The following is a 144,179-nucleotide window of genomic DNA, read 5'->3' on the forward strand; positions in this document are numbered from 1 at the left end:
ATGCAATTATATAAAGAACAACTGTTGAATATTGAATCTTTATCAACTGATTTCTATGGAAGGCTTAGATTCTTTGTATTAATACTCTCTGGCTAGCCGAGTCAGTGGGATGTTTTGGTTCAGGGTCAAACTGGAGCATCTTGCCTGACAATCTCATTAGAATTAACATTCTTGGCTTGGGAGAACAGAAGATATTCTAAATTCATTTTTGCTGCAGAAGTCAATTTCTGCCTGAAAAACAAACAAGTCTGAAATACAGGTACTAGGGTCATGTACATCATTACACATACTCCTTTAGCAGCTGGAACTCAAGGAATTACTCTCTAATCAATTTATGTTTACTATTTTCTTGGTTACACTGGGACTTAATAAATCTTTACCTAAAGAACAATTATCCATTGATTTGGTCTTCATCCATTTATCCTTTTGTTAGTTATGCACCTACTAAAATGCATAGATAGTATTGGACTCTCCTACACAGAATTGTGCATGACTGTCTAAAGTTTTCTTTCCTTCCAGGGTCCCATCCTACCAGACTACATTTGTTTCCTTTCTTTCCTGTCCCTTCCCTACCTTCCCTTCCTTTTTCTTTTCTTTTCCTTCTTTTTTGCTCAGGCATTAATTCTACAATTTTCAGATTCTTCCAAATGATCTCTTTACCTTTTCTTTTCCAAGTATGAAAATAGTATTTGCACATTTCTGGCAGTTACCCAGAGAAAAACAGTCCTGAGGCATTTCTTGGTTCCGCCTGCTCTAGAGCCATCAGCACTAACCTTTCAAAATCAACTCCTTTTTAAAAAATCTTTTAAAAATATTTTATTTATTCATAAGAAACAGAGAGACAGAGAGGTAGAGACACAGGTAATCAGAGTTTAAATAGAGTGGAGGTTACAAAGTAGGGAAAATCTTGGTTATGTAGATTTTTTGAACCTGAACCCATGGCATCAATTGTGTTAGGAAAAATATATGTTGTTCTTGTGTCATGAGCACCTATTATTTGTCTATCAAGCTCTTCTAGTCTTTTTGAAAACTATGTTCCCCTAAACTCTTTTATTTGAAATGGGTCCCTTTATTTACTCTAATCCACATAAATAAGACTTATTGGTCCATCAGACCAAAATGGATCAAAGAGCTAAACTTAAGAGCTAAACCTATAAAACTCTTAGAAGAAAACGTTGCAGAAAATCTTTATGGTATTGGATTTGGCAATGACTTCATGGATATAACACCAAAAGCCCAGGCAGCAAAAGACAAAAAAAAAAAAAAAAGGTAAGAATTTTTGTGCATCAAAGGATACTATCAAGAAAACAAAACAAAAAAAACCAACCTACTATATGGGAGAAAATATTTGCAAATCTTATCTCTGATAAGGGATAAATATCCATAATATGTTTTTAAGACTCCTACAATTCAATAATTAAAAAGATACATCACAAAAATTGGCACAGGACTTGAATAGATATTTCTCCAAGAAGATATTCGAAATGTCCATTAAGCATATTAAAAGATGCTCAGTATCATTAGTCTTTAGGGAAATGAAAACCCAAACCACAATTAGATATTACTTCACATCTAATAGGATGACTATAATTTTTTTAAAAAATGGACAATAATGTGCTGGCAAGGATGTAGAGAAATTTGGGCCCTCTTGCATTATTGGTGGAAGTGCAAAGTGATAACAGCAGCTGTGAAAAACTGGTGGTTTTTTCAAAAGGTTTAATTTAGCATTACCATATGACTCAGCAATGGCACTCCTACATGTATAGCTAAACAACTGAAAGCAGGGACCCAATCAGGTATCCCTACCCTAATGTTTATAACACCATAGCCCAAAGGTGGAAACTAAGCAAATGTCTACCCACAGATGAAGGGATAAATAAAATGTGGCGCACACACACACACACACACACACACGCACACACAGTGGGATATTCGACTTTAAAGAAGAATGACAGAGACGACATGAGAGACTCCTAAGTCTGGGAAACGAAGAGGGGGTGGTGGAAAGGGAGGTGGGAGGTGGGCGGGGGGTGGGGGTGACCGGGTGACGGGCACTGAGGGGGGCACTTGGTGGGATGAGCACTGGGCGTTTTGCTGTATCTTGGCAAATTGAACTCCAATTAAAAAAAAAAGAAAAAGAAAAACAATAAAAATAAAAAAGAATGACAGGCAGCCCGGGTGGCTCAGCGGTTGGGCGCCGCCCTGGGCCCAGGGCGTGATCCTGGAGACCGAGGATCGAGTCCCACATCGGGCTCCCTGCATGGAGCCTGCTTCTCCCTCTGCCTGTGTCTCTGCCTCTCTCTCTCTCTGTGTGTGTCTCTCATGAATAAATAAATAAGATCTTTAAAAAAAAATAAGAAAAAAGAATGACGTTCAGATCTGTGCTACAAATGATGAACTTAAAGACGCGCGGAATGAAATAAGCCAGATACAGGGCACACGTTGGATTCCGCTCACATGAGGTACCTGGAATAGGCAAATTCCTAGAGGAGTAAAGCTTATCGGGTACTGGGGGAAGGACCAGGATTTTTTTTTTTTAAATTTAAGATTTTATTTATTCATCCGTGAGAGACAGAGAGAGGCAGAGACACAGGCAGAGGGAGAAGCAGGCTCCATGCAGGGAGCCCGACGCGGGACTTGATTTCGGGACCCCAGGATCCCGCCCTGAGCCGAAGGCGGCGCTCAACCGCTGAGCCACCCGGGGATCCCCGGATCTCTATTTAACGAGGACAGGCCACAGCTTATCGACAGAGCAATATTCTCAAAGCTAATTAGCAACTTTTGTTGGAAGAAAAGGGGACGCGGGAAGGGAGAGCTCCCAGGCCCCGCCGACCCATCGCTGGGAGCTCGCCTCGCCAGGCTGGGGGGCCTCGCGGGGCCGGCGGATAGGCCTCCTCTCCGCGAGCTAGGAGCCCCGAGGTCTCGCGGGGGGACGCTGGCCCGCGAGAACGGGATCCCACGGAGCCGTGGGGCCCAGTCCGTCCGTGCGTGCCGGCGGTGCCCCACCTTCGGCGTCGAGCTGCGGTGAGGGAGCAGAGCCCGCCCCGGCCCGCGCCGCGCGGGGCCTCCCGGAGGTCCGGCCGGGAGCCGGGCGAGGCCCGAGGCGCTCGAGGCGGGGCGGCCGCTCGCGTGGGCGGGGCTGGCGGGAGGACGGCCCTCCCGCGGGGTGACGGAGCCGCCGCTCCGGGCCCCTGGGGTTACGTGAGGGCGGACGCGGCCCCCTCAGCGGCTGGAGGTGCGGCCTGCGGGGGCGCTGTAGCCGCCGGGCTCTCCCGCGGTGGGAGCCGGAGAGCGCTCGCGGCGCGGCCCACACGCGCGGCCCGGAAGGCTTCCTCGTGGCGCCCGGGAGGGAGGGCGTGGAGTCGGGGCGGGCCCCGGCAGTCCCGAGGGGGTTTCTGCCTCAGGCCGGGACCGGGCTCCCGGCTTGTCCTCTGGGGACCCGTCCCCGGCGGGGACGCGGAGACCGCGGGTCTTCTGTTTCCTCCCCGTGACGGCCGCTCGTTCGAGGGAGTGTCGGGCTCGGCCTCGCTGACTGCCGATTTCTGGCCAGTCTGTTCCGAGCTTCTGCGCTTTTGAAATGGGTTTTATTTATTTCTGAGAGTACAAATCCTGAGGAACGACTAAGAGATGACAGGAATTCGTATAAGAGGCATTATAGAAGATAAGAAAATGCTGAATTGTCACTGAGGTAATTAGGTAAAGGGCAGGTCACCTCAACAGACAACCGATTATGTAGCCATAGAGTTGAAATATTTTAAGAGTGATTGGAGCAGAAGCAAACACCTAAAAAAATAATAGGATTTTATATCACATGCTGAAACTAAAACTTTGTGGAGAATGATCAAACATGCATACTTAGAAAATCTGACTCTAGACCTCCAACTTTAATTAGTTTAAAAATCTAGCATCTTTACGATTATAAATTCATATTAAAACATAGCAAAGTACGTCCTAAGTCCTGTGTTTTAGAGAATATTTATTTATGTAATGAAAGTGCCAAATTAATGATCTTTTAGTACTTTGAAGAATTTATTGCATGAATCTGAACTAGAAAATATTCCACATTTTTAAATTGAACATTAAAAATTTGGCATAAGGGACGCCTGGGTGGCTCAGCGGGTGAGCGCCTGCCTTTGGCTCAGGGCGTGATCCCGGGATCCTGGAATTGAGCCCCACATTGGGAGCCTGCTTCTCCCTCTGCCTGTGTCTCTGCCTCTCTCTGTGTGTCTCTGATGAATAAATTTTGGCATAAAATTCTAGGTTTCAGGGTTGATGGAAGATAATTTTAAATAAAAATTTTATTTAAAATTACTTTTATAAATTGCTAATGTGTTTATTCCACAATGAATTCTTATGGCTCATTTACCAGGCGCTGTCTGGGTTATTAGAATACATTAGTGAGCAAAAAGTTACTGCTCACTCTAGAGGAAGATAAAGAACCTAAACATATCGTATGCCAGTTAGCTCTTCGTGCTACGAAGAAAAATAATGTACCATACACAAACATTTATTTATTTTCTTAAAGAATTTATTTATTAATGAGAGACACAGACAGAGGCCGAGAGAGAAGCAGGCTCCAGGCAGGAAGCTGGATGCGGGACTCAGACTCCATCGCGAGTCTCCAGGATCACGCCCTGGGCTAAAGGCAGGCGCTTAACTGCTGAGCCACCCAGGGATCCCAACGGAGACTTTTATTATTATTTTTTAAGATTTTTTAAAAATTATTATTCATGAAATACACAGGGAGAGAGAGAGGGGCAGAGACACAGACAGAGGAAGAAGCAGGCTCCATGCAGGGAGCCCCACGTGGGACTTTATCTCCGGTCTCCAGGATCACACCCGGGGCTGAAGGCAGTGCTAAACCGCTGAGCCACCCGGGCTGCCCCCAACGAAGACTTTTAGATTAAAGTTGTTTTATTTCATAGAGGCTCATCAGAACGAAAAATATATAGATGTTTTTATTCTGAACTGAAGCAAGTTATATTTTCTTTTTTTTTTTTTTACCAGAACTAGAAATTGAATCAGAAATTCTTTTGAATATATTTGTTATTTATTTGGGAGGTTTTTGAATTAGTTTATGAAATAATTTTTTTCCCCAAACAAGTATTTTTAATTTATAGGTTCATTTTGTTTGGAGTTTCCTTTAGAATAAAGGATTGAAACACATACATGTAAGCCTTAGGATTTCCTACTTAAATTTTGAGGTATTGAAGCCATATAAAAGTGGTCCAGTGACTTTCAATATTGAAAACTTTTTTTGTTACTTAAAATTATAGTTTTCCTAAAATGAGAAAGGGGATATTTTGTTACTCTTTTTAAAAAAAGATTTATTTATTTATTTTGAGAGAGAGAGAGAGAGAGAGAGAGAGAGAGAGGTGAGGGGTGGGACAAGAGGGAGAGAGAATCTCAAGCTGACTCCTTCCTGAGTATGGAGCAGTCAGGACCCTGAGATCATGAGTTGAAATCCGGAGTTGGAGGTTTAACCCACTGAGCCACCCAGGTTCCCCTATTTGTTACTTTTTGGATACTATAACAACATGATTAGCATTTTCATTCATACTTTATCAGGTATTATTTTCAAGTTCTGAAATCGTTTACTTAGATAAAGATGTTAAAGACTCCATTAGCAGATTTTGGAATGACTCCCTTCTGTCTCTTCTCCCTGTTATCTTAGGTTTTTATTGTTAATACATCGTTTTAGACATTTGTAGAACCATGCTAATTTGTTTCAATTTAACTGTTTCTTTTTGTTGGTGACTGATTAATAAATTAAAAAAAAATGAAGAGGGCAATTAAACAACTGGGAAGGGAGAAAAAACTCAGTAACTAAAACATGAAAAATCCTACAACATTCTGAATAAGAACAGTCCTAACATACACATAGATTTAGCCTCTTATCAGTAGTATTTTGTTAAGGGTGCATGTGGAAACATTCCTGTCGCCTCTACATACTCCCTACATCAGGGAGGACCCAAAACTGAAGGAATATGATCTCACTTGGTAGTATGGATTTCTCCACAAGATGGCACTCATATAGTTCCTTTGATTTTAGCTTCTATCCTAAGAAAAGAATTGCAATATATTAACTATCATAGTAAATAGAAATATGATTTATGTTTTATGGTTTGTGCATCTATTTCATGTTTTGTCATATAGAATTTTCTATCATGTTTCAGAATTTAGAAAAAAATTGAGGTGTAGTGTTGATGTGCAGGGGAAAAGAATGGCAAGGTGAATGGAACAATGTCTGTGTCTGTAGAAATGGTTCTTCAGTTTCCTGTTAAGTTTGAGACTTTGTACAGCCCTAGAATTTTATTATATCCTCAGGTGGCCAGTACTGAATGTTTTTATCCTTTATATTTAGATACTATCTATTAAGGTAAAAATTGTCTTTTTAGAAAGGAATGTAAACATTTCTATATATACCTTACGTAATGTGAATGTAAACAGATATATATACATTAAACTTGCACATTTTTTTATTTTGGAAAAGTTCAAACATATACAAAATTGACAGAACATTATACTGAACTCCATGTACCTATTATTTAGCGGTAGCAGTTATCAACTCATTACCAATATTCTTTCATCAATACCCCTTTATCTCTCCCCATTTATTTTGAAGCAAACCTCTACATATGTATTTGGCATATTGTTAGAGACACATTCGTGATAAAATGTATTATCCTAAATCAATAATAATGGTGTGAACAAAGTATTAAGAGCCCAAAAGGAGTGATTAATTCTGTCTTGGAGAACAAGACAAACTCAGAGAAGCCTTTGAAAAAGAAATGTCGTTTGACCAATACATGAAGGATGAGTAAGGATCTGGAAGTAAGGAAATGGAAGAAAACACATTCTAAGCATTGGTGCAGTATGAAGAGAAGGGTGCAAATGTGAATATGCATGAATGAGTGGAGAACAGAAAATAATGTATTTGAATATTGAGGCACTTCGGAGGAAGCTGCAGAAGATACAGCTGGAAAGATAGTCTGTGGTTATCCTGGGAAATTAATAATTATAGTTCATGTATTCAGAAATATTTTAGTACAGATCTGTAAAACTAAGAACAGATCTGCAAAACTAAGTTCTAAATAACTAAGATATAAACTAAATATTAATATTAATAACAAAAATATAAACTACTTTTTCTATATTTTGGTAGATTTGTGACACAGTCCAGTTTTAACAATGCTGAAATCAAATGACTCCTTGTTTTCTTTGGATACTTTGTTTTTTGAAAAACCAGATGAAGCTAAAAAGTAAGTCTGCCTTTAAAGGATAACATAGTATATTGTTTTAGAGCTACTTGATTTTTGAGGAGTTTTAATTTTCTTTCTGGAAATATACAAATAAATGAGGGATCAATAGAATGATATTTCAGGTATATTTTTGGTAAACATGGAATTCAGATATAAGGGAGTAACTGAAGTTTAACATCTTAAATATTGTAACTTAAGAAATAGAGTAGATTCTTGTCTATTTTGCTTTCATTTGTTTGCATTTCTGGTTTGTTCCAATTATTTTTGGCAAAGGTAAAGACTTGAAGTAATGGTCAAACAGTAGCCCTGGACAAATAGTGATGGCAACTTTTGAAAACAGAATGGGCAGTGTGCCAAAAGCCAAATATGATGGGCAAATTCATTGTAGGCAGGAAATAGGGGTGGAAATAAAGGTGTGGCGCCGAAGGAAATAAGAACAGAGAATAGTCTGTAAAATACAGGTTTTTATGGATTTTCACATGTAAATTGTTCTCACTTCTAAGTTTTCTATGTATTCTATTGTATTATCTTTTTTTTTTTTAAGATTTTATTTTTGAATAATCTCTATACCAGTGTGGGGCTAGAACTCACAGGATTAAGAGTTGCATGTTTCACTGACTGAGCCAGCCATGCAACCCTGTGTTATCTTTTTTTGTTTTAAATAAGGAAGCATTGAGTATTTATTGCTTCATTAATTTTTTTCATTTATTCAAATATTAACTCAAATATTGATTGAATGCTAAAAGGGATATAAGAAGGATGAGACAGACTTGTACTTCAAAAGAACTTAAAATCTATTTGAGGAGATTAAGCATACATATGGATATGTCATCAATAAATAACATGACTATAATTCATTCAGATTTGGATGCTTTGAGACTGAAAGAGTGCATCCAATTTGCACAACAGGTGTTAATCAGGCCTGGCCTGGGCAAAATGCAAAATATATTTGTCTTTCTAACAACACAGAGTCAAAAAAGGTGCGAAGGAAATATCAGCCTATATTCACACAATGAAATTTCAGATTTGGAGGGAGTACAGACTGATTGGGTTAGGCTCTATGGTAATGGGGAGAGACTTTGCAAGACCTTGAAGGATTTTGTAATTCTAAAAAAGCAGAGAAGAGGAGGCCACTTGAAGGCAGAATTTAACAGCAAGAAAGAAGAATGGAGGTGGGACAATTTGCAATACCTTTAGGAGAGAGTGTATAGAGAAGTTTTCTGGAATAGAAGGTTCATAAAGGAGAAACAATTAGACATAAAGTTAGAAAAATAACCTGAGGATAGGTTGTGGTGGATGTTAAGGGCCAGAATAAGGATCTTGGACATGACTTTGTATGTGCTAAAAGCCATGGAACTAAATCAATAAACATTTATTGACTAATATGCCTAATTATGTAAATACTTGCTAAGTATTATAGATGTGAATGGATCTAGAAATAAACCCTTAAGTGTTTATGATCTAGGAGTGGTATCAGACTGATCTATCATTAATCTTTCTATATGCCTATATATCTATATTAGACCTACATACAGATACACATAATATAAGAGAACTGTGATAAATATTATAGGTTCAAATAGTACTTAAGATGACGGAAGGATTTAAGCTTGATTTTGAATGAATGTAAGCTCTAGGGCCTTGAACAGTGGCTGGAACTTAGTACTCAGTAAATAGCTATTGAATAGATTAATGAAAGAATGAAAGAGTTGAACTTCTATAGATAGATATGGGATAGGGTCATGTCCAGTGACAAGCAGAGTAAAGGAAATATTTTTGAACAAAGATGAGGGATAGAATGCATTATCTATTTGGTATACAAGTAGTTCACTTTGGCCTGGACTGTAAGTTCCCTAGTGTAGGAGAGTTAAAATTGTAAGGTAGCCTAAGGCCATTTGGACGTTTGGCATTCTTTGGAAACCACTGAAGTATTTTGAATGGAATCTAATTATAATGAAAACAATTCTAAATTAATGTGATAGGAGTGTGTAAAATATATTAGTGAAATCTGGAGGCAATGAAGCCAGTTAGGACACTTGTTCTTAACCATACATAAATTGATTAGAGCTTTGATTGGAATAGTGACAGTGGAAGTACAAGGAAATAACAAATTCAAGAAGCATAAAGAAGATGCAGTAAGACCTGGCATATGTCTGGATATAGTAGGTAAAAGATTATGCTATAATTTGGATTCTGGATGGGTAAGGGAATGATGACACCTCTAGAAAATAGGAAAATTATAAGGCAGATTTGATTTTATGGGGAGGCTGGATAGTAGAATTAGATGTGTGCTTTTTGTATATTGTTAATACCTTTCTTAGATTTTCTAGAATTTAGGTATATACCAGACACGGGATGCCCAGTGATTGGTCTGCAATAAAAACCCTGGGCCCTGAGTATCTAATGAGCCCCCTCATTGGCAACACTTCATACATGTTGTTACAGCTTTTTCCTGAGGGAATTAAAGATGTCCTGTGTTACTGTACTGGGAGAGGGCCTTTGGAAGCTTGTTCTTGGTTTCCCCTGACCTTTGCCTCATAATCATGAGTCGCATGATATGTTGAGTCCTTTGAATTAGTTCGGGGAATCATTGGCTCTGGGGTAATCTTGGGGCCTCTCTGACAGTCCTAAATTTCAGATGCTTTGGCCTATTATCAGTCTGTCAGGACATTGTTAGATAACGTATTGTAGATTTTTTATTTGGAAAACATAGCTAAAGTAGCTATGCATTATTTGCTATGAAAGGCAGTAAAGTAAAAGACTGGCTCTCACTTTTAAGAGCTTAAAATCCTAAATGAAGAGAGTAAAAAACAAATCATAAAATCCTTGCTGCGTGGCATAAACAGTGTATGTGGTGCTCTTCTCAAATATATTTCCTGTCACTTAATATTTATCTTTTTGTTCTAATGAAGGGCAAATCAATGTTTTTTGAAAAGGAAACATTAAAACATTATATGTTAATAGGATCACAGCTGAAGGATAAGGAGAGGTAGTAGTTCACAATGCCAACAAGGTGCCAAAAATCTCAACAACTATAGGTTTACAAAGTGATTGTCAGTTTCAACTGGTTTCTTGGATTTTCTGTGGTTTATAGGTGGTTCTGGATCAAGACTTTTTGGGTTAGCACAGTAATTTGTAATGTTTTAGGAATACTCTAGAATACCAGTAGTAGTGTCATTTATACACTGATGACCCATGATTAGTTGTGAGGTGTGTCATAAGTAACTTGTTACTTGTGATAGGATACTAACGTTTCAGAATGATTTACTATTTTTTTTTAATATGGAGTAGATTTAAGATTCTTGTCACAAGTGTTTGAATTGGAGAAAAAGAGATGGAGTTATAGTCAATATTTAGATAGCATATCTCACATAGCAGTGTTATTAATCCTATGACACACAAGGGAAAAGATTGAGAACACTGCTGTGTATAGAGATACATCAAATTCACCATAGAAAATTAATTTATAGGATGTTTATCTAGGAGTCTGTAATTGAGTAATGTTTAATTAATAATTTCTGATGTAACTTTATTAACGTATCTTCATACCTTTATATTTTGTATAGCTATCCAGACAATGAAAAATCATTGGATTGGTTTCTCCCACCTGTTCCATTGATTTCAGAAATTCCAGATACTCAGGCATTAGAGGAGGAAATAGAAAGTCATAAACTGTTAGGTAAGCCATCACATATTTGTTATGAAGTTATTAAACCCATGCAACTTATGTCAATGTAAAAAATCTAGTAACACATTAAAGTATTAATTCCTTTATTTTAATGGAATAAAATGATAGAGACTTATTTTGTTCAAAATAGTGCTCACCGAATCTAAAAATCTAAAACATTTTCCTTTCTATACATATATACACATATATATGCATATTAAATGTATACAGTACACTATCACACACATGTTCTATTGTATGAATTTGTTTCCTCTTATTATTAAAATTGTTGGTCCCATTTAGTTTTTGTCTTGCCTTTTACTAAAGGTAGGATCCTCTCTAGCTTAGGAAAACCACATTCCTGAAAAAAACAAGATGTGGAATATTATATATAGTTTGGTACCATTTTTATAAAGTTAAAGACAAGCAAGCACATTCAAACAATATATGTGATCTTATGTGGTATTATTATTTTTTAAATATTTTATTTATTTGTTCATGAGAAACACACACAGAGAGAGAGAGAGAGAGAGAGAGAGGCAGAGACACAGGCAAAGGGAGAAGCAGGCTCCATGCAGGGAGCCTGACGTGGGACTTGATCCTGGGTCTCCAGGATCACACCCTGGGCTGAAGACGGCGCTAAACCGCTGAGCCACCCGGGCTGCCCTTATTATGTGGTATTATTGACAACATTTTGATTTTTAAATTTGGTGGTAGTTCATTTATGTATATCTTAAACTTTGTAATTTGTATATATTATATACATGAAAATATACATTATTTATATTCCTATATGTACCAAATAATATATAGGTTACACAAGCTATATATACCATATACATAGATGATAAAGCAAATTTAAGCCCTAATAAGGCCTCCAGATTCCTCCCAACCTTTGAAAGATGCTTGTAAAGTCTCTGTAAAGAAACGTTAAAAATTTTGCCACCCTGATGAAATCATACCTTTATCTTGATTTTAGAAGCAGTATTACAAAATTAAAAGCATTGTATCATGTATTTTAATACTTAAATTCAGTAACATTTTGTATGATTGGTCATTGTATTTTTTTTTTTTTTTGGTCATTGTATTTCTGTGTGTAGATTGGCTATATAAATTTTCAGATCCTCAAAAAAAAAATTTTCAGATCCTCATAATTGTATAATTATATGTCATTTTTAGTAGATAAAATACTTAAAGGTATAATTATGGTTATTTCTGAGGGTCAGAAATTAAACCTATTTTATAAATTAGGTTTTATATAAATTTCAAATTTCAATAATCCTTGATTGAGTGCCCTTCAGTGATATGTTCAGTAGCAGTACCAATCATCTGTAGTTCAAAACCATATGTGATATTACAGATTCTCTTGTTATTGTATGAATAACTTTCATGTTTACCTCGTCAATTGTTTTGAAAATTTTTATTAAATTTTTTCATGGTCATTTTGAAAGTTTATTTTCGTGGAGAACATATATTAATTAATATATTCCATTTTTGTAGGTCAGGAAGAAAGGCCAAAAATGTTACCATCAAATTTAAAGATGACTAATGTAAACACAAATTATATTTCACCAACACAAAAATTCCAATTTGCCTTTTCCTCAAATAAATGTGAAACAGGTGATCTGAATTTAACAGAAGCAGGTAACCATAACTTAACACGTGTTCCTGGGAAGCTGACCTATGGTTCTCAGAAATACAAAAATCACATTGGCACCAAGATAGCACCTGAGAAAAATGTTTCAGGTAATACAAAATTAGTAAATTTTGCAGAAGATAAAGGAGAGAGCACATCAGCCTTCCGAAAAAGGTAATTAATTAAATGAAACACCGAAGACTCAGTAATAAAGGTGGATATTTATGATATGTCCAAATGTATGAAGTATAATAGAATCTAAATGAGAAAAACAGTAACAACAAATAGGGTTTACTATATACCAGATGCTTTGTTAAACCTGGGATTCTAGTCATAGGTTCTTGCCTTTAGAGAGCTACAACTTAATGGGGGAAAGACGGTAAATAATGAAAAATAATTGATTACTTAATACTACAATAATTATTTTGATGAGGTATATGGTTATAACAAAGGTTCTTAAACTTTTTATTGTTGGGACCCTTTACACTTAAAAATTATTGAGGATTCCCAACAGTTTTTGTGTATGTGGTTATGTCTATCAATATTTAACTATATTAGAAATCAAAATTGAAAAAATTTTAAAAGTACATGATGCTTTAATAATATTAGAAAATTGTTTTGATACTATGAACTCTTTGAAAGGGTCTCAACCATTCTTTGAGAATCGCTGTTACAGCTCTGAAGCATCAGGGAAGGCTTTCCCGAAGAAATAGTATTTAAACTTAGCCTTAAGGAAGAATAGGTTTAAACTAAGGGCAAATAAAAGAGAATATTCCAGGCAGAAGGAATAGTATGTGCAAAAGATATAAGGTAGGACAGAGCTTGACCTATTCTTAGAAAATTTCCTTTTGGGTAAAATCAGAATTCAGAGAGGTAAGGTTTAGAGGGAGCAAGTCATTCAGAGTCACATAGCCTGTGATAAACTTTGTGCTTTTTCTTAAGGCATTGTTTCTTCAACTGTGGCCTGTGGGCCCACTCTATCAGAATCACCTGGAGTGCTTGTTAGAAATTTGGATTCCTGGGTCCTACCTTAGGCCTGTTGAATCACAGTCTAGCTGAAGGTGGGGAAGGGACCCAGGAATTGTCAACAGTTTTTCTGCATGATTGTTATGCACACTAAAGTTTGAAAGCAAGTGTTTTAAGGTCCTGCATTTTAACCAGAAGAATAAAATTAGTTTTTATTTTTTAATTTAAAGTCCACTTTGGCATTAGTATGATGAATCAGAAGGGAGCTAGAATATGTTGTGAAAGGTTACTTTAAGAAGGTTTATTTATTTATTTATTTAAGAAGGTTTATTTATTTATTTATTTATTTATTTATTTATTTATTATTATATATTAATCTAGGTGAGAGAGAATGGGAGCCTGATGTTGACTGTGGTAGCAAGGATGAGAGAGTTCAGAGTGATTTAGGAGATAGAATCCCATAGGACCTAAATGATTATTAGATATGACCCCTGACTCCAAGTTATCTGACTTGAGCCAGAACAGTGAAGGATGGTAGTGCTCTTTCATAATATAGAAAACTATTAAAGAAGAACAGGTTTTGGGGATGGTGATGAGTACAGATTTGGACATGTTGAGTTTGAGGATCTATAAATTGTCCAAATAGAGAATTCGATGCATGGGTTTAAAGATTCAGAAGAGCTCTAGTTGATAGGTTTTGTTTTCTCTGTGACATAAGAAATGAGATCATTTGTGGAGTTGGAGGAAAAAAGTGGGAGTATTGAGCACGTATGAAAAGAGTGGAGGAGATTATGGAAAATGGGAAAGCAATCCAGTTTGAATAATGGTAGGATTGTTGGGCATTCTAAAGAGCCCAGTTGCTGTTGATGTCTATGAATTTTTTTTTGTAACATCTCTATTAAGATATAACTTGGGGCACGTGGGTGGCTCAGATAGTTAAGCATCTAACTCTTGGTTTTGGCTCTGGTCATGATCTCAGGGTTGTGAGACAGAGCCCTGCATGGGGCTGCTTGCACAGCAGGGAGTCCGCTTGAGATTCTCTCCCTCTCCCTCCCCACTCTGTTCTTCCCCCTGCTCATACTCTCTCAAACAAATAAAATCTTAAAGAGATATAACTCACGTGAAAATTCACTCTTCTGAAGTATACAGTTCATTGGTTTTTAGAATATTCACTGAGTTGGGTAATCATCACTACTATCTAATTTTAAAACATTTTCATCCCCCTCAAAGAAACTGTATTCATTATTGATCACTCCCCTTTCTAACTCCTCATTCTCCTCCTCCTCCCCAGCCCCTGGCAACCACTAATCTTTCTGTTTTTATGCATTTACATATTCTAGACTTTCATGTAAGTAGAATTATCCAATGTCTGACCTTTTGTGTCTGGCTTCTTTCACTTAGCATAATGTTTTCAAGGTTTATCCATATTATGTCATGTATCAATACTTCATTCTTTTTATGGTCAAATAATATTCCATTGAGTGGACAATACAACATTTTGTTTATCCATCTATCAATTCTTGGGGATCTGGATTGCTTTTACTTTTTGGCTATTACTAATAATGTTGCTCTGAACATTCATGTACAAGTTTCTGTATGAATTTATTTTTTTAATTCTTTTGGATTTATACCTAGAACTGAAATTGCTGGGTCATATGGTAACTATATACTGAGCTTTTTTGAGAAACTGCTAAATTATTTTCCAAAGTAACTGCATCAATTCACAACCCTACAAACAACATGTAAGGGTTTCAATTTCTCTACATCCTTGTCAGCAGTTATTATGGTTTTTTTTTTTTTTTTATTGTAGCCATTCCACTGGGTATGAAGTGACATCTCATTGATTAGCATTTCCCTAATGACTTATGGTATTGGGCATCTTTTCATGTGATTATTGGCTTTGTGTATTATTACCTTTGTAGTAATGTCTATTCAGATTCTTTGTCTGCTTTTTAAGTTGGGGTTTCCGTCTTTTTATTGTTGAGGTGTAAGAGTTCTTTATATATTCTGGATAAAATTCTTTTATCAGTTGTATGATTTGGTAATATTTTTCCTATTCTTTGTGTTGGTTTTCTTTCACTTTTTTGATCATGCCCTTAGCACTCCAAAAGTTTTAAATTTTGATGAGTCCAACTTATCTAATTTTTCTTTTGTTGCTTGGGCTTTTGGTGTCATATCCAAGAAACCATTGCTTAATCCAAGGTTGTATAAAGATTTACTACTACATTTTCTTTTAAGATTTTTATAGTTTTAGCTCTTACATTTAGGTCTGTAATCTTTTATTTATTTATTTATTTTTAAGATTTTATTTTTTCATGAGAGACAGAGAGAGAGAGAGAGAGGCAGAGACACAGACAGAGGAGAAGCAGGCTCCATGCAGGAAGCCTGATGTGGGACTTGATCCCAGGACTCCAGGATCATGCCCTGGGCCAAAGGCAGGCACCAAACCACTGAGCCACCCAGGGATCCCCCATGTAATCTATTTTTTAAAAAGACTTTTTATATTGATTTATTTTAGAGAGAGAGAGGGAGAGAGAGAACATGAGCAGGGGGGAGGAGCAGAGGGAGAGGTATAAGCAGACTCAGTGCTGAACACAGAGCCTGACATGGGGCTTGATCCCAGGAGTATGAGATCATGACTTGAGCTGAAATCAAGTCAGATGCTCAACTTACTGAGCTACTCAGGACTATTTTAGAGCTTACTGAGCCCCTAGGTCTATTTTGAGTTAATTTTCAATGTGGTACAAGGTAGAAATCCAGCTTCATATTTTTTGCACGTAGATATTCTGTTGTTCTGGCACCATTTGTTGAAAAAACTATTCTTCCCCCATTGAATGTCATAGCACCTTAACTGAAAATCAGTTGACTGGGATCCCTTGGTGGCGCAGCGGTTTGGCGCCTGCCTTTGGCCCAGGGCGCAATCCTGGAGACCCGGGATCGAATCCCACGTCGGGCTCCCGGTGCATGGAGCCTGCTTCTCCCTCTGCCTGTGTCTCTGCCTCTCTCTCTCTCTCTCTCTGTGACTATCATAAAAAAAAAAAAAAAATTAGTTGACTGCAAATATAGGGTCTAGGGGAGGGTTTTCTGACCCCAATCAATTCTCTGCATCTCTTATACTGATGGGTGTTCAACAATTCAATTCTGTATTCATACTACCTCCCGGAATTAGCATCACATCTTACAGGCTAAGGGCTCAATTCCATAAGACTGCCCCACTTCAGATGTCATCCATAGACAGGGTTCCAGGCTACCCAAATTTCTGCCTTGCAGAATACAAATTTAGGGGTTCCCATAACCCCCACATTAGGTTTAATAATTTTCTAGAATGACTTATATAACTGAGGAAAACACTATACTTATGTTTACCAAATCATTATAAAGGATACAATCCAAGAACAGCCAAATGGGAGAGATGCATAGAGCAAGTTATGGAGAAGGAGGGTGTGTAGAGTTTCAATGCCTCTTCAAGTATATCACCTTATGAGCACCTTAGTGTGTTTACAACCTTTAAAAAAAAAAAGATTTATTTATTTTAGGGAGAGAGCTCATGAGTGTACATGTGGGCTAGAGGGCGAGAAGTAGACTCCACACTGAGTGAGGCTGTATAAAGGTTTACTACTACGTTTTCTTCTAAGATTTTTATAATTTTAGTCCTTACATTTATTTTTTTTAAGCTTGTATTTATTTTAGAGAGAAAGCAGGAGCAGGGGAAGGAGCAGAGGAAGAGGGACAAGCAGACTGCACTTAGCGTGGAGCTCAACTAGGGCTGGATCCCACAACCCTGACATTATGAACTGAGTCGAAATCAAGAGTTAGATGCTCTACTGCCTGAGCCATCCAGGCGCCTCTGTTTACTACCTTTGATGCTCTCTGAACCTCCCGTCATTTAGGGGTTTTTCTTTTATAGTAGTTTCATTAGGTAGGCACGATTGATTAAATCATTGGCCATTGGTGGGTGATTGAACCCAATCTCCATTCCTCTTTCTTCCTTGGATGTCACAGATGAGGCTGAAAGTTTAACCTTTTATAACTAGGGTTTATTTTTTTCTGGCAATTAACCCCCATCCTGAAGCTATGCAGGGGTCCTACAGGAGTAACTTCATTAGCATAAACTCGGGTATAGTTGAAAGGAGTTTGTCATGAATAACAAAATATGCTTTTTATCACTTCTATCACATGAAATTCCAAGGGTTTTAGGAACTCCGTGCCAGGAACTAGAACAAGACCAAATGTATGTTTCCTATTATGCCAGTGAGGAAACTATCTACTAAATAAAGGTTTATTTCTGAACTCTCAATTCTATTCCATTGACTGATATGTCTTTCCTTATGCTTTACATAAGGACCTATCCCACAATGTCTTGATTGCTGCTGTAGCTTTTGTTGTGAAGTTTCAAATTGGAATGTGTGAATCCTCCAATTTTGTTCCTTTTTTCAAGATTTTCTTGGCTTTTCTGGGTTATTTGCATTTTCATATGAATGTTACAATAAACTGGTCAATTTCTGCAAAGAAGCCAGCTGGGATTTTGATGGGGAACATGTTGATTCTGTAGATCAACTTGAGCTTTACCATCTTAATAACATTAAGTCTCCTGGTTTGTGAACATGGAATATCATTACATTTGTTTAAATTTTCTTTAATTTCTTTCAGTAATGTTGTGAGATTTTCAGTGGACAAGTCATACTTATTTTGTTAAGTTTATTCCTAAATACTTTATTCTTTTTGATGCTTTTATAAATGGACTTAATTTTTTTTTCAGATTGTACATTGCAAGTGTATAGACATCAATAGTTGATTTTGGTATATTGATTTTATATCTGCAGTCTTGCTGCTGCTGCTGACTCTCAATTTTAATGTTCAGAGTGTTGAATCATCTACCAAACTGCTTTTTCCAGTAATATTCCCCTGCCTGGCTGCAATTATTTTAAAGATTTTTAAATTTATTTTTTATGAGAGGGAGAGAGCACAAGCAGGGGGAGCTGTAGAGGGAGAGGGAGGAACAGGCTCCCCCCCCCCCCCGCCTCTCGGCAGGGAGCCTGATGCAATGCAGGGCTTGATACCTGGACACCAGGATAATGACCTGAGCAGAAGGTAGATGCTCAACTGACAGCCACCCAGGCACCCTGCAGTTATTTTAAAAAGTAGATAGATTCATCTAGGATTTGAGGTTTTGCAAGATAAGTATGTTAAAAGGATAAAAGAGAATTGGAATTTAAAATATTAGTAAAAGAGTGGTAAAAAAGATAGGCCATGGAATCTAAGTCCATTAAAGGTAGATGAGAAAAGAGAAGGGAAGATAGTTTGGGAGAAAATAAAGAGGTTCATTACAATAAGTTTGCTTTTTGACCTCATTGATACCTTGTGCAAACAAGCTAAAAAGATAAGAGGGTGTGGTCAGAGAATGATAGAATGATTGATTTGAGAGAAGGAGCAGTTCTGGATAATGACAGTATTTAAGATCAGAGAATAACAGGTGAATGAGATTGTTTGAAGGAGAAAGCCACTGGAGATGAGTGCCTAAGAAATGGAGAGGAGAGGATTTTGAATGTTTCATCTATGTGAATTTTTTTTCATCTCTATGAATATTGAAATAACATAGATGGTGACAGAATTTGGAAGTGAGAGGAAAAGATTGTAGAGTGTCCAGATGTTGATATATGATATATGCCATGGGTTACAAGGTGCTATAACTAGTTAGCACAGATACTTTTGTAAGAGAATGGAAGAATAATGTTGTAGATTTGGGATGGAGAAGGCACAGAGTCTCATCCCTCAAGTGCACTTGGATATGGAAAAAATGAGCAGTTTCTACTTCAGTTTTTTAAGAAGCAAGAGTTATTTTTAGGGCGATGCAATATTTTTGTTAAGACCAGGAAGAAACTGTAACAATCAGTGAAGAAGTCGAGGACATAGGGGAGTTACTGGAGTGGGAGTTCCAGAGGAACTAGGAAGAATCTGAGGTCCAGAGAATTTAGGTAACTAGCACATGGATGATGTCTTTATAGGTCACAAAACTTATTTCAAATCCTAAAGTCACACAGCTAGAAAGTAGAAGAGCTCTGGATTTAAACCCAGTTTTGTCTGTTTCCGAAATCCATGCTTTTAACTGACATGACAGCTTATAACAAGGAGTCATCCTGTGGCATAAGTTGTTTTTCTTGTCCTCAATACCATTTTTTTCCTCAATACCATTTTGTAATCAAATTCTACTATATTATCCAAAACTAACCATCTGCTTTTGATTTTTCAATCTTCAAAGATAGAACTGCTGGCATTGGAGGATGCAGCCCTACAGTTTGTTCTGAAGTGTATTTCTCATTCTATAGTGTTTTTAAAGATTCCTTCTTTCTTATATGGAAACATGTTGAAATTGATAGTAAAAATTATTCAGAAAGTCTTTTGTATTTGCACAATACTTGTTTGGATGTCATTTCTTATAGAATTCTGTAAGATTAATATCTTCTGTCATGTCCTACTTATTTTGTAAGTAATATTTTGTAATACAACAAGTATTGTATTAGGAGCTCTTTTTAAAAAAAATTATTTTTTGAGATAGAGAGAAAGCCCATATGTGCACAAGAGGGGGTGGGAAAGAGCAGAGAGAGGGAGAGATAATCTTTTTTTTTTTTAAGATTTTATTTATTTATTCATGAGAGACACAGATAGAGAGAAAGGCAGAGACACAGGCAGAGGGAGAAGCAGGCTCCATGCAGGGAGCCTGATGTGGGACTCAATCCCGGGACTCCAGGATCAGGCCTTTGGCCGAAGGCAGGTGCCAAACCGCTGAGCCACGCAGGGATCCCGGAGAGAGACATTCTTAACCAAGTTCCATACCCTATGTGGGACTTGATCCCAGAAGCCTCAGATCATGACCTGAGCTAAAATCAAGAGTTGGATGCTTAACCCACTGGGCCACCCAGGCACCCCTGTATTAGGAACTTTAATGGTCACTTCCTTAGGGCTATGGTGAATAAATAAGTTTGATGGGTTGTCTTTTGATCAGTTGAATATAATAAATTGCAATCTTAAAGATGGCCCATGTTTTGCAAAGAAAATACTTCTTTGCAAAGTATTCTTCTTGATGCCTATACTTATTTAGTATTTTTTAAATTAAAATGATTAGTGGATAATGTTTGGGAAGTTGATGCTATTACTGACAAGAAGCCACAATACCTGTCTACATGGGCCTCTCCACATGGTTGCCTGTGTATTCTTATGATGTAGTGGCTAGTTCTTCCGAGTGTGAATGATCCAAGAGAGTATGCACAAGTGTCAGTATCTTTTGTGACCTTCCCTTGGTAGTCACGCACTTGTACTTCTGCAATACTCTGCTAGTCATGTGATTCTGACCTGACATGAAGTCCTAATTTGAAAAGGGTCTGAATAGCAGGAGACAGATATCCTTGGAGCTGTCTCAGGGGTTCTTCTGTAAGGGATTTGAATTTCTGAAAAGTGACACAATTCAGTGGTAAATTTAGCAAGTCATATTTTAGGAGAAAGATTACATTTTATGTTTGAATAAACCATAATTTATGGGGCATTTTTAAAGGGGTCAATAGTTTTTCCCATTTCTAAGCAGCTGTTACAAGTACAAACATGTTTTGTTTTGTTTTTTTGTTTTGCAGATTATTTAAAATATCTGACAATATACGTGAGGCTGTTTATTCTAATGACAGTACAAACTTGGAGTCTTCTGTTGGCTCAGTGAAAATTGTCCCAACAGAAATGAACAAAGGGGAATCATGGAAATGTAGCAATAGTAAGCAGAAACATCAATATTCAGACATTAATATGTTTGCAGCAAGCAATGCTGTTTCAGCTTCTGAAATCAGAGAAGACATATTCAAAGGACCAACTTTTTCAGTTGCATCCCAACCTCATGAAGTTCAAGGTAATTCCTTGCTTTTTCAGTTGGTTTTATAATGGTATAATCTGGTCTGAATTTTTCAGCATTAAGGAAGAATAAAAAAATAATAAATTTGAGTAGGTTATCTGTGTAAAATTTCTGCATTTCTTGATCATATTGCATTTTACAACTATGATCTAGGGTGCCTGATCTAGGGTCAGTTGGTAGAGCAGGGTCATGAGTTCAAGCTCTGTGTTGGGTATGGGGCCTACTTAAAAAAAATACAAAATGAAATAACTATGATCTAAAATTTAACTGTGCTCTTAATAAAAAAGTTATACTAGTTTTATTGAACCAGTTTGCATGGGAGAGATTAAAAAATACCTGTATAAATTTGTTGAATTTTTTTTAGGGGCAACAGAAAATGATTTAGATTCTTTGAAGGCTGTCACAGAAATCCGTATCCTTTAAATTATTTTACTACAGCAGCTTTATGTTTGAAATAAAAATTTGTAAGCATATTATTCCATTGTGTCTTTTTTTTTTTTTCTGGTTGACAAAGAAAAAGAAGGAAAAGTGAATCTTTTGAATCACGTAAGAGATCCAGTGTGTGTGATTGTCAGTGCTATTCAATGTGTGGTCTGCAGACTGGTACCAGTTTGTGAATTGCTTGTTACCAGTTTGTGATAAGTACAGAAATAAGATTTGAAATATTGGCTGAATTCTGAGCATATTTACTTACAAACAGATACAGATAATTTCTTACACTTTGGGTAAGGATAGCATATTTGGATAAACATGGGTAGTGGAAATAAATGAGAATGGGACATTATGTGGATTGGGAATTGTTTTTTAAGATTTTTATTTATTTATTCATTAGAGACATAGAGAGAGAGAGGCACAGAGGCAGAGGGAGAAGCAGGCTCCATGCAAGGAAGCCTGACATGGGACTCGATTCCAGGTTTCCAGGATCACGCCCTGGGCCGAGGATGGTGCTAAACCGCTGAGCCACCCGGGATGCCCAGATTGGGAATATTTTTACAAATCTAGGAATTTTTAAAAGAAATTTGCAGTTTATGCCTATAATCTGATTTACATGTCTGGGCATTCCAATATAAATATTTTGAGTATGTATGTGTGTTTTGGAGGTAACATCCTCTTTGCTTTTTTGATGCCCTGTGTATGTCTATAACATAGTGTACTTACTGTTTTTTATTATAATCCAGCAGCTATGACTATTATGTGACCATTTCCCTGTGACCTATGAACTCCTTGAAGGGAAGGACCACTCCTTATTTATCTTCCTATCTCTGAAGACACTGAAAGGCAGGTAAAGGAAGCTGTTCTGGAAAAAGAGTAGCCATGAAAAAAAAAAGAGTAGCCATGAGTCAACCTGGGGGTAAAATAGTGTGGAATATGTTAGAAAGAACCAGCATCCCAGTTTGGCTGAAATAAGAGCTATGATTACAGGGGTAGTAGGAAATAATGTTTGATGATCCTAAGATTGGTATCTTAGGATCAGGCTATTTAATGCCATGGATTCCAAAGTCTGGAGGTTTTTTTAATTTATTAAGCAATGAGGAGAAATCATGCAGTATTTTTGAGCAGATCCAAGTTATATCATCAAAACCATGCTTTAGGAATGTAGAATTAATGACTCAAAGCTGGGGAAAGCTCTAGGCTCCACCAAAGTTATTGTCTAGTTGGCAAAACAGAAAATAAATTCCAGATATTGGGTAGCTGAGCTGGAGGAATCTAGGGAAGAGTGATTCTAATCCTGTGTACTCAGGGGACTGAGATAATTCTGAGGTATGGTTAGAAGATATTTGCCTGACCAATCATGAAAATTTGCCTCCAATGCAGATAACTGAACTAAGTTAGAATGGAAGGAGAGAACAATAAAGGGCTATAGATGATGATATCATAACTTCAGATATAGTCAGCTTTTAGTGCTTCTCTTCAGCATGGTGTCTCAATTTTGCTGTATTTTCTTCTCTCTGGTAATCTAAATACAGTTGGAACATAGGAAATAGGTTAGCCTTAACCAGTTAAAAGTTAGTTTCATTATCTGTGTGATGAGAAAGGCTTCTTATCCCTTACTGGAACTTGCCGTAATATGACAGTAACTTTTGAAGAGTTTTAAATATTTTCATGCTATATTAGCACAGCTGAAATGGTTCTATTGTTTAGGTCTCTGTTAGTTAAGACTATTGCCTACTTTTGTGTGCATTGATTTATTGTCCAAAATGTTCATTTGCTGTCAAACTCACAGAACTGCTGCTCTTTTATTATTTCTAAGTCTGTATTTAAAGTGGAAGACTAGGAGCGCCTGGGTGGCTCAATTGGTTAAGCATCCTTTTGGGTCATGATCTTAGGTCCTGAGGTCTAGTCATCACTTAGGACTCCCTGCTCAGCGGGGAGTCTGCTTCTCCCTCTGCCCCTCCCTGTTGCTTATGCTCTCTCTCAAATAAAAAAATAAAAATTTAAAAAAGAAGTAAATAAAGTGGAAGATTAAATACTTTTCATGATAATTTGAGAGTTTTGGAATTACTTGGACACAACATATATTCTGATTCTTTTATGGTATTTTACTATATTTGAATCCTCAGGATACTAGAAACTTGGTCAGTTTGATTTTGCTATAGTAGTCTTGTCATTTTCAATTCTACAGACATTTTCCTACCTGTTATAACATATAATTGCAGTGACACTGCTGAGAGTTTGTTGAATGAAAGGAAAAACTTGATATCAAGTGTTTATAGTGATGATAAATGATGTTAGTAGTTGAGTTTTCTCATGAGCTGGAAAACTAATTCTACATCTACTCTGAATCAAAGATTCATTTTTGTGAATGTAAATTGATGTGGAACTACCTAATGAGACAAAAACCAGCATGATGGCTCACTTGTGGGCTTGTTACAAATAAATATTTTATAGGAAGAGACATATTTTGAAGGAAAAATGGGATTCTTTCAAAAGCTTGATGGATTGACAAACTCAAAATTACACTTTTGTTTTGGCACAAATATTCTGATACTCTGTACAACTGAAAGTAAAATGAAGATTTGTATATTATCTACTTGATTTAATAAATGCAAACATATTAATTGAGTGCTTACTGTGTGCTAGGCACTGTTCTAGGTACTTGGGATATGTCAGTTAAGGAAACAGACAATGAATCCTTGCCCTTGAGGAGTTAACATTCTTGGGTTAGGTATGGGGAAGAAGATAGATCTAAACAATTGTAACAGTGTATAAATAAGTCATATAGTATGTTAGAAGGCAATGAATAATATGGAAAATAAAGTGGAGCAGAAGTAAGGGATATTAAATTGGGGATGCTATAATTGGGGGCTCAGGTTTAGAATTAAGTAGAGTAATTTGGGTAGGTCTTCTTGAAAAGAGATGTAAGCAATTGAAGGAAGTGAAGGAAATGAGGGAAGCAGTCTAGGCAGAGGGAAGGCTTTACAGCAGGAACATGGCCAGTGTTTTTGAAGAACAGAAAAGAGGCCGATATAGCTAGAGGATATTAGTCAGAGGCAAGATTAGTAGGACCTGAGGTCAGAATCACAAAAATGTAGGGGGAGAGGCAAGATCATGTAGGTCCTTGTAGCCATATGCTTTGAGACAAAGCAGGGAATTGTTCTCATTTAATTTTTTAACAAGATCACTTACTACAGTCCATCAGTCTTTGTATATGTTCATACAAATGTAATTGCTTAAACAATTATGTATTTGAATTCTCAGATATATTGTTTTATGTTTCCTAATAGAATAAAATAACTTCCATTGTAAGAACTCATCTTCTTCTTTACAGCTTCCCATAGCTTTCCAAATCCAGTAATGTATTTTGTATATAGTGTTTAATAACTGTGGTTGATAATTGTGACTCAGACTAAGAAGAATACCATGTAAGTACAAATATTTCCTGAACTAACAATGGACTCTCAGCTTGGAGAGGGGACAACTTATTCTTCATATATATTAATATTTTTGAGCTTTCTTATAGAGGAAGGACAGTTTAAGGTCTTATATTGCAATATGCTTATATTGCAATATGCTGATAATTGCTGATAATTGCACCACTTAGTACAACTAAATTATTGAAAACAAAGCATTTCAGGATTAGGTGACCAGAAACACACATCAGCTAATGAAACACAATCAACAGTTAAAATGTGAAATTTGGAACTTTAAAAAAGATATAAAAATCAAATGGCCTACTCAACATGAATAAAAAAACACCACTCTTCAAAAGATAAATCATACACTTAGTTTTGAAATACTGGCACATATGCAAGTTTCTACACCTTTTCCGTCAGATTTATTTGTTTATTTTAAACATTTTATTTATTCATGAGAGACAGAGAGAGAGAGAGAGGGAGAGAGAGAGAGGCAGAGACACAGGTAGAGGGAGAAGCAGGCTTCATGCAGGGAGCCCGACGTGGGACTCGATCCTAGGTCTCCAGGATCACGCCCCGGGCAGGCTCCATGCAGGGAACCCAATGTGGAACTTGATCCTAGAACTTCAGGATCATGCCCTGGGCCAAAGGCAGGCACTAAAACACTGAGCCACCCAGGGACCTACTCCATCAGATTTAATTGTCAAATTATAAGCCTTGTATAAACCTTCTTTCCACATAGGGATTTTACAAATTTTTTCAGAATATGGAGTGTTACTGGGGACTGTGATAATTTCTGTTCATTTCTCTCCCCTCCTGGCTTTATTGAGGTATAATTGACAAATAAAATTTGAATGTACTATATCAGATGTACAACATGATAATTTGATGTACATATGCATTGCAATAAGTTGCCACCATTAAATTAGTTTCAACTCTCCATCACCTCTCTTTCTCTTTCTAATTGATTTTGCATAATGCCCTTCAGGTTCATCCAATTTGTCAAAAAAAAAAAAAAAAAGAAAAGAAAAGAAAGGCAGAATTCCCTTCCATTTTTAAGGCAGAATAATATTTCAGTGTGTGTGTGTGTGTGTATTTCACATTTCCTTTATCCGTTTGTCTCTTGACAGGCACTTAAGATTGTTTCCATACCTTGGTTATTGTGAATAATGCTTCAGTGAAAAAAGGATTATAGTTATTGAGATACTGATTTTGTTTCCTATGAGTATCCTAGGAGCACCTGGATGGCTCAGCCCATTTAGTAACTGACTCCTTATCTCGGCTCAGATCTTGATCTCAGGGTTGTGAATTCAAGCCCCACATTGAATATGTACGCAGAAGTGTAATTGCTAGATCATAACCTCCAGCTGTTTTCCATAATTGCTGTACCCCTTTACATTCCTACCAACAGTGTCTAAGGGTTCCCTTTTCACCACATCCTCACCATATTTATCTTTTTTTTTTTATAAATTCATATCCTACCAGATGTGAGGTAATATCTCATTGTGGTTTTAATTTGCATTTCTCAGATGATTAGTAACATTGAGCATCTTTTCATGTACTGTAGGCCATTTGTGTTTTCTTTGGAAAAATGTCTATTCAGGTCCTTTGCCCATTTTTAAATTGGATTATTTTGGACCACATATCTAGAGCCCCAACCTTTAAAGCTCCCACCCAGGGGATAAACCCCCCCAAACACCCAACTCCATAAGCCAACAGGACTCAGATTTATGAGACCCAAAGGACTATAGCAAACAAACAGTTCTTACATGGGCACAGGAACAACCCCTCTTCCTCTGCAGGTATACATTGAGGCTCAATGCAGAGGGAGCAGCATGCCCAGACATGTAAATCAGATTATAGGTATAAACTGCAAATTTCTTTTAAAAAAATACTAGATTTGTAAAAATATTCCACAGAGTGTCCCATAATTGGATTATTTGGGGGGTTTTTTGGTTATTGAGTTGTATGAGTTCCTTGGATATTTTGGATATTAAAGTGTGATGCCTCTGGATTTGTTGTTCTTAAGATTGCTTTGGCTATTTGGGGTCTTCTGTAGCTACATATGAATTTTAGGATTGTTTTTCATATTTCTCTGAAAAATGCAGTTGGAATTTTGATAAGGATTACATTGAATCTGTAAATTTCTTTGGCAGTTTACAATTTAGCGGTATTGATTCTTGAATCCTTAAACACGGGATATCTTTCCATTTTTTTGTGTCTTCAATTTCTTTTGCCAGTGTCTTATAGTTATTGGTTAAATTTACTTGTTAGCATTTTATTTTTAATGCTACATTGGATGGTTAACTTTATTCCTTGGTATTTTATTTTTTGATGCTATTGTAAATGAGATGGTTTTCTTCATTTCTTTTTTGGTATTTTGTTGTTAGTGTATGGAAATGCAGCTGATTTTTGTATATTAATTTTGTGTCCTGCAACTTTACTGAATTTGCGTATTAGTTCTAACAGTTTTTTTGGTGAAGTATTAGGATTTTCTATATATAATATGTCGTCTGTGGATAGAGACTTTTATTTCTTCTTTTTCAGTTTGGGTACCTTTTATATCTCTTTCTAGCCTAATTGCTGTGGTTAGAATTTCCACTAATAGTTGAATAAAAGTGGTGAAAGTGGACATACTTGTTCCTAATCTTAGACAGAAATGTTCAGCTTTTTGCCATTGAATATGATGTAAGCTATGAACTTGTCATATATGGCCTTTATTATATTGAGGTACATTCCTTTTTAACCCAGTTTCTGGAAGTTTTTATCATGAAAAGATATTGTATTTGTCAAATGCTTTTTCTGCATCTAATGAGATGATCATATGGTTTTTATCTTTAACCTTTTTTTTTTTAAATAAGCTCTATGCCCATTGTGGGGCTTGAACTCATGACCCTAATATCAGGAGTCACATACTCTACTGACTGAGCAAGCCAGGCACCCCTAATCTTTAACTTTTTAACGTGAGAGTATCATGCTGATTGATTTGTGGATGTTGAACCATCTTTATATTCCAGAAATAAATTCCATTTGATCATGAGTGTATGACTGTTTTAATGTACTGTTGAGTTTAGTTTGCTAATATTTTGTAGAGCATTTTTGCGTCTGTGTTCATTAGTGATAGTGGCCTGTAATCTTCTTTTCTTGTAGTATTCTTATCTGGCTTTGGTATTAGTATAAAATAAATCCCTTAAGTCATCTTCATTTTTTTAAAATTCTTTTTTCATTTTGTTCCTCTGACTGGATTAAGTCCATTGCCCTATCTTTAAGTTCAGTGGTCCTTTCTTCTGTTTGATTTGTCTGATGTTGAATCCCTCTATTGAGTTTTTCAGTTCATTTATTATAGTCATTAGCTCTATGATTTCTGTTTGGTACATTTTTATAACTTGTATGACTTTGTTGAAATTCTTACTTTGTTTATGCATTGCTTTCCTGACCTTAAGGAGCATCTTTATGCATTATTTAAAAATATTTGGTAAATTAAATCACTTACTTCTAGTAAGTGATTAGTTAGTTTGGTTTCTGGAGATTTATCCTGTTTTTTGTTTGAAACATATTCCCATTTCTTAATTTTTTTTAACCCTCTGTTCTGGTTCCAGACATTCGATAAAACATCCACCTCTCCCAGTCTTGACAGACTGGTCTTGTATAGGAGATGAGCCTCATCAGTTAACCTAGCCCAAGATCCTAGTTTTCTTTAAAACCTTTCTGACTGCCTAACTCACTGTCTTAGTTCTTAGTTGCTTCTAATAGTTGTGCCAAAACTTATCAATGTCCAAAAGGACAGGGTTGTAATCAGCACCTAGGTGCAGGCTGATTAGAAGCCAGAACCTGAGATAGCAGCTGAGAAATATGAAGTGAAATCCTTTCCAGGTAGAAACTGGAGATGAACATTTTTTGCTGCTCCCTCTGCATTGAGCCTGAATATATACCTGCAGAGGTAGAGGGGTTGTTCCTGTGCCCATGTAAGAACTGTTTGTTTGCTGTAGTCCTTTGGGTCTCATAAATGCAAGCCCTGTTGGCTTATGGAGTTGGGTGTTTGGGGGGTTTATCCCCCGGGTGGGAGCTTTAAAGGTTGGGGCTCTAAATATGTGGTCCAAAATCTTTGCTCCTCAGGGAGAAGCTGGGAGTTGGGAGTTCATCTTAATTGTATGATGCTGTGCCAAGGATGGGATTTAGGGTAACAGTTGTCTCAGTCTTTCTTACCCATTTCATTGGGAGTATTTTCATTTACCCAATGTGTAGGGGTCAGTGAATTGCTGGATTTTTCTCAGAATTGCTCCTTGTATAGTTGTATTTTTGGTGCATCTGTGGGAGGAGGGAAAGTTCAGGAGCTTCTTATATTGCCACATTGGTCCGTCTCTCTATTAATTCCTTTCTTATGATGTTAAAACAGCAAGTATTAAGGCCTCATCATTAAGTATTATCACAGTTAATATTAATTAATTGAAATTTTAAATTAAAAGTAATCAAAAATACATAAATTAATTAAAAGTAACCAATTCTTAAAATTGTGAAATATTTGACTCCTTAATGCTATTCTAAGCGGCAAAATTTAGAAGTATTTTCAAAGAATTCCCATATTTCAACTATATACAGTCCAAAGCCTTTGATGATGTAAGTATTTTATTATGATTTTTACTTATCTGCCTCTTCTAATTTGATTGTGTGTTCTCTAAGGATAAGGACTAGATCACATTCATCTTTCTGTTTCCAATGCCACGTGACTGGTACATTGTAGGAACTCAAAAAATGTTTGCTAAATGAAATCATGTGTCTTTCATAGGTGGGCTTGTTTATATTTATTAGATTTATAAAATTTATTTCAAAGCTAAATAAATTATTATTTTCTTCTAGCCTAACAATTTACTTTCACAAATAAAGCAAAATGATAAATTATTAGTAGTTTTTTTTTGTTTGTTTGTTTTTGAGGGTTGTGGATCCAAGCAAGGTTAGAATTTTAATAAGTTTAAAGGTAAAAATAATTTGAATTCTTCTTCCGGAGTCTTTCTTACATATTTTCTATGAGAAAATTGAGAGTGTGAATGAAAAATGCTATATATTCCATGATTGATTAAATTTTATTTAAAAAGTTTTTTTTTTAATTTTTTAGCTTCTTTACACAGATAGGAATTTTGTGATTTGTGCTCCAACTGGTTCTGGGAAAACTGTGGCGTTTGAACTAGCTATAACAAGATTGTTAATGGAAGTACCATTGCCATGGTCAAACATAAAAATTGTTTATAGTAAGTATTTATATATTGTAAGAGTAATTAATTACAGTAATGCAAAAACATTGAGGCAAAGTAAGAAATTCGAATTCGAGCCATAGGAATTAATATTTGGTTCTCCATACATTTTTAATGAAGTTCACATTTGCTTTTGTCTGTTATATTAAATTCAAAACACATTTTCCCTGAGTTGTAAATAAAAACTAGTATTTGAATTGAGAATTTGACTTTTACATGTTTATTTTTTAAAGGACAACAAGAAAAATAAATTCAAACATTTTGTAATTCTAAAAAATTTTCATGGGAACCTCTCCTCTCTTTTCTTAGGTATATATATTTTAAATTTTTCATCAAAGTAGTTTATGTACATGGTTAAAAAATATATTATCACGAAAAGGCTTATAATGAAGACCAGTAATCTGCTTTACATCTCTGTGATTTTAGTTATAATACCCTGAACAGTTACTTTTTCTATTTTTAGTTCAGTCTGGAGTGGTGGTGATTCTGGTGATTATATTTGTATCTCTAAGTAATATGCTTATATTAACTCTTTCAATTTATAAATATTAGGCAGTTCCTAGATGTATAGTTTTATCCTAATTTTATTAACCAGTGTTTGTGAAAGTAATTTTAAAGTTGTACTGACATTCAAAATAAATATCTTCTATTGTTATAGTGGCACCAATAAAAGCCCTGTGTAGTCAGCGTTTCAATGATTGGAAAGAAAAATTTGGACCAATAGGATTGAATTGTAAAGAACTCACTGGAGATACAGTAATGGATGACCTATTTGAGATCCAACATGCCCATATTATTATGACAACTCCAGTAGGTGTTATTTATACTCTATTATTTCCTTCGTTCATTAGAAAATATCTTTCTCTTCACCAAGAATAAAAGTTAAAAGAAAATACAAAGTAGAAGAATGTATTTGCTATGTAAAAAACAAACATGAAAAATCTACTGTTCAGGTTATATAAAGAGTATTTACTAATCAGTAAATAAAAGACAAATTACCAAATGGGAAACAGGCAAAAGACATGAACAGGCAATTCGTTATTGAGGATAATTTGTAATCATACTTTTTGCTTGTACTCTTTTATCCAAGTTTTAATGTATTACAGAGGTAGGACCTTCGTAGAACTTAAAAAAAGGTAATTAGACTATAATTTTGTATATTTTTGGTTAAACTTAAAAATAAATAGGGGTTTTGTTTTTGAAGCACTTGTAAGACTATCAGAATCCTTTAAAATGTTTTTAATCTTTAAATCTTTTTCAGAATACTTTTAAGACATGAATTAAAATATTGCCCATTGTTTATATCATGTTAAAATTTTAATTGATATCTTAATATTTATTATAATTTCCTACCATGTTAAACCAGTTGTATTTTTTTCTTTAGGAAAAATGGGATAGCATGACTAGGAAATGGAGAGACAACTCTTTGGTCCAGCTGGTTAGACTCTTTCTCATTGATGAGGTAGTGAACACTTTACTTATTTCCAGAGATAAACGTAAAATGGTGATTAGAATGGATAGAAAGAAATGACATTTTCAACCAAACTGTGTCTTTGTTTTATCCTTTCAAGTGGAAAGGCTTATTTTCTTAAAGAATAATGTTAATAGGGGGATCCCTGGGTGGCGCAGCGGTTTCGCGCCTGCCTTTGGCCTGGGGCGCGATCCTGGAGACCCGGGATCGAATCCCACGTCGGGCTCCCAGTGCATGGAGCCTGCTTCTCCCTCTGCCTGTGTCTCTGCCTCTCTCTCTCTCTCTCTGTGACTATCATAAATAAATAAAAAAAAATTAAAAAAAATTAAAAAAAAAAGAATAATGTTAATATTATTATGGATTTAAATTGATTAAATAGTTTTTAATTTTTATAGCCAATCATTTTTTTTCTTGATTTCTTACTTAGGTACATGTTGTAAAAGATGAAAACCGTGGACCAACTCTTGAAGTTGTAGTCAGCAGAATGAAAACTGTACAGTCTTTATCTCCTCCTTCAGAAAATAGCACAGTTATTCCAATGAGATTTGTAGCTGTGTCTGCAACAATTCCAAATGCTGAGGATGTAAGTTAGAATTTTTGTCTACCAGATTTTTTTATGACTGGTGAAATATTTTGTCATTTAATCCTATAGGAAAGTGAGGATTTTTTTTTTCCTGTAAATCCTATAACCAATTTAATAGCAAAGTATGTTGTAAAAAGTTCTGGTTAGATCTCATAGGTGTGGCAGTATTAGGTCTTAATATTTGGTTGATTTGGTTTAATGAAACGTTTTTGGTACAAGTGTGTTGTTTACTAGTATCTAAAAGTCTTGGCTTTTATGGGTTTCAGATACCTCATAATAACGTGACTAATAATTTGTTATGGTTGTTTTAATCAGCTGACTCTAGCTGTATATCAAAGTATAGTGGAAAATGAAAATAATTGCTTAAGTGATTACCACCCACCTTTCCATATTCTATGTGACGTGTTATGGTAAGCACTAATGATAGGTACAAAAGTGAGAATAATTGTATTCAGTATTATACTTGCTATAATAAATATGTGTCTTAATTTTTTTCTTCAATATTTGGGTAAACTTCTTAAAAAATAGTACAGTTTCATTGTTTCTCACTCCTATTTACTTCTCAGCCTAGTATGACGTTTTTCTCCTACTACTTAGAAATTTGACAAATAGTTCCCATATTGTCTAATCCAATGGAAAATTATGCCTTTATCTTTAATTTGGCAAAAGTAATCATTCATTTATAGTTCTTAAGTTGACAGCTTGTTTTGTTCATATTCAAGAATATACTTGATCTCTATACTCAAAAAACTATAAGTATTTTGATTATATATGATCAACAGAAACCTAGTGTTTATCTTTCCAGACATATTGGTGAAATAATATTATGCATGCTCTTTATGACTTGCATGTCACCTACAGACATTTCCATGTCCTTAGATACTCTTCTTTAGTACAACTTTTGTGGGTTTATTATGATTTATTTATCTAATGCTTTAATGATGGAAGATTGTTTCCATTTTTGCTATTGTAAATGGTGCTAAACTTAATAATATCTTTGAAAACATCATGATGGGGCGTCTGGGTGATTCAGTCAGTTAAGCGTCTGCTTTGGGCTCAGGTCATGATCCCAGAGTCTCGGGATTGACCCCTGCATTGGGCTTCCTGCTCAGCGGGGAGTCTGCTTCTCTTTCTACCTCTCACCCTGCTCTCATGCCCTCTTTCTCTCTAAAATAAATAAATTTAAAATAAATAATAAATAATTTAAATAAAAATTTTTTTAAAAAATCATGATTATTTCTCTAGGATGAACTTCTAGAGTGAAATAACTGAGTCAAAGGATATGTAAAACTCTAAGGACACAGTGGTTTTAATAAATGGTATAGTCATTTATACTTCCATCCTCAGCCATTTCTCTGTATTCTAACACTGGGTTTATAACAAATTATTGTTATTATTACATTTAAATAGTTGTTGGGGTGCCTCAGCTGGCTCAGTCAGGTAAGCATCTGCCTTTGGCTCAGGTCATGATCCTGGGGTCCTGGAATCCTGCCCTGCATCATGCTCCCTGCTCAGTGGGGAGTCTGCTTCTCCCTCTGCTCCTCTCCCCACTTGTTCTCTCTGTCTCTCCCTCTCATAAATAAGTAAAATTTTTTGAAACAAATAGTTGTCAAATTTCTTGTTTAAAATACACTTTATTTTAAAATTTGTGCTGCTTTGATTTTTACTGAAGGGAGTATTTTTAATATATTAATCAACATTTTTGCACCTTGCCAGGTCACGTTCTTTACCCTTTTTTTCACATTGGGATAATAAACTTTTCTTATTGAGTTGTAAGCAGTCATTAAATATCAATATTCTGTAATTCTTGAAATTCTTTTCCCATTTTTGATAATAACTACATCTGTGAATGCTACTTTCTTGTCTCTTTATACAAATCCTCTTCCTCAATTTTCTCCTAAATGAAGGCTTTCACTCTTAGCCTTTTGCTCCTTTCAGATTAAATTCTTGTGTGATCTTATTTGCATACATGATAGCCTTGAAAATATTTTAATATTTCCATCCCCTGCAACTATAAACTCATTAATCCATCTTCCTGTCAAAGCAATGGTCAGTTGCAGAGCAGGGCATGAAGCCTGATTACTAACCAGGTTATAAGAAGATAAGAATTGCTCGTCATAGCTTCAGAAATTAACAAGTGGCTCCAGCACTGAGTCTGAAATATGCTTTCGACACTCCCATCTCTCAAGATTTATTTGCCCTTTGTTTAAAAATTTTGTCAACCCTTGCCAGTCTAAGCCAACCATAACTTTGTTACTGTTTGGCTATTATTTAGCACAATTCAAAAGATGTGTCCTGCATATTTAAGTCATAGTTCTGAAAATAGGAAGGTTATAATGATAATGACAAATTCAGTTTTTCTGCAAAATCAATCTTAATTTTATTTTGGGCTCTTAGGAAAATAAAACAAAATAATTGGGAGTTTACCATGTTGAAAAGTGGGTATAACCTAAAATACTGCTACTGATAATATTTACCAATATATCAATAGAATAGTGTCACTGGAATATGTAACACTGAAAAAGACTACTTGATTGTTTTTATACCTTGACTTTAAGTAGTCTACTATTGAGTTATTTTTAATCATAAAACTTGTCTAGAAAAAACTTTTAATGTATGTTTCTGTTATTTAAAGATTGCAGAATGGCTTTCAGATGGTGCAAGACCTGCAGTATGTTTGAAAATGGATGAGAAACATAGGCCAGTGAAACTTCAGAAAGTGGTCCTTGGATTCCCCTGCGGAAGTAACCAAACTGAATTTAAGTTTGATTTAACCCTCAACTACAAAATTGCTGGTGTTATACAAACATACTCTGATCAGAAACCCACACTTGTGGTAAGGATTGTTTGTTGCTTATTTTTAGCATAATGCTCAGTTTTTAATATGACTAATCCAAGAATTATTCATTTATTTTCAGTTTTGTGCAACAAGGAAAGGTGTGCAACAGGCTGCTTCTGTTCTAGTGAAAGATGCCAAATTTATTATGGCGGTGGAACAGAAACAGAGGTATATTTTCTCGTTTTTGTTATTGGAGTTAAGAAGACTTTTAGGGATTATCTAGATGAGATGAGAAAACTGGGTTCATTCCTTCACCTTTTCAAGTTATTCACCCTCTGTAAGCAGAGATGGGATTTCAAAAACCAATTGACCAGGTCGTTTTAAAACTAGTAATAGTATAAATGTAAACTGGAATTTAAAAAAAAGTGTAAGTATAAAGAGACTGTAAGTAGCAATGAATAATGTGGAATCTTCTACTTGGGTGAATAAATTAGTTGATCAAGTTGGGCCATGTGACTTTTAGTCAGAAACAGATGTGGTTGTCAAGAAGTAAGGCTTGTTTTTGTGCTCGAACACTAACACTGAAGGAAATTTTTAAAAACTTATAGAATTCTTTGTGTAATGGTGGCATCCTTCATATAGAATGAATATATACCTCCCAAGATAAATACTTAAATAATTACTATTTTGAACCTGAACCTTCCAGAGTAAGGAGCTGAAATAGCTAACCTGTATGTACCCTTAAAACTAATTTCCATTTCATCCTCTTTCTTTTCTCCTGTTGTCTGCTGCACCCAAATTAGCTAATTTTGTTTTAGATAATAATTTTCTTTCTTTGTTTTTTTAAACATTTTATATATTTATGAGACACAGAGAGAGAGAGGCAGAGACACAGGTAGAGGGAGAAGCAGGCTCCATGCAGAGAGCCCGATGTGGGACTCGATCCGGGTCTCCAGATCAGGCCCTGGGCTGAAGGCGGCACTAAACCGCTGAGCCACCTGGGCTGCCCCTAGATAATAATTTTCTTATATAGATTTATCATACTTCTCCTTTTCTCATTTCCCATTCTTACCTACTCAAGGAAAATTTCTGGTCTTTCAACTCTTTCTTCACTCTTTGTCTCTCCTTTTTTTTTCTTTTTCCCCCTTTTTTATTCCTGTTTTTCTAGAAGTAAAATGCTGATATTAGAAACAGCATGAGAGGCACCTGAGTGGTGCAGTTGGTTGAGCAACCAGCTGTTGGTTTTCACTCAGGCTGTGATCTCTGGTTGGTGGGATGGAGCCCCCATCAGCCTCTGAGTCTACTTGGGATTCTCTTCTCCTGTCCCTTTGCCCCCACCCTCACCCCCTGCCCTCTCTCTCTCTCAAATAAATTAATTAATTTTTTAAAAAATGAAATAACATTAAGTTAAAGACCATGATTTGGGTTGTAGTGCTGCCATTTTACTAGCCGTGTACCTTTGGGCACATTACTTCTCTCAGTTTCAATTTCTTAATCAGGATGGGATAGTATGGGAATCAACTATCTGTATCACCATATTATTGTGAGAATTAAATAAAGCAACATTTCTAAGACACCTAACAGTGTGTAGCACAGAGTTTGTATCTAATACCAATATGTCTTTTCCTCTTGCCTTCTCTTCATTAAATCATGAATCCTTAAAAAAATTGTGAATGTTGGGGATCCCTGGGTGGCTCAGAGGTTTAGTGCCTGCCTTCGGCCCAGGGTGTGATCCTGGAGTCCCGGGATTGAGTCCCACATCCGGCTCCCTGCGTGGGGCCTGCTTCTCCCTCTGCCTGTGTCTCTACCTCTCTCTGTGTGTCTCTCATGAATAAATAAATAAAATCTTTTAAAAAATTGTGAATCTTATATTTAAAATAATGCCTGTTAGTGTCATATCTGCAATAAGGAAATGGAGAAACACAGATTTGGTGGTTCTTAGACATAAGTAAAAACTAAGCCTACTAACCTCCAAAATCTTCTAAAGTACCCCAAATTCCTTTTCAAATTGTCAAGAAACTCTCTTAACTTCCTCATCTCTTGATTTAACATGGTTATCTTTCTTTCATATCTTGGAATACAATAAACAACTATTTCTAATTTTGTCTTTTCTGGTTAATTTACTAGTGATATTATAGGGGTTTAAAAATTGTTATCCCCTACAAATATTTTTCAGGCAAATTATGTGAGTAGATATATTCTGATCCATGAATATAATCACCATTTGCTTTTTTCTGGTGGAATATGAGTTTTCCAAATTCCTGATTTAAAAATGAGTTTCAGGGGCACCTGAGTGGTGCAGTCAGTGAAGCGTCTGACTCTTGGTTTCAGCTCAGGTAGTTACCTCAGGGTTGTGAGATCAAGCTCCATGTCAGGCTCAGTGCTCAGTGCAGAGTCTGCTTAAGATTCTCCCCTTTCCTCTGCCCCCTCCCCTCACTCATGTGCTGTCTCTCACTCTCAAATAAATGGATAAATCTTTAAAAAAATAAATAAAAAATAAAATTGAACTTCAGTGTCACAGCTGATAAATTAGGGACTTTTTTTTTTTTTTTTTTTGTACCCTTTTGCCAAACTTTTCCTAATTCCCTCAACTTCAGCTCCTGGTAACCACTTTTCTACTCTGTTTCTGGTTCAGTTTTTTTTTTTTTTTTTTAATTCCACATATAAGTGGTACCATACATACCTTTCTTTTTTTAGCTAATTTCACTTAGCACAATGTTCACTAGCTTCATCCATGTTGTCGAATAAGGCAGAATTTCCTTCTTTCTTAAGATTGAATATTCCCGTGTGTGTGTATGTATCAGGTGTTCTTTTTCCATTCATCTGTCTCAGAGACTTAAGTTGTTTCTATATGTTATCTAGTCCGAATAATGTTGCAATCAACTTAGGAGACAGATATCTCTTTGAGATACTGATTTTGTTTCCTTTGGAATAATCCAGAAGTAGAATTGCTGCATGATGTGGTAGTTCTATTTTTAATTTTTTGAAGAATCTTCATACTGTTTTCTATAGTGGCCATACTAGTTTACTCTTCCCACCAACAGTGCACAAAGGCTCTTTTTTCTATATCCTTGCTAGCAATTGTATCTCCTGTCATTTTGGTACTAGCCCTCCTAACAGGTAGGAGATGATAGCTCATTGTAGTTTTGATTTGACTTTATTGCCTGATGATTAGTGATGTGGGCACCCATCGTGTATAGTTGGCCATTTGTCTATCTGTTCTAGAAAAATGTTTATTCAGGTCCTTTGCCCATTTTTTTTTAAAGATTTTATTTATTTATTTATTTATTTATTTATTTACTTACTTACTTACTTACTTACTTATTTATGAGAGAGAGAAAGAGAGAGAGAGGCAGAGACGTAGGCAGAGGGAGAAGCAGGCTCCATGCTGGGAGCCTGATGCAGTACTTGATCCCAGGACTCCAGGATCACACCCTGGGCCGAAGGCATGGGCTAAACTGCTGAGCCACCCAGAGATCCCCCCCTTTGACCATTTTAAAATTATTTCTTGTTTTGTTTTGCTGAGTTGTAAATTTAGGGACTTCTGAGTATAAAGTTAGATTTTTGCTACTTCTTAAAGGTGATTTTCAAACAATGATATTGTGAAAAAATTTTAATATCTGTCGTTTCAAAATAATTAATAAACTAAGAGTTTTTATGTTAATGGGAATAATTCTTAATAATGTTATGGTATTTTTAAAACAGGTTACAGAAGTATGCATATTCCATAAGAGATTCAAAACTGAGAGGTAGGTTTAGAGATTATTTTAAATAGCGTTTTCAACTATGCATAAAAGGAGTCAATTATAGATGAAACATTAACAGCATATAACAGATGATGTATTTGTATTATAGATATCTTAATACATGGTGTTGCTTATCATCATGCTGGTATGGAGCTGTCAGATAGAAAAGTAGTTGAAGGAGCTTTCACTGTTGGAGATCTACCAGTTCTTTGTAAGTAAAACCTATTTTTGTGGCTATTATAAGATATTTTGGAAAACTATTTACTTGTTAAGAGGAAAAAAGAAAAAGCAAGTATTCTGACTTATTTCTGCTTTTCTTTCAAGAATCTAAAATTACATAATTACCCATGCATATACATGCTACAGTAGTTTTAATTCTTTATTATGCTGCTGAATACAATGCTACCTGAAAAGTAAGAATTTAATAGTTTTTTGGTTTTAAGATGTGTTATTATTTTACATTGTAATGTTTTTTTCCTCTTTTTTCTTAAATTTCCTATGTATGAGTTTTTATTATAAGAATATGTATTTTATAAAAATATGTCTACCTGAAGCAATAAAGTTATATGGCTTTAAATTAATTATTTCTTAATCTGATGCAGTTACCACCAGTACTTTAGCTATGGGAGTAAATTTGCCAGCTCACCTAGTAGTTATAAAATCTACAATGCATTATGCTGGAGGAATGTTTGAAGAATACAGTGAAACAGATATTCTACAGATGATTGGTAGAGCTGGTCGACCTCAAGTAAGTGACAATATTTTATTTTTGTAACTTGTTTTAAAATAAGCTAAAAAGGAAAAACTTTTTTGTGTACTTTTTGTTAAGTAGGAGATTAACATTTCATACTCAGATTAGGTTTAAAAATAAGTGCAAATCTATTTTAGTGGAGAAAAAGTAAAACAAGTCTCACCAAAGGAGACATACTGCCTATACTCTAAGTTTCCCTTGGCTGATGGTTAGGGTGATGAATGTGTATATGCTGTCAAAAGGGTTTTTTTGGTTTTGAAATTATTTTGATTTTTGTTTTGTTTTTTGTTCTGAATGGGGATGCTATGTACATTTTAGATGGGACAGTATTTCATTGTTCATTGCAGAATGTGTAGCATCCCCAAGTCTTAGCACAAAATGCCAATAGTGGTCCCCAGGTATTGACCCCTAAATATTAGCCCATATACATTACAAAACATCTCCTACTCTAGCAAATATTTAAATAGAGAAGTCATTTGTATAGACATAGGAGCATTTAGGAAGAATATCTTTTCAAAGAATGTCAAAATATTATGTTATCTAAATCATGATTTTTATAAGATTAGATTACATATAAACTAGAACAAATCTTATAACTTTTATTCAGTTACCTAAATTTGTTTTGATTTACCATTGCCAAAATTATGTAACATTGAACCAAATAATATTTTTATATCTGTACTCTTGGAAGTATAATTAATTAAGTTTTTAGTAAACATTCATATTCAGAAGCATTTTTAAGGTATTTTTGACTTGTTTAGGACAAGGACTATTTAATATAAAATAAAATTCATGAATTATTGAAGAGAACTGGACCCAATATGTACTCTTTTTTACTACATTTCTCTTTCTGTGTGTATGTGTGTGTGTGTGTGTATTTTTTTCCAGTTTGATACTACAGCTACTGCAGTTATTATGACTCGGTTAAGTACAAAAGAGAAGTATATTCAGATGTTAGCTTGTAGTGACACTGTAGAAAGCAGGTAATACAGAAAATATTCTAAGACGATGTTACTATAGCCTGTATTTTTCCTTTTCACATATTAAAAGGAAATTTGATTAGGAGATTTTCAAAGGCCATTGTCTTGAAACTTTTCAATAATCTAAGTAGAAAGTTTGTGTCCTTTTAAGAAACTCAATAGTTAAAAAGAAAAAGCATAATATTTTTATTCAGTAGTTTCCTAACCTGTGATAGCATGTATCCTTGTTAAAAAAAAAAAAGGCCAAATTAGTAATAAGAGGGAGAGTTTAATTTTCACATCTCTTCACATCTTTAAAATTTGTTTAATAATAGTAAGTTATCCGGGACCTTTTAGCAAAGTATATGATTGTAATACTCTGAGAGAATATTCACTCCCTACTCTTGTTAAGTAATAATGTTTTTTGAAGCCATAGGATAAGAAAAAATCTATAATTTTTAATAGTTGAACTTATCTTTTAAGGTTTTGTCTTATTTATTTGAAGATCAAGTTATTTTTCATGAATTATTAATGTAGCACTGAGTATATTCAATTATTATTGAATTATTCAAAATATTGCAGTTTAAAAAGGTAAGATTATGTCATTGAAATATATATTACTAATGCAAAGTTTTTTTTTAATTAGTTTACACAGACATCTTATCGAACATTTAAATGCAGAGATAGTGTTACATACCATCACAGATGTGAATATTGCTTTGGAATGGATACGATCAACTTTGCTTTATATCAGAGCCTTGAAAAATCCATCTCATTATGGTTTGTTACTTTGATTTGAAAAAATAGTAAATTTTTCAAGCCAGTTGAGTCTATATTTATACTACTAAGTCACAGAATAGGTTACAGACACTAAAAGGTAACAAATAAAGAATAACAATCAGAAATACATTAGAGGGGATCCTTGGGTGGCTCAGCGGTTTAGCGCCTACCTTTGGCCCAGGGCGTGATCCTGGAGTCCTGGGATTGGGTCCTGCATCAGGCTCTCGGCATGGAGCTTGCTTCTCCCTCCTCCTGTGTCTCTGCCTCTCTCTCTCTCTGTTTTTCATAAATAAATAAATAAATCTTTAAAAAAAAAAAGACATTAGAGGCAAGAGTAAACAAATGTGAGAAATCTGTTTTATTTCTAGTCTTTTTTTTTTTTAATTTTTATTTATTATTTATGTATTATAGTCACAGAGAGAGAGAGAGAGAGAGGCAGAGACACAGGCAGAGGAAGAAGCAGGCTCCTTGCACCGGGAGCCTGATGTGGGATTCGATCCCGGGTCTCTAGGATCGCGCCCTGGGCCAAAGGCAGGCGCTAAACCGCTGCGCCACCCAGGGATCCCTATTTCTAGTCTTTTAATAAAGTTTGAAATCAGCACCACTAAAAATAGACCTTTTAGAAAAAATTTAGCTCAAATAAAAATAATAAAAATGCCTAAAATTATTTTTAAAATGTTAAAGTAAAAAAAATTCTTGAATTTTTTCTGAACCTGTGTTTAAATCAAAGGATATAGTATTGCTGTTGCCGCTGGAATTTACAGCCTGCTTGTAAAGCTAACATGTGGTTGTGTTGTTTCTACAAGTTTCTTTCATATGGTACAGATTATAAAGTAAAAATACTTGGAATTGCTGAGTATCAAATTAAAACCTGTGTTGTTATAGTACTATTTTAATGCACACAGATTTAAAACTTTAAAATCTCCAGGAGAAAAAAATACAGTATGCATGGTCATACACACACACACACACACACACACACACTAAAATAAGCAAGAGATAGCCAATTGATATTGAAAGGATTTCAAAACAGTGGTTATTTTCTGTAGATAGTTAAGCCTTGTTTTAACTCATTAAGCTACTATTTTTCCCTGCTCAAGACTAAGTTAGACTACTGTTTTCTAGTTAACTTGTGTATAAACTGAGCCTAGAAAGCTGAGTTAAGTCCTTTCTATTTTAGCATTTTATGAATTTTCATAATTTATACAGGTTTTGCATCTGGATTGAACAAAGATGGAATTGAAGCAAAATTACAAGGTTAGATGTATTTCCTTGTAAAATATTTTTTAATAAATTTAATGAAAAAGGTCAATGTGAAAGTAAGAGTACTCCTTGGTAAATTATTTTTTTTAAAAGTAAAGTTTCCTCAAAAAAATATATGAAGTATTTGTTTTTCACGTGCAAATAAGGTTTAGCACATGTATTTTTTTCTGAATTAATGAATTCATTAGTTATATTGGAATATCTTCCTTTACATAATATGTTAATTTGTTTTTTTTTATTTTAAAAATGACCCTCGTCTTTGAAAATATTGCCTATAGATATAGACTCTTCATTTTTCTAGTTTAATTTTAATTGAAAATATAAGCCTACTTGATTATGGGCTTCTTATCCTAATCTGTGCTAATGATGTATTCCCATCAAATCCCAGCTTAATTTTTCAATTAATTACTCAATATTTCATTACCTATCTTTTCAAATATCAAAAGATTATTGAGCATTTATTAGGATTAGAAATTGTCAGCTCTTCATTGTATTGAGACTCTCTTTCAGTGAAAGAAAAAATTTTAGATCCTCTAAAAATATTTAGCCAATTTTGGGGTACTTCACTGTCTCAATTGGTAGAGTATGCAACTCTTGATCTTGGGGTTGTGAATTTGAGCCTCAGAGCCTCACAGTGGCTGCAAAGATAACTTAGGAGGATAGAAAGGATCAAGAAGTAGACGTTCATCTACAGAGCAACACTCTAATCTAGACCCTCACTTGGTGTAGATCAAAAATATTTAGACTATTTTAATTTATTCTCTACTTGGATATACACATGGCATATTAAAATGCAGAGATAAGGATGAAGGAGTAAAATTGTCTTGATTAAAGAGTAAATATATTGTTGAAACAAGATGGTAAGCAATAGCATATATTCATAATACTGCAATTGAGAAACAGATCTATAAAATAGTTGTATTATCCTTTATTTATAGACCAATTTTAGTGGTTTTTTTGTAAAGATTTTATTTATTTGAGAGAGAGAGTGTGAATGGGAGAGAGAAGGAGCAAGGGGAGAGGGAGAGGCAAACTCCCTGCCAAGCAGGGAGCCTGTTGCAGGGCTCAGTCCTAGGACCCTGAGGCCATGACCCGATCTAACGTTGGACACTCAACCCACTGAGCCACCCAGGCACTCATATTGACCAATTTTGTAATGGAGTTTTAAAAACATATTTTGATCATACTGATCAAATACAAGAAATCAGACAGTCCAAGAGATGTCTTGCTATATTCTGATAATTGTAATTATTTAACTCTTGTTAAATTAGCAGAACCACAGTTCATATTTGCCTCATCTTTAGTTTAGTTATTATAGGGTAGCTAAGTTTTGCTTAGCTATATATATATATAAAGAATAGCCAAGTTTATTTATAACTGAATATAATGTTTTAGTATTCTTGGAGATCTGCCTTAAATCTCTTAGGAAGGATCCTTAGCATTCCTAAATTTGGTTATACTTTTTTGCTCAGGATCCTTCAATGGTTCCCTCATCACTCCTAGAATAAAATGCAAACTTTCACCAGACCCCACAAATCCTCCTTGATACCTCCCTGCATATTTCTCTGGCTTCATCTCTTGTCACTTTCCGCCTCTTTCATTCTGTTTCTAAATTGGATCTCTTGCTGTTCCTTAAATACACCAAGCTTGTTTCTACATCAGGTCCTTCTACTCTGTTCCTTATTCCTGGAACACTTCTCACATATTTTACTTGGTTTCCACCTTCATTTCATTCAGATCTTTGATCAAATATCAACTCCTCAGAGAAGCCTTCCTGGACTACCTTAATTAAATCTGCCTTTTCAGAGAGAATGGTAAAACAATTTTCATATTATTATTATTGCTGTTTTCCTGCTGTTGTAAAGGTGGTATGTTTCTTTTGAAAATTGGGATAAATATATCTTTACTACATCAGATATTAATATAGCTTTATATCAGAAATACATATAAGCTTCAGTTGAGCTTAAAAAATTCTTATTCTCTAGGTTCCTTCAGCTTTATTTTCTTTCATAGTACCTTTCAATGCCTGAAACTTTATTATTGATTATTAAATTCTGTATTGATTGTTTTCTTCCATAAAATATAAGTTCTGTAGAAAAGGAATCTTGTCTTGCTTAGAATAGTGCTAATGATCTTCTTGGACTGATTAACTTATTGCATGTTAATAGTGGTTTAGTATTACCAACAACTTCAAAGCCTTACTTAACCAAATACTTAAAACTACCAAGCTGCCTAAGCAATGTTGCTTAAACTGAAGTATTTCCCAAATAATTTTTCCTTGTAAGGGCTGTATTTTTGTGAGTGGCTGCTCTGTGTAAGATAGAACAGGTTGTGGCATTCCCACTCCCTGCTCTGAACTACCTCCAATCTTCTGGGCTTTATGGCATGGAACAATGGAAGCATTGTGGTCAGCAGGCTACTACAATTGCTCTGGTCTTCATCAGTCAGTGAGAGTTGAACTTTCATTACTTCCTGTTCAGAGAATCTTTCCAGGTAGCAATGGTAGCATATTAGAGACACTGAAGTGCCAAAATAGTCACAAGTGGTTGCTCCAAGGGTGTGGCAAACTCAGAGGAGGGAAAAGACTGGTGTTTTTTTGAACAATCTTTGTAGATATATTTGACTCTTTATACTTTGTGTGTATATATCTTTGATTAAAGTTAAAAAAAAAAAAGGAAAAAGAAAACCATGCCATATTCAAGTCATATAACAGAGTGGTTACATAGACCTGGAGCAAGTAACCTAGCCTATCTATTTCTTTGTTTCCTAACTTGTATGTGAAATAATATTTGTACCTACCTTGTTGTGTTATTTGAGAATTAAATACAGATTTGTATTTCCTCATTTAAAATTAAAAGTTCCAAGCTGTAAATGTTATTTCATCACTTATTTTGAGAATTTGTATTATTATAGAAAATCTTTTTAGCCTATTAGCTGGCTCTTTCATTTAATGAGTTTTTTTCTTACCACATAAGTAGCAACTACAGTTTTCCCACAGCAAATATACAGAAACACAACTTGAGCATATTTGATTATAAATTCTATATTGTGTGCTCCCTTATAAAATAAAAAATATGTTTCTTATTATTGAACAGAATTATGTTTGAAGAATCTGCATGATTTATCATCTCTGGACTTGATAAGGATGGATGAAGATGTTAATTTCAAACCAACTGGTAATTATTTTATCAGTTAATAAATATAACGATTTCTTAAGACTAATTTTTTTTAAAAAATTCATGAGAGACACAGAGAGAGAGGCAGAGACAGAGGTTGAAGGAGAAGCAGATCACACCCTGAGCTGAAGGCAGACGCTCAACCACTGAGCCACCCAAGTGTCCCTTAACACTAAATTTTAAAATATATCCTACAAAAATTTAGATGATGCTAAAATTAAATTGTAATCTCAGTTGTCAATAGGGTATCCTCATTATTAGCATGGTATATTTATGTAAGAGTATGTAAGAGTCCCATGTATAAAATTATAGAGCTTCTTTTTTTAAAGATTTTATTATTTATTTATTTATTCATGAAAGACAGAGAGAGAAACAGAGACACAGGCAGAGGGAGAAGCAGGCTCCATGCAGGGAGCCTGATGTGGGACTTGATCCCGGGACTCTGGGATCACGCCCTGGGCCGAAGGCAGGCCCTAAACCGCTGAGCCACCCAGGGATCCCCGCTAGTCTTTTTTTCAAACCTTTCATTTTCTCTTGCAGGGAGAAACATATTAATTTATAAACATCTAGGATAAGAGGAGCATCTTTAAATATATCCTAAAGGTTAACATACTACTTCCCATGGTAACCATATTCTCTGTATCTCACACATTGCTCTCAGAAGCTCCCTTTTATGAAACACTGCATCACCCGCATTTTGGCTAAACACATCCACCAAGATCCTAATTGATAAAATGGCTTTTAAGCTGCTGGGCTACTTCTCTTCCTAATTCTTAATTCTGTCTGCTTTACCATGTCCTTGATGCCTATGTCTGATAGGTTGTCACATTCTTCCCTTCTTCAGCAAAACCTATGGCACATATATAAATGTTTTAGCCCTTTGCTTGAGAAGCAGTATGCAGTTTTTTCTTCCCAGCTGTTTCCTGTGTGTGTGCTCAAGACTTGAAATTCTTTATAATGTTTTGACAACTTGTAATTGAAACCAGTAACTTTTTAAATTAATTTCATTCCAATATTTACTTACCCCTACTCTACCCATGCTGCTACCCAGCCAACTCAATGTTCTAGTTCCAAAACAGTTTATTTTCAAACTTGAATTGAATATTGCTCAAGAATTTTAAGTGGTCCTCTGTTATTTTACAAAACAAATCCAAAACCTAAACTCCTTTGTTAGCATTTCAAGGCTCTTTCAGGCCTTCATAGTCTATTACTCATCATGTTGTGGTAATAAAAATAGACAACATTTATTTAGTGCTAGGCACTGTGCTAAGTACTATATATATACTATTGCATTTAATCTTCACAACAAACACATGACATATGGAATTCTATTATCCCCAAATTGCATTAAGAAACTGGTAAAATAACCTGCATATCATCACCTACTTAGTGATGGAGCAGTGACTTGAAGCAGGTCAATTTGACCTGAACTCATAGTTATTATTAAACCATATTCCTCACTAAAGTAGTCTAAAAGATGGTCTTTAAAAAAAAATTTTTTTTTAGAGTAGCCACAGAGGGAGAGAGAATCTTAAGCAGACTCCATGCCCAGCACAAGCCAAATGTGGGGCTCAGTCTCACGACCCTGAGATCATGACCTGAGCCAAAATCAAGAGTCGGTTGCTTAACAGACTGAGCCACCCAGGGAGCCCAAAGATAGTCTTTAACTTTACTGTTTTGATAAATAAGTCTTGGGTTTTTACTGAGGTCATGACAACTTTATTTCCTTTCTGCTAAGGCATATTATTTATTTTTAAATCCTGCTTAAGCCCCATTTTCTCTACTAAGCCATCCCACACTGACCATTCTCTTAGGTTTAATTTCCTCTGTACTTAAGTTTGTATATATAAATATATCTTTAAAAGATAGATTTATTTATTTTAGAAAGAGAGAATGTGTGCTCGGGGCAGGGAGGGGCAGAGGGAGATGGAGAGAGAATCTCAAGCAGACTCAGGCTGAGCACAGAGCACAACTTGGGGCTTCATCTCATGACTCTGAGATCATGACCTAAGCCCAAATCAAGAGTCAGATGCTTAACTGACTGAATCACCCAGGCGCCCCAGTGGTATATGTAAATATTATCATTACCTGGATTTTGTTCTGTAGTCTATTTTGCATATAGTTATTTCCCTAGCCAACCTATAAATTCTAGACACTGTGTCTTCTAGATTTTTTGATGTGTCTTTTGTGTCTGATGCTATTACAGGCACAGAATAGACATTAAGGAATGTTTGTTAAACTGATGAAAAAGCAAGTTGTTTCAACTAATGGAGTGAATGTTTCTTTTTTCATCTTTTTCCACAGAGGCAGGAAGATTAATGGCTTGGTATTACATTACATTTGAGACAGTGAAGAAATTTTCTACTATCAGTGGAAAAGAGACTTTATTAGATCTGGTAAATTAGTTGTCACTAGAAAATAAATATGTAATGATATAGTATAAAAAATATTGGGGAAACAGCTAATTTGCATATCATGCAATTTAAGAATGAATGAGCAGACAAGAAAGCATTCCTAATAGTACCTATGTCTCTTTATCTTATATACTTTTGATCATTGAGGTATGGAATATTACTCTTTATAATAAATTTTCAATTTTATCTCTGTATTAGGGCTAAGAAATTTAATATATATATATCCAAAGTAGGGATGACACTACCTTTCAACTTACATGATAATACCAATTACCTTGGTAGTGGCTACCAAGTGTACTTTGTTGATAATGCCAATTACCTTGGTAGTGGCTACCAAGTGTACCATCACTAGGATGATGTGGCATGCATGATATATTAGACAAGTCTGCTGGGAGTGATGCACAATGTTGGACATATGTGCCACATACTTGCAATTCTTCCCTAAATCTTTTGCATCAGAATAGCAATAATAGTTAGAACTAGGATAGTATTGGTGATAGACCAGAAAAAGACAGTGATTGTGGAGAAGTGGGAGTTAAAACAAGGTTATATTAAGATATCACCAGTGGGGCAGCTTTGTAGCTACAGCAGTAAATAAAACCATAGTCTTGTTGATACCTGATAACTGTATTGATCCTTTCTCTCTTTACAGGGGATGTGAATATGCAACAAGATACTTATTCTTGTTCTCAAATTTAACCATTAATTTTTACTTAAAATATCTTATTTGATTATTATAATGATATTATTATACAAAAATTGCACAAAAACTGATGAAAAGTAAAATGTTTATATTTTTATGTAAATATTATTCTTAACTAAGAAGCAATCAAGAGTAGAAAATCCCTAATATTTTCATTAACTCCTCTTATTTTGAGTTAGTAAGTATGTAAGAGAATTAGAACAGATGTTAGTTTCATGTTACAGATGTGAGAAACCAAAGCACAAAGAGTGCTTTGCTCTAAGTCATCTAGCAGAACTAGACCGTACAATACAAATTTAATATCTAAAGCATTCTTTCCATTACAAAATTAGTCTTAATGAAGATAATGATTTGCAAACTACAGAGGGGTAAATAATAACATAATAGTAGAATTGACAGTTACATTTATTGAGGGCGTATTATGTGGTAGGCACAGGACTGAATATTTTAAATTTTATTTTATTAATCTTAATGATTTTATTGGCATAGTCCCAGAGTCTAGCACAATGTCTGGCATATAACAAGTGTTTGTAAACGTGTTAGTGAATGAATGAATGAATCTTTAAAAGGCAAAATGTATAAAGCAAGTTTTTAATTCTGTTATACATTTTAAGTGTAAGAAGATGAGAGGAAAGAAATAAAGAATGGACATAAATAAATGAACAAATGATGAAAATTTACAGGTCACGATGATATCCAGCTGCAAGGAATTTGTAGATGTGCAGTTAAGGATAAATGAAAAGAAAATATTGAATACTTTGAACAAAGATCCAAATAGAGTAACTATCAGGTATGGAGGTTAAATAAGTCTTAAATAATTTTCTAAAAGTTTTATTTAGTTAAAATAAGTAGTAATAAAGTGTTGCCTTGTGTTTTTATTTATAGATTTCCAATGGAAGGAAGAATTAAAACAAGAGAAATGAAAATAAATTGGTAAAGATGATTGTTAAATGTCTTAAAAATAGCTACCATTGGTAATTCATATTTATGAAAGTTTTTTTTAGTTTTAAAATTTTATTTTAAATTTGCTTTCCTTAATACAAAAAAGAGCACATTTACATAGGAAGGTATCAAATACAGATGTGAAATTAATATCAAATTCTCAGACTTCAGTTAAAATAGATGATTTGTGAATTTTTTAAATCAATAAATATGTTTTGAGAGTGTGTTCTGCTGAAGCAAGGTAATGAGAAAAGAAAGTTAGGTTTTTCATGATCAGGAGCTTTCAAGTTAGCTTGAATGAGAACCATGTGTATAAGGATAAACGTGTATAAAGATAATGGAGAGTGTGGAAACACATATAATAAATGTATATTGAATGAGAGTAGCATTCTGAGAGAGACAAATAGTAAAAGTAAAACCATGAGAGAGACAAATAGTAATAGGAAAAACATGAGTGAATGCATATGTGATAGTGGAATGCCTGTTCTGAGAATGAGAAGTTCATATAGAGGAATAGTAAATAGAAGTGTAAACTAAGACTACATTGTAAATTGTGACTTACACAGTTTGCAACACAAATTTTTCTGCTATGCCTAGTGTTTTATTTACTGAGTATTTAGGTCTTAGTGCTAAACTCTTTTATTTAGTTGGTGATTTATGTGAAATGACCTATGTGCCTCAATAAAGCCAGTTAACCAAAAAATTTGTTTTTCCTCCTTAGCTAGAGGAGGTCACTCTGGTATACTTCCTTACATTCCATTGAATTTTATCTCCCACATGCCTTAAAGTCTCAGAAACAAACTTCTTACAGTTGTATACAGCTCAACAGGCAGATCTATAGCTTGGACAACAGAAGCTAATGCTCTGTTCCTTAGCTATATTTCTCTAGAAATTCAAATACCCAAGACCATATAGTCTAGTCCTTTCATTTTATGAATGAAGTGGGTGATGCCCAGATAAGCTGACTTTCCCAAGATATTACTGCACTACTAGAGACTGAGCTAGAAATAAAACCTAGACCTCTTGATTCTTTCAGTGTTTGTTTCCAGTATACTCTGTTGTATCAACTATTGGGTCATATTAAATCAAAGTACTTTTCCATTAGCATCTTCTTAGGAACACTTTATTTGCAGCTTTAATGCTTCTATTTACCTTCCCTTAGGTTGGGTCATCATTCTTTTGATTAGTGCTGTCAGATTTTAGAATTGATGATTTTATAATTTTTATAAATATCAGAATTTAGTTTCCTCTTATAATTTCCCACCTTTCTGTGTCTACTTCAGTGTGACTGGGAAAAGAGAACTATGTGGGGGCCTTTCTTAATCCAAAATGTAGTTTTTTCGTAGGTGATGATAGCTAATAGTTGCCACTTTCATGTGTCTCTCATATCCCTGTTACTGTACTGAATTTCAGATTTTTTTTTCAGATTTTTTAAAGTAGATATTAATCTTCTTAATTTTAAACTTTTATTCTTCCAAGTTTTCGAACTTTAATTTTAGGCTATTTTTTATTTTTTGTAACTTTAATTCCCAGATCTTTTGTACTCACCACTAGCTCTGATTGCTTTAACTGGTATTTTTCAAAGAACTCTTGGATGTATTTTTAGATCAATGATTTCTTTTCTCCTTCATTTGTTTCTTATTATTATATAAATAAGGCATGGATTAATTTTTAAAGAGTCAAAAATTTATAAATCAAAAGGTAAAGTCTGGGCAGCCCAGGTGGCTCAGCGGTTTAGTGCCACCTTCAGCCCAGGACATGATTCTGGAGAGACCCGGGATCGAGTCTCACGTTGGGCTCCCTGCATGGAGTCTGTTCTCCCTCGGCCTGTTATCTCTGCCTCTCTCTCTCTCTCTCTCTCTCTTTCTGTGTGTCTCTCATGAATAAATAAATAAAATCTTAAAAAAAAAAAGGTAAGGTCTGTCTTGACCTCTCTGATATTTCTTCCCTAGAAGTAGCTATTATCAGTAGTTTGCTGCATCCTTCCAATTTTCTATTTATTTAGCACAAATATGTATGTTAATAAACATATATGTCTACTACAAAAACAAGATCATAATTACTGTTCTTGTGATGCCATTAATATTCCCTGTAAGTACATAAACATGTTAACCTCATTTATTTTAACGGCAATGTATACTTTAATAGCAATGTAGTTTATGAGTATATTATAATTTCTAACCACTCCTTTATTGATAAAGAATTAGATAGTTAACAAATTTTTACTATTATAAATAGTACTGAAATGAGCTTCCTGGTGTTTATATCATATTTTTCAAAGATTTCTGGGTGAAAGTATATATAAATGAGAAGATTTAATATGTAATGCCAAATTGCCTTTGAAAAGGCTTCTCTGAATTATAATTCCCACTCATAGTGTAAAAAGAGTGACTATTTCCATACATCCTCTCTAATGCTTGTTTTATATCTTTGAACTTTTGCCAATCTAATGGGTGAAAATTATATTTAAAAATTTGCAAATCCGGGATCCCTGGGTGGTGCAGTGGTTTAGCGCCTGCCTTTGGCCCAGGGCACAATCCTGGAGACCCGGGATTGAATCCCACGTCGGGCTCCGGTGCATGGAGCCTGCTTCTCCCTCTGCCTATGTCTCTGCCTCTCTCTCTCTCTCTCTGTGTGACTATCATAAATAAATAAAAATTAAAAAAAAATAAAAAATAAAAATAAAAATTTGCAAATCCCTGATTATTAGGGATGTATTATTTGGTTTTACGCAGAAGTGTTAAATAGTTATAAAATCATACATATTAATCTCTTCTTAATGAGTTCTATGTTTTGTGTCTTGTTTAAGGAAGTTTTTTCCCCTCCTGTATTTCTTAGGATTAGGTTGAACTATGTAAAACTACATAATAAAATGAGTTAGCAATAGCTTAAAGAAGACAGGCTACTTTTCTTTCACAGAAGAGATAGTTCAAAGTGGATTAGTCTAAGGTAGATATGGTGCCTTCATGGTATCATCAGTACTTGGCTTTCTGTCTTTCAGTTCTGCCATCCCACATACCTTCTGTTTCAAGGTCACCTTATTGTCCAAAATAACTTCTAGAGCTTCAGCCATTATATTTGAGTACCTTCTATCTTTTAGTAGACTCCTTAGAAGTCCCAGATAACACTTTACACCTAGTTATAGGACTACCCCTAAGTGCAAAGGAGACTGGGAAATGTCTTGGTGATAGATAGTGTGCCTAGATTAAAATTGGGCTTCTGCTATTAAAAAGGAAAGAGAGTAAATAAATGTTGGGTAGGCAAAGCAGTCTCTGCCACAAATCCTAAGATCATAGGACTTCTCCTATCACTTCTTCAAATACTTTAAAACCATTTTATGTTTTACCTTTAGGCTTCCTATAAGGCATCTGGAGTTAATTTCTTTATATGGTGTAAGTTAGGAATTTAATTATATTTTGTTCCCAAAAGGTAGTCAGAAATGTTTGATAAATACATTGCTATTCTCTCTTTGCCTAATGATTTGAAATGCTGCCTTTTCATAAACTAAATTCCTAATCATCTGTTTTTAGACACTTAACTGTTGGTCTAGTCTATTTATTTTGTTGCTGTTACAATACCACATTGTTTTACTTGTTCCTCTTATATTAAAGTTTTGTGACATGGTAAGGCAATTCCCTCCTTTATGTTCTTCTAAAGATGTAGCCAAAAGGCTACTCTGATATTTTTCCTCTCTCTATGAACTTTAGAATCAGTTTATCAAGATCTATAAAAAGTCCTTTTGAAATTGATTTTATAGATTGGGGAAGATTCTTGTTTTTACAATTCTGAAATCTTTCTGTCTAGAAATATGGTATCTTTCTCCATCTATTTGGGTCTTTATATCTTTCTGTGAAGTTTACCATTTAGGTTTATATTTCTTGGCAGGTTCATTTCTTGGTATTTTTTGGAGTTTGACATTGTGAACAGAGTCCTTTTAAAAATTGCATAACATTGTATTTTGTAATCAGTTATGGAGTATATATAAGAAGGCTACTGGGTTTTTGTTTTTTGTTTTTGTTTTTTTTTAAGGCTACTGGTTTTTGAATTTTGATTGTTTTATCTATCTCACTGAACTCTGTTAAAAGAGTACTAGAAGTCCTTCATTTGGTTTGCAGGGATTTCCTAGATAGTCATATCTATAAAGAAGGATAGTTTTATCTCAATTACTAATAGTTATAGCTCTTATTTTTCTTAACTTGCAGGTGAAACTTCTAATATACTGTCCTTAGTTTCAGATCAAACATCCTGTCTCATTACTGTTTTTAGTGGTCAAGTGTCCATTGTTGCACCACCAAGGAATTCCTCACATTTTTGGAATTAGGTTCTGGGATCCATTATGCTCCTTCTTGCTTATGTAAAAACAGGTTTGAGTTCAGGGTAAAGAGCTACCTGTCATTGTTGTGAAAATCTGAAAGTGTCTTTTATATTCCTTTTTTTTTTTTTTGCAGTGTTTATAACTTTTCTTGAATCAGTTTTTGCTGATTTATATGTTCCTGAGGTAGAATTCATTTCATCCATATTGTCTGTTTTATGACATATTTTGTTTTCTAATAAGTTAAAAATTTCCTCTGAAGATGTAATGTCAGCTTTCTAATTTCTAATATTATTTGTGTCATCTCTTCTTTCTCTTAATTGATTTTTCCAGAGGTTTCTATATTTTGATCTTTTCAAGCCATTTATTTTTCTATTCCATTAATTTCTGATTTTATCTTTATTTTCTTCCTTCTACTTTCTTCTGTTTGTAGTTTTTTTGTTATGTGTTTGCTCCATTTTTTGTTTTTCTTGTTTTCCTTAAAATATTTAATACTTCAAATTTTCTACTAAGTATCATTTTGGCAATCTCTAGAACAACTAGAGATTTTCTAAATCTATTTCTATACTTTTTAAAGATAATTTCAGTGTTAATTTCCTCTTTAAGAATTATTTAAAATTGTTTTTTCAAATTCTTAAAATCATTTTATTGTTAATTTCTAATTTTATTGGGTTGTGATTATATATTTTGTGACTTTACTTATGGCTTAATATGTGGTGTTCATGATTGTTCTATATGAACTGTAAATGAATAAATGAATGACAGGTTTCCTAGGCACTAAGCTGTATATTTTGCCACTAAGAATAGTTTGATAATTGTGTTACTCAAAGTAAAATATCTCTCATTTTTCATGTAGGGTTTTATTAACCAAAAGAGAAATTTATTATATTGGTAAAGGAAAATATAGCAAGATTATATAATGGATCTAGAAATGTGACATCAAGTAATTCAAGGGAATATATACATCACTAGAACATTTGGAAAAGCAGACAAAAGAACAAGTACACAGTAGGTAGAAGAGTGACATATTGTCCAGGTGGGTGTGGACTGTGAGAATGACTAAAAGTTTAGGAGGAGTTCTGGAATAAACAAAGAAGCATATCATAAGAAAATCCTCTTAGAATTGTGCATAAAGGGACGCCTGGGTGGCTCAGTGGTTAGGTGTCTGCCTTCGGCTCAGGTCGTGATCCTGGGATCTGGGATCGGGTCCCATGTTGGGCTCCCTGAGGGGAGCCTGCTTCTCCCTCTGCCTGCGTCTCTGCCTCTCTCTCTCAGTCTTTGTCTCTCATGAATAAATAAATAAGTCTTTAAAAAAAAAAAAAGAAGTGTGCATAAAAGTTGTTTTACTAGGGGTGCCTGGGTGGCTCAGTTGGTTAAGCAACTGACTCTTGGTTTCATCTCTCAGGTCATGATCTGAGGGATGTGAGATTGAGCCCCGCACTGGGCTCCGTGCTCAGCAGAGAGTCGGCTTGATTGTTCTCTCCTCTCCCTCTTCCCCTCCTGCTCTTTTTCTCTCTAAAATAAATAAATCTTTTAAAAAAAGTTGTAGTTAACCTGTATGTTGAGACATATTTCAGGGCCCTACAGACCATTTGGCTCACATATCCATGTTGCCTTTCTTGTCCTATCTTGTCCTCTCTGCTGCTAAATGGAAGGAGCTGGGTAGATGAGTCAAACAACTGTCCTATTTAATGCTTTTTGCTTTTAATTCTGTTTTGTCTAATATTAATGTTGTTATACTTCTTTTATTTTGTATCTTTTTTATTCTTACTGTTTTCATATTGCTTTATTTTAAATAGTAATTTGTAGAGATAACATATAGCTTGATTTGATTACTGTTGTTTTTTAATCTGATCTCAATTCTTTTGAGGAATTTAGTCCATTTAAATTTATTATAATTACTGCTATGTTTAGAGTTACTCTTATTGTATGTTTTCTTAGCACTTTATTGCTTATTTCTTTTTTCTCACTTATTTTTTCTTTTGCCTTTTTACCTCTTCTTGGATATATCAAGTTTTCTCTGTTTTTGTTCTTTCAGATAGCTCTTCTTTAATATTCTGTATTGCATATTTAGATATATGTTTTTCTATCAATCTCTATAGAAAATGAACATTTTAAACTTACCATTTGAGTCAAAACCTTATATCACATTTTCACTTCTCTCCTACTTCCTGTTCTCTCCCATGTTTATTCAGATCATTTGGAATTTTAGTTCTAGTTGTTAAATTTTTTTTAAAGATTTTATTTATGTGTTCATGAGAGAGACACAGAGAGGCAGAGACATAGGCAGAGGGAGAAGAAGGCTCCCTGTGGGGATCCCAGTGTGGGACTCCACCCCAGGACCCCAGGATCATGACCCGAGCCAAAGGCAGACATTCAACCACTGAGCCACCCAGGTACCCTGCTAGTTGTTAATTTTAAAATATTTTAGTGTGCATTAAAAATTATAGACTTACCTAAATTTTTTTCACTGACTTTTTTGCTTGTTTCCTGCTTTTTAAAATTTCTGTCCTCCTTTTTGTTACATAGGTAGTTTATTCTTCCAGGTATATTCTCAAGTAATTTTCTGAGTCTTTCTGATTCTTTGTAAACCTAAAATATATTTTGCCCTTTCATTTAAATGAGTTGGATTAATTATTCTTTGGAACTTTCTTTGGTACTGTTCTTCTTGCATCCATTCTTGGTGACCCAACTTGTTTTCAGCCTTTTGTTAATTACCTTTTTTTTTCTTTTGGAATATTAAAATAATTTTTTCTTTATCTGTGTTAGGAAATTTCACCATAAAGGTCTGACGTGTATCTTTATTCTTTGTTTTTCCACAGCACTCTGGGGGCCCTCTTAATATGTAGACTTAAATCTTTCTTCTGCTTTGGGAAGTTATCTTCTGTAAGTTATTTTTCTTTATTCTCTCTGTTCACTCCTTCTAGAACTCCTACTAGATGAATGTTGGAGTTTCTGGCTCTCTCTTCCACATTTATACTTTCTCTCTCATAGAGAAAGTGTAAATTTTTTTTTTAGAGAGTATTTTTCTTTTTTTTTTTTTTTTAAAGATTTTATTTATTTGAGAGCAAGACCCTGAGCCAGAGGAGGGGCAGAGGGAGAAAGAGAAGGAGAAGCCAACTCCACTGAGGAGGAAGCCCGATGGGGACTCAGACTCAGTCCCAGGACCCTGAATCATGACTTGAGCTGAAGGTAGATACTTTACCAACTGAGCCATCCAGGCTATGCTCTCTCCAGTATTTCGTATCTCTGTTCTTTTTTATTGACTCTTAGAAGAATGCCTTAGCTCAGTCATCTGTCTAATTTGCTCTTCAGCTTTATCTATGGGGCTTTTTTCAGTGATAAAACATTTTACTGGATCTCTGCCTGACCTTTTTTTTTTTTTTTTTTTTGGATTTATTTATTTGAGAGAGAGAGAGCACACCTCATGAGTGGGATAAAGGGTAGAGGGAAAGAATCTTCAAGCACATTCCCTACTGAGCATAGAGCCTGACTCAGGGCTTGACCCATAACCCATGAGATCACAATGTAGGCAGAAGCCAAGAGTTGGAGGTTCAGCCGACTAAGCCATCTAGGTGCCCCTCTGCTTGACTTTCTAAAATATACATGATATTACTAACTTCTCTAAAAATATTTAAATTAGTTATACTTATTTTAAAACTGTGCATTGTTTTGTGTCCTTAATTGTTAGTTATTTAGTCTATTGTGTGTCTTTTATGGTCATGTTTTTTCTCAATTATAAGTCAGTTCATCATTGTTTGCTTTTTTATTTGTAAATATCTTTTTGCCTGCCTATTCGGTTACTTACTATCTCTAATGATTGTGGAGAAGTTGTTAAATTTCCTGCCATAAAAGTGTAGAAATATCTTGTAATCTAAGAATAAAGTGTTCCTGGGATACCTGGGTGGCTCAGTTGGTTGGGTGGCCAACTCTTGATTTCAGCCCAGGTCATGATGTTAGGGTTGTAGAATTGAGCCCTGCGTTATTGAGCTCTGTGCTTAGCATAGAGTCCGTGTGTCCCTTTCCCTCTGCTCCCTCCCCCTGATAATCTCTTTCTCTCTCTCTTAAATAAATAAGTAATCTTTTTTTTAAAAGGAATAAAGTTTTCCTACCTCTCCTGGGTATTTGTTACTCCCTAGAACACTGACCTGCTTCTCTGGCCTCAATGTCTATACTCCTATGTTAGCCTCTTAATCACATACCACAACTGCCTAATATTTTCCACAAATGAGAGAGTATGGGCAGGGGCAAACTAACCTAGATGCTCAGCATTCTAGTAAATTGCTCAGACAAATATGTCAGGAGTCTCTCCTTCTTAATCTGTTGATATTTTTTCTTTTCAAGGAAAGAGGTTTTTTTTTTAATTGAAGTAGAGGTGACATAAAATGTTGTATTAGTTTGGGGGTATTTATAACATAGTAATTCAACAATTCTACACATTACATGATGCTCAGCACAGTAAACAGAGTTACCATCTGTTACTAGTTAGTACAATATTATGTCTATTGATTCTTTTGCATGTATTATGGATAATTTCTTCCATTTAAATTTTCCTCATAGATTTGATCTTCAGAAATTTTATTTCTGACATTAAACTTTCTGGTCTACCAGTGGCATGCTTTCTTGCTTTCCTGTAGTTTAATGAATGGAGACATACACATATGAACACACATATACATATGTCCATCCTTCCATGGAATTTGAGGAGTAAGTATATAGAAGGCTTTGTGTGCTATCTTGATCTTTTGTCTTAGGTATTTCTTTGGAAATTCCTATTTTATGTTTAGGCAGACAAAATAGCTTCAGAATAACTCTTCTCTGAAGAGTTGTACAACTTCATAGTACACCTTTAACTTTCCTTTATTTGAAGGATTTCTTTTGTAGTTGTTATTTATAGTCTTTAAATAAAATGATGAGAAAGGAAATAGATTTAAAAACAAAACGAAATAGCTACTTTGGTCTAGATTAAGATGCGGTACCCAAGGTAGGATTTATTTGAGAGATGTCTATTCTTTATACACAAATCTTTTCTTTTTTTTTTCTTTTTTTTTATTGGAGTTCAGTTTGCCAACATATAGCATATCACCCAGTGCTCATCCCGTCAAGTGCCCCCCTCAGTGCCCATCACCCAGTCACCCCAACCCCCACCCACCTCCCTCTCCACCACCCCTTGTTCATTTCCCAGAGTTAGGAGTCTCTCATGTTCTGTCACCCTCACTGATATTTTCACTCCTTTCCCCCTTTATTCCCTTTCACTATTTTTTATATTCCCCAAATGAATGAAACCATATGATGATTGTCCTCCAATTGACTTATTTCACTCAGCATAATATCCTCCAGTTCCATCCACGTCGAAGCAAATGGTGGGTATTTGTCATTTCTAATGGCTAATATTCTATTGTATATATAGACCACATCTTCTTTATCCATTCATCTTTCTGTGGACACCGAGGCTCCTTCCACAGTTTGGCTATTGTGGACATTGCTGCTATAAACATTGGGGTGCAGGTGTCTCGGCATTTTACTGCATCTGTACCTTTGGGGTAAATCCCTAGCAGTGTAATTGCTGGGTCATAGGGCAGATCTATTTTTAACTCTTTGAGGAACCTCCATACAGTTTTCCAGAGTGGCTGTACCAGTTCACATTCCCACCAACAGTGCAAGAGGGTTTACACAGATATTTTCTGAAAAATCCTTCCTTTACTAAGTTGGCCAGGATACAGAAGTCTTTTGGGAAGTTCTTGTATCATTTTTATCAGTTTGCTACGTGAGGAAGCTGAAAGATCTTAAATGGCTCAACCAAAGATAATAGTAATTAATAATAACTATTTCTTGAATATGTATTATGTTCTAGCTACTACATTAGATGCTTTGCATACCTAAGACAGAAACTGCTATCTGATTGTCCCATTATCTGTTCTTACCTATACATGAAGATTGTATTTCTCAGTCAGCTTTGTAGCTAGATGCAGCCCTGTTACTAAGATTTGTTCAATTAATGAGATATGAGTGGTAGAAGTGTTTGTTTTCCTAGAGGCTGCTGAAAGGAAGGAGTCAAGTGGTAAACAGGGCATCATTTCTTGTCCTCCCACCCCTCTCCTCCAAAATGCTGTAAGGAGTGAATGTGTGATGAATAGAGCTGCAGAAGTCATCTCTGACCACAAGGTAGCCTGAGAATGGAAGTCATACATGGCAAAGCACAAATATAGGGGGATCCTGGGTCTTTGGTGACTTGTAGGACTGTCATATCAAGCCCTGGACTGCCTGATTAGATTTCTTTTACATAGAGAGTTAACTGTGTGTATTTAAGCCATTATAACCTGGTCAGGGTTATACCTAATCCAAACTGAGTTAATACCTTATTTCATGTAATCCTTATAGTAAGACCTGATTTAGTCATTACTTAACTACTACACAATTCTACTCCACCTCTTAGTTGAGAGAACCACCTCATCTGAGGCTTTAAGACCTCTATTTCCAGGGTGCCTGACTGACTCAGTTGGTGGAGCATGCAACTCTTGATCTTGGGGTTGTACGTTTGAGCCCCATGTTGGGTATAGAGATTACCTGAAAATAAAATCTAAAAAAAAAAAAAAAACAACTTCTATTTCTCCTGAGGACAAGCTCAGGCTAGCCTTATCTGGTAAAGACAGACAGCTCTACCAATGTTCTGCACCTACAGGAATAAATCCCTGTTCTCCCTCCCATTCATGTTTATTTGCTTGTTTTAAAAATAGGCTCCATACCCAATGTGGAGCCTGACATAGGGTTTGAACTCACGACCCTAAGATCAAGAGTAAGACACTTAACTGACTGAGCTACCAAGGCACTCCAGCCTCCCATTCCTTTTTTATTATTGCTTCTTGTTTTTGTTTTTGTTTTTTATGATAGTCACACAGAGAGAGAGAGAGGCAGAGACACAGGCAGAGGGAGAAGCAGTCTCCATGTACCAGGAGCCCGACGTGGGATTCGATTCCGGGTCTCCAGGATCGCGCCCTGGGCCAAAGGCAGGCGCCAAACCACTGCGCCACCCAGGGATCCCTATTATTGCTTCTTGTAATAAAGTTTCTGACAGGGAAATATAATGCTGAAAGACATCCTATTTATTAATAGACATATTGCTGTTCAATATGAATAAATATGATTTCAGAAGTCTTACTTTTACTCTAGCAGTTTTGTATATATCCTGCATTTGTGCATCCCAGGATAGCTTTGTAAGTATTATTTCTCTAACCCTTGCAACCACCCCATTCACATTTTTCCATCAGTTATTTTTTTGTTAATAAACTGTAACTTTACAGCCGTTTTTCCCCATTTATTTCCAGTATAATTAACATAGAATGTTATGTTAGTTTCAGGTGTACAATATAGTGATTCATCAATTCTATACATTGCTCAGTGTTCATCATGATGAGTATATTGTCCCTTTCACCAATTTCACCTATCTCTCCACCTACCTCCTCTCTGATAACCATAAGTTAGTTTTCTATGTATTTAACAGTCTGTCTCCTTCCATTCCCCATAATTATTTGATTTGTTTCCTAAATTCCACGCATGAGTGAAATCATATGGAATTTGTCTTTCTCTGACTGATTTCCCTTAGTATAATACTCTCTAGCTCTCTCCATGTTGTTGCAAATACCAAGATTTTGTTCTTTTCTATGGCCGAGTACTATTCCATTGTGTATATATATATAATATCTTTATGCATTCTTCTGTTGATAGACACTTGGATTGCTTTTGTAATTTGGCTATTATTTATAATGCTGCAATAAACATAAGGGTGCATATTTTTTTTCAAATTCATGTTTTCATATTCTTTGGATAAATACCCAGTGGTGGCAATTACTGATCATATGGTAGTTCTATTTTTAATTTTTTGAGGAGCCTCCATACTGTTTTTCACAGTGGCTGTACCAGTTTGCATCCCCACCAATAGTGTACGAGAATTCCTTTTCCTCCATATCCTCACCAACATTTGTTTCTTGTGTTTTTGATTTTAGGTGTTCTGACATGTATGAGGTGATATTTAATTATGGTTCTGATTTGCATTTTCCTGATGATTAGGGATGTTGAGCATCTTTTCATGTGTGTTGGCCATCTGTATGTCTTCTTTGTAGAGATGTCATTTCATGTCTTCTGCCCATTTTTTAACTGGATTATTTGTCTTTTTGGTTTTGAGTTGTATAACTTCTTTATAAATTTTGGATACTAAACCCTTATAAGATATATCATTTGTAAGTATATTATCCCTTTCAGTAGGTTGTCTTTTTGTTTTGTTGATTGCTTCCTTTGTTGTGAAGAAACTTTTAATTTTGATGTAGTCCCAATAGCTATTTTTGCTTTTGTTTCCCTTGCCGTGGGAGATTTATATAGAAAAATGTCAGAGAAATTAGTGCTTGTGTTCTCTTCTAAGATTTTTTTTTAAGATTTTATTTATTTATTCATGAGAGACCCAGAGAGAGAGAGGCAGAGACACAGGCAGAGGAAGAAGCAGGCTCCATGCAGGGAGCCCGATGTGGGACTCGATCCTGGGACTCCAGGATCATGCCCTGAGCTGAAGGCAGGCGCAAAACTGCTGAGCCACCCAGCGATCCCCTCTTCTAAGATTTTGATGGTTTCGGGTCTCACATTTAGACCCTTAATCCATTTTGAGTTTCTTTTTGTGTATGATGTAAGAAAGTAGCCAAGTTTTATTTCTTTGCATGTATCTGTCCAATTTCCCCAGTATCATTTGTTGAGGAGCCTATTCTATTCCAATTGCATATTCTTGCCTCCTTTGTCAAAGACTCATTGACCTTATTATAATCGTGGGTTTATTTCTATGCTCTTTATTCTCTTCCATTGAATTCTGTTTTTGTGCCAGTTTTGATTTTGATTACTCTTTTGATTACTGCAGCTTTGCAATATATCTTGAAATCTGGGATTGTGGTATCTTCAGGTTTGTTCTTTTTCAAGATTGCTTTGTCTTTTTGGGATCTTTTGTGGTTCCATACAAATTTTAGGATTATTATTTACAACTATTTTAAAAGAGATTTTATTTATTTATTCATGAGAGACACAGAGAGAGAGAGGCAGAGACATAGAGGGAGAAGTAAGCTCCATGCAGATAGCCCGATGTGGGACTCGATCCTGGGACTCCAGGATCATGCCCTGAGCCAAAGGCAGACGCTTAACCACTGAGCCACACAGGCATCCCTACAACTTTTTTTTTTTTTGTAAGATTTTATTTATTTATTAGAGACACAGAAAGAGAGAGACACACACACAGGCAGAGGGAGAAGCAGGCTCCATGCAGGGAGCCCGACGCGGGACTTGATCCCAGGACTCCAGGATCAGGCCCTGGGCCAAAGGCGGTGCTAAACCACTGAGCCACCCGGGGCCACCCCCTACAACTATTTTTTAATAGATAATACCAAATAATTTTCAGAAGATATACTATAGCCAAAAGAATTAAGTAGTCTATAGTTTCATCTATATGCACCCATTTTGAGAAGTGAGTTGGTTAGTACTTTCTGTTTTCACATATTGTTTGCTAAAACTAAATCATGAAATATAACTATTATTCTTCTCTTTCTCTTTACATACCTGACTTATCAGGAGACCTTCAAGAGATTAATATAAGCCTGATAATTTTAGTTAGAACCATAGGGTGAGTTGCACATCATTGTCTGGTTAAAAAAGTAAACAGGCAAAATGGCATATAGTAGGCAACACGTATGTTAGTTCCTTTTCTCTCTTCTTACCACCCGTTCCTCAAATTTTATAGCCAAACAACTGCTAGGTTCTACTAATCAACTAATATGTTACCATCCTTCATATGTTGAACAGTCTTTAGACCTAACTAAATGCTTCTCACTCATAGACAATAAATATTTGTTTATTACACAAAATGCCTTGCTTTTCTATAATAACCTATATATGTAGAGCTAAAAGAACTCTATTTGAGGAGAATATGACAGCAATTTTAGATGTGTTGGGATTAAAGAAATGGTCTGAGAGTGTCTTTTGTCCTGTATGCAGAACAATTTTCAGTGCATTTGAAATTTGGCATTTAGAGATTATAATGAGTCTTGAGAAGAAATGAGATTTTTGAGAGAAAGAGAAGTTGAGGAAATGAAGAGTAGAGAAATAAGAAGGGAACTTTTAGAAGTTGGAAATAAGTCAACAATGACTTGTAACAATAATGATGCCAGATATAGAAGCATCTAGTGTTAAAGAAATCAAGGCAGAGAGAAATTTTAAGAAGAGATAGTTCATTCAAGGATATCAAATTCCATGAGATAATAGTTTCTAAAAGGAAATCATGAAATTTCTTGTTTCCCTCAGTCTTATTCAGGCTCAACTAGGATGCATTCCCATACAAGACTTTGCTTTGACACAAGATATCTCGAAGATTTTTAGAAATGGCTCACGAATTACAAGATGTATGTTATAGAATAAATGGATTTTCAATATTTTTCCCAGTAAACTAGTATACTAGATTTAACTTTGGAAACTTTTTTTTAGGGTTGTCAGATTTTGTGGCTGTTCAAGAAAAGTTTGCTATATTATTGAACAGTTTGATTTTAGCTAAATGTTTTAGATGCAAACTTTGGGAAAACTCTCTACATGTATCCAAACAGCTGGAAAAAATAGGTAGGTACTGAATACAGGCAGGCAATTTGTCAATGTCTGCACTTTATTTTGCTTTTCATTGTCAGGAAAATTATGGTGTTTACAGACTTTGAGAGAAAAATGTGTTGGTAGGCTTAGTACTAAACTTTATTTCTCTTGAAAATCTGATTTTTGTTTTCTCCTGCTTGAAGGATTCCATTTGAAATCAATTGGGAAACCTAATAAAAATGAATAATCTTATTTTTACATTTGTTCTCAAACCAAGAGTGAAATTTTGTTTTAGTAATTAGGTAACTATGTGTTGCTCTCTCTCCACTTTTATGATTATTTTGTTTTGATCTCAATGACAAGATACAGAGCTAGCAATCCTGGCCATTCGTAATTCATATCAGAAAATTATATGACTTACTTATATCTTAACTTTTCCTCTTTTTTTCAATAACAGGACAATGTTTGCACTGATCTTCATAAAGATTCTATAGACAAAAGATTGTGCCTAATTATTTTGTATGTAGCTCAAGTTACATACTGAAAAATGAAAAACTCTGGAGGGAACCAGTTATAAAGACTGGGGTATAACTAAGTACTCGAGTTTTCTAGTTGGATGCCTTTGATTTTGTGACCCTACTTCTTCTGGATACCTTGAACTCTAAGAAGAGAGTTGTTATTCCATGATTGACAGCTTTGTTAGCTTTGTAATTTTATGTGCACCTAGGGGACTTTAAAAATTATGTAATGGGTTTTTAGGGATTGTCTCATTATTCCTTAGAACAAAAATCTCCGACTATTTTGTGAGGAAGTTCTTTTTTTATTCTTGAAGTTTGAGATCAGTGGGATGGCGGGACTGACTAGTCCTAGGAATTAGCTGTGAAAGTAAGGTCAAGTTAGAGGAGAGATTCTTGACATTAAGTCTCCCCTTTCTACTGAACTCCTAGCAAACCAAATGCTGAGCCCATTTCACAAAGATGAATTCTAATGTAGGAAGGAGGTTCCATAAAACATTTAGGAAGTAACAACTTACAGAAATTTTTGAAATTAAATTATTACTTAGAAAATTTTCATTATATTTGAAAAGGACAAATACAGACTTTCTGACTTACTAGAATATTGTCAATCAGGTACCATTTGCATTCCATCTCTTCCAAGTTGTTGAACACTAATGTGTTTTTTACACTTACTCAGTATGGCTGAAGAGAAAGAAGCAAAAATTGCTCAGCAAAACTCATACAATAGAAAAATGAGAGAGTCTAAATAAAAAAGCAAATCTAAGTCCTTCCTGAACATCAGGAAAAAAAATAATGAATACAAATTGATTTTCAACAATGTTTATAAAAAAATAAAATTCAGGAAAAGCTTTGAGGGAAAATGAACATGAAGGAATTATTAATACTAGGAGTTGTATCTTAAGAACGAATAAGAGGAATTCCCAAGGATAGTTAAAGGTATGGAAAAAGATAGAGTGTAATATCCCCACCAGCAGTATATGTGCCTTAGACAAGATGCTAATATTTTAGAATTTTACACTTCTGGCAGTATCTCCTATTTCAGAGTTTGGTTAAATTCATTTGTGAGTATAAGAATTTTATATATCCAGTTTCTTAAAGTAGTAATAGAGAAAGTACGGAGATGGAAGTGAACTTGATGTTTTTGAGGAACAAAATTAAAGTTAATGTGGCTAGAGAGTAGTCAGCAAGAGGGGAATGGTAGCAAATTAAATGGGACACATAGGCTGTGTAATCAAGTCAAATAGGTAATGGAGTTTGGTCACGGTAGGAAATTGTCACTATTCTAAGTGCAATGGAGAGGAATTGGACATTTTAAAGGAGTAAAATTATCTGATTTCAGTACAGAAACATAAAACTCTGTTTCTCAGAAATGCTCAGAGAGCCATAGTTTTATGAAGCAATATTCTCATCTATAAATCATGTTGCCTTTTTTCAAACATGAGTATAATATGTAACAATAGGAATTACTTGATACTTCCTATGGATGATATATGATAAAAATAAGGGTTGAGTCATCACATGGACCAAGGAGTTCCTTCTTTTTTCTATAAAGCATCTACATGTTTTACCTCAGTTTGAAAACATAAATATGAACAATTAATTGGATAAATGTCACAGCCCAACTAACCCAACTGAAAACTTTTTCAAAAACCTTTAAGAATTAGTTATTAATCTGAATCTTTAAAAAAATTTTTTTACTAATGTCATTGTTGAAAGCTTAAGAATAGATGTAGTTTAAAATGGATTGTTTAAGAACTGCTATTTTATTAATTTTCCACAGGTATAACATTGTCAAATGCAATGGTAAATGCAGGTTTGACTTCCTTTAAAAAAATAGAAGAAACAGATGCAAGGGAACTTGAACTGGTATTTAATATTCACTTATTCCTAATGTTACCTGGATTTTATCCTAATTTTAAAGCTTACTTTTTATATCTTTATTTTTTCTTAAAAATTGTTTTCCTTCTCATAGTCATAAGTATTTTAACTTAAGGTTTTAGGTAATAAGCATTATTAAAGCTATTGACTCTAAAAAATATACTAAAATAACTTCTAGTCTTATGGTAAGAATATAATGATATAAATGTTTTTAGATTTTAAATAGACACCCCCCCTTTGGAACACAAATAAAAGAAACAGTGATGTATCTACCAAAATATGAACTTGAAGTGGAACAGGTAAATATTTTCTGGGCTTTTTTTTTTTTTAAGTATTTCATTGTCTTTTCAGGAATAAAGCTACCTATAGCTGACTTGGAACTGAATATGAGTAGTCAGGTTATTTTTAACACCTTTTATGCCTATCCTTTTTTTAAAGATTGCAAGATACAGTGATACCATGGCAGAAATATTAGTGACAATTATATTAAGAAACTTTGAACAGCTACAAGCTAGAAGAACATCACCAGATTCTCACTATGTTACCTTAATCATAGGTGATGCAGATAACCAGCTGGTTTTTAAGCACAAAATTATGTAAGTATAATTTCCATTTGATTTTATTTCTTTTTTTTTTTTTAATTTTTTTTTAAATTTTTTTATTTATTTATGATAGTCACAGAGAGAGAGAGAGAGAGAGAGGCAGAGACACAGGCAGAGGGAGAAGCAGGCTCCATGCACTGGGAGCCCGATGTGGGATTCGATCCCGGGTCTCCAGGATCGCGCCCTGAGCCAAAGGCAGGCGCCAAACCACTGCGCCACCCAGGGATCCCTGATTTTATTTCTAAGCATATCCTATAAAAGAAATATTCTGCTGAGAAAGAGTAGTAAGATCCACTGTGGGATTAATTAAATTACATTTTCCTGATGGTGTAATGGGGTAGTTTCTTGTCTGTTAAAGAAGGTATTAACATTGGTCTGTTGTTAGTACTCAAATGAACGAAGTGTGAAATCTATTACCATGGTTTGAAACGAGTGAATAAATGATCTTTAGGAGTAGCTGTAGCCCACTTTTGTTGAACTTTCTTATTTTGTTGCTTGTCGCCAGTCATTCACAACCTTGTACTCTTTGATTACCTTCCTTCTGCTCCTTCAAGATATATCTAATATTTCCAAATTAAAACCCAACCAACTACTATAGCTTCATTTTAGGATCAGGCAACAAGATCAAATATATAAAGGAGGTATCTTTCCTTACACCTGGTTCTCTAGCATGCCATTCTATGGTTTTTACATTAGCCTTTTTTCTGATACTGTTATTTTCTCCCAGGATGCCATAAGCAAACTCTAAGATTATCAGTTATAGCTATAGCCAATATTTTTCGAGCTCTTAGTAGATTCCAGGTGTTGAATTGTTTAAGCTTTGTATAGACAGGTGCTATCATTATCTTAATTTAATAGAGGAAGAAATTGAAACTGAGAGTTTAATTTGCCAAGGTCATATAGGTAGTTTATAGCAAAGTCTAGATTTAAACCCAAGCAGTCTGACTCCAGAGCCTATGCTCCTAATCATATTATTTGACTTGTAAATTCAGGATTGGCAGTGACTCTGAAATGGGCATCTCTTCATTGTTGTCAGAGTACTGGAGGATATCTTTCTAAAATATTCTATGCAGTGTTGTCTATTCCTAAAGAAATAGAGACTTTGTCCTCTGTGACAATTAAGTCTGAAGGCAGTCTTGAGTATATAAATCTAAAATAAATTAAATCGCAAAATTGGTTGCTGGTTTGTAATGTTAGTGGATACAGACTTTTATATGAATTTTAAAGATACTATTCAAATTCTCACAAATTCGTGTAAGCTGTGTATAACCATTTAAAAGTGGTAGTGACTGGGGCAAGCTTATGGGTTGTTGATGTCAACTCCGTATTTAGGTGGGCCTGAAAGGAGGCAACGTAACTTGGAATCAGCTGTTGGTCAATATGTAGTTAAGAAAATTATGGTTGTGGTAGCTGAATTGACACTCCATTTCTCCCTCCTCAGAATCTGCAGCAAATATTTTTCAGTACTGACTTCAGTTTACTACCAGATAGGACCTATCTATGGGTTAGTCTGCCCTTGATGATTAATATATTATTTCATTTAGTATTTGGATCACTATTTAAATGATACATTGCTTTTTTTCAGGGATTCTGTTTTACTAAAAGCTGGAAATTGGACTAAAAAGATTGATGTGAGGAGAGCTTTTACATCTGAAGATCTTAGCATAAATCTAATTAGTTCTGAGTATGGTAAGTTCATTGAAGTAATGTAAAGAATATAACATTTAAAAATTTCCTTCATGCTGAAACAGAAAAGCAATTTAAATGATACTGGGTAAAGGTAATTTATTTAAATAATATGAATAATTTTAAAGAAAGTTTCATGTATTTAGATAGGTAAAAGCATAAACTAGGTTAAAAAAATTAAAATTTTATCTGTTCATTTATAGGTATTTTATTTTTCAAGATAATAAAACTTAAATTGTAGGAACATTGATTTTTATTTTTATGGTGTACAAATTTTAATTTGTGATACTTTTAAACCCCCCCCTTTTTTTTTAACATTTTTATTTCCTGGACTTGTTAGCTCTTTCATTTCAAAAGATACAGAAATATGAGAAATATAAAACAAATAAATGATTTCATGGCTAGATTTATATGACTTAAATAAGTACTTGTATACTTTTTTTCCTTTGTCTAGTTGGACTTGATATTCAGCAGAAATTTACAGTCTTTTACTTAGGACCCAGGAGGCTTGGAAATCAAATAATTATGCGAAAAAAATCAGAAACGGAGATTTCCCATTCTAAACATTCAAATAGATCTACTATAGCAGGACCCAATAAAGGTAAATAGCTATAATTATTCCTTTATTGCATTAAAGTTATGGCTAGGGAGGAGTATCAGTGTTATGGTACTGCTTCATTCAGATGCAGATACTGTGGAATTAGATCTTTAAGTTTCATAATAATTGCATTAATGATATGTAGTAGGAATTCTTATAATTAGTATTTGTCAGATTGGGGTGATATTTGGAGCACAAATTATTTGTCTAGTTTTTTGATACACAATGCCTCTTTTTCATACCCATTCTATTCTTATGGCAATTGTTGGGGAAGAGTAAATGATATACAAGACTTTGTAGATTTGATGAGGCAAACCAGATGACAGTGAGCTTAAAAATTTTTATTACGGGGGCGCATGGGTGGCTCAGTGGTGGAGCATCTGCCTTTGGCTCAGGTCCTGATCCCAGGGTCCTGGGATTGAGTCCCGTATCAGGTTCCCCACAGAGAGCCTCTCCCTCTGCCTATGTCTCTGCTATTCTCCCTGTGTGTCTCTCATGAGTAAATAAATAAAAATCTTTAAAAAAATTTTTTCAATTTGTTTTTATTATGGAGTATTTCAAACATATACAAAAATAGACAGACGTGTATAATGAACCCTAATGTACTCATTACCTACCTTAAACAATGATCAACTCACGGCTTATATTGTTTCATCTATACCTCTCTTCAGTTTTTCCCTTATATGTTTTGAAGAAAATTGATTATCATATTATAGCCTCTGTAAATGTTTCAGTATATATTTGTAAATGGTAAGGATTTAAGAAAAAATATAAATATATTACTCATACATAAAAAGTGAATAGTAACTATTATCATTCAATACTGAGTTCATATTCAGATTGCTAATTATAAGTAAGGGGAGCAATTAATAAGTATTGAGGAATGTGAAGGCTGTGGCTCCTACCAGAGTAACCTAAACAGTTATGTTTTCTGAATTGGTAGTAATAGCAACTGCAGTGAAAGAAGGCAGGAAGAGCACATGTGAACCCATGAACACTCATCTCCCTCCCCTTTAAAGAACACAGAGGAGGGCACCTGGGAGGTTCAGTTGGTTAAACATCTACCTGTGGCTCAGGTTGTGATCCTGTATCCTAGGATTGGGCCCCTCATTGGGCTTCCTGCTTAGGGAGGCATCTGCTTCTCCCTCTCACTCTGCCCTTGCCTCTGCTTGTGTCTCTCACGTGTTCTCTCTCTCAAAAAAAAAAAAAAATGCAGAAGAACTCCCATTTCTGGGTAGAATGCAGTAGTTTGTGGCAGGCTAGGGCATCCACAGCAACAACTATTAAGTCTACCCAAGTTATAAAAATTATAATTTTTAAGACAGTTGTGAAAGCAGATTAAAGGACCTAAAATTCCAGAGGGAGAACCATTTCAGGGCTGAGGAGTCTAGGACCTGTAGGCTCTTAATTAAAAAGCTTGAGTATGCCATGCTCTCAAAAAGAGTTTCTATTATCAGCCACTTACCATGTTTGCCAGAAAGAGGAAAAGGAAACCTTCTTTGGTGTAATACAAAATAATCTAGAATCTACAGACACAATGTCTGCCACAATAAAAAATGATGAGACTTTCAAAGAGGCAAGACCATATGACTGATAATTAACAATGTAAAGATGGGGATCCCTGGGTGGCTCAGCAGTTTAGTGCTTGCTTTCAGCCCAGGGTGCGATCCTGGAGTCCCTGGATCGAGTCCCACATCAGGCTCCCTGCATGGAGCCTGCTTCTCCCTCTGCCTGTGTCTCTGCCTCTCTCTCTCTCTCTCTCTCTCTCTCTTTCTCTCTGTGTCTCTCATGAATAAATAAAATCTTTAAAAAAAAAAAAACAATGTAAAGAAAGTGAAGCAGCTCTGTAGATGATTCAAATTAAAGAGCTAGCATTTAAAGATTGTAAAATAACTATATTTAATATTTTCAAGAAAATAAAGGAAAAAAATTAGTGAAAGGCTGGGAAATTTCACCAGAAAATTGTAACCCATACAGAGATTTAAATGGACTTTCTTGAATTGAAAAATACAATATCTGAAGTGAAAAAACTCATTGGTAGGTTTAATAATGGATTGGATATAGCCAAACTCAGGATTTGTGTACTGTTAGACATATCAAGAAAAAAATACTCAAAACCCAGAGATAAGAGAATGGAAAGAACACAAAAAAGCATAATACTCAAAAGTTCTAAAATGTACATAATTAAAATCTCTGAAACAGAGAAGAATGGGCCAAATGCAATATTTAGAGACAATGGCTGAGAATATTACAAAGTAAGAAAGATATCAGCTCATAGATTCAGAACTTTGCAGACCCAGGAGATAAGTACACAGAAAACCACAGTTGGGCATGTTATAGCAAAACTGCTGAAAATCTTAAAAGCAGCCACAGAAAAACTACACATTACCTTCAAAGGTGCAACAGTGAAACTGACAGCTGATTGATTTATCAACTATGATGATGGAAACAGAAGATAATGGACCAACAGCTTCAAAATGCTTCAAAAAACTGCTACCCTAGATTTCTATGCCCAGTGAAAAATATCTTTAAAAATGAAAGTGAAATGGAGACATTTTGAGAAGAAAACAAAATAAAACAAAACTGAAGCACTCCATCACTATTACTAAATTTATTGGCCGTCAGTAAAAGAGATACTTGAGGGAGTTCCTTAAAGGAAAATGACCACAGATGAAAGTACAGAAATGCTGAAGGGAATGAAAAATATTAGAAAGGGCAAAAAATGGCTAAATATAAATTAACTCTTGTAAAATAACTGAAATGACTTGTAGAGTTTTAAATGTATGTAGAATTAAAATGCAAAAATACTTTTTTAAAAAAAGATTTTATTTATCTATTCATGAGAGACAGAGATACAAGGCAGAGGGAGAAGCAGGCTCTGTGAGGAGCCTGATGTGGGACTCGATCCTGGAACCCCAGGATCACAATCTGAGCCAAAGGCAGATGCTCAACCACTGAGCCACCCAGGCACCCAACAGAAATACTCTTATAACCTCAGGGCTAAAGCATATCAAACATGTGAACACAGGAAACTACAAACCCCACTGAGAGAAATTAAAGAAGATGTAAATAAATGGAAAGATATTCTATGTTCATGGATTGGATGTCTTAATATTGTTAAGGGGGCAACATTTTCCAAATCAATCCGCAGATACACTGCAATCTCTATCAAAACCCTAGCTCTGCTTTTGGCAGAAATTCACAAGCTGATTTTAAAATTCATGGGAATGTGAGGGATCCAAATTAGCCAATCAATCTATTAAAAAAAAAAAAAAGAACAAGGATAGAGGACTCAGAATTCCTGATTTCAAAACTTATTACAAAGCCGTGTAATCAAGACAATGTTGTACTGGCATAATAATAGATATATAGATCAGTGGAATATATTTGAGAGTACAGAATTAAAGACAAATTGTACATTTTAAAAGGGTAGATTTTATGGTATAAATTATATTTCAACTAAAACATTTGAAAAACAATTGTATTACTATGCCCAAGCAAACAAAAGAGATATAGAAATAATAATTTTTAAAATACCATTTACAGTAGCATCAGAAATCATTTTAAGAAAGACAATTTAGAATTAGAGCTGCACGCAGATTATATAGACTCAGAGGCATCAGGCGACCATCCTTTACCACATTCAGAAAAGATCACAGCTGCACTTTGGAAGAGAAAACTGAAGCAGAGGAACAGAGAGGTGCAAAGGCGAGAATGCCAGAGCTGGGATTCTGATGACTTCCCATTTCTTGGGTTCAATCCCTTCTGATGCCTTGCTGAACTGCTTTTGGATCCTGTGACATTTCTGTGTCCGTGTAACACATTTCCTCCACTCACCAGCTGTATTTGTTTAAAGTAGCTTGAATTGTTTGTTACTTAAGATTGTAGTGAAAAGTTGGAATGTTTACTTTCTGCTAGCATGAGCCTTTTACAAGGGCAGAAGTTCCCTACCTATTTTGCAGAATCCTTTGAAAACAGACAAAAGATGCTTCCTATCAGACAAATAATATTTTATCACACACACACACACACACACACACACACACACACACACACCCTTCACATAAATATACACACAACCATCCCAAATATTTTTTTCCTAATTTTTATTTAAATTCTAGTTAGTTAACATATAGTGCAATGTTGGTTTCAAGAGTAGAATTCAGTGATCTTTCCCTTAGAACACCTGGTATTCATCATAACAAGTGCCCTCCTTAATACCCATCACCCATCTAACCCCTTCCCTCTCTCCTCCCTCCATCAGCCTTCAGTTCTCTGTCATTAAGATTTGCTTATGGTTTGTCCCCCTCCCTTTTTCTCCCCCTTGCCCTATGTTCATCTTTCTTGTTTCTTAAATTCCACATATGAATGAAATCATATGGTATTTCTTTCTCTGACTTATTTCTTTTAGCATAACACATTCTAGGTCTATCTACATCGTTGCAAATGGCAAGATTTCATTATTTTTGATGGCTGAGTGATATTCCATTATATATATACATATACCACACCTTTTTTTCCCCATTCATCAGTTGATAGACATTAGGGCACTTTCCAGATTTTGGCTATTCTGATAATGCTGCTATAAACATTGGGATGTGGGGCAGCCCAGGTGGCTCAGCGGTTTAGCACCACCTTCAGCCCAGGGCTTGATCCTGGAGACCTGGGATCGAGTCCCGGGTCAGGCTCCCTGCATGGAGCTGCTTCTCCCTCTCCCTGTGTCTCTGCCTCTTCTCTCTCTCTCTTCTCCCATGAATAAATAAATAAATCTTTTAAATAAATAAATAAATAAACATTGGGATGCATGTACCCCTTTGAATCTATTTTTCAACTATCCCAAAGCTTATGAACATTTCAATGATATAATTCAGTTCTTATATGCAAATTCATATGTCCCCAAATAAAGATACATAATTATACTTTTAAACATAACATACATACATCCTATATGCATCTTTCTTAATAAGTGACACAATGAAGGGATCATAGGTTTACTTTACTAAGTTATGACAACAAAATTTGGGCTTTTTCCTGTGGTCATCAAGACAGTGTGGTATTGGCACAAAAACAGACACATAGATCAATGGAACAGAATAGAGAACCCAGAAGTGGACCCTGAAATGTATGGTCATCTAATATTCGATAAAGGAGGAAAGACTATCCATTTGAAGAAAGACAGTCTCTTCAATAAATGGTGCTGGGAAAATTGGACATCCACATGCAGAAGAATGAAACTGGACCACTCTCTTTCACCATACACAAAGATAAACTCAAAATGGATGAGAGATCTAAATGTGAGACAAGAGTCCATCAAAATCATAGAAGAGAACACAGGCAACACCCTCTTTGAACTCGGCCACAGTAACTTCTTGCAAGATACATCCACAAAGGCAAAAGAAACAAAAGCAAAAATGAACTATTGGGACTTCATCAAGATAAGAAGCTTTTGCACAGCAAAGGATACAGTCAACAAAACTAAAAGACAACCTACAGAATGGGAGAAGATATTTGCAAATGACATATCAGATAAAGGGCTAGTTTCCAAAATCTATAAAGAACTTATTAAACTCAACACCAAAGAAACAAACAATCCAATCATGAAATGGGCAAAAGACATGAAGAGAAATCTCACAGAGGAAGACATGGACATGGCCAACATGCACATGAGAAAATGCTCTGCATCACTTGCCATCAGGGAAATACAAATCAAAACCACAATGAGATACCACCTCACACCAGTGAGAATGGGGAAAATTAACAAGGCAGGAAACAACAAATGTTGGAGAGGATGCGGAGAAAAGGGAACCCTCTTACACTGTTGGTGGGAATGTGAACTGGTGCAGCCACTCTGGAAAACTGTGTGGAGGTTCCTCAAAGAGTTAAAAATAGACCTGCCCTACGACCCAGCAATTGCACTGCTGGGGATTTACCCCAAAGATTCAGATGCAATGAAACGTCGGGACACCTGCACCCCGATGTTTCTATCAGCAATGGCCACAATAGCCAAACTGTGGAAGGAGCCTCGGTGTCCATCGAAAGATGAATGGATAAAGAAGATGTGGTTTATGTATACAATGGAATATTACTCAGCAGTTAGAAACGACAAATACCCACCATTTGCTTCAATGTGGATGGAACTGGAGGGTATTATGCTGAGTGAAATAAGTCAACGGAGAAGGACAGTGTATGTTCTCATTCATTTGGGGAATATGAATAATAGTGAAAGGGAATATAAAGGAAGGGAAAAGAAATGTTGGGAAATATCAGGAAGGGAGACAGAACATAAAGACTCCTAACTCGGGGAAACGAACTAGGGGTGGTGGAAGGGGAGGAGGGCGGGTGTTGGAGGGGAATGGGTGACGGGCACTGAGGTGGACACTTGACGGGATGAGCACTGGGTGTTTTTCTGTATGTTGGTAAATTGAACACCAATAAAAATTAATTTAAAAAAAATTTGGGCTTTTTCAAAACAATCCACGTTTCAGTTCTTCTGAACTGATCTCTCATTATCAAATGATACAAAGTAATATTCAGTTCAGAGACTGTAGTTGCTAAATAATTGTTTCTAAATGTGCTCACAAGTTCAACACATATTTTAGTATTTAATATCAAATTTCGGGCCATATATACAAACTAAAGTATGTGCCTTAATTCACATAATATAGTTAAAAATTATTAACTGACCCTGTTAATTTTAAATATTTTCCTTAAATACAGTTCTAGTTGCCATTAATAAATTTATTTTACTTTAAATCCTTAGTATTGGGGGGGCCTTAAAAACCTTCAAATTCACATGTGAGAAAACTATGAAAATATATGCATTTCAGATTATATAGTTTTGTAGTATGGGATCGATTAACATTACACCTAAGAATACAGCTTACCTTAATTTTCTTTGAGAACCTAATTTTTCCAATTATAAATCTCTGGAAGCTTATATTTGTTATTAAGACAAGTTAAGGGATGCTTGGGTGGCTCAGGAGTTGAGCATCTTTCTTCAGCTCAGGGCGTGATTCTGGAGTCCCGGAATTGAGTCCCGCATCGGGCTTCCTGCATGGAGCCTGCTTCTTCCTCTGCCTGTGTCTCTACCTCTCTCTGTGTGTCTTTCATGAATAAATAAATAAAACCTTAAAAAAAAAAAAACAAGTTAAAACAATTCTCAAGATATGGCAAGTGGGTTGGAGATGGGAGACCACTTATATTTCTAAATACCATTTCTAAAAGAAATAAAAAGTTTTTTGTCATTTAGATCATTAATATCCATATGCTAATATTCTATAAACAAACTTGTATATACAGTCTTCGTTCCCAACAAGACTTGCCAACTCTGCCTTGAAATATGTGGGAGTCTCCAAAATCTCTAAAATTTGACTCCCAAATGGCAGTTTTCAACCACTGGGAATAAATGTGTGTAGTCATTGTACACCATCTTGTGGTGATGTATAGAAATGCATCTATTAGGAGTCCTTGAATTAAGAAACAAGACAATTCCTTATCCCTTGTTGCAAAACAACCTACAAGGCATTTCCTCCTAGTCTACCCATCCCCAAGTCCTATGATTTCTTCCCTATGTAAATTAAGTGTATTATTTGGGGGGATAATTAAGATAGCTAGTATAACTAGGGAAGCAGGGTGTTGAGAGATCAGGCTCTGGAATTAGACTACCTTAGTTAGAATCTCAGTTTTGCTATTTATCTGGATAGTCTGATTATCTGGAATTAGACAAGGAAGAAAAAATATAAGAGAGAAAGGGAAATCTAGGAGTGTGATAACTGACTTATAAGTGTTCCAGAAAGAGAGAACAAACAAATCAGAAGAAATAATTTAAGAAAATTTTCTACACTTGGAGATGCAGATTTGCATGTCAAAAAGGCTTACTCAGTGCTAGTTAGGATGAATGAAAGAATATCTACAAAGGAGGAATAACTGCAACATTTCAGAACATCATGGATAAAGAGAAATTAATAAATGCTTCCAAGGAACAAAAATTGAAATTTTGTTAATCTTTATTAGCAACACTGGATGGTAGAAGACAACAGTCTTAAAAGTTTAGGGAAAAATGATTTTCAACTCTGTGTTCTATACCCAGCCAAACTATTAAGTGTGAAAGTAAAATAATCTTAATACATTCAAAGATTTAGAAAGTTCAACTCATGCGTATCTTTTCTGAGGCAGTTGCTTGAGGATGAGCAAAATATAACAAAGTTAACCAAGAAAGAAAAAAATCAAAGATCCTGAGAATAGTGGATTGACTCAAGAAGCCTAATGAAAGGAAATTTGGGATAACAGCTATAGGAAGGCCTACATTGCATTAGAAGGAAGATGGAGGGCTCAAGAAAGGAGTTATCTATGAAGGGAGAATAAATATGTGGTGTCTCCAATATTTGTTTTTGTCTCTGAAATATCAAATACACTTAAATTTAAGATAGATATTGCTACGCTAAAGGAAAGGCAGTAAAACTACAGGGAAAACAATATGCTGCTCAAGAAAGAAAAGTGCTTCACTTGATTCTGTATTAAAAATATTTTTACTTGCTGTTTAGCTCTCAAGTCAGCCCATTCTCTGACTCTACTACTATCACCACTCTAGATTGAGTTACCTTTTTTTTTTTTTCTTTTCCTAGACTCTTTTGGTAGCCCTTTTTCAAAATGCCAGTTTAATTATGTTCCTTTCTTGATTAAATCACTGTAGTGGTTTTAGAATAAAACCTAGGTCTTGGAATAAAATATCCAAATCATTAACATCCCATACTGTCATGTGGTCAGTCAGTTCCTGCAATGGGACGGCAGCTGCTAGATAGTCTTGCCTCACCTCTGTAGAATTGGCTGGTCAGGACACAAAAAACCTAAATGGATCTCGATAGTTTATAACTTTCATAGACAGCAAAACAAGATCAACATGTTATCAGTTGTTTGCATTTCTAATCTCACAGGATGACACTGAACTGGAAGGGCCAGATAACACAAATGGTGGGTTGTTTTGTTTTTGAAACATTAGCTCTAGGCTGCAGTTAAGTGGCTTTATAGCCTGCATTTGGAAGGGACAAGGTAGAAAATCCAGTGTCTTACTGGAACCAGAGGCAGATGAGAGACTACTTCAAGGCTGTCTTATGCCAGATAGAGAGCCAAATGAGAAGTGGCTTTTGGCATCTCCTCACAAGACTGCCTATCCTGACATGTCCCAAGGAGGATCAGTGGGCATTCTGTAAATGGTTGAGTCTTAGATATGGCCTATGTAGAGACATGAAATTGCATTCTGTAAATGGTTGAGTCTTAGATATGGCCTATGTAGAGACATGAAATTGCCAAGGTACCACGGTAGAGCCATCTACAAATACAGCCTGACCTTTCTCCTCTCATCTCTTGCCTGCTTTCTTTACTTGCTGAGCATCAGCCACACTGATCTTCTTTCAATTTCTCTGACATGCCATGCTTTCCCTTGTCATAGAGCTTTTGCATATGCCATCCCTTCGGCCTGAAGTACTCTTTCTTCTGCCTCTTTGCCTTCTTAATTCCCATTCTTTCTTTAATCCTCAACTCATTTGTTGCTTCTTAGGGAAGCTTTCCAAGACATTCCTGACTAGGACAATGTCTCCAGTTATCATATAACACTGTACTCCTCTCTTTCATTGCACTCTGGACAATTTTAATTTTATAGTTACTTGTTTAATCCTTAATTAAGTAATAATAATAAAGATAATCCATGCTCTATCACTTAATTTTAAAATGCTTTCACATACTTAATTTCATTCTATCTTTTTCATCTCTGTGAGGTAAACAAAACAGGTATTTTTAATCTATTTTTTACAGATAAGAGCCAATATTAAAACTCATGTTTTCTTACTTTAGAGTGCTCTATATGTCACCACTGTGCTTCCCACGTAAATATATAAGGCAGCATGCAGTGAGCAATAGGGACAAAGAAATTCTCTAGGGGCTCAGAGGATAGAGAAATCACTTCAGATGGGGTGATAAGGATAGATGTCCATAATAGAGGTACCATTTAAAGTTGACCTTGAAAGTTGATAAGCTTCTGATAGACAAAGAAGTGAGCAGCTTCTAAGACAAGAGGTAATATCAAAGGTACAATCATAGAAAGTCTTGAGATTATTTGAATAATGGTAAGTGAATGTGTTTTGATGGATTAGTGTTAATAGGAGTACCAGAAAGGGAGACTCAAATTATGTTGTGGAGGACTTTAAATATGAAACTTTTCATCCAAAGACCACTGGGAACACACCTGTATTTGAGGAAAGTTAAGTATTTTTGAACTGCTAGAGCTGTGGGTTATCTCAGGAGGTTGGGAGGAGCTTATTTATAGGATTTCAGCTTGTGCTGGTGATTCTTAGGAGGGTTTAGAGAGAGCAGAAGTCAGTTCTAATTGGATACTTTCAAAAAGTGAAGTATTGGATATTTTGGTATATCTTATCTTGGAGATGGGAGAATTAAGGAAATAGTAGTCATTTGTGTTAGCCAGAAGAGGGGGATGTTTAGTTATTTTTGTGGTTCTTGAGTGTCCTTGCTTCAAGTTTCAGAAATAATTACATAGTAGTCATATTTCAATCTTTGCTAGTCACAGAATGGCATTATCTCAGTATTGTTTATATTCTGCCAAAATTATTTATATTCAGTTGGGAGCACTGTGGTTCAAACTGTCAGCTTCCAGCTGCCAGGGATGTTTAATTACTTTATCACTACCCAATACATTGATCTGTTAGGCCCTGAAGGCATCTAGCAGTTGCCTAAGGTAAGCGGCCTTATCCATTTACTCCAGGGTGCTATACAAGTATTATCATTATCTAAATGTGCTAGGTCTTGAAAAGGATTGACTGAACAATAGCACTGAAAATGAAGAATAAAGGACCATAAAAGGTTATAAAGGTTCTCCAACATTTCTAGTTCAATTAAAATCTACATTTTGGCAAAAGTCAACTTATTTCTCTTTCTACAGTCTATGGTTTGCTGTCTTTTGAGTATTATACCCTCTATCTAGAATATCTTTCCCTCATCCTCTTCTTATGTCCAGATCCTGTCAGTTCAGATGTCTCTCCCTTCCCTCATGTTACTAAGATCAAGAAAAAGCCTATTTGAAATATTAAATGAAGAATAAATTATGTATTTGGATATGCTAGCCTGGGGTCAACCTGTAAGCAATCTCCTTTCTCTGTGAATTCTATAGCAAATTTCTTATACCCCTAAAACATATATTTTTAACATTTATTAAATACTTACGGTATCCTAAGTACTAGAAACTATCACTGATACCATCAAAATGCCATGATGTTTGCTTCTTTCCAGGTTCTTCTTATGTATAAGTATAAAGTAACAGGGAAGTTTCAAAACCCCACCCTTATTCTTATCTCATTCAAGATAAGAGTTACTGATAGTTTGTGGTATTTGGCTTTATTTATTTATTTATTTATTTATTTATTTATTTATTTATTTAATTTGGCTCTATTTATATCAGGGAGGTGAAGAGAAGCTTATAGGTGGGTTGATACTCCTTGTGAAGAGTTGAAATTGGGCTAATAGTCAGCAGGGACTAGCTGTTATCAAAAATACCATTTTAAAAATTATATATTAGGGATCCCCAGATGGCTCAGCAGTTTAGCTTCTGCCTTTGGCCCAGGGCCTGATCCTGGAGTCCCAGGATCAAGTCCCACGTCAGGCTCCCTGTGTGGAGCCTGCTTCTCCCTCTGCCTGCTTCTCCCTCTGCCTGGGTCTCTGCCTCTCCCTGTGTGTCTCTCATGAATAAGTAAATAAAATATTTTTTAAAAATTATATATTAAAGGGCTAACATTTGAAGAAGTGTGAAAATCATAAACTTTTGTACTGCCTGAAAGGAAATAAACTGTAGTAAAAAGTAGGTTTGTTTTTCTTATATTGATTTAGGAATGACTGCTTGCAGAAAACCTGGGAACCGAGAATGTAATCATCACTGTAAAAATAAACAGACATGTGGACATGACTGCTGTGAGTTCCATAAAATAAGTTTATTTGAGATTTTAAAATTGAAAGAGCTTGGGGCACCTGGGTGGCTCAGTCATTCAGCATCTGCCTTTGGCTCAGGGCATGATCCCAGCCAGGGTCCTGAGATGGAGTACTGCATTAGGCTCCCCACAGGGAGCCTACTTCTCCCTCTGCCTATGTCTCTGCCTCTCTCTCTGTCTCTCATGAATAAGTAAATAAATAAAATCTTTTAAAAAATAAATAAAATAAAATTGAAAGGTCTTTGAATAGTAATGACATCCTAATTACCTATGTGTGATATTTATATTATTCAATTTATAACTCAAATAATTTTCTTTCTTTATTGGTAACATGAAAAAAATTAGATTAGAAATTATGAAGATCTGCCCCTGAAACTAATAATATATTATATGCTAACTAAATTTAATTTAAATTTAAAAAAATTTTAAAAAGAAATTAAGAAGAAATTTGGCTTTACATGAATACTACCTAAGAATCTAGAATTTCTTTTCATAGGTAAAACTGGAGTGGCACAAAAGTCAGAAACAAAAGAGCCAACAATCTCTTCATATTTATCCGATCTAAGAAACAGGAATGCTGTTTCATCACTTCCTCCGGTTAAACGTCTCAAGGTAAGTTTTAATAGTATTTACCCTTGTTCTGTAATTTAATGTATGTGAATATTCCTTTATTCTTTGTATCAATTAGGTATAAATCCAAAGTGTACTTTGGTTACTTGAGGGCTTGTCTAGGAGGATGGCCATTTTTCAAATTGTTTCTAAAGGGTAAAATATTGTACTTCTTAATAATTAGTCTGTAAATCTCCTTTTGGGACATAGTTCTACAGCCCCTTATTAGTGTTTGACTAAAAAAGAGGGAAATGGAGAGGGATATGTCACTTGGCTTGGTTTGGCAATTAAAACTAGACATGCTTGCCCTTTTCTGGTTCTCTCTGTGCTGGAGTGGTATGGAAAGTCTGAGGTTGATTTTGATTCAAGTACCTAGATGAGTACTGAGCAAGAGCCTCCTTTCCAAGTCATGAAAGTATGGTTGTTCCTACTGGTTGATAGGCTGGTCACTAGCAGACTTATTCTAACCCTACGTCACCACATCCAGGGCAAAATAATTGATCAGGCAACAGAAACAAGGCAAGAAAATGGCAGAGTGTCTGCATTTCTAGGGCTTTAATAAGAATGAAGATTTTAAGTCATGAGGCTAAAACAAGGGGAATATTGAGAAAGAGGCAGAGGCATGCAGTTTCAAACACCACCACCTTCTCTGAGATAATAATTTTTTAGTAGCTCCAAGGTTTTTCTCCTCCCTCCCACCCCCTCCTTTCTTTCTTCCTTCCTTCCCATTCCATATTATTCCTTCTTTCCTTCCATATCCATTTTTTAAAAGTTTGTTTAATTGGTGCACTTACATGGCTCCGTCAGCTAAGTGTCTGACTCTTGATTTCAGCTCAGGTCATGATCTCAGGGTATTGAGATCGAGCCCCATGTTGGGTTCTGTGCTAGGTGTGGAGCTTGCTTAAGATTCTCTCTCTCCCCCTGTATGACTTCCCCTCTTTCTCTGTCTTCCTCTCTTAAAAAAAAAAAAGTTATTATTTTTAGTAGTCTGTGCACCCAACACGGGGTTCAAACCCATAACTGAAATCAAGAGTCTCATGCTCTTCAACTGAGCCAGCCAAGTGCCCCTTCCATATTCATTGAGCACCAACAATATGCTATAAATACTGTGATCGGTGCTAAGAGATGGCAGTAAATAAGAGTTTTAGTCCCAATCCTCAGAGAGCTTAGAGTTGGGTGAAGGATACAAATAACTAAGTAGACTTTTTCAATGTAGTGTGATGAATGGTTCTGTGACAGACATGTAAGATAGCTTAAAAGTGATAGACCAGGAAAGGATTTCAAATAAACATGATTGAGATTTTAAGGATATATAGGCATAAGCCAGGTATGGAGAGGTAGGCATCACAGTGGTAGTAGAGAAGGATAGAAGAGTATTCCAGGCATAGAAAATATGCAGTGGTCCAGACCTGAGAAAGAAACAGAGATCTTTTAAAACACTGAAGTTACACAGTGTGTCAGGAGTTCAATCACAAGTAAGGGAGTAGAGAGAGATGAGACTGAAGAGGTAAGTAAGAGCTAGATAATGAAAGCCTTTTTGCTATTTTAAGGATTTGGACTTTATCCTGAAAGTATTGGGAAGCCACTGAAGGGCTTTAATCAGTGACATGATCAGAATTGGATTTTCTAAAGTTCACTCCAGATTCAATGTAGAGAATGGATTAGAGGATGATAGAAGAGGAACATAAGGACTCATTAGGTGGGTTTTGCAATAATCCAGGCAAGATGATGGCCTGCAGTAGCAGTGGAAAGAAGTAGCTAGGTTTAAGGCATTTTTCAGAGATAAAATCAACTACCTTGGTACTTAATTGCTTATGAAGGGTGAAGTAGAAGGAGTAAAAATCATGGCCAGCTTTCTGGATTGAGCAACTAGGAAAAAAATGAGGCCTCACTAGGGTGGAAACTCCAAAGGAAAAGCAAGTTTGGAGAAGTAGATGTAAAATAAGCTTAAGGGAAAATATTGGATTTAGAAGTCTGCAAGATATCTGTAAAGATGGACATCTGTAAAGATGTTCTACAGACAGTTGTATATAACTGTTTAAAAATCAGGAGAAGGAGCTGAATTAGAAATATAGATTTGAGAGTCATTCACTTGTAGATGATAATTGAAGTCATGAAGTAAATGAGATCTTTGAAAATGTGTAGAGAGAGAAGAAGGCCTGGTAAAGAACAATGAAGAATATCAACATTTAAGAAGCGCCTAAGAAGGAGATTTGATTTGAGAACTAGCCTGAGTTTTTCATAATTCATTGGTTTTGGGACTTAATGTACCAGCAGGACTTTTGCTGTTTGGCTTATTTGTTAAAAAGTGTTGGGTGTGAAATTGACAGTTGGACTTTTTTCATTAATAGATGCAAATGAATAAAACTCGAAGTGTGGACCTTAAAGAATTTGGTTTTACTCCAAAACCTTCTGTTCCCAGTATATCAAGGTACAAATATAATGTTACTATCCAACGTAGAATGGTTATAATAAACTCCTTGCTCTTCCAAAATAATCATGTATTCAGTGAAAGGTGAACACTGGCTACATTCAAATTGTAGTAATTGGGCAGCCCGGGTGGCTCAGCGGTTTAGTACCACCTTCAGCCCAGGGCCTGACCTTGAAGACCCGGGATCGAGTCCCACGTCGGGCTCCCTGCATGGAGCCTTCTCCTTCTGCCTGTGTCTCTGCCCCTCTCTCTCTCTCTCTCTCATGAATAAACGAATAAAATATTTTTAAAAAATTATAGTAATTATTTCATCCCATAATGAAGTAATGACATCATAAGAGTTTGGTTATCTAAATTTATTTAGAACTCTACAGTTACATTTTAACGTTCATTGAATCATGTCTTTCCTGGGAAACTACTCATCCTATGTCATGCCCTCAGCTTTCTCTGCCTTCTAAATTTAACAGGTAACAAAAGTATACTTTAAAAAGAAAAATCATGTTACTGTACAAAGTCTAATCTTTTCCATCTAAGGGCCCACTCTATGTTAATAACACTTCAGATTTATTTATTTATTTTTTTTTTTTTAACACTTCAGATTTATAAAATAACTTACAATTTTAAAATTGCCCATTTGCATTTTATCTCTTTTGGCCTTAACCACAACCTGGCTTATAAAATGGGGTATTTATATCCCATTTTATAAATAAAATAATCAAAGCTCATATTCCTAGTTATTAAGCAGAAGGGCCTAGCTGATAACTCAGCATTCTTTTCCTATATCATGATGCCTAGAATATATGTCATTTCCCTTCCAGATAAGGGTATTCTATACGCAGGGATGACATTTAATATACTTAACAAACAGTACAGAACAGCCACTGACCAATCAGAACAGATGCCAACACTACTTCAAGAGATCCTAGCTTTTGTTATCTAATTGAAAGTAGCATTAACAATAGATCTTTAAGGCTATACACAGATAACAGATATCTACATATTTGGGACATGTAAAGATGACTAAGTATCTTGCTTCCAATAAACACCTATTTCTTACCCTTTACTACCCAGGCTAATGTGGTTTATCACAGAAGTGTTGAGAAGATGAAACATTTCTTTTTTATTTATATGAGTAAGTGGTTTTCAAATTCAGATTAATTTTAATATTTAACATTTTTATGGTTTTATTTATCTTTATAAAGGTCAGAGTGTTTAAACATACCTGGATTGTCTGTAATGGAGCAGAGGGATCAGCATGATTTCTGTGTAAAAGTTCAACAAGAACCATCTGAATATGAAGACAAAGGTGAATTACCATTGATATTGCCTTGAAAGAGAAAATGGTGTATCATTACTTTGGAATGACATTGTTATTGAAAAATCAACATCTGAAATTACTATGATTATTAACTTGGCAACATTTTCCTCTTGGGTTATTGGATCAATTTCAAATTTTTAGGTCTGTTATTTTAGATCTATCTGCTATGTTTGTTATAGATTTTTTAAAAATCTCTTCCCTACATAGTGTTGGTTATTTTTATTTAAAGATAATATGAGGAAAAGCTGAGAAAATAAGGGATCTCGAGATACACAAAGTATTAAAATACTGAGCTATTACTTTTATATGTCTTTGAAATTATTTAAAATAATTTTATGTTTATAAAATTAGTCCAGTTTTACCAAATAGCTGTATGATCTTGGGAAAATTATTTAACCCCTTTAGGTCTTAGTCTTATCTTTAAAATTAGGGGATTAAATTAAATGATCTTTAATATCTCTCCAATTTCTAAACTTATAATTCTTAAAATTTCTCTGATAGTATGAGAGTATAACCTAGTTTATGGGGTATAGCTCATATGTAATTCAGATTTGCTTTTTATCTGTGTCAATCATTTGATTAATGAGATAAAGCATATAATTCTTCAACATTGGGACAGCTCATCATTACTCTGGATCCTGTTATTAATAGCATTATTTGTTTGGGTTATGCCATTAATAGCCTGTCTGTTAAAATGTGTGAGAAGTAATTCTGGCCATAGAATTGTTTTTCAGTTGCTGTATGTAGAAATGATAAACTTGGGGTTTCTCGTAAATGTTTTCATGTGTGTAGCCTTAGCATCTATTGAGAGTCTTTCCTTCATGCTGTCACTTTATGCTTCCTCTAGCCATCATTTAAAATCTTAAGTAGGCTAGGGCTGGAGTCCTAGTGATTAGGATTTCATTCATAGTGTTGGAAAGTCCCCTAATCACACTTAGAGTGTCAGAGTATTTATCCAACTTGCTCAAAGTCTGAATATCATTACGACATGGAGGGGTGTTAGATTGTCAACTCCCTTATTTTTATCTCTTTTCAACCTATAGCCCTCTAACTTATTCCTCATTCTGCTGCTCTCTTCCCTGCCCTTCTCCATACCACAGTTTATCCCTCTGCTTACTTTCATGCTTTTTTTTTTTTTTTTGAGATTTTATTTATTTGAGAGAGAGAGACAGAAATCGCGCGAGAGAGCGCGAGAGGGGAGGAGAGGGAGAAGCAGGCTCCCTACTCAGTGGAGAGAGATTTGATTCTAGGGTTCAATTCCAGAACCCTGGGATCATGACCTGAGCCAAAGACAGATGCTTAAATGACTGAGCCACCCAGGTGCCTCCTTTCATGCTGTCTTTACATAGTTTTCCTACTTTTATTTCTTTCCTATCCCCTATTCCAAATCCAAATTATATTATGATATTAAAGTCTCATCTAGATACTTTAACCCCCAATGACAATTGTATCCCTGTTTTATTGAAAATGGGCCACATTTTTTTAAAAAGGAGAAGCTGTGTGGTATAGTAGTTAAATTCACATGATCTAGAATGATCGGTCTAGGGATGCTTAGCTGGCTTAGTTGGTAGAGCATGTAACTCTTGATCACAGGGTTGTGAGTTCCAGACCCACTTTGGGTTTAGAGGTTACCAAAAAAAAAAAAAATACTTAGAATAATCTGTCTAGGTTCAAATTCTAGCTCTGCCATTTAGTAGTTGTGTTACCTTTTGTAATGTATCTACCTACTTTATCTCAATTCCCTCATCTGCTTATGTTTTAGGGATTTTTAAATGAGATAATATACATAAATCCCTTACCATAGTATCTGGTACTATTATTAGTAGTAATTGAGTATATTCATTATACTTTCCACATGTCAGTTTTGGATGGCAAAACATACTTCATTTGTATTCAAATATTTCTCTAGAGAATGTTTTAAGAAAAACATGCCAATTTTTATCATCTATATTCTAATTCTTAGAAAAGAAAAAGAAAAATGTCAGAAATTATATGAAAAAGTGTGTTGAATCATAAAATTTAAATTGTAAGGGACCTTTGTGCAATTTCTCATTTTATAGTGAAAGAAACCAAGACTCTGTGAGATTAAATGACTCGCCCAAAATCACATATCTAATTAATGGCAGGGCCAGAAATAGATTCTATATCTCTTGATTCCCAGCTCAATGCCATTTCTATAAAATGAAATTGACTTTTAGTTATCAGTGCAGAATTGAAAATCGAACCTATATGAACTCTTTCAACTTTCCATCTTGCAACTGTATATTTCTCTATGTCTGCATCCATTCTTTACACTGTTTGTCTTTATAGAAGAATTCTCTTTTCTTCTATTCAGGGTTTATCTCTCCACCTGTAGTTTTATCTTTCTAGTCCTGCCTCTCTTGGGGCTTTAGGAGACCAGTTATCCCTCTCTTCTTAACGTATACTTTCCTCCCTCTTTCTCTTCAACATATAAATAGGCTCAAGTCTTCCTTCTTCAGCTCCCTGCCCTCATCTAGCTAGTCATAATGGTTCTGGTTGTAAGTGACAGAAATTCTACTCAAAGTAACTGAATCACAAAAAGGGGGAGACCATTCATGTAAACTGAAAGTCCAGGCATGCATCTGGATTTAATCTTGCTAGATCTAAGCACTCAAATGATTTCAGTCATGCCTCTGGCTTTCTCTCAGTCTTTTTGGTATGCCTGTTACTGATTGCTTTTATTTTTTTCAACAGGCTTTTTCACATGGCAGGTAGTCCTTCCATCTTCCCAGTTGTACAGCCTCAGTAGAAAAGTCTTCCCTGTTAGCTTTGGCAGAGCAGAGTTCATTCTAAATGGCCTCAGTTAAATTATGTACTCATCCCTTGATCAATCCCTTTAGCCTGAGGTTTGGGTCATGTGTTCCTCCTCTGTAGCCCTGCGGACCAGGGTACTATAAATGACATCCTCACCAGGATCACATGGAATGGGTGGAGGCAGTTTCCCCAAAGGAAAGGAAAGACACTCCTAATAAAGATACTCCATACATCTGAAAGTATGTCCGGCAAAGAACAGAATCACCAGGGTATATACAGTTTAATGTCTGCTTTCTCATCAAAACAAAAATTCTTCAAAGAGCAATTTATACTCATTGTGTTCACTTCCTTACCTGCTAGTCATTTTTCACTAACTAAAATTTGGGTTCTCCACTCCTTTGAAACTGCTTTCACTTAGACCAGTTAGTGATCTTCTAGTGCTGAGTTCAGTAAACTCTTTTCAACTTTTATTTTTTTACCTTCGTAGTATTTGGCACATCTGGTCTTTCCCTCCTTTTGGAAAACTCTGCTTTGATTTCAGTTAAACCGTTCTGTTGGTTCTCCTACTTCTTGAATAGCTTGGGCATTTTTTCCTGTTAATGTTGCAAAGGATTATTTTTCTTCTTTTTGTTCTTACTTCATAAACTTTTCTTATACAAGGTCATCTGAGTCCATGTCTAAAATTACTAACTCTATTCAAATGATTTCTACATCTGTAACTACCATCTATATCTTTCTGCCTAGCCTCTGGACCATCTATACAGTCACCTTTCTGGATATATCCACCTGAAACTTAACATATCAGCATCTGAACTCCTTCTACTTCTCTGTACCTCACACTGCTCCTTTTCTTTTCTTCTCTTCTTTTGTTAATATTTTACATTTTTATGGTTTTATTTATCTTTATAAAGGTCAGAGTGTTTAAGCATACCCTCTTCTTTTCTAAGCTGCTAAAGGCAGGAAAAGAGTCACCCTAAATATCTTACCTTACCTGCAAATAATCTCCAGGTCCTATCTGTTTTGCCTCCTAAACATCTCTTATATCTGTTCTTCTTCTCTGTCCCTGATGCTCTAGTTCAAACATTCATTGTCTTTCATTTATTGGAGTAGCTGTCTTACTTTTCTCCTTGCTTTCAGTCTCATTATCATCCCACCCATGACTATTTTGAGTCATCTAACAGGTATCTCTGATCATCTAAACCTCTTGCTAAAATGTCTTTAGTGGTTATACATTGCCTATAAGGGGGGGGGTGAATTCTTTAACATGGAAAATAAGCATCAAGGGACGCTGGGTGGCTCAGCGATTGAGCCTCTGACTTTGGCTCGGGGTGTGATCCAGGATTCCCAGGATCAAGTCCCACATCAGGCTCCCTGCATGGAGCCTGCTTCTCCCTCTGCCTATGTCTCTGCTTCTCTCTCTGTGCCTCTCATGAATAAATAAATAAAATCTTAAAAAAAAGAAAAGAAAAGAAAAAAAGCATCAATATAATCTGGCACTAAACTTCCTGTGCAGTCTCAGTGGACTTCTTTTCCTTCTACTTTGTGCTCCAGAAATCCAGAAAACTTATAGTTTTCCAGACATTCTCTGGTCTCCATTATTGCCATGTCTTTCACATGCTGTCCTCTCTTCATGGAGTATCTTGCCTTCCCCTTAGCCCTGCTCCACAATTACAACTCTACCAAGCTCAAATTCCAGTGTTACCTTCTTATCATTTTACCACCCTAGAGGTCCACTCTAACTTCCATTGTAAGTTTAGATCCTGTTCCCTTTGTATTCCCATTGCACTCCTGTGCCCTACTTCTATTTTAATATATATCATATGTGTGTATCAATGAATGAAAGTAGAATAATGTGAACTGGAGTTGTAGGTACAATTGGAAGATAAAGTAGGATTTGGCTAGGTGAAAAAAGGTACAGAGAATATTTAAAGTGAAGGAAATTTGGTGATATGCTGGAGTAAGCTTGTGCTGGCTTGTGAGAGAGAATTATTAAATACTTGGGAATCTTTTAGCCATTATTAAAAGTGTAATTATATAAACTTTCAATTAAATAATTAAAAACAAAGACGGTAAATATTCAAAACTAATCACTTCCTAATTATTCTACTGCATATTACTATTTGTGTTCTTGAGATTATTTGCCTCTATATTTGTATCTATATGGTGGAAATATTATATAGTGGTGTGCTACTATGCATATCTTCTCAACTTTGCATTCAGAGATGTCACATTGGTAGCTTGAAATTATTTTTTTTTGATAGCTTGAAATTATTAATAATGGGAGTATTTATACCATGGGAATCAGCAAAAACTGCAAATTAGGACTTGACTTATTGTTTAGACTTATGAAAATGATGGAGAAAATGTTAATAATGCAGATTAACAAAAAGTTGAGGGAATATTCTTCTAGTATTTGAAAACTATTGTGTAATTTAGCGAAGGAGTTGCCTAAGTCAATGAGTGAATGAGTCAAGTTCCTTCATCTATCTTAGTTATTTTACTTTCATCTTAGTTAAACTCAACAAGAATATCAAGTAGCATTCATGTGAAAACTATGTTCATTTGTTAATTGCGACCATAGGTTGGCTACAGATACAAAACTCGATGAGAACATTCAGTGAAAATCAGATATATAGAATGTATAATTAAGCATGCTATATATTGTATTATTAATTGTAAACTGTGTGCTACATATCCTTTACCTATAATAAATGCATGTAATAAATGTAAATATATATATGCATACATTTTTTTGAGAAGCAGTTATTAAAAATTTCTTAGCACACTACTGTGGAAAACTGCAAAAGTAAAAGCATTTATTCCCTCTAATAATCTTATGAAATAGTTACTGTTATCATTCCCATTTTGCAGAGGAGAAAATAAGGTTCAGAAACTTTAAATTACTCGTCTAGGATGATACAACTAGTAAGTGAGAGAAGTAGAATTTTCACCCAGGTAGTCTGGCCCTAAGCCCAGGCTATCAACAGTGGATAACACTGAGGATTTTTTTTAGCAGGAGAATTAAGATATATTTTGGAAGAACATATTTCATAATAATATTCAAAATTCACTTGTAGGGAGAAGAGCTGGAAGAAGGAAGACCATTTTAGAAATTATAAATTCATTTTAGAGTAGGGTTATTCTCATTTAGGAATTAAGAGGGAAAATTAATTCTGTCTAAAAGAATCCACTGAAAACTAAACTTAGTGAAAATATCAGTATATGTAATACAGTAAATAGAATTGGTTGAAACAGTATCAACAATGCTTGACCCAATACTTTTGAAAACTACTATTCAAACTTCAGTTTAGTAGTTGAAAGATGTGTTTGATATATCAATTGAAAATGATGTTAATGGTTTAAAAAGTACCTATACTCTTTTATACATACACATGACAGATTTCTCTAGATGGAACTATTCTGCAACTTCAAATGAGAAAGCCCCTCAAACAGTGCTGTTCAACAGACATCTTAATGCATCTGGAAACCAGAATTTGACAGATGGGGATAAAAGTAATTCTCCATCCTCAGAAGTTTTGAATGTGAACTTTGAATTGGGAAATGAAGTTTGGGATGATTTTGATGATGAGAACTTATTAGAAGTTACTAGTTTTTCAGACAGTACTGAGAAGACAAAAACATCAGGTAAAATTGGCTTTTAGCATGAAATAATTTCATGAGAAATTCTTTGAATATTTTTCAGTTCAGCTTTTGAAACTAATTTTCTTTGCCTTATATGTTTGCTTCATCAGCTTTTGTTTGTTAAGATTATAATTTTTAGTAAAACTGAAAATATGACCCTTCCATAAATCACATTTCCTTTTAAGGATAAAAGTCAAGGTTATTCCATGATAATTATATAGCAGATGGGCTTCTTCTGTTCTGTTGCTCCTCTATTTTGTTAAAAACTCTATTTAAATTCAAAATATTTATTGAATCTTCCCTCATGAAACAGACTATCCAGCTTTCAATTCTGTGATCACACAAAATTTGCTAATGTTTGTGAAGGACAAAATCACTCCATTTAAAAAAATATTTTAATTATTTATTGATTGATTGATTTATGAATGAGAGAGAGAAAGAGAGAGCATACACATGAGCAAGAGAGGAACAGAGGGAGAGGGACAAGCAGACTCCACACTGAGCACAGACCCCACATAGGGCTTGATCCTATGACTCTGAGATCACGACCTGAGCCAAAATCAAGATTCAGACGCCCAACCTACAGAGCTATCCAGGTGCCCCTAAAATTGCTCCATTTTAAAAAGTATTCATCTGCTAGCCAGGAAAATAAAAGATACCTTTTATTTCTAGTAGACATACTGATTTTTTTTCAAGTGTAATAAATAATAGGAAAAGATTGGTTTCTTCTCTATTCGATATTGTATTTAAGTCCTTAAAATAATGGGACTTAATTTTCCAAATTACTGGCAGATTTACTCTATGTCACTAAAACGGAAAATGTAAATCTTGATGAGTATATGAGAAGACAGCAAAATGGAGGTATTCTCTCCCATGATGGCTGAGAGGAGGAAATCAGTCTCTCAGAATTTTAGTTGACTCTTAATGGGAAGCAATTAGAAGTCAAAATACTATCGTTTCTGGATTCTGAGAAATACCTTAAGAGCTATTATTCCTTCCAGAAGGAATAGGATTTGACCACCTTCACAAAATAGACCAGGAAAATCTATGATGTGGAGTCAGTAGCCACAATTTCCTGTATCACTGAACAGCTATTAGTCCCTACCTCAAAATTAAAAGTCATTGTGTATTGCAGTTTAGGATGCACTTTGTACTGAGTCTTTGAGGTTAGCCTAATCATGAGCGGGCATAATTTTGACACTGGGAAAGTCAGACTCTCTAAATGCCATGTATAGCGCACTTTAAATGAAATTGATTATATGTAGACCTTTGAAAATACTGAATGAAATTCAACTCCGTGAGTTAAATTTATTATTTCCGTGAGTTAAAATTATTAAGTAAGTAAAAGTGGTTTCAGGACCTTTAGTAGTAGTAGACCTTTAATGACTAGTAAGCTAACCTATGTTTTATAGTTTAACTCCCTTAGCTTTGCTCCCTTATTTCTCTATATAAATTAAATTTGATTTTTGAGAAGAATTATTCATTCCTTCTTTTTTTAATATTTTATTTAAATTCAATTTGCCAACATATAACATTCAGTGCTCATCCCATCAAGTGCCCTCCTTAGTGCCTGTTACCCTTATTCCTTCTTTAATAAGATCACATCTGTTGGAGAGAGCCATTGTAGATCCATTCATCTGTTTCCTGGCATTTAATTTCAAAATGTTATCTCTTTACATAGGATTTGGAAACACTTTGAGTTCAAGTACCAGGGGAAGTAAGCTATTCCTCCAAGAGCCAAAGAGCAAATTCCAAGGAGAAATGACAAAAAGGCAAGTTTGGAATACTATACAACTCTATATCCTCCTGACACATAATTGGAGATGGAGATCAAATAAATAGATGCCAAAGAAGCTTAAACTTTCTTTTATTTTTTTTAAAAGATTTATTTATTTATATATTCATGATAGACAGACAGAGAGAGAGAGAGAGACAGAGAGAGAGAGAGAGGCAGAGACACAGGAGGAAGGAGAAGCAGGCTCCATGCCAGATGCCCGACACAGGACTCGATCCCGGGACTCCAGGATCGTGCCCTGGGCCAAAGGAAGGCACTAAACCGCTGAGCCACCCAGGGATCCCCTTAACCTTTCTTTTAGAGCTGTGTTTCTCAAAGTGCTATTGACAGACCACTTACTTAAAAAGTATTAAAATATATTAAAAATGAACATTTCTGGGCTCCACACTAGACTTACCAAATCATGGTCCCAGGAAAGCTAAATAGGAGTTTGAAAAGAGAAAGGTAGAAAAGATAAGGATAAGGTATTCCAGATAGATGAAGCAGGTGTAAAGGTATAAGGCTTGAAAAGGCATCTCATGCTCAAGGGTCAGTAAAGTGTTGTCTGTATGGCCATAGCATTAAGGCCGAGAGTGCTGAGGTCTGATTCTAAAGAGCCTCGAATGCTGTATTTAGACAACTTTGACATATCAAGTAGGTAGGAGTTACAAACTCAAACTGCCTTCAGGATTTGGTGGGCCAAGACCAACTGGAGATTGTCCCATATAAAAGGCAAAATGGTGGAAATATTACAATTCCAGATTTCAGGATATACTACAAAGCTAATATTATCAAAATAGTATGGTACTGGCACAAAATTAGACACTAGACCACTTTTTTACACCATACACAAAAATAAACTCAAAATGGATTAAAGACCTAAGTTTAAGACTTGAAACCATAAAACTCCTAAAAGAACATATACGTAGTAATCTCTTTGACATCAGTTTTAGCAACATATTTATGGATATGTCTCCTGAGGCAAGGAAAACAAAAACAAAAATAAACTATTGGGACTAGACCAAAATAAAAAGCTTTTGCACAGCAAAGGAAATCATGAACAAAACAAAAAGATAACTTACTGAATGGGAGAAGCTATTTGCAAATAGTATATTCAATAAGGGGTTAATATCCAAAATATATAAAGAATTTATACAACTCACACAAAAAAACCAACTTGATTAAAAAATAGAGGGCCTAAATAGACATATTTCCAAAGAAGATATACAGATGGCCAACAGACACATATGAAAAGATGCTTAGCATCACTAATTATCAGGGACATGCAAATTGAAACCATGAGATATTATTTCATGCAAGACAGAATGGCTAGTATCAAAAAGACTTAAATAATAAGTGTTAGTGAGGATATAGAGAAAGGGGAATACTTGTGTACTGGGGATGGGAATATAAATTGTTACAACCACTATGAAAATCAGTAGTATGGAGTTCCCTCAAAAAATTGGAACTACCCTATAATCCAGTAGTTCCACTACTGGGTATTTACCCAAAGAAAATAAAAACACTAGTTTTAAAAGACATATGTACCCCTGTGTTTTTGCAGCATTATTTATAAGAAGCAAGATATGGAAACAATTCAAGTTGTAGGTAGCAATAGATGAATGACTAAGGGAGATGTGCAATATTTATGTATCTATAATACTACTCAGCCATAAAAAAGAATGAGATCTTGCCATTTGCAACAACACAGGTGGACCTAGAGGGTATTATGCCAAGTGAAATAAATCAAATCATATGATTTCACTTAGATGTGAAATCTAAAAAAAAACCATAAATGAACAAACAAACACAAAAACAGACTTAAATACAGAGAACAAACTGATGGTTACCAGAGGGTGGGTGGGGAAATTAAGGAGATAAAGGAGATTAAGATGTACAGACTTCCACTTATAAATAAGTCAGAGAGAGAAGAAAATTACAGCACAGGGAATATAGTCAATAATATTGTAATGATATTGTATGGTGACAGATTGCGACTAGACTTATTGTGGTGAGCATTAAATAATGTATAAAATTGTTGAATTAGTAAGTTGTACACCTGAAGTTCATGTAACATTGTATGTCAATTATACTTCAATAATAAAAAATAAAATAAAAATAAGAGGGTCAACCACTACTTGACTCCAGCCAGTTGTTGCTGTGCAGGAAATATGTGCCTAGTGTTGTCAAATATTCTTATTCTCAAAAAAAAAGCTAAGACTCTAAAATTTAATGTGACATCTCCTGACATAAATTTTAAGAACTAATTTTTTTAAATGTGATATAATCTATAGCCCTCCTCTAGCTGTAGCTTAGTTTTTAACCTCCATGTAAGCAGTAGGAAGCTTTCCAATATACTTAAACACAAGATAACACATAGATGCCCTATAGTGATGATATGATATGATATGATATGATATGATATGATATGATATATAAAATGAATTGTAGAAAGTGGGACCACAAGAAGCATGATGGCCAGCATGAGAGGCAGGCTATAGTCAGGCCTAAACTGAGAAGAGGTGATACAAACTGAGAGGTAGAGTTGGATTTTTGAAGCATTTCATAGACAGCACATACTAGATTTAATAATTGATGGATACAGTAGTTGAGGAAATGCAAAAAATACATGGCAAGTGGATAGTTGAAGTTGTTATCTGAGAATATAGGACACATAGACATTTGGAAGAGAAAATAGTCATTTAAAAAATGTTCAGGGATCCCTGGGTGGCGCAGTGGTTTGGCGCCTGCCTTTGGCCCAGGGCGCGATCCTGGAGACCCGGGATCGAATCCCACATCGGGCTCCCAGTGCATGGAGCCTGCTTCTCCCTCTGCCTGTGTCTCTGCCTCTCTCTCTCTGTGACTATCATAAATAAATAAAAATTAAAAATAAAATAAAATAAAATAAAAAATGTTCAACTTGGGGTACCTGGCTGGCTCAGTCAGTAGAGCATGCAACCCTTGATCTTAGGGTTGTGAGTTCAAACCTCACGTTGGGTATGGAGCCTACTTTAAAAAAATGTAAAAAAAAATTTTTTTTAAATGTTCAACTTGAAGTATTTTTCAGAAATTCAAAGTGCATCTGGATATTGGACCTGATTAGAAGTCATGGAGAGCAATTATAGCCACAGTCAAAACTTTCCCCAGAAGAAATACTGACAACTTTTTGTTCAGGATCTAATTCACCTAAGGATTATTTATTTATCCTATTTAAAAAAATAAGAAATGTTTGGTGTCTTTCAGCACATTTGCTATAATCTAGTCATTTTACTGATTATCAGCATCACAGAATTACAGATTTTGGATAATTCCAGAACTCAGAGGTGTTTAACTTAAGCACCATTTAGTCTTCCCACTACCAGATACTGAATCACCATCCAATATCACCAGCAGGTATTCATGCCATGTGTATCAAACAGCTCTAGTGATCAGGAGCTCATTCACTCCAACATGTTTGTTCCATGTTTGGATCTTTCAGCCTATTCAATAGCTTTTAAGAATATTTACCTAAAATTGCTTCTTACTATTTCCATTCATTGGTTCTAACTCTGAGTCATACAGAATAAACAGATTAGAAGCATCAAAGTAGAACAAAGCTGTGGGTATAACGAGGCAAAAAAATAGGAAGTAGGAAGATACAAGTAGGAAAATAACAAAGCACATAAACAGTTTTGTGAGCCATACCTTTAGAAACTATAGATAATTTAGGGAGAGTTTAAAAGTGATGAACAGGATCCCTGGGTGGTGCAGCGGTTTAGCGCCTGCCTTTGGCCCAGGGCATGATCCTGGAGACCTGGGATCGAATCCCACGTCGGGCTCCTGGTGCATGGAGCCTGCTTCTCCCTCTGCCTCTCTCTCTCTCTCTCTCTCTCTCTCTCTGTGTGTGTGTGTGTGTGTGTGTGACTATCATAAATAAATAAAAATTTAAAAAAAATTTTTTAAGTGATGAACAGAAGATTAAGCAGATTTGAAAAGGAATCCTTATCAAGAAGCCTCTAAAGAAAAAAATGTGCCAGAAGTTGATATTGGAAAGAAGGCCTGCAGGACCTGAGGATTTGGTGTGGAAAGGGGACATGCTTTTCCTTTTTACTATTTTAATTCCTTGCCTTTCCTCAAAGGCAAAAAGATGCAATCATATCAATACATGTACTTCTCTACTACCTGTACTCATTGCTTCTTACTCCCTACATGGCTGTCATATTTTAGGCTGTAAGCGTCAGCTTAAATTGTCACCTCCTCAGAGAGACATGCATTTATGACCACCTTTTTAAAGTGGGTTTATGTCTCCACACTATTTCCTGCAATATAACTCCGTTAATTTCCTTCATATCACTTTAAGATCTATAATTCTGTGTATTTATTGTTTACTTATTGTCTGTTCCTCTACTAGATGATAACTCCTTGAGGATTTGTTTACCTCTTTATACCTAACTCCTAGTACAATATCTGGCATATGATAGTAATAAATGTTTTTTAATGAATGAATTTAACACAGAAGATTGAAGGTGAATTCTAATGTAGTTTTACATAGGAAGAAAAGTCAAGTTGTCTATTTATAGTGAGACCAGAATAGGGATAGGAAATTAGCAAAATGGGATTTAGAAAAGATTTACATGCTGCTAGGTAATAGAAAATTAAGCATAAGACCGAATTTTAATGAAAATGATTGATTATTTCTGTAGGCTTATAAAAATAGTATTCTTATCTAATTTAGAATATAGATATTAGTGTTTTGTCTAAAGGAAAGGAGCTACACCAAAGTTTCCATGAGTCTATGAAACAGCATCAATTTTTTTGGTAATGAATATGGTTAACTTTAATCATATTCCCTAAAGAATCATTATTGATCTAAATTAGAATGGTTTGTTTCTCTTAGTTGCCATATTTTATAAATAATTATTTTTGATTTTTTAGTTTTGTTTCATCACATGGGAAGCCAGATACTTATTTATCAAATTCTCCTGTATTCGAGTTTGATACATCCTCCCTGATGAAATTACCTCAACAAGCTGGAAATACAACTATTGTAAGACGCACCTAATTGTTTTTCTTTTAAATTCTGACTGAATTGCTAAACTTTCAATGATTGGCTTTTTTTCTGTTAACCTCAAATTATAGGTCCATTCACAAGAAAGAAAACAACAAAATCTGTCACCAGAGATTGAAAAGCTATGCTTTACTCACTCTAAAAAAATACCAAATTCTTCACATTTTGTTAAGAAAGTGGATTTCTTTATTAGAAACAATGAATGTAAAGAGGAAATTGATTTCAGGTAAGAATTCTTTAAAGACATTTCAAGACTATGCCAATAAAAACTTTCTATGAAGAAATTCAGGGGTGCCCGGCAGTTAGTTGTGTCTGCCTTTGACTCAAGTCATGATACAGGGTCCTGGGATAGAGCCCTGCATCAAGGTCTCTGCACAGCAGGGAGCCTGCTTCTCCCTCTCCCTCTGGTGCTCTTCCTGCTTGTGTGTTCTCTCTCTGTCAAATAAAATCTAAAAAAAAAAAAGAAGAAAAAAATTTAACATTATTTTTTTCTTGGTTTATTTTATTTTGTTTTGTTTTGTTTTGTTTTTTTATCTTAGAGAAAGAGAGAGAGAGGAAGAGCAAAGGTAGAGGAAGAGAGAGAATCTCAAGCAGGCTCCACGCCCAACTCAGAGCCCAATATGGGGCTCCATCTTATGACCCTAAGATCATGACCTAAGTTGAAATCAAGAGTCCAATGCTTAACTGACTGAGCCACCCAGATGCCCCTTTCCTTGGTTTATTTTAAAGATCAGAACCTAAACATTTTATTTACTGAAAAATATTAAATATTTAGACCCCTCATGACCTGAACTCAAGATATTCATAATATTAATATCTCAGTTTTTGAGAACGTATGTTTAATACTTTTAGTTAAAACATTTTGTTTTAGTAAACTTTATTTCACTGATTTGAATACAACATGTTGATAATATAAAGTGTAAAATCACTTAAATCCCAATGAGATTGGCTAATTTTGCAGAAGTTCAAGTTGTATTTTAGCCAATCAATTCTCTCACGGTTCTACAGTTTCAATGAAAAGTCAGATTAAGTCTGATCAGTTCCCTCTAAGCTGGTCACTTCTGTGGGTAAGTAGCAGTTTCTCTTACCCTCTTGAATAGTCAAAGTTTATAGACTTGTTCATACACTGATTAAATGCTATCACTTTTTAAAAACCTTAAGGAAATACCTAAGAGACTTGATCTCTACTTCTCATAATTTATGAAGTCTGATTTTGCCCCACAGACTTCTTCCTAGGTTATGCATATTGAGGTTTATTTGACACATTAATCTGTCAGCAATCTATATATATTTCTATACTTTCTTCCCCCTGCCCTCCAGTAGGTATCATCCTGATGATGAAGCTGATGAAATGAAGTCTTTCCTGGGAATATTTGATGACATTTTCTAAAACAAAACAAAACAAAAACATCTTATATTAATAAGGCAAGATATAAAGACACCCAATTACAAAGCATGCATTTTATTTTTTTAAGTAGTCACAATTGCTCAAATTTTTTCTCTTGGGTTTGATCAGTTTTATTGACTTATTTGCACCACATTTTTGGACTGATTTGTTTTCCTTTTGTAACTTCATGAAAAGCACTTTTACAGTGGGTTTGTTTCAGTAAGCTGAAAATTAAGTTGCACTTAGATATTATTTGGTTATTTAATGTATCTTGATTGGATTTTGACAGGAAAGAATTAAAAATTTCATTTTTATATTTTCTTAAGAAAGATATTCTTTGAAAGCAAAATAATGTTAGGTCATGGAATCAATTTGTTGTATGGATAACTCACCAATATTGTTTTGTTTTGCTAAAGATTTTTATGAGTCCAGTGGCTGGCTGAACCTATTGTTATATGACTTCAAACAATAATAAATAAAATGTTAATCAATATAGATTATTGTTTTCCTTTGGCTTGTTTTCCAGTATGGTGAATTCTAAAACCTTGTTACATTGACTTTTGCTATGGCAAACACTATTTCATGTTATTTTCCCATGAATTTTTTCTCAAATTTATTGATAAGTAGAAGTATAAGCAGTGTTTATTATTTAATTTATTTATATATACATGAGAAGTCAAAGCCCACTTAAGAAATTTTACGAATTTTTTTTTAAGCATAAAAGCCTTAGAGGCAAGAGAAGAAAAGAAACTTCCAGATGAAATTGTTGCTGTTGTTGTCACTGGTAAATAGTTATGAGGCATCATATATATTAAGAATAGAGAAAAAGCTTAAAACTAAGAAGCTATATTATGTATTGAAAAATAAGGGCAACCAGTTCCTTTATTTTAGTCATCTTTACCTTTGCCATGTTTCTGTATCTGAATCAATCATGCTACAACCTTTAAAGGTTATTAAACACCATTAAAATGAAAAATTGGTGCACTACAATCTGCTCATCTTGCATACATAGATTTGACACTAAAGAAATAGCAATTTAATTCAAGAAGACTTATTATGATCTGCTAAGCAAAAGCACCGGGCTTGGTACTGCAAAGGAGGCAAATGATAAAAACACTCGTGGAGTTTTTTGTTCTCATGGATCCTACTTTACATTCTGGTACAGAAACTAAGACATATAATAATGCAATAATAAAATGTAGAATACATTAGAGAAGTGGTTTTCAAGCTTCAGGATGCATTGCAGTCATCTAGTAGGCTAGTTTGAAAACAGATTGCTGGGCACCATACCCAGAGTTTCTGACTCAGTAGGTCTAGGGTGTGGCCAGAGAATGTGCATTTCTAACAGATGCCCAAATAACACTGATGTTGCTGTCCAGGGATCACACCTTGAGAATCACTGCAATAGAGGTTTGAAGAGCTTTGAGAGTTCATAAGAGAGAGAACACAATCCTGACCATGGACTTAGGGAACCCTATATAGAGAAGTTAAAATTTGAGCTGAGACTTGAAAGATGAATACAGTTTTGATGAACAAACATATGAAGGGACATTCTAGCAGAGAACAGCTTGAGCAAAGCCCCAAGGGAGGAAAGTATCTTTTTGAGGAATAATGAATAGATAATTTTAAACATGGGTTAATGTTGTAGGTGTCTCTGTGTTGTGTGTATTTTAAGATTTTATTTATTTGAGAGAGACAGCACAACCAGGAGGGCAGGGAAAGGCAAAGGGAGAGGGAGAAGCAGATTCCTCACTAAGCAGGGAGCCTGACATGGAGTTTGATCAAGGACCCTGAGATCAGGACCTGAGCTGAAAGCAGACACTTAACCAACTGAGCTACCCAGGTACCCCTGTAGGAGATATTTCAAATGTACCTTAAAGCCAGACTGTGGAGGACTTTAGATGCTAAAAACCTGAGCTTTACTCGGCAGTCAGATGTTTCCCTAACTTGCCTGATCATAAGAAACATGGATAATATATTAAATATAAAAATTTCTAGACCTTACCTAAGGGCTACTGATTCAGAATTGCCAAGTGGAGGGGCGTTATAACAAGATTCCCGGTTACTCCTTATTATCAGGCCAGTTTTGGAAACATATGATATGGGTAAGTTCATTTCCTAAGTAATCAAAACAAATGTCAAATTAACATAGACATGCCTTATTTTGTGCAAGTGTTTACCTGGAAAATTAGATGTAGTAGTCCTTAAGAAGTGGACTAACCACTTAAAGGAGTCCAGTCACTGGATATTCTTACCATAAGTGAATAACCCTACAGTTTTCCATTTTGTAACTCATTTCAAATATATAATAAACCATATAACAAATCTTTGTTGGGTTCAATTTTTCAATTTTTTTTCAGTCAAAAAAGTCCTTAATAGACTGTATTTTTCCCACCTCTAATGTAGCATATAGGCACCTACCTCACAGGTATGGAGTGAGAATGAGTAAGCCACTGCATAGGAAGCTCTTAGTTTAGGGACTGATGCATAATATGTGCTCAAAAATGGTAGTTGTACTAAAAAACCCTCTCCTTAGCAGTACTATAACCGATCAGAGGGGTGAAATAATATAATACAGAGCGTCTCCAACTTAACAGTTGATTTCAACTTTGTGATAGTATGAAAATGATATGCATTCAGTGGAAACCATATTTCGATTGTGAGTTTTTACCTTACTCAAGCTAGTGATCTGCATAGGATACTCTGTTGCCATGCTAGGCAGCAGCTGGGAGCTGTACCCTAGTCAGCCACAGGAACATGAGGATAGACAACCTATACACTGACAACATTCTGTACCCATACAGCCAATCTGTTTTTTACTTTCAGTACAGTATTCAATAAAGTACATGAAATATTCAACACTTTATTATAAAATAGGCTTTGTGTGAGATGATTTTGCCCAACTATAGGATAATGTAATTGTTTTGAGCATGTTTAAGGTAGGCTAGTCTAAACTATGATGTTCAGTAGGTTGAGTGTATTAAATGCATTTTTGGCTTAACGATATTTTCAACTTACAATAGGTTTATTAAGATATAACCTCATCATAAGCATAAGTCAAGGAAAATGTTTCCTTGCAAATCACATTTGAATTATTACTGCAATTCAAGTTGCATAGGACTTGACAAATGAACTCTCTGACTTTCCATAGATATATCATCCATAGAAAAATTTTCTTTTACACCTCCCTCCTACATATACTTCCTCATGCTTTCAGATAGATTCCTCTATCTCTGTCCCCTGTTCAAAAGCACTCTTAGTTGTTTTATGGTAGAGCATATCAATCTATTTTAATATTACCTTAGGTAAAATGTAATTAGAAAATAAATCTTTTGCAAATTGTATTATAATGCATTCTAAAGCCAAATAGAAATGATTGCTGAATTATTCACTCTTTTAGGTTTTAGCACGGTTTGCTCCTTGGATCCTTAGTAGAGTCACACAAAGTATCTCTTTTTATCATGACCCCATTTCTAGAAAACACCCTTATCAAGGACAATAGGGAACCACTCCTTGAGGACGTGTAGCCTAGGGCTTACAAAGCTAATACTTAACTGTGACATCTTAGATCATACCAGGTGTCTATATTTAAGAACATCTACTTTTGTGGGAATAGAGAAGACACCAGTGAGGAGAAAGTTAGGGCAAAGAGAAGTAAACCAAGCTAAGCTTAGAATTAAGTAAGCAAGCTAAGAATTTCATTGTGGATTTTGGTTAGTAGCACAAATAAAACAAAAGGAAGGAAAACCTGGCTCTTTTTGTCTTCTAGCATGTCACTTCCTGGCTGCTGCTAGTTCCAGGCCTTGCCCCTCAGTATCAGATCCAAAGACAGGTAATAGAAGAAACTCCTTGGAGCTGGTGTTGGAAGTTCTCAGGCCTCACTCCAGACCTTCTGAGTCATAATCTGCATTTTGACAAGGTCCCTGTCTGCATTACATGTATGTTAAACTGTGAGAAGCACTTTTTTAAGGTAGAAAGGAAAGGAGGCAGTACCAGGATTTTTAAGAGAATCCATTCCAGAAGACAAGTATAAGAGTAATGATGATTACTTGATTTTCTGCACATATATTTCCTATTTTAAATGTAATATGGTGATATCGCTCTTCTTTAATTGCCTTTCAGTATAGGTTGTTTTCCTCACCAACTGTGTAAATTATCTTTATAATTCCCATGCATCAACTGGGTATTTTTTTATGTAGCTTGAGAGGCATTTAGATGCTCTATTGAGTTTTGTTTTAATTAACATAATAAAAGCCGATAATTCAAAAGAGCAATCTTTGTCTTGCTTATTTTCACATTTCAATTCGGAAACCTTTCCCTAAACTAACATATACCTTAAAACTCCCTACATACTTCAGCAAAACAGAGTGAAACAAAACAAAACAAAACATAGTATTCTGAAAGATTTAGAAAAATGTGCATAAACCTGCACTCACGTATGTTGTAACTATAATTTTTTTTAAATCAAAAAAGGAATGAAAATCCAGCCAACATTGCATTTTACCCCCTGAGGGATATCCTTATGACAGTAGGTGGCTTCAATCTTTTAGAAAGTAGAAACATGATAAAGTCACCATTTTGGGTTTTATTTGCCTGTTTCTGTATTAATCAGTTTGGAAATGTAAATCTTTTACCATTTACAACTTAAAAAATTTTTTTAAATCTACCAGTTTTACTACAGTGTTTTTTTTTTTTTTATGTCAAGCTTATTAAAACTTTAGCAGTACAAATTATTCAGGTTGCAAGTTATCTAAAGATCAACCAGGTGAAGTTCACATTAAAAAAAAAAAGAGTAAACAAAACAACCCAAAAACAATGAAAAGAGGAAAACAACATAAAGGAGATTCATTAGTAAGTCTCTACAACTTAAAGACAAAATAGAAATGAACTTTCCACAGCTCACTCATCTACTTTTGTCTTCATTTACTTGTTCTTAGCTGGACTCATAATCAATTTTTTTTATGACCATACTTTAAAATTTTTGTCATGTACATGGTCATTTTCTTGACCCTTTGATTTTTGGTTTTCCTTTTCCACTGTGGACTTCTCATGCTCCTTATTTTTCAATGTGGAGTACTTTAATTCATTGTCCTACTTTGTTTTCATTTTGAGAATGGACTTTGAACTCTATCAGCCTTTCCCCCTATTATTATTTGAACTCTTATGATTATTTTTTTATGATTTTACTTTTAATAGTATATTTTTTTCTGACCTTCAGAATTTTCTTTCCAGAGTGAACTTTAATGGTTTCTTTGTTTTTCGTTGTTTCTGCTTTGACTTTCTTCTGTCTCTGAGCTTTGTGAATCTCTCCTCCTTCCCCTCCTATCTTTATTTCTTGATGTTGCTCTTCTCTGTCTGCTTTCTGGCCTTCCCCTCTTTACTCTTCTTCTCTGTATCTGTGGTACTCCTTGCTTCTACTGCCAGTTCTGTCATGGCTTCTGGATCGTATCCTTCTGCTCCTGCCCCTAATTCTGCTTCTTTCTCTTGTTCTACCATTATAACTGCTTTTTTTTTTTTTTTTGGATACTTTATTTTTTAGTTTCACCCCATATACCACTTTTCCTCCTGAGAACCACAAGCACTTTAAGAATCTGCATAAATATTTCTTACAGGATCCCTTTGATGTTGGGGTCAGATAAAAGAATCTTACTCTATGGGTGACAAAATTAAGGTGATTCTCCAGGTCACATGTTTCTTAAACTATTAAGAAGTGCAATCTGGTTTACAAGTGTTTTTGTAGCTGGCAGAATTAATTTTTGTTGAAAAAACGGGACCATTTTATTGTATTGTTTCAACCTCCTCTCAACTGTGGAAAAAGAAAAGAGATGAGAAGCTCTTTTTTTTTTTTCCTTTTCAGAATCTTGCTGGGCACCTTATCTCCTATGTATTTGTCTGTGGGCTCAATGCCTTCTTGATGAGAGTGAGGAACTGGGATGGGGACTGAGGCTACAGGATGAGTAAGGACAGGACCATTGTAACTGCCTTTGGTTGTATCACATTCCTTTCTACACTATGCATCTATTCTTTCCCTTACTTTTCCTTACTTTTATTATCATGTTCATTGCTCTTTGATTTTTATTAAACTTCTCTTTAATTTTGCCCCTTTCTTGATCTTTTCCTTTAGACTCAAACTTTTTCTTTAGCATTCTTATGTTCTCTTTCTTTACTCCTTGATCCCTATTTTCTTTTATTTCCATTATGCTTTGTATTATTATATATTGTATGCTTTGTTTTTATTATATTTATCATCTTTTTTTCTGAATTTCTTCTAATGTCTCTCTCTTTGCTGTTAGGTTTATGATCTTTAGCTTTCTTTTCCTCTTCATTTTTTCTGTTTGGACTCTTGGACATATGCCTATGATCGGTTCTGTTTTTCTCCTTTACTCTAGCTGGATTTCTTTGATTTTCTTTTGTTTCAGTTTCTTTTGTGTAACTCAATCTTAAGCTCCTTTGATTCATCTTTCACCACTGGATACCCTCATTCTTTGGGCTTTCTGAATCTCATGCCTCCAATGTGAAGCAGTTTCATTACATCTGAAATGATCCCTTGATCTGGATCTGGGGGGAGTTCGATAATCCTTGATCCTATTCCTTTAATTTCTTTGCTAGACCTAGTAACTGAAAGTCTCCTCTGATATGAAGCAGGCTGGAAGTTAGTTATCTGTGTGTGTATGTGTGTTTCCTTTCTTTGTCATCAGCTTTGGGAACACTTTTTCTAATTAGGAATCTATCTTCAGGTATAGAAGGGAATTCTTCTGGATGGACAGTACTCTAGTGTTATGCTTTAAGATTTTTTTCAGCCACGCTTTTCTTTTTTAAGATTTTATTTATTTATTCATGAGAGACACAGAGAGAGAGGCGGAGACATAGGCAAAGGCAGGCTCCATGCAGGGAGCCTGATGCAGGACATAATCCCAGGACCCCAGGATCATGACCTGAGTCAAAGGCAGACGCTCAACCACTGAGCCACCCATGCGTCCCTCAGCCTCACTTTCACTAGATGTGTTTTTCTTTCTAGGGTGTGTGTATGTGTGTGTGGGTTGGGGGGGGTACTTTTTCCTACGTTTCTTTTTAAAATTTCTCTTGAGAAGCACTTGCAGAATCAGAATAGGACTGAGAATCTCTTGAGCTGTGTGAGTCACTGGATGAGGAGGAGGGAGAGCATTTATGCCTTTTCTTTCTTAGTTTGGGAATTAGCTCTCCACAACTATCTAACTTGTTTAGAATATTTGTTTTGTTTACTTGCCCAAAAACAGCATGATACCCATCTAAATGAGAAGTTGGTTTTCTGGTTATGAAGAACTATGAACCTTTTGTATCCTTCCCCTTGTCACTGATAAGAGAGATTCTCTGTTGTGCTTAACAGAGAAACTCTCATCTTTAAAATATTTTCTGTTAATAGATTCCCCTTCTTCAATTTCTTCACTGAAGTCACCATCTGAACCATAAAATCTTTGACAATGCTGCAAAACTGAAAACTCTTATAATATAATGGCTTCTGAGTTACTTTCCCTGACCCCTTTTCACCTGTAAAAGACAATAAAAGTTATCTGTGTTTGGGAGAACATCAGAAAAAATTCAAAGACAGCTCTTCCAGCAGGTTGATTAAAAATGGCAATGTCAAAACAAACAAACTCGCAAAACATTGAGGATGCTGAATCTTTGTTCCAATGGCTCCAATACTTCAATCTTTAAATAGAGAACAATCAAGAACAAGTTGATTCAATCAAGGACAACTGATCCAATCCTTTCACTTCTGCACTGGTAGGTACACTCTTTTTTTCTTGGGGTACTGTCCTTTAAAACACTTCAAGTCTATAGCTGCCCAGAAAAGGCAATGAAGCCCACTACTACAGTCATATTTACTGACTAAATCACTACAAAAGTTTTATTTTACTTTAAAATTAATTTTTCTTTCCATTGTTATCTGATACATTTTTAAATAAGAGAAATAATTGAATGGTACAATAAAAAAATTGTAGATTTTTTAGATTACTAGTTCAAAATTCTAGTTCAAAATTTAGATTCTAGTTCAAAATTTCAACTTACAGGACTAGAAAAGAGCCCACCAAAATACTAAATTACTTGCCCATTGTTTCTCAGCTAGTCCTGAACTGAACCCAGATTGGCACCATACTTTTCCTACTTTAATTCTTAATATTAAGGGTTATAGCTTATGCTCATTTTTGTAAACTTTTTATCTTTCATAATAAATGTAAAACGTACTTCTCTCTTCTTTCTTAAATGTATTAAGAAATTCTTTTCTAGCTATAAACCAAAATAGTTCAATTCTAAGCACAATTTTAGCCATAGCTGTTGCTATACTTACAGTTTTGAAATATTGCCTACATATGTAATATAGTATTAGAATGGTCTTACTATACATGCATTACTATGTGAAAATGACCAGATATCTTACTATTCTTTTATTGAATATTGTGACTGAACAGCTGTTTTATACTACCTCTTATATCATGAGCTAGTCTGAGAAAGATGAACATGAGCAGGTCATGTTTCAAGGGACCCATGGATCATCCAGGTAACAATGATCAAAATGCAACAAAAATATAGGTCTTTTAAGTTATCAAGGTTTTTTCCTGGTTGTTGTTGTTATTGTTGTTTAAAGTAGGCTCCATGTCCAGTGTAGAGAACAATGCAGAATTGAACTCATGATCCTGAGATCAAGACCTGAGCTGAAATCAAGAATTGGATGTTTAACTGACTGAGCCACCCCAGAGCCCCAAGGTTTTTTAAAAATTAATATCACTATCAAATTATATCATCCACAACATTTTCTAGACTCTACCTAAGATTCATAGTGTCTGGACTTCTTAAGGAGGTAACATGCAGACATAGTCAAATTTATGAAAAGGAAAGCTATACATTCTTTTGGACAGTGAATTATTAAAAGAGTGAAGTTAGAGGTTGGGGTAAATTTGGAGAGTAGCAAAAGGTCATGGAGGGAACAGATTGACAGATTCTGGAAGGAGAAAACAAAGGGATTAAGGGACTAAAGAAATGAGTCATTTGCATCTGGTAAATTTGAGTTATGATCATTTACATGCATATATCTAATTAATATTTACAATTTGGGCTGAAAGGAAATTATAAAATCAAGCACTTATCAACAGTACAAAGTAACCCATGTTTCTAACTAAAGAAAAGTATTTTAGTTGGAAGACTTGTTCATTATGGAAAGTTAAAGTATTTAAAATATAGTTTCAGATGGAAATGATAAAACATACATTTCTCCCTACTTTGATGTATTTTTGAGGTGTTAACCCCTGTTGTTGGTTGTTTTTATTTTGTTTTGTTTTTCTTTTTTTCCTGTTGCCTCCTTCATTGAAACAGCTAGACTATAAAGTAGATGTTCCTCAGGGAAGGGTTTTCAAATCCTTGATTTTTAACATCTCAAATCTAAGATCCAGACTTGAGACAAAAGAATTGGAAAAATATCTTATGGATTAAAACCTGTTTTTCCTGTCCTCAAGACTGAAGATTCGCTAGACTTGGGGAAACGGAGAGAGGTCAGAGGAAAAGAAAAGAGCTCAGATGCTGGGTACCTGAGAAAAGACGTGGGCTCAGCTTTCTTTTAGATTTTTTCTAAAGTCTAAAGAAGTCTAATTTCCTAATATTATTAGTAAGAACTAACGTCTTCAGATTCAATATGATCTATCAAAAACCTTACAACATACTAATCTCAGCTGGTATAGAAACTCAGATCTGCCTAACCGACTGAGCCACCCAGGCACCACCAATTGTACAAATTTTAAGCATGTATTTCACATGAGTGACTGCCAGTGTGTGGAAACCAGTAATCAAGTTTATAAATTATGTCATGGGACACATGGGTGGCTCAGTCAGGCCTCCAACTCTTAATTTCTGCTGTGGTCGTGATCTCAGGGTCCTGAGATAGAGCCCCTGGTCAGGCTCCATGCTCAGTGGGGAGTCTGCTGGAGATTCTTTCCCTCTGCCCTGCCTCTGGCTCACACACTCCCTCTCTCTATATATAAAATAATAAATAAATAAAAATCTTAAAAAGAAAGAAAAGAAACTCCGATCTGAATCTCAGTTGTCAGGTAAATGTGCAGATTGTAAACACACTGCCTTAAAAAAATTCTATCTACTACTAGTACTAGCTAATATTACTGAATTTGTACTGTATGCTGGACCTTGCTCTAAGCCCTATGGATGGCATATTTAATCCTTTCAATAGTCCTCTGAGGTAAATACTCTCACTATGTATATATATTTTTACACAAGGAAGCTAAATAAATTGCCAAACGTTGCAAAGCTTGAACTTTATGTGATTTGAGAACCCTTTACATAATCATTATGCCATTCTGTCTAGAATGAAATACTAAAATACGGCATCTTTAAGGTTACATCAAATCATCAAAATCCAGGTTTCCCCCTAATCTGTAGAGATTTTTTGTTGGACAATTTCAGGCAAATTCAAGAGGGCTGTTAGCCAAGACCCATCCTCCAGTCTCTGTCTCCAGTTTAACTGTAGTTTCCAGAGAAGCAAGTCTACTATGACTTGTTTCCATAGAGCATCTGATCATTGGGTGAGGCCTTTCCCCTGTGCAGGTCACCTATCAACGTGAGTAGACATCAATTCTTCCCATTTGGCTTTGCAGCTTCAGGTCACTATTTTGTTTTTTAGTTTCCACACTTAAGCTTTTATACTTTAATCTACTTTTCTGACCTGCCTCCCCTAAATGCTATTATTTTCCCTAGATTGATGACTTCATTCTGAAATCCAATATTTTGGAAAGAGAGAGAGAGAGAGAGAGAAAGAAAGAGGGAAAAAACAACGCCCTGCTTTAAGAGAATCCTCTTAAGGGCAACTTGGGTTTGTCTGTCCATGCTGGGTTATAAAGCTTCTCTGCTGCTATCAGTGAAAACTAGCCTAAATAAGAAAGAGAAGAAACAGTGTTTTGTGACCTTTTCTGAGATCACAATACTCCAGTCATATCTGCTTGGAATATGACTCTCATTCTTGCTATTTTTTCCCCATAATATTACAGTTATATGTGGTTTCTTTTCACATCTCTCATCTAGGAATATATTGTTTTGAAGAAAAGTTTGAAAGTTAAACACAAACCTTTACTGAGAGTATTTGATATCTATCTTATAAAAAAAAAATGACTGAATAAAGTTAGCCTTGAAGTTCTATTTTTATCCTTAAATTAAAGTTTAAAGAAAGAAAAGGGATTAGCAGTTATTATTAGATTTTTATGTTAAAAATTATGAACTTTCAATATATAAATTTCAGGTTTTTCCCAATAGGCTTTATTACTTCTTCTGATTGTCTTTTCATTTTCCTGTGCTGTCCATCAACCAACTATTTCCTATCCTTTTGGGATTTTCCTCAATTTCTGTTTGCATTACAATGTCATATTTCTTTTATTTTAAATGATTTTAATTTCATTTTTAATATATAGTGAGAACACACTGTAATAAGTTCATTTCACTACTTTTCAGTTGCAAAATAATTTTTTGCCTCCTAAAATAAGTTAAGCATTTCAGAGACTTCAAAGAAAGATTCTCTTTTCTCTTCAAATTTTCTACATTTATAGAAAAGAGATCCATGTGTCCAAGCGCTTTTATAAAGAAGTGTTTAGTAAAATAGAATCACCAGTTTAAAAAGTATTTCTCCTTTGGAATATTTCTGTGGCAAAATTATGTAAAGCAATTTATAGCTTCATGCTCTTATGTTAGAAGAAAGATTGTTTTCTTTCTTCATAAAAAGAGTTTTACTAGATTTTTTTCTGATTATGAAAGCACATGCTTATTTACAATAGCTATATTATTAAAGTAATTCAACAGTTACATGCAGCAAACTTGTACATGTAGCAACATAGATCTAAAACACAGTATGAAGTGGGAAATGTAAGACACAGAATGTGATACCATCTAAGTAAAGTTAAATTTTGTAAGACTACAAACAAACTAGAAGATTTACATCAAATGCATTAACATAGTTGTCAGTGGGGGTGGTTTCAGTGATCTAAGTAGGAAATAGGGTTAAAAGATAGCAAAAGAAGAATTTTCAGGTAATACAGAAGTACAAAGATTTTAAAATCCCCCTCAATCCTACTACTTGGTAATAACCATAGTGTGTATTTTAGAGTGTAGCCATCCAGATAACATACACACACATGCACACATGCATTTTAGAGTGGGGTTATAATCTGATTTTTAATTTTATTTTCATTGAACAGTACAATATAAATGGATTGATATTAATCATTAATAATCATTGATTGATATAAATCAGTATGTGCATAGATCTGCACAACATATTTAATGACTACCCTATTGATGTATATTTAGGTTTTTTTCAGTTTTTTTAATGACTAATGTTACAATTAACATTCTTATACATGTATCTTTATCTATTTGCTTTTGACTAGAAATGCACATTTAAATTATTGAAACAAATTGTCAAACTGTCTTCCAGAAATGCCATTTTTACATTACTAATATGAAAGTTTCTGATTTTCACAAGGTTTTAAATTTAAAACACTTGTATAAGAGACCCCAGGGGTGCCTGGATAGTGCAGTCAGTTAGGCCTGTAACTCTTGGTTTTGTCTCAGGTCACAATCTGAGAGGGTCATGGGATCAAGCCCCACATAGGGCTCTGCCTTCAGCAGAGTCAGCTTGGAGTTTCTCTCTCCCTCTTCCTCTGCCACTCCACAGTCTCTCTCTTTCCCTCTCTCAAATGAACAAATAAATCTTTTTAAAACAGAAAACTAACAAACGAACAAAATTATCTCCATATTCCAGACCATCTAAATGTCCAGATCTCATTAATAGAATTAATTTACTCACAGAGTCCTTTCTGTTCAGTGGGAGGTCAAAGTCTACAAGCCCTATTAATGTCATTACACAGCAGACTATTTAGCACTACACAGCAGCCTTGATCTGACCTATACATCAGGGACTGAGTGAACTACAGCAAGAGAAAACAGAAAGGATGCAACTAGAACTACCCCTCACTCCATTCACATGAATTCTCTTAAGTAGTACGTCAACTTTTTTGCACTTCTACAGGCATCAGAATCTTGAAGTTGAAAAAATTAAAGCTTTTAATTACTGATAGTGGGATCTGTGTTCTAACTAGTTGTGAGTTGTCTATTTTTCAACCTCATTCCCAAAGTGCCTCTTACTAATTTTTTAATGTTCTGACCTCATTGATAACAGTTGAATTAGTTTTCAAACATGGCCTCCAAATCAGACAACAATTCCAGCCAGTGGGGTGGACAGAGCTGGGCTGTGGAGCCAGGCTGACTCTGCGCTTTGTCCAAACTCATTTGCTGGAGGGCCTTAGGGTAGTCACTAAACTTCTCTATCTCTATTTCCTAAGTATTACACAGAGATAAGGATATCCACTGGACTCTAGTATCTAGAGCAAATATTTCAACAAATATTTGTTAGTTAACTCAAAGTAGCAATTAGCAATAATGAATGTGAAATCTTTGGTACCTAGAAAATACTCATTAAGTGGTAGCTATTGTCATAGTAAGATAAGATATGGGGATGATGTTGAAGGAGAGAAGCAGAAGGCAAAATATTTCAGGTAGTCTGGATCGCTGGTAAAGAGTCCAAGATTAGGTGCTAGGGCCAATATGAGTTTGAAAATGAGGAAATTAATATTGACAGTTTGGAAGAAGAGAGGGTTGCTTTGAATTAGCTCAGCATTCAGGGTTACCAACAGCCTTTCCAAATGGAAACTACACATGTGGCTTTTAACAATGTATGAATGTAAATAATCAACTCATCAAGGTAAAGTCCTTAAGCTTTTTGTACCCAATATTGTTATACCCAAAGACATATCAAAGAAAGAATAAATTCATGTTTTTTTTAATGCTACTATGTGGCAGGAATTTAAGTTATAATCTCTTTTCAAGGCACATCTTTATTAAAAGGGAATTATTCAAAGCCATCTGAATGGCAATTACTATATAAAGGCTAATTGACCTAATTAATCTAATGTGGGTCAATGGCTCTATACTACCCAAAGAACATTTTCAAATGAAAGGGGGGGAAAAGGAATTCCAAAAGGAATTTCTTAAAGTGAACATCCTTAAATTTAGTGAGTTTTATTTATTTCTTGCACACAGATATAATATTGCTGCGTATTATATTGCTGGAGTGACTGAGCTGGGATAAAAAGAGATAGACTAATTCTCTGAGGATCCTGAGGAATATTCTGTTCATCACTCAGGGGAAGGCACTATATAAATTACATTATAACAATACTGCCTCTTTCTGATAACGTAGCACTGAAAGAATTCAACATGACAAGAAGTCAAATTTACTATCATACTGTTTTGATTCTCTTGGTGATGTGATAAAGTGCATGCTGATACCTGCTTTTTATTTGATTAACTTCAGCTTCTTTGAATGCCAACTTGTTCTATTTGAAGTACTGACTGCCAAATATAAACTGGGACTGATAATATCTGGGCCCTATGACTGAGAAAAGAATGCATAATACACACCTGTGGTAGGCAGAATAAGGCCCCCAAAGATATTCATGTTTTAATCTCCTATATTTGTGAATATGTCAAATTACATGGCAAAAGAGACTTTGCACATATGAAGTTAAGGATCTTGAGATGGGGAGAGTATCCTAGATCATCCAGGTGGGCCCAGTGTACGCACAGGTGTTCCTATAAATGAAAGAAGCAAGAGTCAGAGAAGGAGATATAGGGATGGAAGTAAAGGCCAGAGAGACAAAGAGAAAGGGAGATACATATGAAGATGCTACACTGCTAGCTTCAATGGTGGAGAAAAAGGTCACAAGTCAAGGAATGTAGGCAGGTTCCAGAAAAGGAAATAGATTCTCCCCTAGAGCCTCCAGAAGAGATGTAGCCTTGGATTTTAAAATCAAGCTACCTTGGGACGCTTGGGTGACTCAGCGGTTGAGCGTCTACCTTCATTCAGTTCAGGGCGTGATCCGGGAGTCCTGGGATTGAGTCCCCCATCAGGTTCCCTACATGGAGACTGCTTCTTTCTCTATGTCTCTGCCTCTCTCTGTGTGTCTCTCATAAATAAATGAATAAAATCTTTAAAAATAAAATCAAGCAACCTTGATTTTAGCCCAGTGATACTGATTTTGGGGCTTCTGATCTCTAGAAGTATAAGTAATAAATTTGTGGGGTTTTTTAAGCCACAGAGTTTTGGTAATTTGTTAAAGCAGCGAGAGAAACTAATGTGCCACCTTTGGGCTCATGGCACAGAGCTACACTGATGTCATTTTAGCTGGATTGAAATAACTTTCCCAAACTGTATCTATAATCTAAAACAGAGCTGTGACATAAACCAGGGAAGCACCACAGCAGAAGCTCTTGCTTTGTCTTCTATTCATTACAAGCTCACTTTGCTATTTATTCTGAGACCTTTAGAGAGATGGAGTGTTAGTGAGGGTTTCTAAGTGTGGGAAAAAATCAGTCCTTTCATGAGTTAATTCCCCCCTCCTAGAGTTTTAAACCCCAAAGATATTTTCTAAAAAGATATTTTCAACTATAAACAATGTCTTTCAATCATCTTTACCTCTTTTCTCATACTGAAAATTAAGCAAGGATAAACCACTTGGAGGATGAGGAAAATGTTCACAAAGCCTTTAGAAAGTGGTAAGTGTCTTCACTGGGAGTCACTGGCCTGGATATGCCCTTGGGCTAATAGGGTAGAATGGGAAGGAGTTTTGAGCAGCTGATCAAAATCTTACCTGGCTGAAGAAATGGCACCATCCCCACTCTCACCTATAGCAGGTTTACTCCAAATTTGAGCTGTTAACTGCTATTCCACATCCCTTCTCCACATCAGAACTTCCCTGGCTATCACTTGGGAAGGTTTCTGTATGACAAAGTCATGGCAGATTTATTATTTTCTTGATGTTCTGAGTGTGCCACCCCAGCAAATTCTTGAGAATTCAGGGAGAGTTTGCCAGAGGAAATGTATCTGTCACATACCAAGCAAAGCCTATTGCCAAAAGCAATCAGAGAATGGGCAGGTTGTACGATGCAAGTTTGGCTTTCTCTAAAGTGCACAGTTATTATTGAGCCAATAAAAAGGCCTGTTAACTGATGACATGATAGTGAATCCATTAAAAGAAAGGAAAACAATGAAAATGAATAAGTGCACATTTTGATTCTGACCATTGCAATGGTCCCAGTGAGCAAGAAAAGCTGGAGGAATCCAGTGAGGTAGCATGCATTCTGATGAGCATGGGTGAACAGTGAACAGGATGACACATACCCAAGTTCTTGGAGTAACTCAAGTCTTAGAGGAAGTCTAACATCCAGAAAGAGGTAAAAATGCTAAAGAAAATTAAAAATTTAGAGCAGGAGGAGTTCTGAGAAGGGAAAAACCCCAGCTCGAAAATAATGATGCTAAGTTAGCATATATTAGCAGTGAGGAAAATAACTTCTCCACTCTTATTTTACCACTTTTTTTTTTTTCTGAGTGAGACAATGAAGACTGACTGAAAAGGATGGAACAAATGTTAGTAAAAAGAATTGGAGGGCAGCCCGGGTGGCTCAGCAGTTTAACCCTGCCTTTGGCCCAGGGTGTGATCCTGGAGTCCCGGGATCGAGTCCCACATCGGGCTCCCTGCATGGAGCCTGCTTCTCCCTCTGCCTGTGTCTCTCTGCCTGTCTCTCTCTCTCTCAAGAATAAATAAATAAAATCTTAAAAAAAAAAAAAAGAATTGGAAGGCCAGATTGTACATGATTCCACATCTGAACCACTGCATCCCAAGGGAAGGTAAGACGATAGTTTGAGAAACTAGGCTTTGGCATCAGATACACATAGCATCTACTTTATTCTCCTGGCAAGTTGCTTAACTGCTGTGAATTTCAGTTTCTTCCCCTGTAAAATTGAGATAATAGTCTACCTCATAGGGCAGGTGAACAATTCAACATAAAGCATTTTAACCAGTACCTGGCACATAATAAATACTTGATGCACAATAGCTTTCGTTTTATCATTATTATTTTTATAGACTATATAGTTGAACTGACACCAGAAATCTTTAAGAAATTGTGAATGAAGAATAAATACTGTGAATAGGTAGTCAATAAACCTACAATTAATGATATTAAAGACACTTTTACCAGTTTCCAAAGTAAATAGTGATCTCTAGGAATAGCATAGGTTTGGTAAATTCATGCCAACCTAAATGCCTTTTCTTTCTTCTAAAGGGGTATATATATACTAGAAATCAAGGGAGTTTTATAGACAAAGAGTATTGGGATTTCAGCCTCACCAAGAATCTCATGACACCCTTATGAAAGAACTGTGCATTGGCTGTTCCAGGTAGGAAGATTTTTAACTTGTTGAATAATAACAGTGTTACTTAAGAAATTTTATAACTCCAGAGGAGGGTTTCCAGGAAGAATAACTTAGAGGTTGGTCCCTCAGTCCTAAATTGTTCAACAGTTTCACTAATGACTTTTATGCTAACATCTGCAGGATGCTGATTAGTCAAAGAATGCTACAATTCAAAAGTTTCTCATATGGCCCAAACAACAGACTAAATATAGAACAATATGGAATTTATCCACAAAATTCTAGTCTTTTACTTTAGTCTAATATCAAACTCTGTAAGCAATGTATAGGGTACATGTCTAAGCAGCTTGTATTATTTTTTTAAAGGTTTTATTCAAGGGGCACCTGGCTGGCTCAGTCGGTAGAGCATGCAACTCTTAATCTTGGGGTTGTGAGTTCAAGCCCCACATTGGATGTAGAGATTACTTAAAAATAAAATATTAAAAAATATATATATAAAGGTTTGGGGAACCTGGGTGGTTCAGTTGGTTAAGCATTTGCCTTTGGCTCAGGTCATGATCCCAGGGTGCTGGGATCGAGCCCCAAGTTGGGCTCCCTGCTGTGTAGGGAGTCTGCTTCTCCCTCTGCCCCTTCCCCTGCTCCTGCTCTCTCAAATAAATAAAATATTTAAAAATATATGAAAAAAGTTTTATTCCAAAACAAGCTCAGTATAAGACAACCATATGGTTTGCTTCTATTCCTGGAAATATTGGAACAGAGAAGATAACTATTTGACAGAACTTTATTGAAGGCATTCCACTGTATTTGGATGGAATACACACACACACATTATAAAATAAATACATAATTTATATAAACCTTCTTAGGTATCACCATATGTATGAGTTATAATATATATAACTAAACATATAAGTAATTTGGGGGGCGAGTTTGCAAGTTTGCATTAAAAAATATGTAATTCAGGTCCCAAAGAAGCTCCCAAATCACTCTCTATTGTAGTTGTAAATACACTTGGCAAATTAGTATCTAATCTTTGTTTAAAAAAAAAAAGTCATTCCAAATGTGAAAACTTTCATAATATTATAAATAATTATTCTTATATGTCATTGTATTAAAAGTAAACCAGTATGCCACCTTACACCCATGAGGTTGACAACTATAACAACAACAACAACAACAACAACAACAACAACAAAAGAAAATAAATGTTGATGAGAATGTGGAGAAATTAGAATCCTTACATACCCTTGGTATCAGATGGTATAGCCACTATGGAAAACAGTATTAAGATACCTCAAAAAATAAAATTACCACATTGCACTTCTTGCTATATACCCAAAAGAATTTAAAGCAGAATTTCAAAGAGATACTTGTATATTCATGTCCATAGCTGTATTACTTAAAATAGCCAAAAAATAGAAGCAACCCAGGTATCTACCAGTGGATGAATGGACTAAAACTGTAATATATGCATACAATGGAATATTATTTGCCTTAAAAAGGAAGGAAATTCTGACACATGCTTCAATGTGGATGAACATTGAGGACATTATATTAGGTGAATTAAACCATTAACAAAAGGACAAACACTGTGTGACTCCACATATGAGGCACCTAGAGTAGTCAAATGCATAGACACAAAAAGTAGAATAATTATTTCCAGGGTCTGGAGGGATAGAGGGGAATGGAGAGTTATTACCTAATAGGTAGAAAGTTTCAGCTTTGCAAGATGAAAAGAGTTCCGGAGATGGATGGTGGTGATGGCTGCACAGCAATATAAATATACCTAACACTGAATTGTACTCTTAAAAAAATATTTTATTTACCTATTTGTTTGGGAGAGAGAGTGTGAGTGTGTGTCTGCGCACGCACACAAGTGGGAAAGGGAAGAGAAGGGGTTAGAGGGAAAGGGACAAGTGGACCCCACTGAGCGGGGAGCCTGATATAGGGCTCGCTCCTAGGACCCTGAGATCATGATCTGAGCTGAAGTCACTTAGCAGACTGAACCACTCAGGTGACCCTGAATTGTACTCTTAAAAATGATTTATATGGAGGGGTGGGCACCTGGGTGACTCAGTTGGTTAAGCACCTGACTCTTGATTTCAGCTCAGGTCATGAGCTCAGGGTTGTGAGATTGAGCTCTATTCTGGGCGTGGAGCCTGCTTAACATTCTCTCTTCCTTAGCCCCCTGCCCTCCCGCCACTCTATCTCTCTCTCTCTCTCTCAAAAAAAAAAAAAAGGTTAGGATGGTAATATTATGTATATTATTATATGTTATTATATAATTTAATTATGTGAAATGTATTTTATCATATTTATTAAAGTAAACCAATATAAAATCTTAAATGTATCAAGAGCAACTTTGTACAAAAAAGAAGGAATCTATTATTATTACTTTGTATTTTGTATCTTTTAAAATGTTGCTACTCATAGTGTTGTTGTGAGCTGGAGAAGACAGATATTATCTCTATTTTTAAAATGAAAGGTACTGATTCTTTGGGAGGGGAGCCCAGGACTCCCGATTCAAGGGCAAGATATCTCCCTTCCAACTCCTACCTGACCACATGTTATTCCTCGTGGCTGGTTGTTGAGAGTGTATGATTTCAGTTATCTGAGTTAATATCATGCTTGGATATTATTGCAGTTATAAACATCTCTGATAGGTTGATGTGGTAGGGATGTTTGTCTCTTTGCCAAGCTGGTGACAATTTAATGATAGTATTGTCAACCAGTGTCTTTGATGATTATACACATTTATCAGACAGTATAATCATCTCTACCATGCCAGTTGCTCACACACCAGAAATGAAGCTCCAGGAACAGTCTATTACTCTGACAAGGATAATAGGTCATTATTACCAAATCAGCAACACAGTGCTTTAAAAATAAATGACCCTGCTTCCCATCATTATTTATTTTTCATAAGTGCCTCAGGTTTGTCTTAGCATCTAACAGCAGGAGACAATTATCCCATAATATTCTTCTTTCTTTTTGTTTTAAATATGTCTTAAATTGTCTTAAGTGGTAAATGAACTGTTTCCGTTGACCCCAAAGTAGAAGCCTGGGTGGTTTTATAGGAGCATTAATAGAAAATGGGTAGATTCATACAATCTTCCTTGTCATCCAATTTCTGTTGAAAAAGAATGGCCAGCTAGAAAGATGGGAGTGAGGGGGCAAAGGAGAGATGCTGTGTACCACTCACATGGATGAAGGTGTGTTTAATGTTCTCTTAATGCAGTTTGACTGGACCATCAGATTGTACAAACAATCCCCAGTGTTGCCTCTTCTCCATGTAGAGTGTTTTTTGTTTTTGGGTTTTTTTTTTAAAGTAGGCTCCACACTGGGCACTCCAAAGTGGGGCTTGAACTCACGACCCTGAAATCAAGACCTGAACTGAGTCCCACGCTTAACTGACTGAACCACCCAGCCGCCCCTATGTAGTATGTTTTAAAAGGGAAACGAGTAACTCATAAAGGGAAAAAATTTCTCTCTGCTTGCCCAAAAGTTCCCTGCTGCCTCTTCCCCTCAGACAGAACAGCCTGAGGAGGTCTGGGGGGCATCTTCCCAGAGCTGGGCACCTGCTCTTACTGTCTGGCAGAAGGTTCCGCTCACAGGGCAGCTCTCCTTGCACTGAAGTCTAGATTAAATCACAACCCCTGCTGGAGATTGGACATTGCCTCCAGCTTCAGTGGAAGAAGGACAGGAACACTTGTTTTCTAAGGAGGGAAAGGGGAGAATGGGCTGGGTGAGGATCCCGTGTTTCTTTGGCAACTGAGAACCATCCTGTTAGGGGTGGCCGCTAGCTTTCAAAACAAAAAGAGGATTGTAACTGTAAAAGGCTACGATGGGTTTCCTGCTCCCCCACCCTTTTAGAGGCAAAACCTATTTATGAGGCTTTATTAAGTGCAAATAAGTCCCTCGGCTTCAACGGAGAAGCAGCAGCTGCTGAAGATGTGGTCATTTGCATATAAATGACATGATTTCAGCTCAGAGAAGAATATTGAAAAATATACGTGTCGACAATGGAATCCTGATAGATTCACACATATTAAGGTCAGATGTTGTAATTTTTAAGGCTGCTGCATGCTGATGACTGCATCATATCACACATTCAATTCTGTTTGGGTTATATGAGTTTTATCTTCTATGAAATGGAGGATTTTTATTGTGAATTAATTAAACTACTTTTTCCCCCCTAAAGATGAGAACATTTAGGTCAATAAGCTAAATGCTCTACAAATACAGAGGCTCCGTGACAGCCAAAGTTACCAACTGCAAACTTGGGTGTTCTGTACTGCTAACAAAGAGGAATGTGTGCCCAGGAGTCTCCCAGGGAAGAGACTGTGTGGTGCATTCTCTATTTAGTCTGTCCGCTTTAGGGTCAACCTTTTTTTGAAGGGCCAAAGAAGGCTCCAGTTTTTATATTCAAAGAAGTTTTCTTACAGCCTGGCGAAAAGATGAGTGGAGAAATTACTGTAGCCCAAAAAGTCCCACAAATTTGCCAAGTGCCCACCGTTGTTTCCTGGCCCCATGGCCTGTGGCTTGGAGTTCACAGCTGGCAAGAGGTACATCCTGGAATAATCTGCACGGCTCCCAGGCAAGCCCCCCCCTCCCCCATTTCCCATGCTGCCTGGAGGAAGTAGATGGATTTCTCTCAAATATGCCCCCAATTTTGGCCCTGCATCAATCAGGGTGCTTGTTGGCTCCTTTCCCAACTGCAACACAGAGCTTGTTTAGAAACTGCTTGTTGTACATTGGCTGTTGGGAAGGCCATAGAAATACATAATACCACCTTCACCTTGCCAACCAGCCCACAGCTCTGTCAAGGAGAACATTTTCCTGTAAATGATGAGAACTTAAGTGATAATTTAAAATCTTCTCATAAAAAAAATAGTATCTTTAAGTAACAGACTTGATTCCTACTGATTCAGTATTTGATCATTGAATTATTTATTAAATAAATCAGGTAGCTAATTCTCAATGTATTTTTTTAAAGATTTTATTTATTTATTCATGAGAGACAGAGAGAGTGGCAGAGACACAGGCAGGCAGAGGGAGAAGCAGGCTCCATGCAGGGAGCCCCATGTGGAACTGGATCCTGAGACTCCAGGATCACACCCTGAGCCCAAGGCAGACACCCAAACGCTGAGCCACCCAGGCATCCCTCTCAATGTATTTTTAAGCCCAACACATGAACATTTGCTGGCTGAATAAAATCCTTGGTATATATACACCCTTTTTTAAAGAGGTGATTAGAGATAACTAATAAGTAATTAAATAGCTAGGAAGGAAAAAAGAAAATTTAGAAAGTAGCATAAATATTTGTGTTTCGCAGAGAACTTTAGAGCCTTCAGAGAACTCTATTACACTAACTTGAGCTAATGTATTCAATATATTCTCTTAAAATGATCTGTGGAGATACATATGATGCTTTAGCTTTAGGAAAGTTTTTAAGACTCTAAATTCTAAAAAGCTTAGTCCTGGTAATCGGTCTTATGAAGCTTATGCAATTTGGTGGTCCCTCTTTAAAAAAATGCAAAAATCACTGCTACAAAATTGGGTATAAAGTGAATATTTATTTTATGTTGAGAAAAAAATCACAACAAAATTATAAACTTAAAATCACAACAAATTACAAACCTCACAAAAGACACAAAACTAACACTTGGATCAGTTTGCTGGCTACACACCTCAACACTTTCCCCTACAATTGACTACCTCTTCAGTCTATTCTCTAATATGGGCAATAAAAATGTACTTTATATTAATGATAGTTTTTAGAAGTTTAGTTAATTTCTGCAACTTGCTATGGGTAATGTCATATAAGGTTTTAGGATTGTTGTCAAATTGAGGAAAACCTCCATCTGTTTCACATATGAGCTGTAAAATTTCAGGAAATTACAAGTCTTCTTGAGGAGTGATGAATCCTGAACATTTCCATGTTTTCTTAGTACCCATGGCCATAGGCCACATGGTTTCTATGGCAATGTGTTCCAAAGCCCTGCACTTTGATGTCCCTAGAAATAGTGTTTATGGAAGCTGTCCTTATATCAGGACAATTAGTAATATTTTTACAATATACAGAGTTGACAGTAAAACATATAATTAAATGCATTCCCAACTCAACTTTGGCATGGCTGAAGGGAATATGAGTCTTATTAGAATGAGCTCTGCAGAAATTCCTGGCCCTCTCTGCCCTTGGACAGTCTAGTGGTTCTAGGAGCCATTGCTGATTTTCAAGGCCCAGCATCAGTGATGAGAGAAGAGGAGCAGTGAAAGCAAGCAGAAGACAGTTGAACAGTTTCCCTCCAGCAATACAAACCCCTTAAAGTAGAAAAGTTGTTCTCTAAATTCATGAAAACAATGCCCTCCAGATTCCCTCCTGCCATCATTCTCTGCTCACCAGTTTAGTTTGGCCAGACTAGAATGAAGACCCGAAAATGCCACAAGATATAGAAAGATAAGAGCCCAAAGTGGATGTCAGTCTCCCTGGGGTATGATCGACTGAACACAACCAATTCTCTAGTGGATCCACAGTCCTCATCTTCTGGAGGAGCTCTGCTAAAAGCAGTGCATCCTGGAGATGCCAGGGATGAAATGGACACTCTGTTCTGTCCTAGGAAGAAGATGAAGCTGGCAGTTTAGACTGCTGAAAAACAGTTTGAGATAAGCTTGTAGTTCCATAGAAATTAATCCGTGCCTCTAGATAGCACGTAAGCCTATTGGAAAGCTTCTTCAATTCAAGCAGTTAATAATATATCAAGTCTTGTAGCTTAAGGGATACAATTTTCAAAATTATTGTACTGAGGGAATCATAAATTCCACCAAGAGGAAGGTTGTAGTCCAGATATTTTATTTTAGATTTCCATCTAGGGTGCATTATGACACGCCACATGAAAGTCAAATCGTCCATGTAAAATGGTTTCCAGGTGATAAGTTTACCCCAAGGGGTCCAGTAAAGTAATACATTCAGAGTTATATCTGACTTTCACAATCTATAAAGACTAGTTATCAATTTTTTGAAAGATTTGATAAGCAGGAACAAAAAAATAGCTTATGGATGCTGACATTTGTCTCATTAATGGGAACAGCATAAGAAGTACAAGCTCCTTCTGGATTTGGCTGTAAATACACCACTGACATACATTTTGGAAGGTTGCTATTTTGTGCTGGTGGGAATGTATTTGTCTAACCTTGCACTGACTATAATAGACATAAGGAAGCCGTGATATTACTGTCAGCCACATTCAGCTTTTTAAAACAGGGGCACCCACTCTGCCAATATCTGTCAGATTCCAGGCCACTGCATATTAAAAATTATGTTCCATCAACACTGTCTGGCCTAGTGGAAGTTTTATTAGGAAATAATTCTCCTGTTGTATTTGGGGAAGGAAAGAAAAAAGAAACCACTTCACCCAATAGGATTCAAAGGAATAATTAATGTTTCTTCCATCCTCAGAATAGGAATGCTTTGACTTCTCCAGTGTTTCGTGTGAATGCCACTACCCCCTTCTTGCAAGGGCAGAGCTGATACACATGTGAGAAACAGGCAGGAGGCCCGAGTACTAATTAATTGCCAGTTTGAGTGTTGCCAGCTTGAGTGTTGCCTATCTATAGCGTCATTCTCTGTATCCTAAGGCATTATTTTCATGTTATTCCCACTACCGGAGAAAAAGAATTACATCATTTTTTTTCCCAAGAAGACAATACTGGTAAGTTTGCCAAAGATGCTTATTTAAACAATAATAGTAATAACAAAGTGCTTACACCTTGGCTTTGGTTAAGCTTTCTAGTGTAAAGTGCATTCCTGGGAGGCTGCCGACTGTTCAAACCACAGGAGAAATGCTCTGGGCTGCCAGCATCATTGTTCAAGTTCATAAGGTGAGACACCAGGAAGGCTGCACCCTTCGCCTGTCCAGAGTTCAAAACTAAACCATTCTTCAAAAAAAAAAAGTGCATCATGCATTTGAACAAAAGTGCGCCGCGGTAATATTTCATTGACCTAGCTAATGCCGTAGATAACTGGGTTGGTTGTTTTCAGCAAGCAAAGATAAATCTTCCAAAGTAAGCGCTGTTTTTATTTTAACCCATTCAGTGCAAGCATATTGCACTTCAGCCTTTCTAAACATAACTGCTTATCTCCCTACCTTTTGGACTTGAGTGAACATATATACCAACCTTTTCATTATGTGAATGAATTACTGCCGCGAGGTACCGCCCCTAGCTGCTGAGCTGCACAAGGCAATCTGGTGGTGGCTTTCTTGGGCTCCTCCCCGGCCTTAGTGTTTCTGCTCCCTCGCCCGCTCCCCAGGAGCTTACCTGTAAATCCCACTCATCACTTCTCAGGAGAGAAGGCGGGGCTTTGCAGGGGAGAGCAGGGGTTTGGGAGTCCAGGTTCAGGAGTGAATTCCAGCTCCCCTGCTCACTACCTGTGTGACCTTGAACAATTCATTTCCTCTGTTTCCTGTTCATAAAATGAAAAAGAAATACCCACTATAGGGTTGTTGTAAAATGAAGGGCTATTAGTGCAGAATCCAGCACAGACTTTTGGGGCCCAAAGGCACAGCTGTCAGGCTTCCACAGAGTATGTGGAAAAGTGAGTCAGTGCTGAGAGGACCCCAGGGCTTTGTGACAGCTCAGTGGACTGTTCAGGGGCCTTCTTTACCTACATGTGTCTGGGCTGCTGTCTAGGGGACGGCTGACCTCTCCAGCACCTCACCCCTGAAGACACGGATATCCAGGCCATGGCAATGCCTCGTGATTTAAAGCAGCACCATCCAGGGACGCCTGGGTGGCTCAGCAGTGGAGCATCTGCCTTCGGCTCAGGGTGTGATCCCATGGTCCCAGGATTGAGTCCCACATTGGGCTCCCTGCATAGAGCCTGCTTCTCCCTCTGCCTATGTCTCTGCCCCTCTCTCTGTGTCTCTATGAATAAATAAATAAAATCTTTTAAAATAAATAAAGCAACATCATCCAGCCTTCTCTGTGCATCTATGTAAATAAAATTAAATTTCTTAAAAAAAAAATAAAATAAAATAAAAAATAAATAAATAAATTTCTTTTTAATTGTTTTTATGTTACATGGAAATGCCTGAGCAGATCTCACCAGATTTAGAGGCCTGACTTGGCAAATAAACCATACAGAATGCCCAACAGTAACTTCAGGAAGACCTGGCAGGGGAGGAGTGTCATCAGGTCAGACGTCCTCAGACTCAACGTCCATCAACATCTCTAGTAGAGGACCTGTTAAAACATGTTCCTGAGCCCCACTCCCAGAGTTTCTGATTCAGTGGGTCTGCGGTCGGACTTGAGAATTTACATCTGATCAGTTCTCAGGTAAAGCTGATGCTGGTGTTGCTGCTCTGAGGACCACACTCTGAGAACCACTGACATAGGGAATCCAAAGTAGAAGAGGTGCTGTTGATTTGCAATCAGCCAGCGGCACTTAACACCCTGTGCCACTCATGGGCTGATGATTCCCCAGAGGCAGCCTGGGAGGCTGGCTAATTCTGTTTAGGCAAAGCCTGCTTGCTCGCAGGGGTAAGTGGTGATTTGCAACTTGATTCCTAAAAAAGAGTGTGACCGAAATGACGTGTAAGGCAGATTTTCTTGTTGCCTTAATTCCTTCCCACACCCCATTGCCTACAAAATACACACAGCTAGAGTGCCCCCACCCCATGCCTATTCTCTTATTTCTTCCCCTAAATCCACAGTGGCTGATTAACACGGGGTGTGTGTGGGGCCTGTGGTCTGAATTGTTAGCAATTGGGGAAGGTGAGACCCGTTTAAATTGTTCTTAATTTCCCACCACACACGGGGGAGAAGGAAGCAGTTTTGTAAGTACGAGCCAGAAATTGTATTCATAAAACATTTAGTTGAGATAACCCCAAACCATGTTCCTCAAATTCAAATCACACATGCTTATTTGAAGTGGAAAACAGCTTTCTGAGATCTAGTCCCAATGTCCCTGACATTGCAGGTGAAGACACTCTAGGGAAGTCTCTGCCAGACCCAAAAAGGAGAGCTATAGCTATGGACCAGCCTCATCCTGCCTGTGTCTGTGTGGCCTGAGAAGAAAAGTGGGCCGGTGAGAAATCCTGGGCAGTGGAGAGCCAAGGAACTCTTACGAACAAGGATCACCAATTTTCAAATTGTTTAATGAGCCTTATTATTGCATAATCTCTAATCTTAGGATGAGCCTGCTGTATACACTACTCTATATTATCAGGGCTTATAGGGTTGTGGTCTCCATAGGACGAGGGATGAGAGCAGCCCAAGTTGGATCTTGACATATGTCAGGTGGAGAGTTGGCAGGCCCTTGGAAGTCAGTGAGACCCAACTCAGAGGATGCAGGTCCCAGGGATTTACTCAGGTGTTTTCATTTAAATGATAAGGAAAAGGTGACCTAGCAAGGGGATATCCAGGGGCAGGCTTCTGGGTAACTTGGGGTTATGGGAGGATTCTGAAATCAGCAACTCTGACTGGTTTTGCCTCTATCCATTTTCAGATTTCTCCAATTTGAAGAAAGTGTGTTCGTTAATTCAGTAATATTTCGGAGTGGCTGCAGGAGGCCTGGCTGTGTGCCATCCTGATGGCTTCAAGAAGTTTGTTTTGCCTTTTACTTTCCCGGTGTCTTCTCTTCCTCCAAAGCCAGATCCACGATGTGGCATTCCTGTTCCACCTGGCTCTTCTGCGCTCCCAAGGACCCACTCCCAGAGCCTGCGGTATTCACTTACTTATTAAACAACTGTACACCAGGTACTGGTCGGGGCAATGGGGACTCAGGAGTGAACAGAAGAGAAGTGGGAGGAGACACACAATGAACAGGATAAAATAAAACCAGAGCTCCTGTATGTGAAAGATTAAAATGTGAGGCTGTGAGAAAAAGAACAAGATAAAGCAGGGAAGAAGAGCAGGAGTCCGGGTGGAACTGAGCTGGGCTAGCCAGGGCAGAGCCTCTTTGAGAAGGTCTGGACAGAGGAAGGAAAGGCCAAGTGAAAAGTGTGAGATGGCAGCTCCCTGCTGGCGCCCAGAGGAAGAGGGCAGAGTCAGGGCTGGAGGGGGTGCGTGGGGTGGGAAGCAAGAGAGGAGGTCGGAGTGGGGCGCTGGGAAGCAGACCAGTTCATTCTGGCAGGACTTTGCAAGGAGTTGGCTTTACTCTACTTGCGGTGGGAGTCACTGGAGGGCTTTGAGCCAAGGGGCGCAGTGGCCCGTCTTGGGCCTTCCTGGCAGCCGTGTGGAGAGTAGCCTGCAGAAGAGCAAGGGAGAGGTCTTATATTCAAGTCTTTGATCCATTTTGAGTCTATTTTTGTGTGTGGTGTAAGAAACTGGCCTACGTTTCATTCTTTTACGTGCAGCTGTCCAGTTTTTCCAGCACCATTTATTGAAGAAATATCCCCTCCCCCCCCCTTGTATACTCTTGCCTCCTTTGTTGTAAAATCATTGACCATATAAACATGGGTTTCTTTCTGGGCTCTCTATTCCATTCCATTGATTTGTGTGTCTCTTTTTGTGCCAGTACCACACTGTTTTGATTACTACAGCTTTGTAGGGTATCTTGAAATCTCGAATTGTGATACCTCTAGCTTTGTTCTTCTCTCTCAAGATTGCTTTGGCTGTTTGAAGTCTTTTGTGGTTCCATGCAAATTTTAGGATTATTTATTCTAGTTCTGTGAAGATGCTATTGGTATTTTGATAGGGATTACATCGAGTCTGAACAGAGGAAGCAATGGATGGCAAGGACATTTTAACAATATTAATTTCTCAAGTTCTTGAACATAACATATCTTTCCATTTATTTGCGTCATCTTCAATTTCTCTCATTGGTGTCAGAGTTTTCAGAGTACAACTTTTCCACTTCCTAGGTTAAATTTATTCCTAGATATCTTTTTTTTTTAATGCAATTGGGTTGCATGTAATGAGATTGTTAATTTCTCTTTCTGCCAGCTTGTTATTAGTGTATAGAAACACAAAACCAATTTCTGTATATTTTGTGTCCTGCAATTTTTCCAAATTCGCTTATTAGTTCTAATACTTTTTTGGTGGAGTCTTTAGGGTTTTCTCTATAAAGTATCATGTCATCTGCAAATAGTGACAGTTTTACTTGTTCCTAACAATGTAAATGCCTTTTATTTCTTTTTCTTCTCTGGTTGCTATAGCTAGGAGAGGAGGAAAAAAAAAAAAAAACCTTTTGTGGCTAGGTATTCTTTCTAAAGATGCAGTCTTTTTAAGTTATTGATTGTAGCTCTGCCAATAGTACTCCTGTGAGACATTCCAGGGCAGAATGAAACTAATCACCATTATATGTTCATTAGCAACTACCACATAGTTGGATCAGAGCAAGTGATTTCTGGGTTCTGGTTTTTAAATTTTCATCTAACGTAAACACAAAATTTGGTCATCCCGACCAGCAGGAAGCTAGGCCTATACCCTCCTTCTGCTGGGCTCTTCAAAACATTTTTTAAAGATCAGGGAAGAATACATCTCCCATGATGCATTGTGCATTAACTGCTTCAGTGTGTTTTCTCACACTGAACATGTTTCCTTCTTAATTATGATGACAACCCAAAGCTTGAAGTACTTTGGAAAGTCATCTATCTGCCTCTGCATCTGTGTGTGCATGCGCTGTGTGTGTCTATGTGCTCTAGGTACGTATACATGTTCTCCCAGAAAAAACAACAACAACAACAACAACATCCTTTTACTGTTTAAAGTATCTTGTCATGCTATTCCTTTAAGAAAATAACCCAGGGAAGTAGGCACGGGAGCATTTTATATTTAGGGGCTTTAAAATATATGAAATGGGGACACCTGGGTGGCTCAGCAGTTGAGCATCTGCCTTTGGCCCAGGGTGTGATCCTGGGATGCTGGATCAAGTCCCACATTGGGCTCCTTGAAGGGAGCCTGCTTCTCCCTCTGCCTGTGTCTCTGCCTCTCTCTCTCTCTCTTTCTGTGTCTCTCATGAATAAATAAATAAAATCTTTTTTAAAATAAATAATTAAAAAAATAAAATATATGAAATAACAAATGGATATAAATTTAACAGAATAGGGGCACCTGGGTGCCACAGTCCATTAAGTGTCTGACTCTTGGTTTAGTCTCAGGTCATGGTCTCAGGGTAATGAGATCAAGCCCCGTGTCATGCTCCATGCTCAGTGGGGAGTCTGCTTAAGATTCTCTCTCTCCTTCTCCCTCTGCCCCTCCTCACAGTGTGTGTGCTCTCTCTCTCTTTCTCTCAAATAAAAAAATAAATCTTAAAAAAATCTTTAAAAAATAAAGCTAACAGAATAGGCAAAATCAAATTTTCAATTGTTTTAATTACTACATATTGAGTGTCTAGTAGCTATTGCAGACATTTTATATACAAAAACTTGCTAAACCTCTGTAATAGCCTTGGTTGGGGAGGCATTATTTATTTTTTTATTTTATTTTTCTATTTTTTAATTTTACGTAGGCTTCATGCTCAACATGGGGCTTGAACTCAAGACCCTGAGATTAAGAGTTGCATGCTCTACCGACTGAGCTAGCCAGGTGCCTCCTAGGTAGGTGTTACTAACCCTATTTTATTTATGTAGGTAGAAGAATTTGCTGATGAATATGCAGTTAACAGTTTAGACCTAACTTTGCAGTTAGGTTTGGACCTAACTTTGTCTTACTTTAAAGTCCATGTTTATTCCCCTATATCATGTTGACTTTCAAAGAGATCATATGGTCTGTCTATAAGGTGAAAATGTCCTTTGCCTTGCATATGACCAACAAGAGTTTGTGAAATACTGCTGAGGGGTGGGGCAGTGAGCGCTTCACACATTCAAATAGGATAGAAGTTAATTCTCGGGCGTTACAGTTGAGGAACAGTCAGGTGGCATGATGCTCACTATGTCCAACTTACTTCTCAGGAAGCACAAGATTGAACTGCTGCTGTTTGTCGGAAGGAGGCAGAGAAGAACTAGGCATATCTCCACAGGGAAAGAGCAGGCACTGGGTAAGGACCTGCTGTGTCTTGGGCTCAGCTCTGAGGGCAACCCTAGTTGAACTGTATTCTGACTGGAAGAGATACACAAGCTCCTCTTCACACTTTACCTGCTCCCCCACCATGCTGATGCAAATCAGGAGCGGTCAACAAAGACTCCCAAGGGTTCCCCTTTGGGCCACCCTGCCCAGGGTCTGGGATTAGAATTAGAAGAAGTCCCAGCAAAGTTGTTCCTGTCTTCTGACAACTCAAAAGAGCTACTGCCACATCTTGCCAATGTAACTTTGCTTTTTCTGGAGGGATTGAATCTTTCTTAGAGTATTTTGCTGTTTTGCAGAGTCTACTAAATATAAAACCATCTCAGAATGAAACTGTGTATCTATATCTACATATGGAGATACAAGTGTAGATAGATACATAGATGTATGTTATATATTATTAGTTATTATTCCTAATAATTCAAAATTATTAACTACTATCTATAATAGAGAGATATAGTTATACACTATATAACCTATATATCTATGTAACAATATATAGATACAGAGAGACGAATATATAGAAATAGGTATGGATGTGTAGATATAACTATATCTGTGTATTCTTACCCCTTTATTGTTTCCAATAATATAATTTAATGTGGAAATATGTCTCACCTATGATACTGTATCTGTATAACTGTATCTACATATCTATACCTATATCTATATATTCCTCTCTCCAGAGACAATAGCCTCTCCTGCTGGGTTTTGCTGACAAACATTTTGCCTTCATGCATTAGGTGGATAAGGACATTACCTAGACCCCATTGTTCTTGGCCTACACAAGACTGTGGGGAACCAGGGCTGTTTGATTATTCCAGATACCTTGCCAAGGCCATTGCTACTAAACAACTTTGGGCAGTAGCCCAGTTCTTATCATGATCCACACAGTAAGCAAGGCGGTAACTCAGAAGCAGGGAAAACATGCCAGGATCCTGGAATTTGTCCTGTTATTGGCCATCTTTCCCTGAAAGAGCCACCAGAGCAATTAAAAATCAAACAAAAGAGAGACCATACACACATACACAACCCTACCTCAAGGTTCTGGAAAAGAGACCCCAAGGGAAAAATAAAATTTAGAAGGTTTGTTGAACCCACTGCAGAGCTGATCCAGAATTTAAATTGATTCCATAATTTATTGCATTTTAATTAGCAATCACAAGAGACCAAGTATTGTTTACTCTCTTGTTAGGAGCTCTAGCTGGAAACAAATACCAGAGAGTCTTAATAAGGATGAGTTATATTTACTGTTTTCCATTTTACAGTCTTGTTATAATCATCACAAGAAGAGATTCATTTAGTGTTCATCTGTTCTTGGTATGACATTTGTTGACCACTAGGGTGACATAAAATCAGAACATACCCCATAAGCCAAGAAAGAACCTCCCTACCCCCACCCTACCCCATGCTTACTCCTTCATTGTTTTCAATAATATAATTTAATGTGGAAATACTTCTGGCTTAGGTTAGACGACATGAGTTCCCATGTGCCCTCGTCACCCAAAATGCATCTAAATGACTGCTGTTGGTTATTTATTTAGAGCAGAATAATGCTCCACACAGCAGACAGCTGCATTTATATGTGCTACTCCAACGTGGAAACATTAGCCACATCAGACAGCCGAGAAACTGTGTCTCTGCTCAGTGTACACTCATTGGCTTATTAGACTACCCACTGATGGGTTATCAGATTTTTGTTGTTTCATTCTGTTAGTTTTTGTTAACCAACAGAATATTTGTTCTTTTTAATGACATTTCCTCAGGGCCAGAGTTTTTGGGGTTTCCAAACAACTCTTGCTATTCTTACTCAAGCAGGAAGAGCCCTAAACTTCTCTACTTGTGCCATGGGACTGTCTGTGACAATGCATTTCTTTGGGAGCACTCTGGGTCCCTGTTACTCCCCAGGAACATTCTAAAGTGCTTTATAAATACCACTGTGTATTATTGTGGTGATTCCCATCAGTCACCCCAGCTCTGCTTCTTGGATTGGGCACCCAGCATGTAATCGAGCTCATTATCTCAACTCTAAAGGATATTCCATTAAGTGAAGGAAGAGGACATGGTTTTAAGAGGCCACCCTCAAGAAAGGGATGTTTTCTGTAATCTGAATACACATACCCTTTTGAGACATTTCATTCAAAATTAACTTTTTTCTTCAAAAGTAGATAAAGTAGATGCCATTGTTTATTTATTCTTCTTCTTTTTTTTTAACCCAGTTTTTCTACCCAGCCACAGAGACACCAATCTGATACTTGGGCTTTAATTAAAACTTGCTCCCTTTTAAAAAGCTCCTATTGTTCTTTCCATTTAAATAGGATTCTTCTTAGATCTTTAACAAGACCACAGAGGAGTAATAAATCTAAGTAATTGTCCTTATTAAGAAGAGATTATTCTCACAAGACTATAACAGTCACCAAAGTAACTAAAGCCATTTCCAGGTAGCACTTAGAGTGTCTTCCTCCTACCCAAATACAGAAATGCCTCGTTAGTCACTTTCTTTGCAGCTCAAATTAAATTAGATGGCATTCTGTTTATTTTTCATATCTTTTGCTAACAGAAGGGGATTTTCCCTTTGATCATATTAATCAGGAAACCTCAAATCCAATTGTACTGAGTTCATGGGATGGAGATGACCCTTTCCTTCCTTCCTTCCTTCCTTCCTTCCTTCCTTCCTTCCTTCCTTCCTTTTTCTCCTTCCACAAATGATGCCTGAGTTCTTGCTATGCTACACACTCTGCCAGGCATTCATGGTTCAAAGATGAAAGACATAGTCTGTTGGATAATGTATATTATGTATTCATCTAATATTTACTAAATATCATCCATGTGCAAAACACTGTAGTATGGGTTGAGTTTTCAGAGGGGAAAAAAGCCAGACACAGTCCCTGCCTTCTTGGAACTTGAGATGTTGCAAAAATGTAGACATCATCCCAATAATTCCATAATTGATTAATTGCAAGTATGGCAAAAAATTATAAAAGAAAGGACTGAGTGCCATGTGAGCATGTTTCAGGGAGTTAGAAGCAATTCTATCAGAATTAACTTAGTTTTTCCATGATAGATGATCAGACCTCTGCTTTCCTATCATACAAAATTGTCAGGGAAGCTTCCTCATTTCCCAAGTTCCACGTAGGCAGTGGCTCTTGATGTTTACAATTTTTATTTAAAATCCATGTTCTAGGAGTGCCTAGGTGGCTCAGTCAGTTAAGCATCCAACTCTTGATTTTGGCTAAGGTCATGATCTCAGTGTCATAAGATAGAGCCCTTCATTGTGCTCCACACTGAGCGTGGAGCCTATTTAGAATTCTCTTCTCCCTCTCTCTCTGCTCCTCCCTCCCTCTCCCTCTCTCTCTCCCAAATAAATAAATAAATAAATGTAAAACAAAATCCATGTTCTAAACTAGCCTCCTTCAGTTAGAGAAAGCTAACTTATCATATCTAGAATAGTCATCAAAGAAAACAAAGTCAAAAAAAAAAAAAAAAAGAAAACAAAGTCAACAGACTCAAGCGCTCATCAAAGCTTTATTTCATAAAAGTGTGCTCATGTATGCATGTCTACATACACGTGAGCTTGCCAAGAAACAAACAGACACCCTAAGGAGCTAGGGAAGGGGCTTTATATCACAAAAGGCAAAGTATTGGTTGCCAACCTACTGGCCCCGTCTTTGTTTTCAGATCTTGAGGACACAGCTTACATCTGTTCATCTCTTATACTTTATGTTGAGTATACTGTGACTTCTTGTTTGCAAATTGCAAATAACAACTGAGAAGTTTGTTGCCTTCAAAATTGCCAGTAACAGGAATTGTGGGTATTACTTGCAAAATTCATTCTCAACACACAAAAGAGAAGCACTGTGGAGCTGTTCATGGATGAGGACTGAGAGCTTGCCGTCTGGCATGGAAAATGCTCATTATCTGACCAAATCAAGGGCTCTCTTTCACCCACCCAACAAGTCAAAAATTTCTTGAGAAACAAGGTCAGCACTCCACCTGCCAGGAAGCCTTTGGGGATTGTGCCCATCACTACCTTTATGGATTGTCCATGGGCTGCTCTGGAATTCAGCCTTGCAGGCTCAGAACTTTAACAACCCACCAAGAATAGATCCATTTTTTGGGGTAGAGAATCATTAGCCAAGTAGTGAGGCTGAAGAATAAGGGCACATTGCCAGGGCATTAATCAGCAATGCAAAGTGACCATTATCAGCACCAAAAAGCTCAAAAACCTCCATGACTAATATGCTCTTTTTCTGAAGGTAGACTCTAAGTCATGATCAGAACTGCTTAGGGGTAGAGGGAGGGTAATGGAATCAGAACAAGAAGGGCTAAATGACTTGAATATGAAATCACATGAATCTGGCAAATGGATCTAGAGCTAATTGGGGCTTGAAGACTAGAACTCAACTGGCCTCAACTTCTGTGTTCATCTTCACATCACAGATGCCTTTGTAAGTGGGACCCAGCAATGCAGTTTATTGAGCCAGACCCCTTTAATCTGGATGAATCTTTCCCAAACAGCACTTTGCTGTGTTCAAGAAAGTAATTGCCAGAGCAGCCTCATGGTGCATTTTTGAGAAGTTAAACAAAGGGGGCTTCCTCTTTTCCTTGGTAAAGGAAAAAAAATACCTCATCTTATATATTATAAATGATATGTATAACGTTAAGAATCAATAATTGAGTATGTTCTAGAACCATGACTTCCATAGGGTGAGATTCCTTCCCATGGCTTCCTACTGCCTCTGAAAATATTGGTTTTTGGAAGAGATGAGTATAATATTGGCTGTCTGGAAAGTGAGGGTAAAAGGGTCCTTAAAATGGTTGAATCAGGTAAAAAGGGAAAAAATAGAAAGGCACTGACAACAAACGTACTTACTTCATCACTTTGGCATTCAGTCCCAATCCCTCTGCATTAGCATTCAACCCCCTTTGCTTCTGTCATCAGCATATGCCCTTGATTCTCTCCTTTTTCTCAGCTTCCAGGGCTGACTAGCTGCTCTTCTAATGGATGTAGTATTCTTTTGTGTATGTTACACTTCGCCTGCGTTGCTAAGGGGGACCCTCCTGCAAGCACCTCCTGCTTCTCTCTGATGTTGATCATATTGTTTGACTCTCAAAGAGTAGTCTTATTTCTGGGTTCTCGGGGAAGTGGGGTAAAGTTGCAGGGAGTACCATCTTGAAGCCCCAAGTATGCAAATAAAGGCTCTATCATCAGAGCATACTTCACACTACTGTTCAGGGTGTAGATTTTGGCAGATACCAGAATGCACACGTGTGAAAACACACACACCGTAGTCTCTACTTTGAGGTCCTCTAATGGGAAAGTCCTTTTTTTTTTTTTTAAGATTTTATTTATTTATTCAAGAGAGATACACACAGAGAGAGAGAGAGAGAGAGAGAGAGAGAGAGGCAGAGACACAGGCAGAGGGAGAAACAGGCTCCATGCAGGGAGACGTGGGACTCGATCCCAGGTCTCCAGGATCTAGCCCTGGGCTGAAGGTGGCGCTAAACCGCTGAGCCACCGGGGCTGCCTGGGAAAGTCCTTTTGAATGAAGATGTGATTACCTAAAGTAACAAAGGGGAAATTTTGCATTTTAATAGAACTTATTATTGTAACTTTGTGTAGGATGAGTTTGGACAACTGATGCTCAGTGACAAATATTTGCAGATAATGATCAGAAAACGATCAAGTGCTTTGGATCTAACCATATATCTCCAGTCAGGAAGAGGATGATGCTTTTAAAGCTTAAGCCTGACCTACAATTCAGGATATGCCACATATTCTGGGCTTATTTATGGGTCCTCAGAACAATAGGGTGGATTTGTCTCTCTTACTAGTTACCTTCACAGGATTCTCGCTGCACGTGTCATTACATTTCTTGTGTCTTTGGATCCATCTCTTGACAAGCAAAGAGGCTCTCCCCCATGTGTTCCCTGTGGGGCTTTCCTGTGGCTCAGGGTAGGAGATGGGCAATATAGAACACCTGTGCCACAGGGTCTCTGGTTTAATGACTATGGATAAGTAAGAAAAAAAAAGCCAGGTAGATGGGATAGAAAAATCCTAGAAAGAATAGAAAATGACTTTTTAGTTTTAAAATGATCCCCAGTGGAGATGGCTTCCCTATGGTGTGTGTGTGGCAGAGACTGTTGGTGTTCACTCAGAGCCCAAGTGTGTATGTCACTTTGAGGCCTGGCCCCTAAAATGCCCAGAAAGAGCTTCCATGGTCCCTCACTTTGCCACCTCTATGCCTGGAGCAAAGGACTCCAGTACGTGAGAGCCACACACAAGGTCAGAGGCTGGAACCCTGAACTCATGACTTCAAGTTACCCAGCCAGTGACAGTCACTCACATTGGACTTGGTATGAATGAAGAATAGCTGTGTTTGTGACTGAGATTGTTTGTGTTAAGCCACTGAGATTTTAAGGTTGTCTTTACCACATTTAACCTAGCTCAGAAGCAGGCAAACCCAGGGAATAACCCAGGGAATAACATGTTACCAACACTCCATAGATTCCATCCGTAGGCACACCTGTCCTCTTTGTTCTGATATATGAATGCAGGAGGCACCAACCACCCAGGGCAGTTTACCCCCTAGGAATCCAGCCAGCTCCCTATTTTGCAGCATATTTGTAAATGATTTTCTAATTAAATAAATATTCCAGATAGAAAGGCCCATCCGACCTAATATTGTACTCAGACTTACCTGGGGCCTACTCATGCTGGATTCTGCTTTAAGGCCTGGTCTGAGTCTGAGCCCATGTCCTTGAAGAGTAACCAGATCAAAGCCTGAACCCAAGTGTAAGCCAGCGCCTAGCATATTTTGAAATCTCCACAAACTTGATTGAACAGCGAGATCCTGAGGTACAATCAAGAAACAATGTCAAGGGTTAGGGGCAGGCACAGGAAGGAGCTGTCTGAGAATGGGGTGCAGGCAGAGCCATGGCTGCCTGTGTTGGCAGGAGGACTTGCCTGGTGTATTGAGCTGCCTAGATGGGCATTTCTTCTGTAAGCCCAAGTTGAGGATCACAGCAAAATTAGACAGAAAGTACGGACATTTCTGATGTGTCTCCTGCCCCCACACATGCTAGCGTCCCCCATTAGCCACATCCCCAACCTGGGTGGTACCTTGTTATCATTGATGAACCCATATCACATGTCATTGTCACTCAAAATTCATAGCTTATGTTATAGTTCACCCTTGGTGTCGTACATTCTGTAGATTCAGGCAAATGTGTGATGACATGTATCCACCATTATAGTATCAAACAGAATAGTTTCACTGCCCCGATAATCAGAGGCACATTTTTACAGTGGACACAAATAAACAGCTTTGTCCACAGCTTTCTCTTCTGAGGCATTTTCCCAGCACACAGCCAACCGACCCCAAGAATTCTTTGGATATCCATGTGGGAAAAGAAAGGCCACCTAGGATCCTGGCAGATGTGAATAGAGCTGTGGCTCCATTCCCAGCATTCTCTGGAGTTTAGCTTGAGAAAATAATAAGAATCCTATAGGATCAATGATCTCACTCATTTGGACTACAGTAAATCTCTCCTATATTACTGCTCAGCCTCCGAGAATATTATATTGGGTCTCATTTTATTAAAGAATGTCGTGCATACCCAGAAGTCGCTATTTAATTTTTAGCTGCAAGATACAATTTTGAAAAACCATTATCTAGAAAGTGCAATAATCAAACAATGTAATCATGAATGCTAAACCTCCTTGGAATATTATTTTAAATGCTTGCCAGCTGGAAGCAAGAGTTGACAAGGTAGTGTGTGACTTAGTTGACTTTCTAATTTGTCAAAGCATCTACACTTTCCAACAAGATATATTTGTTAAAGTGTTTCTTTTTTCCTCTGCCTGATTGTTTTGAAACTATCAAAAATGCAAAATCCTTAAATAAGAAAGACAGATTTGCATTTTCTATTCATTCCAGCCTCAGATTTAGGATTAAATCACTTTAAGAGACACAATTGAATCTTTTCTCAGAGGAGCCAGACGGTCCACATACATTACCAATTGCCTCTGAGCTTTCTGGCTGCTGTGTGAGATCAGACTCGTAAATTTTGTGACATATGGAAAACATCAGAAAACCACAGCATGCATTTTAAAAGGGCCAGAAAGCAGGACTCATGCTATCATGAGACATCCCTGGTAATTCACCATTCTTCCTGTCACCGACCCCTGACTCTGCAAAAAGGACCAAGTGGGTATTTGGCCAGGGACTAGGAAGCTCAGGGGTAATCCAGTTGTTGGTGGGGATGTGCTGCCTTCCCTACCCAAAGGGGGTCTGGCAAGGCCGTGAGTCACAGTGCAGTGCCCTAGAGAGGATGGCCAATGGCTCTGAACCCGCACTAGCCACTCCTCCTGTCTATGATATCCTGCCTCTGAATTCCCCCATCTGCTCCCACATGTGTCCATCTACCCCTCTCTCAGCACGTGTTTCTTTGTACCATAACTTATATGTCTGCCTCTACTATTAGCATTGAATTAATAGAGGCTGAGGCCTAGGCCTTATTTTCCTTGTATGCCCTGAACTTCTTTTATTTTTTGTTTTAAGATTTTATTTATTCATGAGAGACACACACACACAGAGAGGCAGAGACATAGGCAGAGGAAGAAGCAGGCTCCCCACAGGGGAGGGACTGGGATCACGCCCTGAGCTGAAGGCAGATGCTCAACCACTGAGCCACCCAGGCATCCCAATGCCCTGAACTTCGAGGTACTCAAACCAATGAGTGTGTCTGCCTGCTTAGGGAGCCAGGGGATAGAGCAGGGATTGACCTTAATCCTCCCTTCTCTTATTCACACTAGCTCCGTGGCCTTAGGCAAGATGCTGAACCTTTCTACACCTCAATTTCCTTGTCTATTAAATGTGAATGATGGCGTTGCCTACCTCATAGGATGTTGTAACTATTGAAGGATTTACACACATATCATATTTAAAATGATATCTTGCAATTGATACATCCTAGCTAATAAAATGAGCTTCCAAAACATGTGAGCTATCCTTATCAGTCATGATAATGTCACTCCAAGAGGCCCGACTCCCTTGACTTTCCTGCAACATCCCAGGGTTCTCCTCCAAGGGAGCAAGTGAGAGTGATTGAATTCACTTGGAAGAGTGATTTGCTGGGGCTCTCAGGGATTCTGCTAAACAGAGATGGGCACTTTTTTTTTCTGGAGTGGGCCTACCTTGGCTGTTTGGGTGACAGAACAGTAGGACTTAGCATCTGCTTGATGAAAAAATAAAAAATACAACCTTCACACTTTTCTCCCAACACAATCCCTCAGGGGTCCCTGGATGACCTGGAAAGGGTGACAGAGGACCTGGACCTGGCCTTGGCCAGCACTTCAGGCTCTACTTTCCCTAAAAGTCCACAGGCCCAACTAGGACTCTGAAGGGAAGTGAGAATGATGACCATAAAAGCAACAAGTTTCACCCTTGAGAAGCATAGGGAAAAGCCCTAGCCACTAGCCAAGGTTAGTTAGTGACCTCAGAGGCAGAAGCTGTTAAGCCTCAAAAACGTCTAGGCAAAAGGAAAAGGTGACACTTGGAGGAAAAGGAGCAAGACTGGGCAGGGAGTGGATAGAAATGGAAAGTTGCCCTAGACACGTACCTGCCTGGCCCTCTAAGCAGGGGGCTGTGAACCAGGGAGGTGACTTATGTGGGTATTATCCGGGGGCATTAGGGGATGGAGAATGAGAACAAGCCTCCCCAGAGGCATTTTCACTGGAGACTCTTCCCAAAATGGAGAGGCCCTCATCCATAAAGAAAGAGATTCTGTGATGTTGGTGCTGGGTCCACAGACAGGTGAGGCAGGGGCGGGTCCCAGCTCTCTGTCTACCTGCTTGGGGCCTTCGGGTGGTCACTTAGCTGGGCTGAGACTCGCCCCCTCCTCTGTGGAATGGGGTTACTATGTCTCCCTCACAATGAAATAAGGCTTGTGATGTTCCAGAGCTTGCAATGTGATAGTTTAATAGCAGGCATTCTACTGATAATAATCAGTATTTAAAGACCATTCTTCTCCAGTGAAGAATCATACACTTTAAGACTGGAAGAGACCAGGTTTAAAGACTCCTGGATGGTAGAACTGAGCCAAGTTTGGTCTTTAGAGTCCAGCAGCTATTGCAGGAATGGAGAGAGAATCCCATTGGCTCCGATGCCCTTTTCCAAATTGGCTTCCTTGCCTCCTCCTTCCTCCACAGCCTGGCTAAGACTGGCAGCATAGGGTGGTGACTGAGGGTTTGGGGGACCAGGCTGCCTGCATTTGGACCCTGTCTCTGTAACTGAGTAGCTTCACGACCTTAAGCGAGATACTTAACATTTTTATACCTCAGTCTCCTTGTCTGTAAAAGAGAACGATAGTGGTGCCTACCTCATAGGATACTGTAAACCCTTAGCGGTTTATTCCATGTATTCTACTTAAAATGATAGCTATAAAATGAGTGCTCAAAGAGTGTGAACTGTCCTTATCAGTCATGGTAAGATCGTTCCAAATAGCCCAACTCTGTTGACCTCCTTCATTCAAAGAACACTGGGACCTCTCTACTCTCGCAGGCCAGCCAGGAAGCTGGGGAGAAAAAACTTTAGAAATTTCTGCAAAAATGAAAATATTTTTCCAAGGAGAGAGAAGAGGGGGTGACTCCAGACCATGCATGGGTAGTAGCTTGTCTGATTCATTAAGCACCCAAACTGGGGCTGTCCCCTAGTGATCCAAGCTGACCTCCCTCAGAGGGAAGCTGGATCCTCCACCATCTTGGATCAGTGGGACCAGCTCTCTTCTGTTCCTCTCATGCTTCTCCAGTGAAGAATCATACACTTTAAGACTGGAAGGGACCCAAGGGGCAGCCCGGGTGGCTCAGCAGTTTAGCACCTGCCTTCAGCCCAGGGCGTGATCCTGGAGACCCAGGATGGAGTCCCACAGTAGGCTCCCTGCATGGAGCCTGCTTCTCCCTCTGCCTGTGTCTCTGCCTCTCTCTCTCTCTCTCTCTCTCTCTCTCTCTATATATATATATATATATATATATATATATATATATATATATCTCATGAATGAATGAATGAATGAATGAGTGAATGAATGAATGAATAAATAAATAAATAAATAAAATATTTAAAAAAAAAAAAGACTGGAAGGGACCCTGGAAGATCACTCAGACCAGTGGAATGGTGGGGGCTCCTGGGGAAAAGTACAGTCAACAGAGGGAGTTCTGTTCTTCAAAGGAGAGACCACTACCTGCTTCCCAGGACCAAAGGCAGAGCAGAAAGTGAGCCTCCTGTGCATCTGAAGGGAAGATTAATATCAATCTCAGCAGTTCCATAAACACATGTGAACACCTACCACAGTCCTATGCCATCCAGAATCTCACAGAATAGTAGAGGGAGGCACACGGCAAACAGATTATTGCAGCATGATGTAGAGAGAGCCAGGTTGTGGGTATTCACAGGGTGTTGTGGGAGCCGAGGGCAAGAGCACCACCCCAGCCTGGGGGGCAGGGTGGGCATCAGCACAAGATGCTTTGGAGGAATTGGTGATCCCTAAGCTAACTTTGGAAGAAGAGGAGTAAATTCAGGAGTAAATTCAAGAGCCTATTA

The 144,179-nt window shown here is 36.3% G+C and overlaps 1 protein-coding gene and 1 pseudogene across 3 annotated transcripts; one reads left to right on the forward strand and one right to left on the reverse strand.

Moving 5' to 3' along the window:
* The first annotated feature begins 2,564 nt into the window (after window positions 1-2,564).
* Window positions 2,565-101,760, forward strand: HFM1 (helicase for meiosis 1). Of its 3 annotated transcripts, XM_025996484.2 has the most exons (39): window positions 2,565-3,024; window positions 7,166-7,262; window positions 10,829-10,941; window positions 12,430-12,739; window positions 21,157-21,422; window positions 21,790-21,837; window positions 29,826-29,896; window positions 30,393-30,525; window positions 31,187-31,338; window positions 31,913-31,990; window positions 32,427-32,582; window positions 35,218-35,418; window positions 35,501-35,589; window positions 39,067-39,110; window positions 39,217-39,318; window positions 39,710-39,855; window positions 40,747-40,841; window positions 41,464-41,597; window positions 42,807-42,854; window positions 45,956-46,036; window positions 48,341-48,432; window positions 49,837-49,943; window positions 50,039-50,086; window positions 64,737-64,834; window positions 64,917-65,045; window positions 67,311-67,396; window positions 67,624-67,707; window positions 67,847-68,004; window positions 69,596-69,699; window positions 70,151-70,297; window positions 82,187-82,267; window positions 82,781-82,896; window positions 85,245-85,324; window positions 86,527-86,630; window positions 92,817-93,062; window positions 94,741-94,831; window positions 99,748-99,859; window positions 99,952-100,106; window positions 101,201-101,760. In XM_025996484.2, the coding sequence occupies exons 2-39, from the start codon at window positions 7,192-7,194 to the stop codon at window positions 101,268-101,270; spliced, it is 4,446 nt and encodes a 1,481-aa protein (XP_025852269.1). In that variant the 5' UTR covers window positions 2,565-3,024; window positions 7,166-7,191; the 3' UTR covers window positions 101,271-101,760. The 3 variants fall into 3 exon arrangements, 1 of the variants encoding a protein (XP_025852269.1); XR_012000776.1 differs by lacking the exon at window positions 94,741-94,831; XR_012000777.1 differs by lacking the exon at window positions 94,741-94,831 and having other exon boundaries at window positions 101,204-101,760.
* Window positions 101,761-107,297: 5,537 nt separating this feature from the next.
* LOC112918323 (peptidyl-prolyl cis-trans isomerase G pseudogene) lies at window positions 107,298-132,663 on the reverse strand (annotated as a pseudogene).
* Window positions 132,664-144,179: the final 11,516 nt, after the last annotated feature.

Source organism: Vulpes vulpes, chromosome 3 (assembly GCF_048418805.1).
Source record: "Vulpes vulpes isolate BD-2025 chromosome 3, VulVul3, whole genome shotgun sequence".
NCBI lineage: Eukaryota > Metazoa > Chordata > Mammalia > Carnivora > Canidae > Vulpes > Vulpes vulpes.

Bases quoted from the DNA above. Each gene is read 5' to 3' on its own strand.
- HFM1 (XM_025996484.2), top strand. From the start codon at position 7,192: ATGCTGAAATCAAATGACTCCTTGTTTTCTTTGGATACTTTGTTTTTT. The intron at 10,942-12,429 runs GTAAGCCATCAC...CCATTTTTGTAG, and splicing joins AGAAAGTCATAAACTGTTAG to GTCAGGAAGAAAGGCCAAAA. The intron at 40,842-41,463 runs GTAATACAGAAA...TTTTTTAATTAG, and splicing joins AGTGACACTGTAGAAAGCAG to TTTACACAGACATCTTATCG.